Consider the following 144,179-nt stretch of genomic DNA (forward strand, 5'->3'; position numbering starts at 1 on the left):
GATTGCTGGTTGCCAAGGGGTAGGGGTGGAGGGAGGGTGTGACTACAAAGCATGATACATTTTTGGGGTTTTCTGGTTGTAATTAGCTAGTTATTGATAATAGGAAAGGAGCCAAGGGAAGGCCACACATTATAGGCATGTCACTTGGGCAGCTTCACCAGGAAGCTGCAACTTTGCACTCCCCAGTGAACCACAAAGGGAAGATAGATGCATGCCTGGTAAAGTCAGAGCGATATAGAGAAGGTACTTGCCTGTCACGCATACCTGGGAACAGAGATCATGGGCCAGAATGGGCATGGCCAATGTAAGTGTGAAAATTTAGGAATACATAAACCTATCTAATAAAGAGGGAATATGTCAAAATAAAAAGCTTTTTCACAGCAAAAGAAACCATCAACAAAACAACAAGAAAGCCCACTGTATGGGAGAACATATTTGCAAATGTTATCATTGATAAAGGTTTAATCTCCAACATCTACAGGGAACTTATACAACTTAATAAAAGGAAGATAAATGATCCAATAAAAAAATGGGCAACGGACCTAAATAGAATCTTTTCGAAAGAAGACAGAAGGAAGGCCAAGAGACATATGAAAACATGCTCAACGTCACTAATTATCCGAGAGATGCAAATCAAAACGACAATGCGGTACCATCTCATACCTGTCAGAATGGCAATCATCAACAAATCAACAAACGACAAGTGCTGGCAAGAATGCGGAGGAAAAGGAACCCTCGTGCACTGCTGGTGGGAATGCAGACTGGTGCAGCCACTGTGGAGAACAGTATGGAGTTTCCTCAAAAAAATAAAAGTGGAACTCCCATTTGACCCAGTAATCCCACTTCTAGGAATATATTCCAGGAAACTAGAAACATCAGTCAGAAAGTATATATGCACCCCTATGTTCATAGCAGCACAATTCACCATAGCTAAGATTTGGAAACAGCCTAAATGCCCATCAGCAGATGAGTGGATTAGAAAACTATGGTACATCTACACAATGGAATACTACGCTGCTATAAAAAAGAAGGAACTTTTACCATTTGCAGCAGCATGGATGGACCTGGAGAGCATTATGTTAAGTGAAATAAGCCAGGCAATGAAAGAAAAATACCACATGATCTCACTCATTTATGGAAAATAAAGAACATTATAACCTGATGAACAAAAAGATAGATACATAGTCAGTAAAGCACCGAACAGACTGTCAAATTACAGCAGGAAGGCTGGGGAGTGTTGGGGATGGGGAGAAAGAGATCAACCAAAGGACTTGTATGCATGCATATAAGCACACCAATGACACAAGACACTGGGGGGCGGTGGGATGAGGGCATGCAACAGGGGGTAGGGAAGGCTGGGGAAAGGTTAATGGGGGAAAAAAAGGAGATATATGTACTAATATATGTAATACTTTAAATAATTTTAAAAAATAAAGAGGGAATATGCTAATTGACCCTCACACTGTCACAAAGATGGCAGTGCCCACAGCCAATAAAGAGGGAATATGCTAATTGACTGCCCCACCCTCAAAGATGGTGGCACCCACAGCCAATAAGGAGGAAATATTCTAATTGACTGCCCCGCCCTCAAAAATGGCAGCACCTACAGCCACAAGATGGTGGTGCCCAGTCCCCTCAGCCCCCCAGCCACCCAGGGCCAGCCCAAGGTGCAGGCAAGCCTCAGATGGCAGCTTCCCAGCTGCCCAGAGCTGCCCGAGGCTCAGGTAACCAGGGCCGGCCGAGGCTTGCGCTTCCAGCAGTGGCAGCAGCAGAGGTGTTATGGGGCATCGCCTTCCCCTGATGGCTGGGTCGCTTCCCACCTCTGAGAGCTCCTGGACTGTGAGAGGGGGCAGGCCGGGCTGAGGGATCCCCCGCTCCAGTGCTTGAATTTTCATGCACTGGGCCTCTAGTCTTCTATATAAAAAGGAGTTTGTTCTCTTAGCTCGTGGCTCACACTTAGCTTCCTTGCATTCGCCTATGGTTCCTCCATAGCTGTGTGGCCCTGTGGACCCCACAAACAATGGACTAATGGATAGCAGTGGGAAACATAAACTAAGCTAGCCAGATGCTGACTAGGACATGAAATAGAAACTTTGGACACTGTCTCTGATTTTAGTTCTACTGAATCCCCAGCTACACTTCTTCTATGACTGGACTAAGGGGAATGGGAACTCAGGAATTTAATTCCATGCAAATAAAAGCCATTCATTCTCCTGTACAAGTCTCAGAAAATTCCTTTTCTTAGGATATGGCAAGAATTCCACTCCCACTAGCAACCAGGGGAAACAAGGCTCTCTCCTGTCCATAAACAGTTACATGGATCAAGATGTGTGTTAAAAGTCATATAACTGTATATTAAAGTAGGTTGAAAAATAATTTTTAAAGGAGAGTTGATACAAATGAGCTTAATTAAAACCCAATTGAGGTTGGTGGATAATACAGCAGATATAGAAAAACTGAACAAACAAGGTCAAGCCCAGATGTGTGAACCAAGGTCATGGCCTGTGCTAAGTCCTTGCAGACTGAGGGAAAAGGTGGTACCAGGTCCTCAGGGCAGAACAGAAAAGTAGAACACCAGCTTTTTAAATGAACAACAGCAGCCATAGCCATAGGGTGGAACCTGCTGCTCAGGGCCATTATAGTTCAACTAGAGGCTCAGTGCATGAATTCATACACAGGTGGGGTCTGGTCGGCCCAGCCCCCAGATCAGGGCTGGGCCTGTTGGGAGGAGGAGATGGCAGGAGGTTGGCTAGCCCACCTGCCCCGATCGCCTGATCAGGGCCGGACCAGCTGGGGGGAGGGGCTGAGGGCGATTGGCTGGATGCCCTCACCCCCGATTGAGGTGGGGGAGCTGATCGGGAGTCAGCGGCCTCGGGAAGGGGCCATGGGTGGTTGGCCAGCCAGCCCCCCCTGACCAGGGGTGGAGCTGACTGGAGGGAGGGGCCACGGGCTGATCAGGGTGGTGGGAGATCATTGGGGGTGGATCCGGCTGGGGGGAGGGCATGCAGGAGATTGGCCAGCCAGCTCTGCCCTCTATTCGGGTGGGGGGGAGATCAGGATGGGGCCAGATGGGGAGAGGGGCTGTGGGCCAATCAGGGGCAGGGCCAGCCACGGGGAGGAGCCATGGGAGGTTGGCTGGCCAGCTCCACCCCCTGATCAGGCCAGTTCGCTGGCTGCAGTGGGTGTCATAGCGACAGGTCGTTCCGGTTGTTACGGCATTCTGCTCGCTGGCTTTTTATTATAATTCAACTAGTAGCCCTGCGCATGAATCTGTGCACCAGTAGCTCACCAGTAGCTCGCTGCTGCCCTCCAGTAGCTCTCTGCCCACTGTTCCGCCCTCTTGTAGCTCCCTCTGCCCCCCCATCCCCCCTCATAGCTTGCTTCCCTGCCCCCTCCTGTAGCTCTCCGCCACCCACTTGTAGCTTGCTGCCCCACCCTCCTGCTGATCTGGTGGTTACTTGGTTGGTTGTTATGCTTCACGGCGTAACAACCATTTGCATATTACATCTTTATTATATAGGATGCTATAAGTGTTTATTGAGCACCTAATAGGCGACAGGCACTGTTCTGGACATTGGGCATATAACAATAAACAAGGCAAGCAGCTCTTAGAGCTGATATTCTAGTAGGTTGGGTGGAGAGAGAGAAAATAAAGAAATAAGATTTTAGTTCATTGTAAGTGTGCTGTCTGTAAAGACAATAAAACAGAGTGAGGTGTGTGTGTGTGTGTGTGTGTGTGTGTGTGTGTGTGTGTGTGTGTGTGTGTATTGTGGGGGGACTCTAGAATGAGTAGTCAGGGAAGACTTTCTGAAGGAGGTGACATGAAGGGGCAGGATTAGGGACAAGCATCCTCTTCCTTCCTCCCTATGTGAAATAAATAGGAGCACTGAGTTATCAGACAATAAATTAATTACCTGAAGAAAAACAAAGATGGCTGTAACTCATTAAATTTAATTTATGGTCACTAATGAGTCACAGACCACAGTCTAAAGTAAAATAATCTCAGCACACCCAATGACAGATGTTCTAGGCAGGCCCTTAATCAACCCTGGCTTTTGGTGTTGCCAAATGGCATCGGTATGGTCCAGACTGTTTCCTGCCTGAGACTCCCAAGTTCATTCCGGATCATGTTCCCCTGGGAGCACTGAAACCATTCCTGAAGAATTATGAGAAGGCAGGCTCTCTATGTCCCAAAGTATGTTGGATACAAATTCAAATGGCCTGCTGATTCCTTAATTTTACATGCACCAAAGGATTTCCAATTGATTCTTTGAAACTCATAACGGATCCTCTTCTGGAATACTTTATCAGTCTGCCTCTGGGCCTTGAATGAAACATTCTTATGTCTGATTAAAAGGGTTTCCACACTCGTCTCAGTGGGCTGCTGAGCAGCCGTGGGTTACTGTTTCTGGGCTCCCACATCCCAGGTGCTCTATTGCGGGTCCAGAAATGCTGTCCTTGCTGCGCCTTGTTTTACTCTCTTACCACATTTACGACAGCTCTTGCTGTCATCTAGGCCTTGGGACACCAGGGCTTGGGTCACACCCAGCTTCGAGAGAGCCACCCAGTTCCATCCCACACTTAGAGGAAGCTGCTAGTGCTGCTTGTGTCTGGCAGGCTCTGTCCCCACCCTCCTGACGCTTCCTCTGGTGTTGACTCCCCCCGCTCACATTTCATTGCTGCTCAGCTTCAGGCCAGAGGGCACTTGGGTCCTCTCACTGCCCTTCCCAGCAATCACCATTTTAATCTAAGACTCTGCTTCTGCAGTTTCCACAGCCCCCAAGCAAATCCAGTTGGCACTGCTTTCCCACGTTTGGCATTGACCTTGAGGAAAGAAGTGGGGAATACAGGCTGGACAAAGAGGTGGAAGAATAAAGTTGATTTTTTACTGTTGTGTTTTCCAACGTGGTTTCCAGAAACCTACTGCAGTAAAAAGTAGAACGAGCCTGCCTGCCACTTAGTTTTAATTTCTAATTCCCAGAGATGGTTCTGGAAACACCTACCGTGGCTTTGTTAACAAAATCAACAAAACTGTCCTCCTTCCTCAGTGCCCCACAGGCTCACTTTGTGACAACGTGTCAGTGAGTTCGGTTCATGATACAGACCTGCCACCGGCTCTGCAGAGTCCAGCATCTTTCTCATTGTCTTTGCCCCTCCCCCCACCTCCTTCTAGTCTGACTGAGTTCAGATCCCACCTTATTAATGAAGACTCTCTTGACCACTCAGTTTAATATTCAGTCTGCCCAGCACCCCCTCCTCATCCCTGTCCCACCCGGCACTCTCAACTTGCTTTGCCTTGCTCTACTTTTTCTGTTTTTCTCCCCCTCTGCCCCCCTTCCCATAGCATTACCTCCTTTTAATCTCACATACATTTAAACTTTTAATCTTGGGTATGGTTTCTTGTCTGTCCCTATCAGAATATAAACACCACAGGGGTGAGTATCTTTCTGATGCTTGATAACTGGAATATCCAATCATCCTGCTAGATTTTCTACACAATATCCAACAACTGGTTTGCATTATATTTTCAATTCACATGGTTTGAATTCACTGCCCAAATAAACAATCCACTCACAAAAGAAATTAATTATTTGCCTTAGAGCCATGTGCTATCCAACAAGGTAGTCATTAGTCACACATGGCTATTGAAATGTACAGTAATTAAGATTAAATAAAGTTAAAAGTACAGTTCCCTAGTCACACTAGCCATATTCCAGTGGCTACTGTTGTGGACAGCACAGATCTAACCCACTTCCCTCATAGCAGAAAATTCTTCTGGACTGGACAATCTGCTATAGGTGAATCAGTCTGTCAGCTTACTGGATTTTTTGGTGAATTTATTGAATTTTTTTTTATTTGACTGGAAACTATGTATTTAACATCTACTTTAAGTAATTAGAAATGTGAGCTGCGCAGGGAGGACTCAGAGACCTTGCTTCTTTCAGCAAGAAGGTCTGTAGATACAGATAATATGAAGATATGAATCAGGAGCCTTGAGGTAAATACAGATAAAGTGCTGGAGAAATTCAAAGGAAGGAGAGACTCATGTTTTCCAGTTCAAGATAGGCAATCAAGGCAGGCTTCTTGGAGGAGGTGGGTCTGAAACAGAACACTGCCCATTACCTCAGTTCTGAAGCAGAGAACACTCAACACCTGATAACTAAAGGAGAGAAACTGTATAAAGTAATAATCTGGTGGGAAGGTTAACTCCAAACTAGGAGACTCAAAGTTGTAGTTCCCAGGGCTTTGAAGTTATGATTTACTTCTCTGCCTTGGGCTCATTCACTCCTTCCCCTGAGCCCATAGGGGCTCACCTGTATTGACCTGGCTTTCACCCAGAGTTGAAGAACCCAATGCTCCCAGTGGAAAATAAACGCAGGCTGAAGAAACAAGGCATGTGAGGAGAACAATTATTTTCAAAGAAAAAAAAATTAAATATCCATGAGCTGGTGTGGCTTTCTAATACCACTAATACAAGTTGACTATTTCCTGAGTATTTATTCTAATACTGTTCAGATGGACTCAATGAGCTCCATTGCTATCAACCATCTCGGTAGGTGAATCTTCTGTGGTTTACACCAGAGGTCCATAGGCTATGGGCCAAATATATATTTTTATTGGTTTCAGAGAGCAAGGGAGAGGGACAGAGATAGAAACATCAATGATGAGAGAGAATCATTGATCTGCTGCCCCCTGCACACCCCACACTGGGGATGAACCTGCAACCTGGGCATGTGCCCTGACCGGGAATTGAACCATGACCTCCTGGTTCATAGGTCAATGCTCAACCACTGAGACGTGCCGGCCAGGCCAGATTTCAATATCTTTAAGTAAAGTTATGTGGAACACAACCACACTCAGTTATTGTCCATGTCTGTTTTCCTGCTACAGTGGCAGAGTTGAGTAATTGTGACGGAGACCACACAGTCTGCAAAGCCTGGAATATTTACTAACCGGACCTCTATAGAATAAGTTTACCAACCTGGTCTATACCATCAACTTCTCGAGGCACCAACTAATAATGATGATAACGTCATCATGCATCTCAAGCACTTTGTGGTTAACAAAAGCACTTCCCCAGGCATCATTTCTACCTCTGCCTTGAATCATCCGGGACTGTGCCAGAGCCCTGGCAGCTGCTGCTGCTTCTCAGAGAGACAGGAACCCCCAAAGCCAACACCCCAAACTGAGGTCACTAGGAATCTAGAAGGCGGTCAAAGGCATTTTTCACGAAGGAAATGTTCCAGATTGTTTGAAAATGTAGGCATTTTACTATAGACTAGAGAACACAGCAGTTAAATTCCTGCAAAATTCAGACCCATGCAGTGCATTAGCATCACTAAAATGAAATCTAAAAACAAATTGTGGCTTCAGGATGTGAAGTCCTTGTTCAATTATCTTCTTCTTCCCAAACTATTTGGTCTCTGTAATTTATATCATTTGAGAGTGTGCCACAGTTTCACAATTAGTACACATAATCCAAGATAATGTGGCAACCAAATAAACTAAGTTCTTCCTCATATAATCACAGGGGACACTCTGACATGTGTTTTTAAAGAATTCTCATATGTTCTTACATGCAGAGCACAGTAAAATCAAGTATTATTTCACATACATTCAGATCAGTCAAGCCAGAATTTATTCAGCATATATTTTAGATTTCTAAACATTAAGTACTATTAGATCTTGTTGTAAAATAAAGACATTTCCTGATTCAGAGGTCTTCATTGTCTATTCCAGGAGACACACTCAACAAACACCCCTCACACCGTGTAATGGATGGTGTAACAGAGATGCATACAAAGTGCTATGGGAATAAAGTTTAGGAAATACCTCCTTCTCCTAGGGAATGTGGGGAGATGGGGTTAGAGAGGAGGTGCTATATGAGGTAGGCCATGAAAGATGCGTAGGGGTTGACCAGAGAGACACAATACTGAGGAAGGCGGATGAAAAGATCCTGGACAAGTTCCTGAGGCAGGGAAGGGCCTAGTCATGTGTCGTGTCCCTGCTGAGTCCCCAGGGCATGGTACAGCGCTGGCATCTCAGATGTGTTCAATAGACACCTGTGAATGAGTGGATATGATGTGCTTGTGGGGTGGCGATAACCCAGGTGGAGTAGGGGAGTGTGTTATATATGCTTAACACACTATTTGGGGACCATTTTAGGGACTAGATGAGACTGACTTTTAATTTAATATTTCAAGGATCTGTAGACCAATAAATGGCACTTCTTGGAGCTGTTGGGTAGAGCTTGAACTCTTTCTTCAGCAGCATTTCTGAAGCTCTCTCCTGCTCTGGCACATATGGTCGACAGCATGTACATGTCTGACATGCCCATGAAACCCCCAAAACTTCCTAGGACATTTAAGGTAATAGTACTGAGATACTCAACTTTTGATTACTGAATGGCCACTTGTCATCAAATATTTGGTCTTAGGTAAGACGAGCTGTGGATCTTTGGCAACTACATTTGGGAGGCACTATTTTTTTTCTCACTCAGAAAAGCTTATTATGATTCAAGTGAAAAATGTTGTTATTATAGGGAGCAATCTTAATTCAACCAGCCATTTGTTTGTAAAGGACATTATTTGCACTAGCTGGTACTTTATTTTTAGTAACACAATATTGTCAATCTCACAATGAATTACAATATAATAACTGGGATTAAGAATCACTGCTTTGAATGACAACTGAGCCTTGAAATTTGTAGATTGGGAAGCCATGGAGTGGCTGAAGATCCATCCTGCATGGTGATTTTGCTGAGATTTGAATCCCACAAACAGTAAGGCCAGAGTATGGGATTGAACTGCCCACCCTCTCATGTCAAAGTAGCATGAATGTTTTCTATTTGACTTCAGAATCCCTATAATTCTTGGGAACTGATTTTTTTTTAAGTTTGTAGAAAACAGCCCCAGAAATAATAATAATAAAAAAAAACAGCAACTGCTAATGGCAGTTAAAAGAAAGAGAAGTAGAGGAAGGAGGCTCAATAGGCAGGTTCATAAACATCTATGAAGAATCATCAAGAGGATGAAGGTCACTCTGCATTCTCACTTCCACTTCACTGCACTGTACAGAAGGAATTTAAAGTCTCATCACCACTCACAGATGCCTCCAGACATAATATTCTGATTGAATGTGAAGGGTCGACTGTATCTTCAACACTTTCCCCCCAAATTTTGTTTTCGCTGTGAATTTGCATGACCCTGAAGAAAGGATTGGCAAATCAAAGATAAACACCAAACCACACTTCGTCTAATTGCATAAATTCCAGATTAATGAAGACTGAGCTAATGAGGTGTCATGCCCTAGAGTAAATCTTAATCTTTGTCACTGAGGTTTATAGGTATTTCCTAAACATGTTCTTTCCCCCGCGGGCACAGCCAGCCTCACCAGGCCACGTTACAGCTTGTTCTACCCTCACCACAACTCTGATTCAGGTGTTATAAATAATGTGCCCTTTGTCATACTTTTCAGGTAATTTTTCCAGGTGGAAGGTTCACAGGAGCAAAGGATTACCCGTGAGCGTCCTCTGTATGCCACATCTCTCATCTCTTTCTGAATCTTAGCCATTGAGACCATTCAGGAGAGTTCCAAAGGTCAGTGTATCACTTTTATAGGCAGGAAGCTAGATTCAGAGTAAGAATTACTATTCAATTTCAAATTGTGATGCTTCTGTTAGAGCACATCCTGTGTGTGTGTGTGTGTGTGTGTGCATGTGTGTGTGTCGGGGGCGGGGGGGAGAACCATAAATACAAATACAAATCACCCCAAATTAAATAAGAGCCCATTACAATTTTTGAAACTCATGTCTTTCAAGTAGTGTCTTGTATTTCAGAGTGCTTACCTTTTTACGATCTTTTTATAGTTATTGTCTAATTTTCTGTTTACATAGATCTTGTAGATAATAACATCAATCATAATTTAATAGAATAACACATGTTATTATACCAATTCAATAGATGAGGAATGAGAGTAATCACTCAGAGCCATATAGTGAAATTGTCCTTTGTTCCTACTTTAAGAAATATATGTGAAGTTCACAGAGAATCATGTTTTCTCTTGATTCCAAGTTCTTAATGAGGTGACCGGGGATTTCATTAGAAATTGAGGCATCATGGGATATTCAGGCCAGCTTTCCTGCCCAAGTGGAAACTAGATGGCATCCAGTCAGGCAGGGCACAGGCCCAAAGAACTTCTTAAGGCTCCACAAACACATCTGAGTTGTGAAAACAGTGTGATAGGCTGGTCACATGATTTGCTTTTTCAGCAACAGGAGGGGAAAATCAGAAAAATTAGTGCTGTATGTGGGGATATATAGAAGGAGATATTATGGTCAAGAAAGGTATTTTTTCAAAGAAGTGATGCTTAGGCATGTGCATATGCTGGCCACAGTGGTCCAACAGGGAGAGAAAAGGAAGAGGCAGGACAGGGAGGAGCCTATTGTAAGAGTCAAGTCCCTGAGAAGGCACTAGGGCAGTGGTTCTCAAGCTTTCTAATGCCGCGACCCTTTAATACAGTTCCTCATTCTGTGGTGACCCCAACCATAAAATTATTTTCGTTGCTACTTCATAACTGTAATTTTGCTACTGTTAATGAATCGTAATGTAAATATCTGTGTTTTCCGATGGTCTTAGGCTCTACAGCAGCGGTTCTTAACCTGTGGGTTGCGACCCACAGGTTGAGAACCACGAGTAGGGTCGCCTAAGACCATCGGAAAACACAGATATTTACATTACGATTCATTAACAGTAGCAAAATTACAGTTATGAAGTAGCAACGAAAATAATTTTATGGTTGGGGTCACCACAGCATGAGGAACTGTATTAAAGGGTCGCGGCATTAGAAAGGTTGAGAACCACTGCACTAGGGGATAGGATGCATGCCACATGGGACGTGGGGCTAGATTCACGGAGTTCATGTAACGTGGGGTTAAGAGTTTTCTTCAAGTCTTGGGTTCAAATCTTATCTCTGCCAGTTTGTAGAAATGTTTGAGTTGGTGCACATTAACCTCTTAAAATGGTCATCCCCTCATATGCAAAATGGAGAAATTAAGGTCTCAAGTTCAACTATTGTTGTGAATATTCAAGTAAGTCATACCTGCTGCCTACCTAGTACAGTACTTGGAATAAAGTAAGCATGCCACAGAATGTTAGCTACAATCATCATCATCATAATTATTATTGTTCATATTAGGCACAGAGGCTGGGGAAGCAAGGTAACAAGATGTATAAATCATGGTCTCTGCCAATGAGGAGTTGAATAGTGTGAGAGAGCAATGTGTAAACAATGGTAATTCAAAGCAGAACTGAGTCATGGCTCCCACAGTCTTCACATCCCTCTCCCTCAAGAATTTAGAGGATCATGAGAACCCTGGAGTGTCATTCATGAGGAGATAGGACTGGGCCCCTAGGTGTTTACTTGATCTTCTTCTTTACCCCTTCAGAATGGTCCTGTCCAGTGCAAGGGCTTTGTAGCTCTTGCAGCATAGCTTTAATGGCCCGGGTTTCCACTCCCATTGCCCTTCCATCCCCCCTGTTCTATCTATAGCTGCTTCTAAAGAGGCAGACTTTCCAGGTCTGCTTTGCTGGAGCTCTAGGGGACAGAGTAATAAGCAACAATCTCTCACACTTTGAAGAAACTAGCCGCCTTTGATAAACAGCTTTCTGAGAAAGAGGATGGGACCATGTTCTCTATTTTTACAGACTTGGGGGGAAAAAACCCACAAGATATTTTATGTCAGTGAGTAAGTTACTTAAGATCATCAGCTAAATTTTTATTCATTTCATATCCCTATTACCTAACACCAAGCCCGAGGGAACCCTTGTGCACTGTTGGTGGGAATGCAGATTGGTACAGCCCCTGTGGAAAGCAATATGGAATTTCCTCAAAAAATAAAAAATGGATAGCCTATGACCCAGCAATTCTACTTCCGGGAATATATTCTAAGAAACCTGAAACACTGATTCAAAAGAATATATGCACACTTATGTTCATTGCAATGCTATTCATTACAATAGCCAAGATTTGGAAGCAGCCACGTGCCCATCAGTAGAAGAGTGAATGAAAAAGTGGTGGTACATATACATAGTGGAATACTACTCTGCCATAAAAAAGGAAATTTTACCTTTTGCAACACAATTGATGGATCTGGAGAGTATTATGCTAAGTGAAATAAGCCAGCCAGAGAAAGATAAGTACCATGTGGTTTCACTTATATGTGGAATCTAATGAATAAAATAAACAAACAAAACAGAACCAGGTTCATAGATTCAGAGACTAGACTGACAGCTGTCTGAGGGAAGAGGTTTTGAGGGCCTAGGGGAAATATGTAAGGGATTAAACAACAAACAAAAAACAACTCATAGACACAGACAAAGTATGGTGATTGCCAGAGGAAAAGGGGCATGAGGGCAAGTAGAAGAGGGTAAAGAGGGTGTAAATGGTGATGAAAGGAGATTTGACTTTGGGTGGTGAACACACAATATAATATACAGATGATGTATTATAGAATTGTACACTTGAAACCTATATAATTTTAACCATAATAAATTCAATTAAAATATAAAAAAATAAAATTATTGGTGAGATTCAAATGAATCTCAGGCCTGCCAACTCAGAGCTTCGTACTTCTCTATGAACTTAAGTTGCAATGGGTTTGGTGCTCATAAAAACTCCCTTTCTCATCACTTAATGTGCCTTGGCCAGTATAGTCTAAACATGTCTACAACTTGCTGCTTCTGCAGATTAGCCCCAGAAGAAGTACCTTTCACTCAGGACTTATAGCTACCTGGTATCCGGTGGTTCTGTCATTTGTTAGAGATTCTTTTCCAGATGTCTTTACCCAAAATTTGAGTCATCAGCTTTCTTTTAACAGGGGAAGCTCAGTTCTAGGCTTTTACAAATCAGCTCTGTGTTTTCTCAGTAGTTCATTCCTTTTTATTGCTAAATAGTACTCCATTGTATAGATATACCAATTTTGTTTATCCCCTCACCAGTTGATGGACATCTGGATTGTTTCCACTGTTGGGCTATTATAGATATTGCTGCTTTGAACATTTATATATATAAGTCTTTATGATGACATATTTATATAAACCTATTTTTACTTAGGTATTTGCCTTTTCCAGTGCACTTTGTTTCTTCATGTGGATTTAAATTTCCATCTGATGCCATTTCCTTTCTGTCAGGAAGATTTATTTTAGTATTTCTTGCAAAAAAAAGCTCAGTTGGCAATGAATTTTTTCAGTCATTGTTTATCTGGGAATGTCTTCATTTCATTTTCATGTTTGAAGGATATAGACTTCATGTTGAAGAATACAATACAGACTTTTGCTGGATATAGACTTCTTGATTGACAATTTTTTCCATCTAAGACTTTGATTATGTCATCCTACTTCCTTCTAGCCTGTATTTTTTTCATATGCAAACTTAGCTATTAATTGTTTCTCTGTATATAATGAGACTTTTTTTCTCTTGCTGCTTTCAATATCTTTCTTTTTGTTTTTGGTTCTTAACACTTTGACCATGATGTTCTTAGGTGTGGATTTCTTTGAGTTTATCTTGAGCTTCTTATAGGTGTAGATAGATGTTTTTCATTAAATTTTGGAAGTTTCTGTCCATTATTTCTTCAAATATTTTTCCTTTCTTTATTACACATATTTCTGCTTAGTTTTTTTTAAAAAAATTGTTATTCTTATTCTTAAACCTGGTTCCCTTAGGGTTTTCCCTGTGATAGCATAGCTTAGTGGTCAGACAATGATAGGTTAGAGGTTGTGCTCAAATACTTTGAATCAAATGGTCTTATATCATTTGCCAATGAATCTTTGTATGGGTTGAAAAATGCACTCAAAATTCAGACAGTTTACAAGTCTACCCCAGACTTACTTTTTTTCAAGCTCATCTTTGTTTTACATGTGCAAGGACTCATGTTCAGCCAAGGATGTGTGAATAATGAGGGCCCTCTCTGGTCTCTCCTAAGTGAGTATATGGCCATGGGCATGTGTGTAGCTTTTCAGACCAGGATATGTGGGAACTCACTACTTCTACCTCATTCCCTGGATTATACTGTTTATAAATTTATAACTAGTCTGTCTCTCTGTTGCTTGCCTCAAGCAGAATCACAACTTCAGGCTGTCTGTGATGTTGGCCTTTCCTGTTTGTTTCTCACCGAGATTGCTACTGTTCATTGCAACACCCACTGGCATTGGGTTTTTCCATGCTTTGTTCCAATCAAGTCAGCAGCCCTGGCAGAGAAGCTACAAGATTTCACTACTTACCCACCCCGCCCCCCCCCCCCCCCCCCCCGCCCTGGTATAATTACCACACAAATTGAGTTAGGGGTAGGGAGGAATGAGAGCAATTTCAGGCAAAAATGCTAATAGCTAAGGTTCAGTGATTTTTTTTCTTCAATTAATGCTCTGAATTTGTTACATTGACCAATTTCCAGAGACCAAAAATAGTTGTTTTTAACAATTTTGTTTAGTTTTATCACAATTTTGGAGGGAGAGAGTTTCCAAGCTTCTTGCCCCACCATTGCAGAAGTCCTGCTTCTGAGGGATCAGGGTAGATGAGAAGCTCAAACATACATATAGAATTCATGAGTCTAGTAAGGATCGAAGGTAATACAGATAACAGCAACCAATATTTCTATTTGTCAGTCCTGCTGCTAAGTGTGTTACAGGTATTATTTCTTCTCATCCTCATAGAAATATAGAACCTGGTTTAAATCATAAAAATCCCTTACTAATTTCCTCCCCAAGTGATACAAATAAAAAGGAAAACAATGACCACAAATTTGATAACTTAGATGAAATGGCCGAATTTCTTGAAAAATGCAAACTACCAAAATTCACACAAGGAATAATCTATATAAGCTAATATCTACTAAAAAATTGGAATAAGTAGTTAGTAGCTTTCCAAAGAAAAAAGAAAGCATCAGACTCAGATGGTTTCTCTGGTGAATTCTTTCAAACATTTATGGAAGAAATTATACTAATTTTCTATAATCTCTCTTAGAAACCAAAAAGGACACTTCTTAACTCATTCCAGCATTATTTACTCTAATACCAAAATTAGAAAAAGAGGGTAGAAGAAAGGAAAACTATAGGCCAATACCTCTAATGAACATAGATGTGAAAATTCTTAAAATATTAACAAGTCAAATCATAAATGTATAAAAATAATTACATACTACAACCAAGTAGGATTTATTCCAGGTTTTCAAGGCTAGTCTCACATCTAAAAATCAATTAATGTAATCCACCACATCAACAGGCTAAAGAATAAAAAACATATCAACTGATACAGAAAAAGCATTTGACAAAGCCAACATCCATTCATGATTTTAAAAAAACACTTACAAAAGTAGGAATAGAGCCCTAACCAGTTTGGTTCAGTGGATGGAGCGTCAGCCTGTGGACTGAAAGGTCCCAGGTTCAGTTCCAGTCAAGGGCATGTACCTTGGTTGCGGGCACATCCCCAGTAGGAGGTGTGCAGGAGGCAGGTGATCAATGTTTCTTTCTCATTGATGTTTCTGACTCTTTATCCCTCTCCCTCTCTGTAAAAAAAACAATAAAATATATATATTTTTTAAAAGTAGGAATAGAGAAAGAAATTTTTAACTTGATAGAGAAGGTTTACAAAAATCCACAGTTAACATTATTGTTAATGGTAAGAAACTGAACACTGTCTTTCAAAGAACAAGGCATGTATGTCTCCTTTTAAAACTCCTATTTAACACTATACTGGTCACCCTAGTTAATACAACAAGATTTTTTACAAGGAAATAAACTTATATGGATTATGAAGATGTAATTAAAACTGTCATTGTTTGCAGATGACATGATAGTCTATGTACAAAATCCCAAAGAATTGACAAAAACTCCTTAAATCATTAAACAATTAGAGAAAGACTGCAAGATACAGGATTTTGCTTTCTTATGTGTCTGCTATAAACAATTGGAATTTAAAATAAAAACCATCCTATATAATAAAAGGTTAATATGCAAATCGACCAAACAGTGGAACAACCAGTCGCTATGACGCACAATGATCACCAGGGGGCAGACACTCAATGCAGGAGCTGCCCCCTGGTGGTCAGTGTGCTCCCACAGGGGGAGTGCCACTCAGCCAGAAGCCCTGAGCTGGGCTCGCGGCTGGCAAGCACAGCAGCAGTGGCAGGAGTCTCTCCTGCCTCCGTAGCAGAGCTAAGGATGTCTGACTGCTAGCTTAGGCCAGCTCCCCCAAGGACATTCCCTGAGGGCTCCTAGACTATGAGAGGGCACAGGCCGGGCTGAGGGACCCCAGCTGTATGCACGTTGGGGGCGACCAGGCAGGCAGGGGAGCAGTTAGGGGCATTAGGCAGGCAGGCAGGTGAGTGGTTAGGAGCCAGTGGTTCTGGATTGTGAGAGGGATGTCTGACTGCCGGTTTAGGCTTGATCCCACAGTCGGACATCCCCTGAGGGGTCCAGGATTGGAGAGGGTGCAGACTGGGCTGAGGGACACCCCCTGCATGAATTTTGTGCACCAGGCCTCTAGTAACATTTATAATAGTGCACAAAAAGGAAGTACCTAGGGCCCTGGTTGGTTTCTCAGTGGTTAGAGCACAGGCTCACACATGGAAGAGGCTTGGGTTCGATTCCTGGTCAAGGGCACCTGTGTACCTGGGTTGCAGGTTCAATCCCAGGCCCTGTTTGGGGCACGTGAGGGAGTCAAGCAATCCATTTATCTCTCTCACATTGACATCTCTCTCTCTCTCTCTCTCTCTCTCGCTTCCCTTACCTCCCTCATTTCCACTCTTTCTAAAAAAATATCCTGTCAGTATCTGTCTTTTTAAGCGTTGCTCAAAAAATATCATTATTTTCATCGTTACTTACAAAACTCAAGTCAAAGCTGGACACAAAGGCACTCAGCCTTGCTCGGCTTCCAGGGGCCTGCCTCAACGGGAACCACATGGACTCCAGAGCCAGGCCTCTGCCTCCAGCTGTCCACAGTAAACCTGTTAGTACCAGCCCTGTGGGCTGTGAGGAGCACCCAGTGTAATCCACCGTCCTCTGTTCTGATTCCAAAGGATTTCTACTGTCGCCTGCTATGTGGCAGTTTTATTCCTGATGCTGGGGACCCAATGACTGAAGATGTGTAGTTTGTCTGGCTGTACAGGCCATGTCCCCAAATGCTGAGGCTCTTTCACAGAAGGCACAGATGGCTGAGGGGGGGTGTGGAGGGCGGCGGGGCGCGCACACAGACAGTGGTAACCAGCTCTGACCACGCAGGAGGCAAACTTCCCAGGAAACAGCTTACACAACACGGGTATCAGCTTTCTCCTTGGCGCTTACCCCCATGTACCGGGATAACTGAGCCAGGCACACAGAACACAGCTTATTTGATTGCCGGGAAAAGCCGCAGACACCCCAAGGGAAGGAAGGGCAACATGCTTTGTGTAAGGAAAGACTCACAGTTAGTGGGCAGTCCCGCCTGGCCCAGATGCTCCTCGCTCCTGGGGATGGGGCGCTGGCCTCATGAAGGGCTCCAAAACCAAGGCAGACACCCTCCCGTGGAAAGTCCCCAAAGTCCTTCTCCTGGGCTTGGGAGATTTGTGCTGGCTAAAATGGAGCCAGAAAAAAAACCACAAAAATAAAATGGAGCCAGTACGGGCCTTTCTAGGGAGGAAATGGGCAAAGAAAAGAAGGGGATGAGAGAGAACAGGGCTGAGGAGAGGGAAGGAGGGTAGCAAGAGTCCTGGACGTCAGCCTTGGAGGTAAAGTCAGCAACTACCAGGCTGTCGAAGCTCCCACGGACTTACAAAACACCCGAAAGTGTGGCTTTTTGTTTTTTCTTAACATTTTTATCCTCTTGGCATCTCACTGTGGAAGGGCCGTGTCCCAGCTCAGGCATCAGCAGCCTGTCACACAGTGTGACTTCCTGATCCTCGGGGAGCTGTGCTTCAGATCCTGTGAAATGGGCACAGGGAGCCTGTGGGGAGGATGAGAGGAGCCCACGTGTGCCACGCATGTGAAACAGTCTCTCTACGAGCGGTTTGTGGGTTTCCTTCCTTCTGCTCCTTGCAAGCTCTCAGTAGCCAATGGGAAACTGAAAACACCCACAAAACATGTGAATTCAGGAACGTCTGTCTCACCAGGCTTCCGAACTATGAGGTGGGACCCAGTCAAGTCAAGGGAACCAGCACTGACTCACCACCTAGTGTGCGTGCCGCACAGCGTTTGGGGCAGCCAGCGTGGGATGGAGCGAAACACACAGCTTCTCTCCCACCATTTGCACCAAGTTCCTCTGATGCAGCCACGGACTTCAGGGACTCAGTTCAGTGGGCTCATTGCCCAGCCCGTTCCTGCAGAAATTTATTTATTTATTTCTTACTTATTTACTTAAAATATATTTTTATTGATTTCAGAGAGTAAGGGGGAGAGAGAGAGAGAGAGAGAGAGAGAGAGAGAGAGAGAGAGAGAGAGAGAGAGAGAGAGAGAGAGAGAGAGAAATATCAATGATGAGAGAGAATCATTGAGTGGCTGCCTCCTGCAAGCCCCTGAGGATGGAGCCCACAACCTGGGCATGTGCCCTGACCAGGAATCAAACCATGACCTCCTGGTTCCTAGGTCAATGCTTAACCACTGAGCCATGCCAGCCGGGCTGTTTCTGCAGAAAAATATTAAACAACCAGAAGCTAGGGGAGTAGTCAACAAGCACCTACCAAATTCTATGTGAACCACTTTAGTGGCACTGTGGGGGGCTGGGGAACTGTCTCGGGCAGACATAAATAGCCAGGAGAGTCCCTCCCCCTCCAGGAGGGACGCTGAGGGGCATTCTCCATCTCTGTTGCCAATTATGTTATGTACATCATTTAAACTTCCTACAAAATTCTGCATAGTAGGCATTTTTATTACCATTTTACAGACGAGGAAGCTAAGGCTGGGAGAGCGTAAGTCACTTGCCTAAGTTCATACCCATAGCAAGTGCCAGGTCTAGATTTGAACCCAATTCTGAATCCAATAGTTTTGTGGGTTTTTTTTCACACCATGCCATGTCTCCCTAGAAGCCAGTTTCTGGGAACTAAATGAGCTCCAGTGATAAAGCAGAGCATTTCCCATGATCTTTGCTCTTGATCCCTCCTCCTCTTTGTCTGGAAATAGGTAATAAGGCACCAGGATGCCTGAGGCAGCCCTGGTCACTCTTGCACTGTAGCATGCACAGTGGGTGTCTGGTCTTGTTGCTTTCCCACCAGGCTTTTGCAGAAAGAACACCGAATTTGCCAGCTCAGTTCAGCACTTCTCTGGAACCTGGGAGTGTATCTCTGTATGTGTGATCAGACCCGCTGAAGAGCTACAGATGTCAGCAGGGAAGAAGAGAGCTGTGATGTGAGCTCTGCATCTAAGGAAGCCCTCACTGCTGCCATGCTCTGGCTTGAGCTCTGGGTCTTTCACCAAGTTCCACAAGATGCCTCACAGCCTGCAGGATGCAGGAAAATGAAGCAGGAGGCTCACAGGGTCATCGCTCCCTCCCGGGGCCTGCATTTGGACAGGGCAGCATAGAGATGCTGATTATTCCACGGCTCTCACCCTCCACTTCCTTTGGGGGAGGGTGTCTGGATTCCTGCTGGGTCTAGTCCATGTAATCCATGGCTCCTTTGGAAATAAAAGGTGATCACAGTGAGTCAGAGCATGTTACCAGCAAGGCTTAACTTAAAGTGAACAATGATCATAAATCACAGTTTTTGCAACGTATACTCACATTTGTCATGTCACATCCTTCTTATGTGAACCCTGTGAGCTGGACACAGCAGGAAGAAGTGTCCCCAACGATGGATGCTTGGTTTGCTCAGGATCACCCAGAGCCATGCCTCTGGGCTCCTGGCAGGTGGTGGCTGTTCCCAGATGACACATCAGGTCTCTGTGATGACATCTCCATGGTTCTCTGTCATAGGCACCACTTTATCTCTAAGTTGGGCCCATCAACAAGGATCCACTGACTGTGTGCCCAGCGAGGCTATTCTCTCTCTCCCATTTCCTCTTTTTCTACTTGTACTTTTTAATTCTGAGCCTTGACTTCCTTCCTAGTTGGCATCCCTTTCCCTGTTGTGGTAGCCCAGGCTAAAGATGCTGTGGACCTTTAATGAGCTGTGTGTAGCTCCTGACACAGTTGTGCATGCTCAGAGTACAAGGATCCATGTAACACCGCTGGGGCCTTAGGAGGATCTGTGACCATCACGGTGCAATGGAGAGGATGGATCTCAGGATGCTGCTGCCTCCTGCTGGTTAAACTAGATCTAAACCTGTTGCTTCATTTTAGTCTATCCCGTCTTTCCCACTCTCCCTTTCCCCCATTTATTGAAGAAGGCTCATTTATAGAATGGTCTATTTTACATGTCACCTTTATCCATTACATTAAACTTGCATGTGTATTAAGGTGTGTTTATTGTCTTTCTATTCGATTTTACTGCTCTGTTCATTTATTCACAAGACTGCTTTAAATACTACAGATTTACAGTACTTTTTTTTCCATATCTGGTAACTTTGGCTTCCCTTCTTTACTCAACTTTTTCAGAATTTCCACAAGCACACTTGCTCTTTGTTTTTCTATTTGACTCTTAGAACACAAAAAGAATTGTATTGGCATTTTAGTTGAAATTACACTAAATTTCAAGATTAACTGAGGAATTTTTGATAACTTTAGGATGCTGTCTTCTTAGTCAAAATGTCTTTCTATTTGTTCAAACCATTGGGTCCTTAGATGTCTGCTTACCTATCAGGCTTGATTCTGAGGTTTATTCCTAGCTATTTGATTTTGTTATGTGGTTATGGTAAATGGGGTATTACATCTTCTAACTGGCTGTTATTTGTATTTGTGATGCTTCTATTGTTATGTGTACACATTAATTTTTTTTACTGCATTACTTCAGTAGACTCTCTTATTGTTGACATTAGTTTTGAAGTTAATTCTCTCAGTTTTTTCATGCACATAAATTTATTTACTGACATAAGTAATGATATCAATTATACTCCATTCATATATTACTTTCAAATATAATTTACTTGTCTTTTCCTGTTAGAGCTAGTACTTACAGAACAATATTAAACAATAATAGTGATATTGTCATCCTTGTCTCTTCCCTGACTTCAGTACAAATGCTTCTAAATTCTGTGTTAATAAGTATATGGGCTCAGAAAGTGTCCTTTTTTTCTAGTTTGCTAAGAATTTTTTTAATCAAGAAAGGAGGTAATCTTATCCCTTAAAATGTTCTCTGTGTGTATGTTTTATCATGAACATTTTAACAGAGTATTAATATGTATAATTTATAAATATTTGGGGGATGTCAAAAAACTAATTCAAGAAATGCTATAAAAAAAAATGGAGACAGCCCTGGCTGGATTGCTCAGTGGATGGAGCATCAGGCCAGAAGACTGAAGGGTCCCGGGTTCGATTCTGATCGAGGGCACATGCCCAGGTTGTGGGCTCGATCCCCAGTGGGGGGCGTGCAGAAGGCAGCCAAACAATGGTCCTCTCTCATCATTGATGTTTCTATCTCTCTCTCCTTCTCCCTCTCTGAAAGCAATAAAAATATATATTTTTAAAAATGGAGACAATGGGTTTAGAAGATTCTAGGAAAATTACTTACATTAAAATATTAACACTTACCATATACACTTTAATTTTTCTTTTTTAAATGTAGAAGGCCTCTCGGGATTCTGAATTCTTTATGATCATTGTTATGGATATCTGGTATCCTATCAGCTGGTGGAAGGTTGGCTAACTGAGCATCAGTCATTGAAAGGCCTTAGTTCTCCTCTGAAAAGGCCTGATTTTTGTGGCCCTCTGAATGTCTTCCTCTACATCAGACCGTTCTGGTGAAGTTGCCATCTTCTGGGCTCCCCTAGCCCCCACCCCCATCACAGAAGCAGCACAACAAGAAGAGGCAGGGAGAGAGGGTGTGGCCTGGGCCCAGCCTCTCTGGGTCCAGTCTGGCACAGTAGCGTGTACCGGCTGAGAGAGACCCTTTCTGGCTGAGGTAGTGTGGGAGTGCGAGAGCGGACACAGCTATGGGCAGACCGGCCGAAGGGGAGGAGGAGCCAGACTCGTAAAGACCCTTTGCTTCCGCGCAGTGAGACCTCCAGTGGGTCGCTGCCAGAAGTCTTCCCGAGTAGAGGATTCTGAAAAGTAAAGAAACACCGGTATTCTTTGTAGTCATAAAAGGGGAAAGATAGCTGGAGGGATAAACATCGCAACCAACGAATTCTTTTCATGGGATGTCTGGCTTTCTGCAAATTTTACTGAACCAAGGCATGTATTCTTTTAAAATTAATACATGCAGTGCAAGAACTCAAAACAACATGCTGACTTATTCCATAAAAATAATTTCCAGTTTGTTTTACATTTTAAACAAGAATATGGAGTGTTTGTGTGTGTGCGTGTGATTGTGTGTGTATGTGTAAAATTGCAAATTTAATTCAACTTTGAAAATGTTTTTTGAGCATCACTGGAACACAGAAGCAAGATAAGATGCAGTGTCTTTTAATCTATTTAGAGCAAGCATGTCAAACTCAAGTCCCGCAGGCCGCATGCCTCATTTAATTGGCACATGTTAGCCTTTGAGTTTGACATACTTGATTTAGAGAATGAATACATGCACTTATGGAGTAGATAACAATTCAAAGAAACAGAATAGAATAACAAAATTAGAAGCATAAACTGTGTTGTAAGAGGTCAGAAGATTCAAGACTAGTTGTTGGGAAATAAGTACAAGAGAGCAAGGGAGGAAGAGGCACATACAATTGATGATTGATAACTCCTTTCTCCCAGCAATGTTCCGGTGCTGCAGGCTCCAGATACCAGGTCAACTTTTGATGCAGGGGATTTCGGAAGGTCCGTTTTGATTATTTCCCCCCAGGGACAGGAGGGACATCACAGCTTCTGTCAGCTCTCTCACTACTGCTGCTGTTAAGGCAAGAAAGAAAAAGTAACAACTGACCAGCAACTGACAAGGATGCTTTGGGCTATAGGATTATTGAATTTAGTTCGTTGAGCTAATCAGAGCAGGTAAATCACAGAAGGTTTACCCATGAGCATTTGAAAAAATATTCAAATGACTAGTCAGGGAAGTGCAAATTAACACCTAAAATTAGAGACTGAGATTGGCCATGCCAAGTGATGGTGAGGCTGTGGGACTGGAACTCATCCATTTCCGATGGGAATGCAGAATGGTACAACCATCTGCAAGGCAGTAGGCTAGTTTCTTGTAAAGATAACATACACTTATCAAGTGACACAACAATTCCATGTCTAGGTGTTTATTGCCCCGTCTCCATGTCCTCAGAAAGACTTGTACATGAATGTTTATATCAGCTTAATTCATAGCATCCTCAAACTGTAAACAACCCCAAACAGGTGAATTAATAAACAACTTATGGTCTATTCAATTTGTGCAATGTTACAGAGCAACAAAATGGGATGAACTATTGAGATATCCAATAATACAGATGAATCTCAAAACTGTGCTCTGCGAAAGAATACCATTTACATGGTATTCTAAAAAAAAAAAAAAAATTAAACTACAGTGACAGAAAGCATATCTGTAGTTGCCTGACACTGGGGTGCAGGTGGGAGACTGAGTGGGAAGGGAACAGGGAACTTTCTGGAATGATGCACATATTTTGTATCTTGATTGTGGCAGGGTTTACACTGCGGCATAAATTTGTGTTAACTCGCCAAACTGTACACTTTAAATGGGTGCATTTTGTTAGATGTAATTTCTATCTCAATAAAGCTGATGCAAAAAGGAGGAGACACCCCTTTTAGTGAGCAGTCCACAGGGTCAAGCTGTTGGGAAATAGAGCACTCACTGTGGGTGATGGAGTCGTGAGCAGCTCCTCCCCAGACCTGAGCAAATGCTGTGCAGGACTGAGGCCAGTCACAGTCTGCTTGTTTGCGTGATTCTTCTGATCACTGGCTTGTCTCTTAAAGAAGAAACTGAAGTTGGGGATCTAGCTCACTATGTTCGGAAGAGCATTCCTGTGGAGACAGAATCATGGACACAGAGAACAGACAATAGTTGTCAGAGGGGTTTGGGGACTGGGTGAGAAAGGTGAAGGGATTTAGCAAAAAAAAAAAAAAGAGAAGACTCATGGGCATAGACAACAGTATGGTGATTACCGAGGGAAAGGGAGGGTAGGGGAAGGTAGAAGAGGGTAAAAGAGGCATAAATAGCGATGGAAGGAGACTTAACTTGGGGAGGAGAAAACAACACAATATACAGATGATGTATTATAGAATTGTATACCTCAAACCTATATAATTTTATTAACTAACTAGAGGCCCGATGCACAAAATTCGTGCAAGAGTAGGCCTTCCTTCCCCTAGCTGCCAGCACCAGCTTCCCTCTGGCACCTGGGGCCTGGGTTTCCCTCACAGCCCCGGCTTCATCTGGAAGGTTGTCCAGAAGGACGTCCAGTCTAGTTAGCATATGATGCTTTTATTATTATAGATGTCACCCCAATAGATTCAATTTAAAAATTAAAAAAACAAAAACGAAGAAGAAGAGAATTCCTCATGGGCCCTGTGCATCCCGGAAGCTGAGAACATGACCAGCCTGATACCAAAGTGAGAGGTCGGGGGAACATGCAGCTATTACTTCCAAGTTGGCCTCTTTGTAAAGAAACCAGGTGTTGGTAATACACAGCTGAGTTTGGGAAAATCACACAAACTTTCCCCTCACCCCTAAATTTCTGTGGCCAACTCAGAGACCCAAATGCAACAGTCCTGATTGGGGGCATCTGAAACTGTGAGATAGATCACAATCTCAACTAAGTATGCTATGAAATGTGAATTATAGTTATGGAAGAGTGAAAATTCACATAATTGCATCAAAATGAAAAGGGAAACAAAGTATGACTGAGCAACATCTTGAGGGGAAATTCCCACTGCCAGATGAAGTAAATGGTCCCCTACGTGGAACAGGGCTCCTTTCCAGGCGAACCCCATGAATTTATCTTATATGGACACCAAGCTCCCATCCAAAGCCCATCTTAAATTACTGTTTTCCCTCCAATGAACCATTTCCCCCCACTGTGGGAGATATTAGTATGTTCTTGGCTAGGTTAATAATGACACAAATTTCAACAAGTCTTCCTTTGTTTTTAGAAAGCTATCCTTTTTAGCTGCCTTAAGCACTTTTTTTATAGGAAAATGGCAACAAAGGAAACAGTTCCTACAGCCATTAAATATTAAATGGCTTAAGATTGATTGTATGGCTCTGACCCTTCTCTGCTCGCTGTACAGGCCCAGGCAGGGAGCCAGGACCGCTGGGTCGAGTTCCTATTCTCTCATTAGCTAGGTATGTGACCTCCAGCAAATCTAACCTTTGGTCTAGTTCGTCCATGGGAAAATGAGGATGGCATCACTTTCTTAACCTATCTCGCATGTAAAAAGCTTTCATTGAAATGGGAGATGTGATAACACTTTGAAAAATTAGTTTAATATGAAGATAAAGCAGGGTTCATTTTTCATCTGAAACTTTGGTTAAAAAATATGTTTTTATAGACTTCAGAGAGAGGAAAGGAGAGGGAGAGAGAGGTAGAAACATCAATGATGAGACAGAATCATTGATTGGCTGCCTCCTGCATGCTTCCTATTGGGGACTGAGCTTGCAACCCAGGCATGTGCCTTGAGTAGGAATCTACTGTGACCTTCTGGTTCATAGGTCGATGCTCAACCACTGAGCCACGCCAGCCGGGCTATATTTCCTCTTTTACCAATGACTAGTTCACATCCTTTGCCCACTTTTTCATTTTTTATCCACATTAATGAAATTATTTTGTTTTGTAAAGTTTCCATTGAAGCAACAATAAAACACTCACCGGAGTCCATTTTATTGGATTGATTTAAGTATTTTATTTAAAGAAAGATTTAAAGAAAGATTCTGAAGACTATAGTTTATTGATAGGAAAAATATAAAGCATACATTTTTAAAGATCATTTTGTACTGACATTATAAGAAACAGACTTCTCCAAATAACATGATTGGTGTTGTAGTGCTACTAGTGAATGCATTCTACAGAAACATGGCTTTACCTTCAAATCTGAGTATATTACCCTTACATAAAAAGAGGATAATAAAAAACACAACTTCGATAAGTTTAATATTTAGTAGACCACATCTAATTTGTTGAAGAGTAAGTTCTTTTATTTACTTCTTCAAGGCCATGCTTATTTTTTTCACCTCTTCCTCTGCATTTTTATCCTATCAAGAAAACACAAATACACAATGAAAATTCACACATTCCTCCTGATACTCAAGGTACTTGGAAGTAGAGCTCCATTGGGTGAGGGGAGACTTTTCTGAATGACCATTACAATGAAAATGTGGATTTCTGAGGACCAGGCATGACTCAGATATCTGAGAACATGAGTACCGTGGAGAACTATGTCCAGGCTCTTCCTCCACTAGGTGTGGAGGGGTATCAAACAGGAAGGAGAGTGTATTAATGATAACACTGTTTTCTTCTTCAACTATAAGATATGGAAGCAGTCCTAGCCCTAGCAGCAGGATCTGAAGAAATCTGAGATTCCACTATAAGACCCACACAGGCAAATACACATTTCATTACTGACATTCTCAGGGACTTTATAGCTAAGATTAAAAATCATATATGTTTGCCCAGCCGATGTGGCTCAGTGGTAAATGTTGACTTGTGAACCAAGGGGTCACGATTCGATTCCCAGTTAGGGCACATGCCTGGGTTGCGGGCTCGATCCCCAGTAGGGGGTGTGCAGGAGGCAGCCGATCAATGATTCTCTCTCATCATTGATATTTCTATCTCTCTCTCCCTCTCCCTTCCTCTCTGAAATCAATAAAGATATATATTTTTAAAATAATATATATTTATGATTTTTAATCTTATACTTTTAGCCATATGTTTCTTAGGACTCCATATATATTGTCATTTCTTTAAAACAAGTGTGTAAGTTAGAAACAGTGGCAATAAATTCAAGTGGTAGGGTATCCTATTCATTTTTATATTTAACAAACATTTACCTATAAGAAAGAATTTAAGGAATGTAATACATTTAAAATAAACGCATGAGGAAAATTGGACAACACAGATATCTGAAGTAGCTGCTAGCTAGATTTTTTTAACGGAAAGTTCTTCAATAGCTTTAATCATAAACATTAATACACTGACTCAATTGTAGTGTCTGACCAACTGGAAGTTTACCTTCTATCAAAACAATATTTTGTGAAGGTTGTGAGAAAATATGATGACTAACCTAGGGTGTTAATGTATTATTTAAAAGAACTTATAGACTGGGCAGTGCTGACGATGGGAGCTACCCGATCTTTCCGAGATGGCAGAGGTGGAGGAGACACTGAAGCGACTTCAGAGCCAGAAGGGAGTGCAGGGAATCATCGTGGTGAACACAGAAGGCATTCCTATTAAGAGTACCATGGACAATCCCACCACCACACAGTACGCCAACCTCATGCACAACTTCATTTTGAAGGCCCAGAGCACCGTGCGTGAGATTGACCCCCAGAATGACCTCACTTTCCTTCGGATTCGCCCTAAGAAAAATGACATTATGGTTGCACCAGATGAAGACTACTTCCTGATTGTGATTCAGAATCCAACGGAAGAAGCACTTTCTCTTGGCTCCACGCATCATTCCTTAATTTAATGCCCCCCCCCCCCCAAGAATAATAGTGTTAATCACGTCAACCAACTGGCAGGTGGAAATCACCTTAGAGCCCATGCAGACCAATCCAGTGACCCGTGTGGGCTGCAGCTCCACCCCGCCCACCAAAGGCATCCTTCTGCGGGCCAGTTCCCCCGAGTTCCCAGGAGGGCCTCTTTCTTCAAGTCCGGGTTTCAGAGCAAGAGCTTGTGAGAGGCCCACCCCCTGCTTCCTCCTGACGTTCAGTTCACTTTGTTGCCCTTGGAAAAGGCTGCTTTTCTTTAACTAAAAATAACTGAAACGTGAAAAAAAATAAAAGAACTTATAAAAACACCATAATTAGTGTTTATCTTTGTCGTCCTAGGGCTAGTTCAGTGCCTGGCACCTAGAAGCCCTAAATAAATGTCTGCTAAATTAGTGGTTAGGTGCTGGAACACAAGAACACTAGGAAACAAAGGCTAACCCTAACTAACCCTGGGGACTGATGATGGCAACCCCACAGACACTCCTCTTGTTCTAAGGGGGGCAGCCTGTCTAGCTGCCTACCGAGGTCTAATCACCAGCTCCCCAGAATTATGCTGTCCCTGCTCTTTCTGGTGGGACTTGTCCCATTACCTGCTGTCTCGCACCTAACAAGTATCAGGATGTTTTAACTGCCAGCCCATGATTTGTGAGTCCCTTAAAGACACAAGGGGTCTCCTGGTGAAAGGTTACCTACAGCAAGCTTTAACGCTTCATAGTTCACACTAAATCCAAGTCAAGAGGTTTCAGTATAGAAGAGAACTCCAGATGTATGTCAGCCACTGTTCACATCTGAAGCTGCAGTAGTACTGGTAAAATAATAGCGCTCTGTTCACATCTGAAGCTGCAGTAGTACTGGTAAAACAATAGCGCTCTTTGGCCATCTGGGCTTACCTCTCTGGTAATACAAGGAAGCTGCGCTGCCAAATCACGGAACTTCATGGCATTGTCTGTTTGCTTAAGATCCCTGTAACACTGAAACAGAGGAGAACCAATGTTAAAGGTAATCACATTTATGTAAGGGATTCAAAGTGATCTTAAAACAGCCGTTTTCATTACCTTGGAAAGGTACATGTAATTGGACTTCGAAAAACCAGGGTGTAGATCTTCAACCTAATTTTAAGAGGAAACAGAAAAGAGAAAAACAGGGTGATATTCAAGCAACAAAAACCACCAGTGGAGAGGACCTATTTCAATAAATCAAATCAAATTGGAGCAAACTGCCCTAAGAATTTAGGTTGGTTGTATCTCATCTGAGTCCTTTTATTGGTTTCAAAGTATCCTTTGGGTACAAAATAGCTTTTTAGCTTATCATTTACAATGAAATTATCATGGTCATAAAGCTTACAAAGCAATGGGATCCTTTAAGGTTTGGGGATTTCTTTGTATAACCATCTCCCCACTTCTTCTTCTCTATCTTTTCTCTCTTTTTCTTTAGAGAACAAAAATAACCGGTCGTGTACTCCCAACCAACTGAGCCACCGGCCAGGGCTCAGACCACTAACTTTTCCAGAAACATTCTAGGCAGCCACTAGCCACTGTTCAGAAAGTGCAATGAAATCTAGTTCTCATTGTAGACTATATGATCTCTAATTCCCTCTCAGTTCTACAGGATTGATCCTTGAAGCACACCCACCCCCCCAAAAAAATCAGCAGGTACAATTCATTGGACAATACAATTCAAAGCCTGATTTTGTCTGTATTGTTACAAATTTGAAATCATAGGTGGGGGGAAAATACCTTAGTAACTATAAGAATCTATAATTAGTTCCAGACAAAGATGAGGGGATTAGCACAACGGGAAGTTGGTTATATATGTGGGTATATTACACATTTACATGTGTGCACACACATAGTACTGCTTAGAGTTCTTTCTATTCATATAGCAATTATACATTTTAAGACACCAATGGAAATACTGATTTGGCCTGATGCCCCAAGAATGTTTCATAGACCTGTCTGCAACTTATGGAATGGCTTTTAAAATAACTCTTCCTTTTGGCATCTTTTGATTCTTTAAGATTAAACTGTGTCTACATTAGGCTAATCAGGAGTATTTGAGACCAAGTCTAATACGCAGGGCATACATTCTTTTAAACATATTCCCATGAACTGGAGAGTTGCTCTTGGATTTGGTAATAAGGGCTGTTGTACCTGGGACCTAGGGCATAACCAGCTGCTGCTTGGATTTAAAACATAACTCACATTATGAGAGGCTTAAAACAGAACTAGGATTCAAACTGTGAGAGATCTACATGTGGAGACAAGAACAATTTCCTTGACAAGGAAAGGTAGGAAAGACTGACCCAGATAGAACCTAGTTTGACACTAAAATAATGGATAGACAAAATATACCTTAAGGAAATTTTGCAAAGCTTCTTGTATAGTTGAGGATGGTATTTTTCCAAACAGAGTAGCAGCCATCTTTTTCTCAATCCAGCTCAGTTTTGAGACCTGTATATACAGAGCAACATCACTCTTAGAAAGTGTTCGCTTTTTGAATGGATACTCTCTCCCCAATTCAATGTTTGTGTATGTATCTATGTACGTATATGCATATAACATATGTGAATGCTTATCCATAAATAACATCTGAGAGATATCAGCTGTATGGTATTAATCTTTCACTTCCTTTTTCATAGTTCAAAAAACTCTGAACTCTGAAAGCACTGGCTACAAAACCAATTTGAAATACTTGTAAGAAATTTTCAAATTGGGGTGGGGGTGAAGAATAATGTTAAATTAACTTTGTTCATCTGATTCATGACTCTCAGATGATGGCACAATGTTTCTTGGCATAGCGGTACTAGCTACGAGATCCTGCCTTTGCTTTCTTCCCGCCTCCTCCACGCTGTCAACCTGACCCAGAGGGAATGTAGATGAGGGCCCAATTTACATATCCACAAGCCAGGGGACATTTTTTAAACCAATAACCATCAAAATTTAATTCCGTATTACCATTTATTTTTTGTTTTCTTTTAAAACTTTTTTCGTTTTCCCCCAATATGAATATTAGATCTTTATTATGAAAGGTTAAAAGAACTCGGAAATGAATACTTAAAAGAGTATTGATGCTCTTAATATTTTTTTGTCTTCTCGTTCTATTCATTACCAAAAGTGGTGGGCAAACATTAACTACTATGTGGTGTCCTTAGTTACTTTCCATGTGTTTTTATCTCTCCTTCATATGTTCCATCCTTTTCTTCCTCTGTTCTGCCTTCTAGGCAACTTTTTCAGCTCTCCCTTAGAGTTGTCTAATGCTCTCTGTAGTGGTGCCCATCTACTTCTACAACTTTCCACTGAGTTCTCTTCTAATGCCAAATGACATTCTTTTGCATGAAAATTGTTTTATCTTTTTCAAATCTACCTGGTAATTTTTATAGTCTCATGCTCCTCATCCATTTTTCACCCTAATTCTTCTTATTTAAAAAAAAGAAAAAGAACACATTAGTTAGGTAGCTGTTTAATGTCCTACATTCCATGTTTCCACAACCTAAAGTCCTTTTAGAACTATTTCTGTTCTTCTGTTGTTTCTGTTGCTTGTCATTCCTGGTGGCTTATTCCTTGTATACTGCATTATTTTTTATGGTGAGCTCATCATTGCTGAGCCTCTCTGCAAGAGATTTATAAGGCCTGTGTGAAGGCACACCCCTCCGCAGATGATTAGCATGAGCTTCTGCCATTTGTCCATGGCATGAACATTAAGTTTCATTTTTGCATTAAAATTTCCTTCCTGGGCTATTAAAGCCTAATCAAATAATATACATTTAAGTTCCAGACTCATGTGAGGTTGGGTCAATGGTTTTTAAACTGTAGAAGAGTCTCCTACCTTCAAGAAGACTCAGATTCTTAACACTTAAAACTGGAATAATAAAAACTGCTTGTCAGAGATTATTTGAGAAAATTATTATTATTAGAGCTGTTACAGGATTATTTGAGGTAAGAAATGTAAAGCATAAAATGCATATCTGATGTGTAGCAGGTGTTCAATAAAAGCAAGCTTCCTTTTTCATCCCTAATCTTCTTCAAGGCTCATTTAGAAAGTTTCCTATATTGCTTACCTGAATTTTCTCATTCAGAAATAGCATTTCTCTTCATGGTAATTTTTTAATGCATTTCTTAAGTATTATTTTCACATTCTGTTAATTTTCCATAAACTAATGTCATTTAAGACACTCACTCGGTCTTAGACTGACCAGGTGCCTTTATTTCTATATGTCTCATGACCCTTTCTAAATTAAGGTTTTTCAACAAAAGGACAGTGCTTTATTTATCTTCTGGCCAGTGAGCACATAATTTATGCTCAATCAACTCTGAATAAAAATCATCCTCCCAAACAACACAGAGTAGTGCACCAACACAGGCTACATGCGTGCAGGTGGCTGATGACCCCAAGCACAGAGGGAGACAATGTGTCTGCTACAGGGAAACAGAAAGGCAGTAAAGGAAGAAAAATTACATATTATTTAAAATAAATATATAAAATGTAAATATAAAACAAAAATATAAGTTATAAAATATAAATATATAAACTCAAAGTTTGTAATGTTTTTATCTATTTCCCTATAGTAGGCACTAGGTAAAACAATAAAAGAATGAATAAGTCACTGAAAATATATCATACTATCAGAACATATTCAAATAAGATTTATAGATAAAAACATTCAACTTACAGCATAACAGTATCTTCCATTGAGGTAATACAAAAAGGGTTCTGCAGGTAATAATTGGATTGCTTTATCTAGATGTTCCTGCAAGAAAATCCCAAAGAAATATCATCTCCCAAGGTTTCAAGGCAGCGTTGGATAGAACTGTGACTAGTAAATTCAAAGGAGCTTTACAATGTTGTTTCGTCTTCCTCCTCAATCCCTATCATTAACACAACTCATTATTGTCAATAATTCATTACCAAACATGATTGCTCAGAACTAGAACCAGAACTGTGACTATGATTTAATAAGATTACAGATAACTTAAAGCCAAAATCCATATATATAAAAGGCTAAACTGCAAAGTGTCCCCTCGGGTGTTTGACCAGAAGAATGGGAGTTCAATGGCTCGCTATGACGTGTGCTGACCACCAGGGGGTGGCACGGAACATGGCAGGCAACCAGCAGCAGCAGCAGCAGCGGTGGGGTGCTGAGGGAGCAAGGGAAGGAGGAGGCAGGTAGGCAGGGAGGCAGGGAGGCAGGGGAACCTGATTGGCCCTGATCACCGGCCAGGCCTAGGGACCCTACCTGTGCACAAATTTCATGCACCGGGCCTCTAGTGTCACTATAAAAACAGAAAACACCCAGTCACAGTATTGTCTGCCCGTGACTTGCCCAGCTAGTGCTTGATTCAGAGGCAAGCTTACAAATATCAAACGGTGAGGGTACAATGGAGGAAAAAATAGCAGAACTGGATGGGAGAGAAATCTACTCCACTGACATCATCAAATGGTTACAGGGGGTTGAAGAACAAAGAACTCTCTGCCCATCACTATAATTACTGAAACTGAGGGGTTACTTATTGAGCTATGACAACTACAGGCACATTATACATAACGTGTATTACATTACTTATTTTATTCATCTACCATGGTCATTTTAAGGCTGAGATTGGATTCTACTCTACCTGCAAATCAATATGCAGAAAATGTTAACTAATTAGTCCAGTCATGCTTACAGTATTAGTGAGCTCATGGCCAACAGGCTAATTCTCTATCTTTGAAAAAATTATACTCGTCTACTATGTGACTTCTTTCAGGATCTAGAATAATAATCTCTAATCACCCAAACAGTTTGATTCCTTTTGGCACAGTACTATTTGAAGGATGTCCTTTCATTTTATTTAAATAAAAAGGATGAATTCCTAGAGGTTAATTTGTTGAATAATTTCATTTAGACATGTTAATATGGCTACATTAAAACATTTTTGCCCCGCCCTGACCCAAAACATTTTTCATATCAAGAAATACCTTAAAGCAATATCCATAGTTGACTTTGTTTTGTAAGCCCTCAAACTCGGAGACATAGCCACACAAAACCGCATACCTAAAGAAAGTAAAAACAGTGGATATTGTGTGAACTTTTATTCAAATACCACCAAATATAACAGTTAAAAAATGTCTTTGGCCCAGTTGGTGTGGCTCAGTGGTTGAGCGTCGATTTATGCTTCAGAAGGTCGTGGTTTGATTCCCAATCAGGGCATATGCCCAGGTTTCAGGCTCGATCCCCCGTGTGGGGTGCGCAGGAGGCAGCCAATCAATAATTCTCTCTCATTATTGATGTTTCTATCTTTCTCTCCCTCTCCCTTCCTTCTGAAATCAATAAAAAGTATATCTCTAAAAATGTCTTTGAAGTAGTCATTAATATTTAAGAAAAGTATTCATGTGGATGCAAGGGCCCTGAAAACAATGATTATTTGACATGAATGTGAGACCAGTTTCCTGATCTATAACTGAGGATACCACCACCATCTACCTCACATGCATGCTGTGAGGGTAGATACCCAAAACATGTAATTGCTTAGAATACCGCCTGGCATATAGTAAGTTTCAAGAAATGTTAGCTGCCACTATCATCATCATCAACATTAAAGTCACAAAGAGGCTCTCAGAAAAAAATCTAATCATGCAAGTATTAAACTGAGAAATACATTGGATCAACAAATCCCTGCTTCTTCTTTAAAAATTAAAATGTCATGGCCTCCTTTAATGTCATTTGAAGATAAAAATAAATATGATGACTCAAACTAAATAAAATCAAAGGTAATTATAGAATATGCTTTTTCAAAAAATTCCCCATGTCCTTCTATCCTTCCTTGGAAACACTGCATTACTAGAACAGAGCAGCCCATAGATTGTTTACTTTTTTCCCCATTGGGAACATAAAATTTACATAAATATTTGACTATAAATTGAATATGTTGTCTGTTCAGCAGTTTGCTTACTCTAAAAATTGGGGATATATTACTTTTCACATTCGGAGTGCTTCTGTCTGTGCAAAAGTCTTTGTAGTATTTATTTCAGAGTGTTTCTGTCTTACGCAAAAAATTCATTTACCTAAGCATTTCAAGAGGAGGTGTTAATTTTCATTTGCATCATCCTAACTGAAATGAAAAAGGGAATTCTGGGTGTTACTGATCTCTGTTGTTTCTGTGGATAAGCGTAACTTTCATGTATAAATATGAAGTGAACTATTTTCTTATTTTGGAACAGTAACACCGTTTCTGGACACAAAAGATCACATAGTTCACATAACTTAGGCACAACCAATAAAAATGACTACTTTTCAATGATGACTTTTTGACTCCCTACCTTTCCAGGTTCTACATCATCAATGGAATCTGCGACCGTAGAAGCAAGAGTGATGACTAAGCCAACCGACTAAAAATGATGTGAACGCTTACTGGATGAGGAGATACTACTACTCGCAAATTGTCAAATCAGAGTGCATTTCACACACATCTCTGCAGCCACCAGAGAATTTCTGATGAGACGACGGGAGAAAGACTCCCGAGCTCACTGGTGGAAGCCACTACTGTCCCTTCCATGTTCTTTTGAAATGCTCTTCTGTCCTGTCATTCCTCCTGAAGAGATCCAGAATGTGGAGCAAAGTCCCACACGACTGTGTCTCCAAACTCCCCGTTTTTGTTATGGGTGTTGTAACTTATTTGGACTTAAAACCTTAGGCCACTTTTTAAAAAATAAACTTTTATTTTAAAGTAGCTTGTGATGTTCACGCAAAGTGCAAAGACAGTACAGAGTTCTCATACACCCATATCCAGTTTTCTCTATTGTTTTCATCTTACATTTCTAGACTATCTTTATCACAACTGTACCAATATTGACCTACAATACTGGTACATCTTCACAATGAACCAGTATTAACAAATTATTAAATAAACTCCACTTTATTCAAATTTCCATTTGTTTGTCCCTAATGTCCTTAACTTTTGACACTTTCTCCCCATCCTTCCTTCCATATTATTCCTATTAATTAACACCTTGTTCTGTATTTTTAACATGTGAAAATCTTTTGAATTACTACTGTTATCCATCATATGCCCTGTTCCTCCTAATTTGTGTTATTTTCTAACTTCTATATCTTTCCCCATTGACAAAACTACTAACCACGCTAGTGTTGAAGACATAGACCTGGAACTCTAGAATCATCTCTAGATTGAAAGGATATTGACAAAAGCTATTCTGTGGAATAATGAGGCCCAAACCCTCCTGTCAGCATGGACAGCCCAGAAGCTTGCCCACATTTCTACATCCTGTTCACAAAAGTTTTAGGAGTGAACTTGCCTTAATGCCTTGCTTAAATCCAGGTACACTGGCTCCATTTCCCTATTCTGTCTGCTAGCAAAGCAAAGAAAAAAGATCATGCCACATTTTAAGAAAATCTATGCTGGGTCTATTTGAACGTCCTTATCCAGAGACACAACCCAACTAACCATCAGGGCTGGAATCAAAGGAAAAGAATCTATGTTCATCGATCTCCAGGGATGGAATCAATCTTCTATTTTCTGAAAATAAGAACTACTTAATGCACATGTAGTAGTTCTAGGCTTTTATAGTGCTCTTAGCACATTCTCTCCAAATTACTCTTGAGAAAGAAAAAAAAAAACACGCGATTTATGAATATCATTACATGAAATATGTACATTTTCCCTTACAAGTAATCTGTCACTAGAGTCTTATGTTTTTTTACAATCTCTTCTGAAGTCTGCTTCTTTAAAGTCTGAAGTACTATTGATCTTCCTACATATCATACATTCACAGCACACCTGACCACTTTTTCCCAAAGGATCGCCACTTCTTTCCTGGCAATCAATTCCACCTACATCTCTGGGTGGGTGCTGTTGTTTTTTACATTGTTCAGCATGAAAAATGTAATTTAAGTTGTTACTTCCTAAACTCTCAAATCCATGGGCACTCTGAAGAAAGTTAATTCACAACATGGTCTATTGCCTCCATCTAGAGGTCATTCTAACTATACGCATCTTGACAAAAATTCTGTATTTTATTGGCATTGATATGGAATATATCTTTAATAATCGACAGTCTTGTTTCAACAACTACTAAAACAACTCCATTCATTTTCCTGCAGCATTTCTGCCTGAGCATGAATGCTATTTATACTGTACAAAAGCAGACGAAGAATAATGTGAGAGAATACTGAGTATTTAAGAATATAAGCTGTGCCTATGTTTTTCCATTTGTTGTGTGAACCTTGGTTATTAATCTACTCATCAACACACACACAGCCTTGCTTACCTCATCTATAAAATGAAAACAAGTTGTTCTGTGAATCACACGCTCTGAGGCATGTGGATATAATTTGTGAACAGTAGAGCACAACAAATATGTAAGACATTATTTATAATTAAGGTCAGGCCAGTTTGGCTAACAAACTGCAAATCCATTGGTGGTTTTAGTCTCTTGATTCCAGAACAGAAAGCTTGTGTAGCCTTAAAGTTACAAAGCAATTTAATTCTGGAAAAGATGAAGATGAAAAACAAGTCTTTAAAATAATATGGTTTTTCAGTTATTCCCTCAATGTTAGTCTTTTACGATAATTATTTCTAAGGATTTCGTCTTTTATTTCAAAATGCAGGCTAATAAACCATCACATAACCCTGTAAATCATGGATCTGCAAACTTGCTGCAGGGCCAGCCAGCAAACATGTTAGACTCTGAGGTCAGAGTTGTCTCTGTTGCAACTATTCAACTTCATCACTACATTTTGGTTAGAAACACAGCATCATCTTAGCTTTTGGGTTTTTTTTTAAGTTATGTTCAATTAGTTTTAATTAGAATTTATCAAATTCCAAGCCACTGGACTTGGTAGATTCACTTATTAAATCTTCAATGAAAGTTCACCTTAAATGTATTTAAAATATACACAATGAAAAATACCTGAGAATAAACAGAACAAGAACAGCTACTGTTATCTACGAAATAGGTTTTTCAGTGACTGTGACAGACAGGTTAAATAAGTTAATTGTATTTTTACATTTCATTCACAGAGGCATGTTAGAATTTGAAGGCTGCATAAATTCTATGTACTTACCACAGATGACAATGTCCATTCATGGGGGCTCTAGTAACAGCTTTTTCACCTAACGTCCTTCCTGAAAGATAAACGGACTTACAATTATCACCTTCATGTGAGTTGGTGGAGGGTAGATTATTGAATTAAATTAGTGGTTTCCAAAGTATGGTCCCAAGACTAAAACCTTCACTTGGAAACTTGCTAGAAAGCAAAAGTTTTGACCACAGGGGAGTGTTTAAAATGGAGGACTCTCAGAAGATTTAACATTGGTATACTTTAATTTTCTCAGTAGACATAAAAAAATCAGTTTGTTCCCTGTGGTTAAATTTTTATTTACCTTCAAGTTAATAAATCTCTTGTCTGCATTTTGTCTACGGCCTGCACGATGAATTGCTGTGGAAAAACGGTCCCCACAAAGTGGGTGGTGAATATGTAAAGAACCAGAGAGGGCTGTCTCCCACTCTCCTCCCACTGAGACAGAATTATGGTGCAGAGGTCAACTGGCAAGGAAAACTACGGTTCGAGAAAAGGAATTACCGGAAGTTTGAAAATATTTCCTTCTTGGAAATAAAAATGACAGAAAGAGAGACTGGAAGGAGGTCTGGAGTGCCCTGCCTTCCTGCTGCTTCTTCCTCCTGCTATCTTAGACAAGGGAAGCTTGAAAAAGGGAGTACTTTGGAATGCAGGAATTAAAGAAGTTTAATGTCAAGTTATTACCCTGAAGGTCGTCACGGAGATGGCAGTTAAGGAGCTTTTTGCCAGAAAGGGTTTTGCTATGCAGTGCGAGTCAAGGTGCCATGTGTATGTATAGACAGCTTGACATTCTGGCTGGTTTTCTTTTGTTGTTGTTATTACAGAAAAGTTCAAAAATATGCAAAAGAGTATAGAGGACAGTAGAAAGAACCACCATGCACTTATTAATCAGCTAAAACAATTATTAGCTCAAGGCTAATCTCATTTTATTAAGATCAATTTTGAAAAAACATTAAAGTCTGAGTAGTTATTTCTTCGTGGCACCTGGAGTTCTACGTTATAGGAGGTAAGAGCGTTATTTTAATTGCCGTGAAAGACTATTGCCTTCTGCCTGTTATTTGTTCTTGAAAATTACCACTTCACGTCTCTTCTGAGGTTTTATAAACATTAAAAGCTAAAATATGAGTTTTTTGGTCGCCTATTCTTTTATGCTCACACTAGAGGCCCAATGCACGAAGATTCGTGCAAGAATGGGCCTTCCTTCCCCTGGCTGCGAGCACTGCCTTTGCTCCGGCCAGAGCCACCTTTTCACTCTGGCCCAGAGCTGCCTTTCTGCCTTCCCACGCTGCCCAGAGGCCCGAAGCGTCTGGGGCAGTGCGGAACGCCTGTGTCATTGCCATGGTGACGACGCAAGAGCCCCGCCCCGCCCCCGGCAACTTGGTACCTGCGTATGCAAATTAACCTGCCAGCTTTGTTGGGTTAATTTGCATACTCACTCCTGATTGGCTGGTGGGCGTCACGAAGATACAGTCAATTTGCATCTTACTCTTTTATTAGTGTACATGTTTTTAAAAAACATACTTTAGTCCTAAAAAATAAATTTCCTGCCCTTAGACTATGTGTATTTTTTAGTACCAGGATATACTGAAATAGAATAAACGTATTAGTTTTAGCTAAGATAATTTAGCTTTAATTAAAATTCATTAGTGTTTTATTATTGGCAACAATTGTCACTTGTGGATAATCAATCTTTACAAAATACTTACCGATATTAGCATAATGTTTCTTTTCTTCTGTATTTGTAGATAGCTCATACATGTCTCCATAAGCACGAACTAACCGCCAGATAAACTCTATTTCATCTCTAAACTGAAAAGATAGACCTGCACATTAGATTAACTCACTCACTTGACCAGACTATAAATGTTTTCCACTGTAACATCAAAAAGATTAGGCAGGTAAGCTGGTATTTATAGATGACTGAATCTATTCCTGTGCATATAACAGTTTCAATTAAAATATTCCTGGCTACAGAATGTGATTGAATATAGTGTTACATGTGGAACAGAAAACTAATTAATACTATCCAGGCACTAGCTCCCACCTACGTGGAAGAGAGAACTGACAGGTGCCAGAGTCCATACATCCCTCCGGGTTGTAGTATCTTCTCGTTTACTTTCTCAGTTATCGACTATCAATATGATGTTTCAACGGACATTTCAGATAATATCGGTAAGTTACTACAGATCACATATGCTCACAAGAGCAGTCTTTTTTTTTTTTTAAACCCCAAATTACTTAAATATAATCCCGGAGATTTAAAAACGTTTAGACAATGTGTTTAGAGCTGCTAGATTCTCAAAGATCAGGCTTGTTCATGGGAAAGAGATTTCTTGCTCCTTGAGATACTGCAAATCCTTATTTGGAGGTGGTGGTGGTGGTGGTGGTGACAACGGCCGAGATGGGCTTTCCCGATTCAGTCCAACATTGAACACTGACCGCTGGTAGAAGTAGATTAAATACTGATGGTGTTGCCCCGGGTGGCTCGGTTGGTTGGAGCATTGTCCTGTACCCCAAAAAGGTTGCAGATTCGATTCCCAATCAGGGCACATACCTAGGTTAGATTGAGGGTTTGATTCCCCGGTTAGGGTGCTTACCAACTGATGTTTCTCACATTGATGTTTCTTTCTCTCTCCCTTCCTCTCTAAAATCAATAAACCTATCCTCGGGTGAGGATTAAAAAAAAGACTGATGGCTGTTACATTAATAACTCTAAGTTAGAGAACTTAAAATGTAGCTCCCCTCTCAAGAGTAGCAGTGTGTCTTGTTATTTAGGTTATCAAATAGTTATTAAATATAACAAATTAATAAAAATCCAAGTAAATCTGTATACTCATATCTCTGGTTCTCATTTTTATAATCTCAAGAGTCTAAGAAAGTCTCATATAAACTAAACATCTTTTATTTATTATTTTAATCCCCACACAAAGATAATGTTTATTTATTTTATTAATATATTTTTATTGATTTCAGAGAGGAAGGGTGAGGGGGAGAGAGAGAGAGAAACATCAATGATGAGAGAGAATCATTGATAGGCTGCCTTCTCTGCACGCCCCCTACTGGGGATTGATCCCAAAACCCAGGCATGTGCCCTTGACCGAAATTGAACCTGGGACCTTTTAGTCCACAGGCTGATGTTCTATCCACTGAGCCAAACCAGCTAGGGCTATTTATTATTTTAGAGCAAGGAAGCTGGGAGAGAAAGAGAGAAGAAAACATTGATATGAGAGAGAAACATGGATTGATTGCCTGCCATACAGACCCCAACCAGGGACCAAACCCACAATCTACACATTTGCCCTGAGTGAGAATCAAACTCATGACCTTTTGGTGCAAGGGAGCATGTGCCAACCAACTGAGCCACATCACACAGGGCTCTTATATATACATTTAAAAAATTTTAGTCATATTATAGAAAAATTTTGTTATCAGTCATTTAGCTTTTGTAAACTGTGACACAATTATTATGGGCATGTTATGAATAGAATCATAGATTAAATAAAAAATTAAAGCTATACAAACTTGTTAACATATATCTCTTACCTTTTCTTTGTGGTCACAAAGTAGTTCAAAACTCTCCATCTTTTTAGACTCGTCCATACGTAAGTTATCTGCCTTCTGAAGAAGGGCATCTAACTTTAATTCCTCAACATGTATGTTAAGTGCTTTAGGGACTGGAAAACTCTGTTCTTCTGTGTCAGTACTAGCTGTAATATACCTAAAATTGCAGAAATAATATCAACTCTCTTAAAAGTTATACTGTAATAGCCAGAGTGATCCTTTTAAAATGCAAGTCAAATCGTTCCACTCTTATGCTGAAACCCTGCTATGGTGCCCGCTTCACTCAGAGAAAAAAAATTCAAGTCCTCACAAGCGACTACAAGGCCCTATATTTGTCTCCCAACCACATCACCTCTCTGACATTGGTTCCATACTACTCTCATCATTCATTCAACTCCACACTGGCTGCCTAGCTGTTCCTTAAACATGCTAGTCACACCCCGACCTCAGGACCTTTGCTTGCTCTCACCTCCTTCAAGTCTCAGCTCCAATGTCATCTTCTCAATGTGGCCCATCCAGACCATTCTATTTAATACTGCAACCTCCACACTCCAACCCACCCACATTCTCTTCATGGTCAATCTCTCTTAGCTTGGCATTTCTTTTCTGTAGTAAGTATCATCTTCTAATATACTATATAATTTACTAACCTACTACATGTGCTACTTTTTATCAGTATCACCCCCACTAGATTGCATGCTCCCCGACAACAGGATTCTTTGCTTTATTAACTGACGTATCAAGTGCCTAGAACAGCATCTGACACATAGTGGATATGCACTGTATATTGCTGAATGTATGATACAGCGTTGTAGAAACTCAGCAGGCACTCAAATACACACGCACACACACACACACACACACACACACACACACATATTTATAGTTCAAGATAATGTTCTCAACTTAGGTTTTTATAAATTCATGCTACCTTCCACATTTCCCTTTTTTGGTGGCATACAAAAAACAATTTGTTTTCATTTATTCAAGCCCTGTCCTGTTGTAAAAAGATTTTAAGGAGGTATGTAAGGATACATAACATATAAGAGAACTGATTAGAAGTAGTAAAAAAAAGATAAAACCAAGGCCAAATGTGAGTAAGGTCAATAAAAATAATACATATATTTCAAATATCTACATCCTTGCTATGAGAGACACAAATGTCTGTATCTTCCTGCAGCCATGAAGTCACAGCTCCCAGCAGATACTAACAAAGATATAAATGAAACAAGTTTTTGAGAGAAGTGCAACTATTTCCAATATAAAATAAATTTATTTCAAAGTCCTTATAACGAAGACACTGTATGAAATGATATTCAACCTCTTCTACAACATTATTAATGGAAACTTCATTCTTCCAGTTGCCCAAGTGAAAACATGTAGAATCATCCTTGAACCTCTTTTTCTCTCCTAAGCAATATCACCTGTTAGAAATTCCCTATTGGTTCTATCTTCAAAATACATCCAGAACATAGCCACTGAAAACTACTACACATTGAGAAAACTCCAGCACATTGAAAAAACTTCAACACATGTGAAGGCACAAATGGAAATCTCATGTTATCGGTTTGACGACTTAATATTGTCAAGATGTCAATATTACCCAAAGATTCAGTGCAATCCTTCTCAAACTCCCAAGAATGTATTTTGTAAAGATAGAAAAATCCATCCTAGAATGCATATAGAAGATCTTGAGTAGCGAAAACAATCTTGAAAAAGAAGAACAAAGTTGGATGTCTCACGCTTCCTGATTTAAAAACTTATGACAAAGCTACAGTGATCAAAACAGTGTGTACTGGCATAAAGTCAGACATATACATCAATGGAATAGAATAGAGCCCAGAAGTAAACTCTCACATATATGATCAAATGATTTTTAACAAGACTATTTAATGGAGGAAAAAAGAGTCTCTTCAACAAATAGTGCTGGGGGGGGTGGGGGGGGGCGGGGAGGCAAGGGTGGGGAGTAAAAAACAAAAATAACATCTTAACCCAATGACAAATATAGGGAACATTTTATTACGATAATTGAAAATAATGCAAATCCCTTTCCTCTAAAAAGGTTAATTCTATTCTAACTTAAGTATTTTTAATTGCCTATCTACATTGTCCATTCATTATTTAGTCTGATAAATATATTTATAAACTTTGTATAATATAATAGATAAATATAAAAAATATTCACTCTTAAAAATAAAAATTTTAGAGATACTTTTTAAAATAAAAATTTTATTTAAAAATTTAAAAATAAAAATTTTGGAAAACACCTGAAATGTATTAACTTTAAAAAATAAAAATTACTAATATATACATTTTTTATTTCAGAGTTCTCTGAATTCCCAGTCTCATGCATACATAAATGTGTATTAAAAGTATCAAGTTAAAATATCTGGTTTCAGTAGTCTACATATTTCCATGACAATGCTTTTACATATAATTTGGTCCTTGTATTAGTAAAAATATCATCTGTCAGTGAAATGTGTGGCATGAGAAATATAATTAACAAGTCTTATGTAAATGAAAATTTCTGAACTGATAAATATGGAAATATACAGGGTGGGACAAAAGTAAGTTTACAGGTGTGAGTATTATTATTTACTTGTTATATTATTTTCCATACGAACAACTATAAACCTACTTTTGCCCCGCCCTATATATTATATAGAAATACTATCTCCAATCATGAGACTAGGATAAAAGACGTTAAACTCTCAAAAAATGTAATACATTTAGAAGACCTATATATCAAAGCTTGATGTTATTTTCAGACCACAAATGTATTACAACAGTCACTCAGAAATTTGGGACCAGTCAATCTATAAGTAGTAAATCTGTTAAAAGCCTGAAACACATGCATAATGTTTGACTTCCATATTCCAATAATATTAATGAACTATTTTTCAGAAAACACAGAAATTAAAATTAAATATAGACTGCAACATGGCAATCTCTTTCAGAAAATGTAGTGAAGCTTAGTAAGGGAGGAGGCGTGATTTCTACAGACTATAGAGTATGCCTGGTAGGAAAACTTCTGATCTGAGCTGCCCTTCTAAGAGAGGCTAAAATCTGAGGTGACCTTAAGTTAGGAATTTCAATAGGTGAAGATTTGTCTTCATCTTGAGATGACTTAGCAATATTTCCATCATCAAAGGAATCTGAGATAACTTCATTTATAACTGGGCCAAACCTCCTAGTGTGTTTATAAAACGAAGCAAATGCAATATTATGGGGAACAGAAGTCCCGCTTCCAGAGTTCTGCTGCTGAATCACAACTGGGGGACGACTTGCACTGTGACTTTGAACATCAGCACAAAGGCACTCTTTCTTTGGTTGGCTTCTTTCTTGTGTGGCTCTGGCAATGTCATTTTGTTGATAAGAAGGCGAAACGAGAGTTGGGAGAGAAAGGAAGGTTTCTGTGCTTTGCCGATGGGGATCTCCAGCAGCACTTATCAGGTAGGCTGAGGAATGACCTTTGGTTTCAAAATTTATAAAATGTTTAACGTTATAGTCAGGAGAACAAGAACTTAGATATTTTTCAACATCAGCAATACTTGGGCTTTTAGAAGCTACTTCAATTTCACTTGGATTCACCATGTTCTCACTACTTGATTGAAGATCAAAAAACATAGCACTTTCATAACAGGAGATTATACTTAGTTTAGGGGTAGAGAAATGTCTCCGGGATCTAAAAGCAAAATGTTCTGAGGGAGTTTTTATATCACTGATGCTGCTTTTGTCTTCAGAGTCAAAGTTAGCTCTACTTTGCTGACGATGAAGGGAACAACTGCTTTTCTGAAATTTACCAAATAAAGAGTGTCTTCTATCAGAGGAAGACGAGAAAGCAGATATAGTTGACGAAGTAGTAAAATTTTTACTTCCTTTACGTATACTGACTTTTCGTACTTTAGAATGGTTTGTATGGGGATCAAAAAATTTAGGTTGGTGAGAAACAGAAGAGGTCCCATGGTGCAGGGGGTCTGAAGTAACTTGATCTGCAGGGCAATTTTGTTGGAAGTTCTGGTCATTTTTGCAGCAGCTAGAGTGAGAAAAGTGTCAGATGAGGAAAAAAATAGGCAGCAGACGTGGAAAGAATAATATCCTCCTGAAGAATAATATCCACCTTATCAATATGGAAACAACAGGGAATAAGAAAAGTAGGGGAGCTAAAGCGGATGGTCACACAGAGGTATCCAAAAGGATGCTAAGTCTAAAAGATTGTCTCTAATTACCTCTACGTACCCACCCGGTCTATTAAACCTTGGGGAAGGTAAGTTGAAAGACTTAGAGAAGCAGGCAGAGAGAAAGATCAGGGGAAACACAAAACTGAAGGATCCCCTGAAGGAAAAGGTAGAACTTTCCATCTTAAAAATACACTGGAACTGGTTTGGCTCAGTGGATAGAGCGTTGGCCTGCGGACTCAAGGGTCCCAGGTTCGATTCCAGTCAAGGGCATGTACATTGGTTGCGGGCATATCCCCAGTAGGAGGTGTGCAGGAGGCACCTGATTGATGTTTCTCTCTCATTGATGTTTCTAACTCTCTCTTCCTCTCCCTTCCTCTCTGTAAAAAATCAATAAAATATATTTAAAAAATAATAATAAGCCACAATATCTGTTTGAGAATATTAAATTCCTCTAGTGATAGGAGTCAGTAAAATAAATGTATACCCTGTTGACTCATGCATTTTAAAATATTAACCACAGATTAAACAGAATCATTCACAAGACTATTTCAGATAGATATCCAGATATCCCAGTTATTCAGTTACAGTGGGAAACTAAAGGAAGCATTAAAGCTTGGTTTATGAATATATCAATGAGCTTTAGCACATAAATATACAGAGAAAAGTTTTTTTTTAAAGGCTTACCTTATACATTTTCCCATATTAAATTTAATCAAAAATAAATCACTCCCTTCCTTTCTAAGCCATCATCTTTAAGCCATAAAATGCCTGTGTAGGTGGAACAGGTCAGAAGACTGAATGTTTAAGTTGCTTGTGGAATTAACCTGGCAATAGCACAGAATGTGATGACAGTAGACTCTAGAATCTAATGACGTCAGTTTAGAATAAAATTGTCTTGCCAAAACCGGTTTGGCTCAGTGGATAGAGCGTCAGCCTGTGGACTGAAAGGTCCCAGGTTCGATTCCGGTCAAGGGCATGTAACTTGGTTGTGGGCACATCCCCAGTGGGAGGTGTGCAGGAGGCAGCTGGTCGATGTTTCTCTCTCATCGATGTTTCTGACTATCTATCACTCTTCCTTCCTCTCTGTAAAAAATCAATAAAATATATTAAAAAAAAAAATTGTCCTGCAGCTCACCTTTCTGAAAAGCTCCTATCCACATGACTGTGGAACATGTATTCTAACTTTGTCATGTTCAACAAATCAAGTGATGAGAAACCAGCAAAATGAAGGCCATAACATATACACTGAGTGGCCAGATTACTATGATCTCTGAATGCACAATAATCTGGCCACTCAATGTATATCCTATCTAATAAAAGAGTAATATGCAAATTGACCATCACTCCAACACACAAGATGGCCGCCCCCATGTGGACACAAGATGGCCACGACAAGATGGCCAGCAGGGGAGGGCAGTTGGGAGGGACCAGGCCTGCAAGGGAGGGCAGTTGGGGGCGATCAAGCCTGCAGGGGAGGGCAGTTAGGGGTGACCAGGCTGGCAGAGGAGGGAAGTTGGGGGTGACTGGGCCTGCAGGGAAGGACAGTTGGGTGGGACCCAGGCCTTCAGGGGAGAGCAGTTGGGGGGGACCCAGGCCTGCAGGGGAGAGCAGTTGGGGGGGACCAGGCCTGCAGGGGAGGGCAGTTAGGGGTGACCAGGCCTGCAAGGGAGTGCTGTTGTGGGCGATCAGGCCAGCAGGGGAGGGCAGTTGGGAGGGACCAGGCCTGCAAGGGAGGGCAGTTGTGGGTGATCAGGCCAGCAGGGGAGGGCAGTTGGGAGGGACCAGGCCTACAAGGGAGGGCAGTTAGGGGTGACCAGGCCGGCAGAGGAGGGAAGTTGGGGGCGACCGGGCCTGCAGGGAAGGGCAGTTGGGGGGGACCCAGGCCTGCAGGGGAGAGCAGTTGGGGGGGGACCAGGCCTGCAGGAGAGGGCAGTTAGGGGCAATCAGGCTGGCAGGGGAGCAGTTAGGCATCAATCAGGCTGGCAGGGGAATGGTCAGGGGGTGATCAGTCTGGTAGGCAGAAGTGGTTAGGGGCAATCAGGAAGGCAGGCAGGCAAGCAGTTGGGAGCCATCAGTCCTGGATTGTGAGAGGGATGTCCGACTGCCTGTTTAGGCCCGATCCTACTGGGATCGGGCCTAAACGGGCAGTCGAACATCCCTCGAGGGGTTCCAGATTGGAGAGGGTGCAGGCTGGGCTGAAGGACACCACCACCCCACCCCGCCCCCCCGTGCACAAATTTCAAGCACCAGGCCTCTAGTCCTATATAATAAAAGGCTAATATGCAAATTATGCAAATTGTCCCCTCAACCAGGAGTTTGACCAGCAGGCAGGCCGGCCAACCGCCCATGTCCCCTCCCCCTGGCCAGACTGGCCAGACCCCACCCATGCACAAATTCATGCACCGGGCCTCTCTCTCTCTCTCTCTCTCTCTCTCTCTCTCTCTCTATATATATATATATATATATATATTTATACATTTATATATATATATATTTATATATTTATATATTTATATATTTATATATTTATATATTTATATATTTATATATTTATATATTTATACACACACACACACACACACTGAGTGGCCAGATTATTATGCGTTCAGAGATCATAATCATCTGGCCACTCAGTGTATATCTGCACAATCCTTTACTTGGGACTGTCTCTCTTACTGGCTGCTGTCCATACCCCTGGACTACTAACTCAACCTTCTTTCACCAAACATGCTTTACCCCAGGTTTTTACACGATCCAGTAATACGGAAAAGTGACTATTATAAAATTTGGATCTGAAGATATACTGAGAAAGTAAAAAAAAACCTAAACAGCAAATGCTATTGCCCCCTTCTACCTTGCTTCATCTACCTTGGCAATACAGTGTCCCATCTGATTGCATGGATCACATGATAGACTATGGAGACCTACTGAGCCACTGTTATAACCCCTTGAAACAACTTAATACCAATTTAAAGGCAAAGTTAACAGAATCATTTTCCTTTTCCAAACCAACTTGAAGCACTGTCCACATAATAGCTGTATGTGTACAGCCACTTATGACATAAAACACCCTCTAAATTATATTTCTTTTTACTTCTCAGTATCTTGAATACCCTGCTCTCATCTGTTTTTGTTTCATTCCTAACAAACTTCTTTTGGGAAACACTTGGGGAACAAATTCCTTTCCAGAGGCCTAAAACTCTCCAATTCTCTCCATACAGTTGTCGGTTGGTTTATAGTTTTATTTTACCCTACACACAAGCTAGTAAATCTGTCACTGTTTCATGGATGCTGAAGACACATGATTCTTGGGTCAGAGAGAAAGGACTTTATCACTCCCAGCACATCAAGCTGTGTGAGCACCAGCATATTTGTGTCGGTTCTCCTCGACTCCAGGTCCCACAGGGCCCAGAAACTCTTACATTCGCAATGAATTGTGTTACAAAGAAAGGAACACTGAGATTAGGGAATCCACCACTTTTATAGCAAGCAGTGAGTAAATCTGCTAAGCCTGATGTTGGTCCTGGAGAAAAATATTCCCTTATTCCTTAAGGTTTCTCATCACAACCCTAAGAAATGGCCAGGACAAAGGATGGTCATATAGACCTTACATCCCTCAACAAAAATTATCTCAAAATGGATCACAGACCTAAATATAAAATGCAAAACTATAAGTCTCCTAGAAGATAACATTGGAGAAAATCTAGATAAATTTGGGTATGAAAATGACTTTTTAGATGCAATGCCAAAGGCACAATTCATGAAAGAAATAATTGATAAGCTCTGCTCGGTGAAAGACAATGCCAAGAGAATGAAAAGCCACAGACTAGGAGAAAATATTTGCAAACTATATATCTGAAAAAGGACTGTTATCCAAAATATACAAAGAATTCTTAAAACTCAACAACAAGAAAATGAACAACCCGATTTAAAAATGGGCCAAAGACCTTCAGAGACACCTCACCTAGGAAGATATACAGATGGCAAACAAGCATATGAAAAGATGCTCCACATCATATGTCATCGGAGCAATGTGAATTAAACAACAATGAGATACCACTGCACTCCTATAAGAAGGGTCAAATCCAGAACACTGACAACACCAAAATGCTCATGAGGGTGTGGAGCAGCAGGAGCCCTTATTCACTGTTAGTGGGAATGCAAAGTGGTTCACCTTGGAAGTGAACACAGCCACTTCGGAAGACAGTTGGACAGTTTCTTACAAAACTGAACATACTCTTACTATACAACCCAGCAATCATGATTCTTAGTATTTACCCAAATGAGACAAAAACTTAGGTCCATTCAAAAATCTGTGCATGCATGTTTACGGTGGTTGTCTTGATAATTGCCCAAACTTGGAATCCACCATGACATGATGTCCTTCAGGAGGTGAATGGATAAATAAACTGTGGTACATCTAGACAATGGGATATTATTCAGCACTAAAAAAAAAAAAAAAAAAAATGAACTGTCAAGCCATAAAGATGTGGAGAAAACTTAAATGCATATTATGAAGTAAAGGAAGTCGATCTGAAAAGGCTACGTACTGTATGATTCCAACAATATGACATTCTGAAAGAGGTGTGACTATGGAGACAGCAAAAAGATCAGTGGTTGCCAGGGATTGAGGGGAGAAAGCGATGAACAGGCAGAGCACAGAGGATTTTTAGGACAGTGAAAATAGTCTGATACCATAACATAACGGTTCATGTCATTAAACATTTGTCCAAATCCATAGAATGTACACCACCAAGATTGAACACTAAGGCAAACTATGAACTCTGAATGATTATGATGTATTAATATAGGTTTTTTGGTACTGGGTAATGGGGAAGGGGGGGGGCATGTGTGAGGACAGGGGCATAGGTGAAATCTCTGTACCTTCCCCTCAATTTTTTCTCTGAACCTAAAACTGCTCTAAAACAGTAGTCTCAATTTTTTAAGAATCAAGGGGAAAAAAAAAAAGAGTGCTCGGGGCCTTACATTCCTAAGACACCTAGCAAGATGTGTAAGGGAGTAAGACGCCCGGGAGCCCTGCTGGTGTGGCTCGGTTAGTTGGGTGTTGTCCCTTGCATCGAAAGGTTGCCAGTTGGATTCCGGTCAGTCCACATGCCCAGGTTGCAGCTAGATCTCTGGTAGGGGATGTGCAGGAGGCAGCCAATCGATGTTTCTCTCTCTCTGTCCCTTCCTCTCTCTCTAAAAATCAATTTAAATAATCTTTTTTTAAAAAGAAGCCCAAGAGCATGGCTCTCTCCCCAGCAATCTACTATTTTCCCCCTGGGTTGTGAGATGGTTGTCTATTGTTCCTAAGTCACCATAAGATCCATGAGTACCTTTTCCAAAAGGAAATCTTTTGCGACTGAATCTTTAACACACACACACAGAAAAACTAGTTCTAAACTAGAATTGACTGAGTTAATTTGCATAGACAAATTCAAGTTTTCCCACATTATCAAAAACAGAGCTGGTGAACTGAATTCAGTTACAGAGTAATGTACATTTACATCTTTAGCTGATCTGAGTGTAGTGAATGTAAATTATTCAACCTATTGCATTAATTATAGTTATTTGTACAAATGGCTTACCAGATATATCCAATTATGCAAAGAAACAACAATGTTCGTCACTAAATTAGCACCAGTTTAAGTTTTGTTTTTTTCCATTACAATATTAAACTCTTGTGACTTGAAAGGTAGAAAAAATACTTCTTGGGGATTACCAAACAATTTATTAGGCTATCTCTAGAATTTCCCTTTCCACCATTAGTTCCTTTAGAAAGAAAGAGAGTTATTAATTCACTAGATAGTAGTTACTAAATGCAGTTTAGTAAATATAAAGAAATAGTACATGGTTAAGGATTTGAACTGATCCAATAACAAACTGCAAGTAGTGTTAAAAACAACAGAAACAAAAGAATACATATTTTAGGTCAACCAGTACAGATGTGTTCCAGCAGCATCAGATGTGAGGAATACAACAATGAAAACATGGGGGTCCCCACCCTCAAGAATTTGGGCTATGTCATATTCACTGGTGCTTCTTTACTTACTTGCCTATTTTACTCCTCAAAAACACTAGTCAAGCACAATTTCTTTATTCATGAATCACTTGTGCTTTCCTCTAAGACAATCTTACGGATATTCTTGGTTTTAGAATTCAGTGGATTACCCCATGGGAGGAAGAAAGTGACTCACTTGAACATTCTCAAATCTTTGTAGGTCTACACTGCCCAATCCAATAGCCACTCGTCCCATATGGCAATTTAAATTTAATTACAATTAAATGAAATTTAAAAATTAGTTCCTCAGTTATACTAGCTGTACTTCAAGTGGCTGCTACATCGCACAGCACAGATTTTGACCACTTCCATCACTGCACAAGGTTCTACTGAACTTATTGGATCAATCTTATATAAGGGGCTACATATGAAAATAGGTTACAAATTTTAGCAAACAAATATGGTCTTCTTCAATACTCACATGCTACCACCTAGCACTAGTAAGTTACTTACATTCTTTTTGTCAATGCGGTCTACACTAGCTTAAATACTGACCTCTATTGAATATGGTTTTAATTGTAATATAAGCCAAAATAATCACTTTTTTTTATATCTTGTTTGTAACAGAATACAGTGAGTATGCAAAAAAAATGTATCCTTATATTATTTGTTAATTATTGTATTATTTATTATTATTTTTCGACCTTTGCCCATCCCTATATGTGACTGGGAAGGCATAATGGAAGTACCTAAATAATAGTAATAATGCAATCAATAAGCAATTCAACATGGAAAACACCTTAAAGAAACTTACCCTCCTTCGCTTTCCGCTTCCTCTGAACTATTGCTTGTTCCTGAACTTTGAACTGTGGCAAGCCTTCTTTTCCGAGCTCTGTGCTGGGGACTAATCCTATGAGCAGCTGTCTTTCCTCCGAGTTCACCACGTACACATTCCTCCAGCTTTGGAATGGTTTCTTTAAGAATTCTGATTTCCTCTCTGAGTTCTTCCATATTTGTCAGTAATTCGTTTAACTTCTCCAGGATCTGAAGCTGCCTTCCTTGAAAGATCGCTGTTGTTTCTTGGTTCTTCGGCATCTCATCTTGCAAAGTCACCGAATCAAATGCATTACCCAGAGAAAGAAATTTAGGTAAATTCATTGCTGTCCTTGGTTTACAAACCTTGTGGTACCACAAAAGAAGCAAACTGATTCCAGTAGTTCCCACCATGATGCCAAGTATCAGTTCTTTGTTTGTGGAATGAGGCATTTCTTGTTGTTTTTTTTTTTGTTTCTAAAATTAAAAAGCATAAATGTAAATGAATGTTGTCTCTGTCTTTGTACAAAACAAAAATGTTAGAGCTTTTTAAAGAGCAAAAGCCAAGTCTATATAATCACAAAGACACAAAAAATACTTGATAAATCATAAATCGTAAACTAGAATGTATTACCTTTATAATATATGTGGCCCAGTGGAAATATTTACTTTAAGCATATTATTGAAGTCCATTGTAAAGTATCAACGTATTCTACATGACTGATCTGACATTTACTCTACCGTATCTTTGTAAAGGGTGTGATAGAGGTAAAAGCATCATTATAAATTTCTGAAAAAACTATATACGAATTATGCTTAACTGCGTTTGAACCTTTTATTTGTATAAAATTAACTAGTACCGTATGCTGATTTCTGGGTCTTATCTTTAAAGGCCAAAAAGAAGCTCTTCCTTAGCACCTAGTTCACATTTGTATTTATATTGAGAGTGCTAAACATTTAAAAACCCCAGAGCTTTGAGGTTCAAAATATATTAGAGAACTTTGGCAAGTTTGTAACCCAACCCCCATATCGCTTTTTTTAACATGGAAAGCAGAAATGCTAACATAGGTGCAGCCTTCATCTCCTTCCTTCCTAGGACCCAGAAATCTTCTGCTCCTGACATTTTTCTATTTCTGTCTGGGGTCTTAATGTTTTCCTTTCTTTCAAATTTTAGCTTAAAATTTTTTCAATTGATTTTAGAAAGAGAGAAAGCGGAGGGGAGAGAGAGACATAGCTTTGTTGTTCCACTTATTCATGCTTTTACTGGTTGCTTCTTGTACTGGCCTGACCAGGGATCATGCAACCTTGGCATTGGGGACGACGCTCTAACGAACTGAACTACCCTTCCAGGGCTCAAATTTTAACTTTTAAAAAAAGTAACAAAAAGTCATTTAACTGACTGTTCTCCTGAAATGTCACCTTTCTGCATTGAAGGCCCAAGCTTTGGCCCACCTGACTCCGTATAACCACAGCTACTTTGACTAAATGAACCTAATCATTCTTTAGTATATCCCATCTTCACTAGTTTTATTGCTTGTCTCTGTTCTTAAAGTCAAAAAACCATTAAAGGAAAATAATAACATAAAGCCCCCTTTCCTTCTGAGACTTTAAAATGGCACTCAGTATATTAGAACTATGATGAACTTATGTAATTAGAGTAAATTATAGTAAGGCTTTTTTTACAGACTGAGAAGTTCCCCAAATTGTTTTCCCATCAATTTCCCCTATTTTGTATTAAATTTTGTGAGCAACTTGGAAGAACATTACAAATAATGGTAAACTGTCTATGATAGAACATAAAATTTGTAAATTTTTTTATTTTTCTCGACACTTTCTAAAGCAGATCATTACAGCCCTGCCACCTATGATCCCTGAGGAAAAGGAAACAAAGGAGGTAAATTCTTTAATCTCCCCAAGTCTGCAATTGCAGGGGAAAACCAGAGCCTGGTGGTCTCACTGAGTTGGCCAGATATCAGAGTTAAGAAAAACTGAAGCACTAGAGTCTGTGTGGCATGGTCCTGAGGATGACGGAGGGATGCAGACAAAGAGCTCCAGAAATCGAGAGTCTCCTTAAACCTGGGATTGAATACCAGTCAGCACCTGCACGGAGTCAAACCCCATCGGGCCAGGGAAAGAACCATTCCTAAAGGTTACACAGAATTGGGACGTGTTTGAGTTCAGTGCTTATGAAATACATGAGTCTTTCAGCAGGGAACTCAGAAGGGCAATGCCTTGGCAACCCTTAGTAGTGGGGCTTAATTAACCCTAGAGTTAAGGCTATTTAGACTTGCCCTAAGACAGTTTTAAAATGCCTTTAAACTAAAGAATCAAACTTATTTTTAAGTAACTTAACTGCCTTCAAGAGAAAAAGGTCAATACTCTTTAAAGTAGTAAAAAAATTCCAGATCTCAACAACATAAAAATCAGTGTTGAGCATCCAATCAAAAATTACTAGAGATGTAAAGAAGCAGGAAAATGTTAAAACTACTATTACAAATATGTTCACTATTTAATATAAATATTAAACATATGTTAACAGAGGCCCTGGCCAAGGTTTCAGGTTCAATCCCCAGTCAGGGTACATAGAAGAACCAACCAGTGAATGCATAAATAAGTGGAACAACAAATCGATGTTTCTTTCTTTCTCCTGCTCTCCCTGCCTCTGTCTAAAATCAATCAATAAAAAAATTATTTTACAATTTATTAACTATATAATTAGATATAAGTATTATTCCGGTTACAAGATTCAATTTGTAATGACAATGGAAAATGACAGACATTATTTTAAATTTTTGCCATCTGAAATTAATGTGTAATACATAATTAAAAGTTATTCAGAGATGAGAATCAAGAATTCTACTGAAATATATCAAAATGTTGACTCAAAAATTTTTTTTCTTAACTTTATTTTTATGTTGACACTATTACAGATGTCCCCCTCCCCCTCCCCCCTTTGCCCACCTCCTCCCAGACTCCCCCTTCAGCCTGGCCATCACCACACTATAGTCTGTGCATATATGTTCTTTGGCTAATCCCTTCACTTTCTTTCATCCAGTCTCCCCTACCCACCTCCTCTCTGAGGGCTGTCTGTCTATTTTGTTCATTAAATTCCACACATAAGTTAGATCATGTGGTATTTGTCACGAAAGAAATGTCCATATTAAAATTTCTTTGCAGACAGTCACGAAAAATTAACTTCAGAAAACATTAATTTTTATGTTCTAGTTTAAATTAACTTTTAAGTAAAAGTTATACTTTACTAAGTTCATTATAATGCTTTCAGCAATATCTAACACATATTCACTTAGAAAAATCTTGCAGGAGGCGGGGTGGGGGGTGGGGGGGGGTGTAAAGGGACTTTTTGGATTACAGACAAGCCTGAGGTATAAGATTCCCAAGGAATCGCTCTAAGATCTTGAATTAGCGATCAGATTTCCTACAGCGACCTGGATAATCGGATCCTGTTAAGTGTATTCTAACACATTTCACCAGGGTTATTTATTTATTTATTTATTTATATATTTTATTGATTTTTTTACAGAGAGAAAGGGAGAGGGATAGACAGTTAGAAACATCAATGAGAGAGAAACATCGATCAGCTGCCTCCTGCACACTCCCCACTGGGTACATGCCCTTGACCGGAATCGAACCCGGGACCCTTGAGTCCACAGGCAGACGCTCTATCCACTGAGCCAAACCGGTTAGGGCCATTTCACCAGGTTTTCACAACTTTTCCTATTTTATAATTTCCTTTTAATTGAAGGCTCTCTGGTGTTTGGCTTATTTGCATATGTTTGTGCCACTGGACATCTAGTCTTCGTTTGGGGTAAACTAGGCAGGAAACGCGAGTTTGTTTTGAGCAAAACAAGAACGTGTGACAGGTGAGACCGAGGGAGCCCAGGTGAGAGGCGAGCAAGTGTCTCCGGCAGAAACTCCTCGGGGGTTTGCCGGGACCCGCGGGGAGGCAGCACACCGCCCCTCCCACGCACCCCGGCCGTGGGACTGCACCCCCCAGACGCCCCTCCGCCGCCGGAAGAAGGACCCAGCGGGCCCGGGGGCACGGCCGCGACCCGGAAGTGTTTTCCCAACCTCGGCACACCCCCCGGCCGCGTCCCGTCCCGGCCGCTGAGCGCCGGCCGCCGCCTCGGCACGCACCTGTGCTCCCGCGCGGGCTCCTCTGCCGTCGGGGACCGGGGACCGGGCACCTCGGCGGGGCGAGCGGGAAGCAGCGGCCGGCGGACGGAGTCCCACAGCCCTCGGGCCCTGAGTCCGGCGCCCGGCCGCGGCCCGACCCAGACCGCGGAGGCGCCGGAGGAGGAGTCCGACGCCCCGCGCCCTCGGGTCCCGCCTCTTCGCGCGGGTTTTAACTCACCTGGGCGGGCGCCCAGCGCATTGGATCCCAAAGAAGAAAACTGCGCCCCGCCTGGCCCTCGGCCCTCGCCGGACACTGAAGCCCGGATGCTGCCTTCCCCCGAAGCGCGTCCCCCCCGCGCCGGGCTCGGGGCCCCGCGGCCGCCCCGGCAGAGGCCTGGCGCGGGCTTCCCGCCTCCCCGCGCTCCTTCCGCCACCGCCGCGCCCCAAACCCGCCACCTCCCCGGCGTTACCCCTGCTGGGGCAACTTCGTAGGCACAAACTCAGCGCGACAGGGTCAAGCGCAGGTGTCTTCGATCAGCAAGGCCACAGCGCCTTCCCCTCACTTCATTTTAACTCCCGTTCCCTTTTAATGAGCACAATCCCCGACCTACTCGTCCCCCCGCCATTCGCAGTCGTCTTTAGATGAAAACCAGCGTCTTCCCAGAAGTTTAACCTTTGAGAATTGAGCTTCACTTTCTGGGGTTCGTATAATGAAAATAAAGTTCTGCCAAATAAACTCAACAACTGCTCACTCCCTTCCGTGTTTTCCCCACAACTCCTGCATAAAAAACCGTAAGGCTGATTTTACAGGCCATACAAAACTCTACTGATGGGAATTCTATGGGATGTTAAGACTATAATATGGCTTTTGAGCTTTAAGGAAGTCACATTCAAGAATAAGCCCAGCCATTGTCATGTTATTAAAACGAGCAAAACTAATATTTGAAACTAGTAAAGCACTCCCCCCTTTTTTCCTCCTTTAAAAAAAAAAAAAAAATGGACCGCTTCAGGAATTTTCGCATCATCCTTGCACAGGGTCCATGCCAATCTCTAATGTTAATGCTAGTATATGTGCTGCCCAAGCCAGCAAGCACGCCCTTCTCTAAGAACCACTTTCAGCGCTTTTTTATTACGGTTTGCAAAGATATTACTATGTAATGCTAAAATTTACGCTATTCAAAGAGAATACCATATAATGTAAACCTGGCATGCTTAGTGATAATAGCTTTTTATTTGAAAAGAAAAATAGGCCCTGGCCGATTTGGCTCAGTGGTTAGATCCTGGGCCTGCGGACTGAAGGGTCCTGATTGGGGCACAAGTTCAGGTCGAGGGCTGATCCCCAGTAGGGGGCGTGCAGAAGGCAGCCGATCAACGATTCTCTCTCATCATTGATGTTTTTCTCTCCCTCTCCCTTCCTCTCTGAAATCAACAAAAACATCTTTAAAAAATAGAAAGGAAAACAGGATTTGATTATAAAAGAAACTTGACTGTTTCTTCAATACTTAAAAGGAGCTTAAAGCACCTTGAGATTGGGGTGTGGGCTGAGAACAGGACCCTACCAACTCTGCTCCAAGAGGGAGATGGGTGCTGGCAAGCTGGTACTCACTTGTTCTTCAAGTTCAGGAAACGGTAAACTAGCTGGACGCTTCCTGTATGCCTGTGTGACGCCGGGTCCTCTGCCTGCCCTCTAATTCCTTTGATTCTGTTCCTTGATCAGTACAATTTATCTAGAGGTAGAACTCAGATAATGGTAAAGTTAAAACTAAGTAGCAAAGAGTGGAGCTATCTTTACCAGTCACTGTGGTAGGGATTACATAAAAAAAAAGAAGAAATGACTCACCCCACCCTTAATAGGAGTGTATAGTCTTCAAAGAACTTCCCCGAAGAATTTAATCCATGCCCCAAAATTCATATTTAAGCCTTACTCCCCGGTGTAATGGTATTTGGAGGTGGAGCCTTTGGGAAAAAATTAGGCCATGAAGCTGGAGCCTGCGTGAATGGGATTGCGGAATACCCTTCTAAGAAGAGAAAGAGACCAGAGCTCGCTCTTCCCACCATGTGAGGGTATAGTAAGCGAGCTTTCTGCAACCCAGAATAGGATCCTCACCAGAACCGAACCATGTCACTGGGATCGGAGATGTCCAGCCTCTGGAATTGTGAGAAATAAACGTTTCTTATTGAAGCCGCCCAGTTGGTAACGTGCTATTAGCAACCCAAACTAAGATGCTTTAATTCATCACACCCAGCACAGCGTTTACAATCATCAGGCACCAGTGGCATTCGATTTGTCCCCACCTTTGCTGGCAGCTTTTCCCTACCATTCCACCGGGCATCATCCTGTACTTCAGCTGTAGCCAAACCACCTCACAATCTTCCCATAGCCACCCATTTCCTAGTCTCTGGGTCCTTTTCAGGCTGCTCCCTGTGCCTGGAATACTCTGCTCTGTGCCGCCTGTCAGAAACCAACTCATCACCCTAACCGGTTTGGCTCAGTGGATAGAGCATCGGCGTGTGGACTGAAGGGTCCCAGGTTCGATTCCGGTCAAGGGCATGTACCTTGGTTGTGGGCATACCCCAGTAGGGAGTGTGCAGGAGGCAGCTGATCCATGTTTCTCTCTCATCGATGTTTCTAACTCTCTATTCCTCTCCCTTCCTCTCTGTAAAAAAAATAAATAAAATATATTAAAAAACAAACAAAAACAAACTCATCCAGTCTAGTCTGCTTCCCTTGAGCAGTGACTCTACACATTCTCTTCCTCCCCCAAAAGGAGTAGTCATCCATGCCCAATCAAAACTTTTGCAGAAGGATGAAGAGTTTAAACGAATATAAAACTCCTCTCTGTTGTCTTGCAGCACACCTCTGTCTTGGACACTGCACATTACTGCTTAGTCAGTGACGGCTGTGTCCAGGAGATGGTGAACAACTAAAGGCAAGGATGTACTTATCCGTGTATCCTTGATGTCTGCACATACTCTATATTAGACAAATATTTGAATACCTTTCTGTGAAAGTAATATGTACACTCAAAAGAAAGGCATTAAGAAATTGTATTCCTGCCCGGAGGCCACAGTTGGATTCCCAGTCAGGGCACATGTCCCAGGTGCAAGCTCGATTCCCAGTAGGGGGCATGCAGGAGGCAGCTGGTCAATGATGCTCTCTCATCGTTGATGTTTCTCTCTCTCCCTCTCCCTTTCTCTCTGAAATCAACAAAAATATATTTCTTAAAAAATTAAGAACACTTTAAGAGAGCGAGGCAGAGATCCAAGTCTGCCTGTACAAAGAACAAGGGTGGAGAGAGGAGCCAGCCAGGCAGGACCGACGCCCCAGTTCTGTGACCTGGAATGAGAGCAAACAGCAGCAGCTACCGCAAAAACCATGATCGAGTCTTATATTTAGCTGCTGCTTCATTCTTTTAAAAAAAAAGTTTATTACAATATATTGCCTAAGATGTTTTTTATGTATTTTTATTGATTTCAGAGAGGAAGGGAGAGGGAGAGAGAGAGAGAAACATCAATGATGAGAGAGACTCATTGATGGGCTGCCCCTGCCCGCCCCCTACTGGGGATCCAGCCAGCAATCCGGCTTGTACCCTGATGGGGAATCCAACCATTACCTCCTGTTTCATAGGTTGATGCTCAACCACTGAGCCATGCTGGCCGGGCTGCTGCTCCATTCTTTACATGAATAATTATATTTCATCTTCCCAACAAAAAGTTATAGATGCGGAAAGAGAGGCGTAGAGAGATGAAGACGCTTGTCCCAGCCACGCAGTCAGTTTCAGAGACCCTCTTCACCACTCCCTGTGAGCCAGGCATTGGGAGGGGACTCTTCATAGCACCTTTCATAAGCACATCATAACACTTCTCATGTGGTATTGCTGTCTCCGTCTCCCTCTTCAGTTACTTCCGGTTCATCTTGCACTGTTCCCTTTACAGGAAGGACTGAATCCCAGGCAAGCACACTTACCCACCCCATGGAGGGCTTTTCTGTGGGGTTTACCATTATCTCTAAGCCACAGGGTATAAAGTTATTGTGGGTCTATCAGGTTAGGCTGGGAATACAGTTTGAGGAAAAGAGGGAAAATAATACTGTGTCTACTATAAACATTTAAAAAAAATTTTCCCCTAGGACATAAGAAAATGATCCAGAAATTTTTTGAAAAATAATTATGACTAAATTGGACCTCCCAAGGCAAAAATGCTTTCTTTGGAAAAGGCATGAGGATACGTTTATTAGCTATTCCCATAGGATTAAGTAATGAGAGGAATAAATTATTAATCACTTAAATACAAGAAAATAGTTGCCCCAATATGTCTGTACCCAATAAATCAAAAACAGCATTTTAGAAAGATATGCATGAAAGAAAAATTAGCAACAACATTTATATATAATAATGGCTCTGAGCAATTCAATGTTGAATCAATTTATTTTAAAAAATCTATCTAATTAAAATACAGAATTCTTATTAGAAACTTCCTGTTTTGTTGGGAAAATTAAGTTTTGGTTCAGAAAAGCATGTATCTTGCTAGTTGATACTGACCTTGCTCAGTGATTATCAGCAGTTTTTTGGTGACACTTCAAGACAGGAATAGTTTCTTCAGAACTTGCAGGAGATGTTGTAAGTCGTATTCTTACTGATTTTCCGTACTCAGCTTGTTCAAAGTGCAGCCTTGGGTGCACTCTGAAATGGAAATCAAGAGAGTCAGAGCAAAGAGGAATTTTGCCCCTCCCTCTGCATTCTTCATCAGGAGAAAGGATGTTCAAGGACATCCTTGACCACGTATATGTCAGCTTCACAAGTCAAGGCCAGTTTCATTGTTTGTGACAGATTAAAAATAAAGTTAAATGTTCCACCAGTTAGACAAAATGTATTGTAAGAGAACAACCCATTCAGCCACAGGGCTCTATGACTGCTCCTTGAAAAGAAAAGACAATTTTGACAATAATGACATTTACTCTCTCGCTGAGTAATGGAAAGCTCCCATTTCTCAAATAGCAGGGCCGAAAAGGAACTTTTCTTCTGGACGTAATGACTGGCCAGTCACTCATGGTACACAAGGACAACTGAAGGGGTGTCTATTTCACGAATGAAAGACGCTTAGCAAACTACTTAAATAATTTAGATATTTACATACAGAAATGCAATAAGATTTTACAGAGTGACAATAGCTTACATGATTTTCAGATTTTCACTCAGTGTTTAATGGTGAAAATACAGCTTTAGACATACTAGGAAAGGCACTGCCATCATTTTTCTTTGCTAAATGTTTGCGATCATGCAGCTATGACCATAATTAGGTATCGTTATTTTCCCACATTTTTCAGATGTGGACTATGTAAAGATCTTTCATTAAAATAATATACTGCTGCTTTGAAGGCATCAATCATCTTAATGAAAATGCAAATATTAGTTGATCCAGATACTTTAAAATACTTTGGTCCCTGCCTCCCCTCATGTGTTACTGCATTTTCTCACCCACACTCTTCACTCCCAAACACATTAAAGGTTTTCCCTTGCAGGCTTCACTTGCTGACTGCCTTCCCTTTGTTGGTCCACTGCGGAAACCACCAGAATGGCACTGAAACGGCTTTATCTAAGAAGGACAAATGCCTCCTGAGTTCTCAAGAGTGGCTTTTGACCTCTGTAGAAGAGGGTTCCTCAGTACTGTTGACTTTTTGGACTAGAAAATTGTTTGTTGGAGGAAGAATTCTCTGTCATAGGATGCTCAGCAGCATCCCTGGCCGCCACCCACTAGTTACGGGTAGATCTACAAGTTAACATGTAACTTTGTAGAATCACAGCCCTTGGTTAATAGGAAATAGCAGTCAACACACAAGTACATTTTCCTAGAGAATTAAATAATGCTTGGGTGGGCTTGAGCAATGCCGGACATTGAAAGAATAGGCTATAAATTCTTAATTCCTACATTTTGAATATTTTTTCTTAAAAATATGGGCCATGTCTCATTCATTTTTCTACCTCAGTACTTGACATCCAGTAATCTATATTTTGAAGAAGGAGTACATTCATGGATAAATGAAAATATCTAGATATCCGAAATCTTTAATCTTCAACCAGAAGGCGTGACAAGTTCGCACATATGCCTATGTGATTACCTTTTCCTTTTTTTTTTTTTTTTTTTTTTTAATTTGGCTAATGCGGGCAAGAAGAGAAAGTACCATGGACCATGGAACATGGAACTGTAGGGAGACAGAATGGAGAAGTGAAGTTTCCAAAATTTAGTGAAAACCTTTGACTTCACCTTAGAGACCTCTATTATGCCTAAATCCAGTCCTATTTTTTGTTTGTTTGTTTGTTTTATTTTTGTTAATCCTCACCCAAGGATAATTTCCCATTGATTCTTAGGGAGAGACACACAGAGAGAAACATTGATGTGAGAGACACATGGATTGGTTGCCTCTTGCACACGCTTCTGACCAGGGCCGGGGATTGAGCCTGCAACTGAGGAATGTGCCCTTGATTGGAATCGAACCCAGGACCCTTCAGATCTCGGACTCACTCTCTATCCACTGAGCCAACCTGGCTAGAGCAAGCCAGTCCTATTTATTAAACTACTTTTCTCATCGTTGTCTGGAAATCTTTCTAAATACATATGTACCTGAAAATGTTTTAGTGTCACCAGTTTCTGCTTTGGGAATCCCCCTAAATCTTTCACGGATCACTTGTAACTAGGAAGGCAAACTGAAAGTCTGGAATATTTGCACGCATATAAATCCACTGGGGTGCTTGCTGATTATGTAGGTTGTCTGACCAGCATACCCTGAGGTACTTAGTTCTGAGATGGGGCCCAGGGGTTTCCATTTCAAAGTATTGCCCTGAGTTGCTGTTGCATGGACCACCCCTTGAGAAACATTGCATGTAAGCAGTGCAGGTGATGATCTGCTGGATTTCTAAAGGAAAAATGAGAGCTGGCAGCTTTATTCCAGAAGAACTACTATGGAACTTACTCTTTATTCATGTTTGGTCTTTTATGCAAAAAGTGGTTCAGCCCTAGCCAGTTTGGCTCAGTGGATAGAGCGTCGGCCTGTGGACTGAGGGGTCCCAGGTTCGATTCTGGTCAGGGGCATGTACCTTGGTTGTGGGCACATCCCCAGTGGGAGGTGTGCAGGAGGCAGCTGATCGATGTTTCTCTCTCATCGATGTTTCTGACTCTCTGTCCCTCTCCCTTCTTCTCTGTAAAAATCAATAAAATATATTTTTTAAAAAATTTAAAATAAAAAAGTGGTTCAAAGACCATGTTGAAAAAACACAAATGGAATTCTGTTTCTGGAAACTGGATACTTCATTAGGGATTCTCTTTGCAATTGAGAGAGAGAGAGAAGAAAATAGTTCTCTTCCTCTCAGCATTGGAGGAAACTGTCCCTGCTTCTTCAACCTCTTCCAACAGAGGCACTTTCTGCCCCGGGTCCTGTCTGGCGGCTCTCGGAGCCACGTGTTCTAGAAAACCGGTGTGGCCTGGAATGAGGTGATCGTCATGAGAGCCGCACCTGCTCTTTAGTAGTCGGCCAACAGGTTTATTGTCATCACCCAGATTAATCCATTGTGTCACAATGGTCTCTGTTTGCCAAATTCCTTTCCTTCCACGAGTGAATTCTCAGGTTGGGGAAATCCAGGGGACACAATCAAAGATTTGATGAAAGGGGCATGAGAATACTTTCCGCCTCCTTTATTAGACACATAGCACTCTGCATTCAGGGGGCGCTTTGCAGCTTTCAAAGCATACGCTTTTTTCCCCCCTTAATTATAAAATTTGTTTTCAAAGCTGAGTTGCACTCAGTACACATTTTTATTTACTTCCCATTGAGAAGTCTGTGGTAGGTCTTATCATGGGGTGAGACTCAGCATGAATTTCCTTATAAGGAAATAAGGTAAACCTTGAGTGATGGTGGGGTTCCTCCCCCAGTTTTATAATAAGCTAGAGGTTCTGGGCTTCAGACTCCTGGAGTCTGGGGGTTTCTTAATACCTGTGGGTTACAATGACCGGCAGACCTGGAATGCACCTTGTTGTGCATCCACAAAGCACGTAAGTAGAGCAAAAGGGTTGAGTGGTCCCAGGGTACGTGGTGGGATAAACATGCTGAACACCCAACATGCGGTCACTCTTTTCATTTTAGGTTTACATTGTGAGTACATAAAACAGAACTTATTCTTGTATGTTTATTAATTACTAGAGGCCCAGTGCATAAAAATTCATGCACTGGAGGGGGAGGTCCCTCAGCCAGGCCTGCCCCCTCTCACAGTCCGGGAGCCCTCAGGGGCGGGAGGCAACCTGGTGATCAGGGGAAGGTGATGCCCCATCACAATTCTACTGCTGCCACTGCCGGCGGCGCAAGCCTCAGCCAGCCCTGGTTACCTGAGCCGTGGGCGGCCCTGGGTGGCTGAGCAGCTGCCATCTGAGGCTTGCCTGTGCCTCAGGCCGGCCCTGGGAGGCTGGGGGCCTGAAGGGATTGGGGGACTCTGGAGGCAGGTGCGCGGAGCAGCCAGACCTACCTGGGGGTGAGCCCAGCCGTGACACACGCCTGCAGCCCCAACGGGGCTGAGGGGATTGGGCGCTACCATCTTGTGGCTGTGGGTGCCGCCATCTTTGAGGGTGTGGCAGTCAATTAGCATATTCCCTCCTTACTGGCGGCAACGAAGCAAGTGTCCCACCCCAGCTGCTCTGCGCGCATGGGCACTGCCCAGAAGCCCTCTGCAGCTGGAGCGGGACGCTTGCCTCGTCTCTACGGTAACAAAGCAAGCATTCCGCCAGGCTGCTCGCACTGCCCGCTCTCAGTGGCTGCCCCCCCCCAGGACTGGGGGACTCTGGTGGGGCTGAGGGGACTGGGTACCCCCATCTTGTGGCTATGGGCACCGTCATCTTTGTGACGGAGTGACAGTTAACTTGCATATTACCCTTTTATTAGATAGGATAATTTTTTTTCCATATGAACAACTGTAAATCTACTTTTGCCCCACCCTGTATGTTTACTTCTTTAGATTCAGTTCTAAAGCCTGGTAAGACTAACTGGAAGCTTGAAAGGAACATAATCATGTCCTAGCTGGTTTGACTCAGTGGATAGAGCATTGGCCTACAACTGAAGGGTCCCAAGTTTGATTCTGATCAAGGGCACATCCCTGGGTTGTGGGCTCCATCCCCAGTAGGGGTTGTGCAGGAGGCAGCCAATCAATGATTCTCTCTCATCATTGATGTTTGTAACTCCCTCTCCCTTCTTCTCTGAAATCAATAAAAATATATTTTAAAAAAGAAAGAAACATAATCAAACAAGAGGGTTTATGGAAAGAGCTAAGGGTTATAGAAGTTATTGCTTTCTATGTAATCACAAGAACCCTACCAGAAGAACTCTGTTTATAATAAAGCTCTGTGGTTCTAACTTCCTCTCCCTTTAACTTTCTTTTTCCTTCTACAAATAGCTCTTCATCTTGGCAGGTAGGCCAGAGTGTGCATGTGGCTTGCTGTGTCTGCATGTATGGGGCTGCAATCCATTTTCCTGAATAAATCCTTTTATTAATAAATCCTTTTTTTGCTGATGAAACACTTAGTCAATATTTTTTTCAGTCAATAAGCCTAAACATCTGGGTTCACTCTTATACTAGCAATTTAGTTTCAGCAAAAACAGCATCAATTATCATTAAGTTAATATTGTTATCTTGCCGAAACCAGTTTGGCTCAGTGGATAGAGCATCAGCCTGCGGACTGAAAGGTCCCAGGTTCGATTCCGGTCAAGGGCATGTACCTTGATTGCGGGCACACCCCCAGTAAGGGGTGTGCAGGAGGCAGCTGATCGATGTTTCTCTCTCATCGATGTTTCTAACTTTCTATCCCTCTCCCTTTCTCTCTGTAAAAAATCAATAAAATATATTAAAAAAAATATTGTTATCTTGAATTATATGGGTATTGCTTATATTTAATTGATGTTTCTTTCCTTATAGTTGTAAAGGCATAACTGAATACAGGTTAGGCTGCCTGCCATGAAGAAAGCCAAATTTGTGAGATGGGTGCTGATGAGAAGTAAAGTGGTTTATTCAAGTACCGGCCACCTGAGATGATGGGCGACTCTCATCTCAAAGCCCATCTTAACATCTCAGTGGAGGTAGGAGTTTTAATCAGGAGGGAGAGGGAAAGCAGAACAAAGAAATCAAGGGGAGGAGAGTTGTAAATTCTCTATGTGTAAGTCAGCACAGTCCATTCTGATGATTATCTTGAAACTGGTCAAGCAGAGGTCCACTTTTTATGGTTGAGAGTTGGCAAGTCTCCCAGAGCCAGAATGTCTAGTTGCTAGAGTTAGCCTCCTTCCTCCTAGCTAGTTCCTATAACATGCTCAAAGGGCTGTTAGCGATTTATGGCAGTCATGACAAACCAGGCCTTTGTTTTTAGGTATACATCCTGTTCCCTGATTTGGGGAGAAGCATTGTTCATTATAGGTTATTTAATTAAGAAGGTTATTTTGCTGGTTAGCTTAAGATTGCATATATCCTCTGTAATAAAGGGAATCAGACATAAGGATTTTATATATCTATTTTATGTTTGTACCTATTTAAGAAACATTATAATAGAAAAAGTCAGCATAGGGATTCTGCTTATTTTTCTTTAAAGCGGGTTCATATATTACCAAAGTATGAGAAACTCTGATAAGAACATTATATATTAGGAATATGAATTTGTTCTATTGTGGGATACTAAGAAAAAAACACCTTGGTACTATCAAAGCTAAACTAACTTATCACACATTTGAATTAGATTTGCTGTAAGGCGTGTTGACAATGGCCTTAACATTTTTGGGGGGAGAGGGTTGTAAAAACATTTTACAAAGATTCACTACAACAACATCCTTCAATAAACCAAAATATTGCTAGTATAGCAGGTAAGCCTTTCAGAGATAACATTCAACTGTGCAGAAATGTCATGTTTTTTATTAATCTGTGACTGAATTTAATGTTTGAACCCTTAGTCTTGGCTAGCAATGCAATGGAAATGAAAATTGCTTCTTCAAGGTAATTGGATTACTCCTAGATGTTAAACCTAGGACACTCCCCACCCCATTCACCTTCCCTCCTTTGCCCTGAGGATGAGCTAAGCTCTTGAAGAGGCTCCTGTATCAATCATCCTGGCACCCCACCCATGTGGCGAGCTCTGTTGCCATCCTCTTCCCTTGAGAGGGAGTTTGTTTGACTCCCAATCCCTCACCTCCACGCCTGCCTTTGGGTTCATGCTCTGGCTTCAGCTGCTGGTGTCTGGGGTCATTTCCATGGCCTTTAGTTTTAAGGTCAAGTCCTTTGTTTCTTTTGTGGGCCAATCACCAGCTTTCTCGGGTCTCTGGCTCTCTGGGTATTTCTGCTTCCCCTCCCTCCCCACTCCACCTCTTGCCAGCTTTCCTACCTGGGTGGGGTAGTCGAACTTTCTGAGCCAAACTGGCCTTTTCATAAAAACAACGCTGACACCATTAAGCACACTCTCTAAAAAGAGACTTCCTGACCATGAGCTGTTGCAAAATCCCTCATTTTCTTTTACATAGTTGTATGAAAGCTGAGATTATGATAGGGGAAAATAAGAAATCAGCCTTGCTTCCAACAGTGCACGTACAGCTTGGGGAACCCAGGAAGAATCTGACCTTCTTTTCTTCGATAAGGGAACAAAGTCGGAGATAAGATAATGTTGCCTTGGGGAAAACAAATGTTTGCTTTCAGTGATTTTCCCAGCAGGGAGCCTAGCTGCTCTTCTGTACTCAGGACTGAGCCCTTGCGGTTTCCGTGCCAGCGAGCTTTCATATAAAGCATTAAGCCTCTCAAATGAAGAACTGAAGAGTACTAAGTACCCCGGGTCCAATCAGTGCCACCAGGCCGCAAGTGGCATGGGGCCGTGTAAAGAAGCTAAAATGTCTTGTTTTTTAAAAAATAAACATGGTAAGAAAAAGCGCATCATTATCATTTCACTGCAATTTCTAAATGTTCTTTCATGAAGGTTTCATGCAGGTTAAAAAGGAAGAGTTTTGAATAACAACTGTCTAAATATATATCCTTTTGAAATTTCAAATTTAAGTTAAAAGGGAGTTTTACGTGGTTGTAATCCTATCACGAATTTTTCCGGGGAAGGCAGTGGTGGGGATTGCTTTAAGCTGTCTTGATGGAATAAAGCTGGGAGGGAGACCTCGGTTGGTGTTTTGGACTCTGAACTTCATTTACTTTATGACCTCCAGCAAGTCACTTTGCAGGATCTTTGTCACAGATGAGTCGAGTGTTAGGGTCCCCGAAAGGAGGAACGCGCGAGGCCAAAAGGGGTAAAGAATTATAAATTTATTGTTGCATCTGCTAGCAGAAGGGCTGAGACCAAAATGGCATCATCGAGGCAGATTTAGGGGGAGCGGGATATTTATGTCTCTTGTAAGGGTCAGTCAGAGGAACCGGTCAGAACAGGTGCAGGTGGGGGCCAGGTGGAGGCGGTCCACTGGAAACGGGGTGACACGGTTTACTGGAAGCCGAAGGCCGTCAATCATGAGACCTGTAATGAGAATAACAGGACAACCGCCGGGAGGGGCGGGGCGGGAGTCCCAAGCAGAGCGCAATGGAGCGCAAGAATGTGCCTAATACCGAGGACCCAGCCTCGAAGCTGTATTGAGGAATAAGGCATAGGCACATGGACTGTCCGGAGCCTCTCCTACCACAAGAGGGCAGTAGGGAGCCACTGATGCCCTCCCCAGGATGACTGCAGAGGACTGGCTGCCTTGGAGTGGCCCCACGTGCCTGGGTAGAAAATTCTCAGGGCAGAATGACACCCATTCCTCGACCCCACCCGTGACTTTCTGGTTCTGTAGCGTGGGCGGGGCCGGCAGTCTGTAGTTTTAACACACGGCCCACAGGATTCTGATGCAGCAGCTCCACAGCTGGCTTTTGGGAACTGTTCCCCTAAACTTTAGGGCCTCAAGTATAAAGACTCTCCCACTCAGCTCCGTTGATCCAGAAGGACAAACACGATCGTTAGGAGAGTGATATCTGTTAAAATGTTTTCCTGAGAAACTAGAGCACATAGCAATGAGTATTTAAGACCTGTTGATTTCAAAGATCATAAAGGTGCACAAACCCCTCCAAGCTTGAGCAGCTGAATGTGGCCAGCACTTGGAAGCCCCTTCCCTGCCCCTCTCGTCTCACATGAGGCGATCTCTTACTCTCTGAGTGATCTGCACTCTTGCCATGGTTTTGAAACAAAGGATAGAAGAGAATTTAAAAAAAAAAATGTTTTTATTGATTTTAGAGAGAGAGGGAAGGAGAGGCAGAGAGAGAAACATCGATGTGAGAGAGAATACTAAAGTTAGAAAATAGTTACCATGGCCTGGACGGCCTTTCTCAGTGGCTGGGCAACGACCTATGAACCAGGAGGTCATAGTTCAATTCCCAGTTAGGCACATGCCCAGGTTGCATGCTTGATCCCCAGTAGGGGGCGTGCAGGAGCAGCCAATCAATGATTCTCTCGCATCATTGATGTTTCCATCTCTCTCTCTCTTTCTCTCTCTCTTTCTCTATGCCTCTCCCTTCTTCTCTGAAATCAATACAAATATACTTAAAAAAAAAAAAAAAAGAAAATAGTTACGATGGTAATGATTAAGGAAGGTTTTCAAAAGACCTTTTCTGGGCATGGGTTTCCTAGCCAATCTCTTCCCAAACCATCCCCTGTAAATAGGATTCAGCACTGCCCTAACCGGTTTGGCTCAGTGGATAGAGCGTCGGCCTGTGGACTGAAGGGTCCCAGGTTCGATTCCGGTCAAGGGCATGTACCTTGGTTGCGGGCACATCCCTAGTGCGGGGTGTGCAGGAGGCAGCTGATCGATGTTTCTCTCTCATCGATGTTTCTAGCTTTCTATCCCTCTCCCTTCCTCTCTGTGAAAAATCAATAAAATATATTTAAAAAAAAAAAAAAGAAAAAAGGATTCAGCACTAAACTTCAAAGCTGAGTAGTACTCAAAACAAAACTGGATCTGAGGGCAACACGGCCCAGAAACGCCTTCATTATGGTCAGAAATGAAATTGCAAAGGTTTTGGGTCAAGGTAGTTTGTTTCTCAGTTGAAGTATCAGTTACAAATACCTGCTTTAAAGATTTTCAAACTTGGTGGTTTGATTTCTTAGTGTCTTATAGGTGGTTTAACTTCATTCCAAATGAGATTTTAGACCGCTGTTAACATAAAAACATTCAAACCTGTAAAGAATTGTTGTGAGTTTATTTGAGCCAAACTGTTGACAATTGCCAGGAAGCAGAATCTCAATGTATTGGGATAATGATCTGGAGAATGGCGGTTTTCCACCCGGTTTTATACATTACAATCAAAGGAGGAGATGTGAGTGGCTTACATGAAATCCACTGGTGATAGATTAGGGAGGTGGGAGAAAGCAAAGCGGGGCAGTGGGGGAAGGGAGAACCTCTGGGATTGGATAAAAAGTAAAATGGTAGTCATGTACTTCTTTTACTTGGTGAGTACAGGATAGTTAGTTAACAGTCAGCAATTAACAATGATAACAGGATAACAATGAGGGAATTTTTGGTTTTTGGCGCCCTGATGCATTTGGTTGTGCCCTGAGGGGTCCAGAAAAAGGGAAGTTACAAGTTACCCTAACATTTCACAGGTATGTTATCTTAGATCAGTGGTCGGCAAACTCATTAGTCAACAGAGCCAAATATCAACAGTACAACGATTGAAATTTCTTTTGAGAGCCAAATTTTTTAAACTTAAACTTCTTCTAACGCCACTTCTTCAAAATAGACTCGTCCAGGCCATGGTATTTTGTGGAAGAGCCACACTCAAGGGGCCAAAGAGCCGCATGTGGCTCACGAGCCACAGTTTGCCAACCACTGTCTTAGATGCAAAAGGACAATAGGCTCAGTAAGACCCAAGTTGATTTTTGTCAAGGAAGATACTGGCCTAGGACATGACTACCCACTACAACTGCTTTTTAATTAAAGGTTTTTAATTTCAGACCATCTTTTGTGGTTACTTCAGGTCTCCTGAGTTTGCAAGGCCGCCACGCAGGCCTTCTGGCCTTCCCTGCGTTAGTCAGGTTAGCATGGGGCCCTTTTTTGTCCACACTGTGAACCACATTGAAAGAGAATCCCTTGGACCACTTAACCTCAAAGCTTCGTTTGCAACCACACAACACACACACACACACACACACACACACACACCCCATTTGAAGTGTTTGGTCTAGCACACGACTATCTTTCTGACTGAAATTTTCAAATATCTTTACCCTTTATGGAGAACTCAAGTCTCTAACAGAAAATACCCTTCGAACAAACCTATTCCTTGCCTTTGGGAAACCACAGGTCACCTGGAGGGCCTTCAAAAACCAGGTTTTCAGAAACTGTAACTTAGAGCGTAAAAAGAACCATGGTGTCTTGAGTTTAGGAGGACCAAAAAGATATCTCCCCCCAAATTTAAAAACCAGGAAACCAAACAATTTGCACTGATTTGGATATTTACAATGTCTTTACGTGCCCTAGCCGGTTTGGCTCAGTGGATAGAGAGTCGGCCTGCGGACCAAAGGGTCCTGGGTTTGATTACGATCAAGGGCACATACCTGGCAGGCTCCTCCCTGGTCGGGTGTGTGCAGGAGGCAATCAATCGACATGTTTCTCTCATATCGATATTTCTCTCTCTCTTCCACTCTCTAAAAATCAATGGGAAAATACTTTCAGGTGAGGATTTTTTTTTTAAAGCCTTAATGTGATTAACTATGGAACCCAGAGTTCAGTTGAGACCCCCCTGCCCTTTGAGGACTTAGGGGACCCTCGAATGGGATTATTCCAAGCTCCTGCATTCACAAGTGTTTGTGTTTTGCTTCCCCTCAACCTGGAAATTCAGGCGCTTGGAGGTCTCTGTAGTTGGTCATTCTTGTCAAGCATTCCTAGAAGTTAATAATGTCATAGAGTTGCTGTAGGGGGTCACGAGATGCCACATACTGCCATCTCTTGTACCCTTCCTTCTCCTCTCTTCCCGCCCCCACTTCCTAGCTCCACCCCCTGGTCCTTCCATAAGGATCATAGGGAGCTGACATCTCATCTCCTTGCTCTGTATGCCCTTCGCTCCCATGGCCTTGGCACCAACCCCCCTCTCAACCCCAACTTCCACACACCCAGAGGCAAACCTGTTCTGTGTGGCCCTACTGAGTATTTTCCCAACAAGCATGGAACTCACCTACCAGGGCGCTGAAATAATAAAAACGTCTTTATCTCCCTACATATATTGCAGACAAAAAGATCATAAAGCCATGAGACATGCAAAGTTATTTAGTCTCTTTCTCCACAGTAGAAAAATCCATGCAGAAAAGGTGAGGACAACAGGAGGATATCAAAGACTTCTCCTCAATCCTCCTTCCATTAGAGGCTGCAGCAAACGTGCCCGACCTGAATTGTGTGCCTCTCCGGATGCTACATCAGAGTAGGTTACTCTCCTTTCTTCTGCATCCTCCCCAATCCTGGGAAATTCCTCTTCCCCATTAATTAAACCTGTCATCCTCTTCCTTCTCCTTGCGTATGGGTATACATCCAATAAGTTAACTTTCCACTGCTGGTTTTTGTACTTATTTCTCTTGCTGTTGCAATGAGCCGTACTCATCTGATATGTCCTGTGTAGAGAAATGAGTTTCTCTGACAAAAATAATATGGATTCTTATATTTTTCTTTAAGAGTTGCATGTGTACATGTGTTGTCTTACTGACAAGGCCATCAGCTCCCAGGATATATTTCTTTTCAACCTTCACCCAATCTAACATGCTGCCACCTACTTGCTTCAGAAATGGACATATATCACTAAGCTTCACTGTGCCGCTTCCTACTAAGTCACACAAAAGAGGGCACTGTCTTTATTCAAAGGAGGCAACTAACTAAGTAGCAACATGATGTAATAGGAGACGTTGGACTTAAGGTCTGAGGGCCTCACTCCCAAAAGGGTACAGGCAGGTTATTGAAACTCTCTGAGTTTCTTTGGTTTTCTTGTTTGTAAAATGAGTAAAAATAATTACTTCCCACCGTGGCGTTGTAATTGTTCATGGTAAACTTCTGGGCAGACTGCAAAACATCTTACAACACTGAGATATCAAGCCAAAATTCAGCCATCAATACAAGCATCAAAGAGGGTGTGAAAGGAAGGAAAAGTGAATCTAGTCAATGCTCTCAGTCTTCAGGTGCATTTCTGTGGGTGTGAGCCTCCAATCCCTTCCTCCAGCTCAATTTTTTATACAAAACTTTATTTTATCTTCAACAATGGCTTTGGGTTTGTGATGCATTAGCCATGGCCTGGGTCAACTTAATAAATCCAAGCAAGCAACTTAAACTCCACCCTCCCGCAGGTAGGTCCCACTGAGCCACAAATTGTCCAGAACTGATCTGTTTGCCTCTTCAGGCTTCAGGCTCTAAGCCTATCCTTGTGGACTGTGCCTTCTCCTTCTCTCTGGGCCTTTCCTGGGCAACAGTCTAATGCATATAGATTGAGATATATTCGGGGCAGACAGGCTGAGTAATTCAGACCTAAGCAAGTCATTATCTCCCTGATCCAACCCAATTCTCCAAGAAGAGTATCTCCAATTTGTGTGTGTGTGTGTGTGTGTGTGTGTGTGTGTGTGTGTGTGTACTCAAGGATACTGGATTGCTAGATTTGGTAAGGAGCCAGAATAGGATGGGAACACATAAGGCCACAGGCTTAGGTTAGATCTGGAAGATATTCTTGCTGAGTCATGCATTAGCCCCATAGTTGCCAGATTATGGGGAGATGGGCGGGGGGCAGAAAGTCTGGACAGTGAGGTAGGGAGGGGGAGGTTGGAGGGGATCTCTTCGGGGAAGTGGGCCAGCAGCTGTTTGCCAACCAGCAGGAAAGTATTCCAATATATTAATACCTGCAATCTTCTTATGGGGACACACAAGCTGAATACCAGTCTTGGGATGGAGACACCTGGCATCATAGATACAGAACTTGAAAAAATTGGGCCAAGGTTAGTCTTTACCAGAAATGGCCTCTTTGCTGCAGTCTCTCTGGCAATTGTCTTCTATTATCTGAGCTTCATACTAAGAGGCAAGAAGAGCCACCTGGTTTCTATGGCAACTATAAACCAGATACTATGCTGGGGCAAGCCTATATTTCATCAACTAAAGTCTTGTTACTGGTTCCTTGCATTTGATTTTCTTACACTCTCTTTTGTTCCTTCATCAGCAATTCCCGTCAACAAAGCGTCAGTAAGCAGCTCCTGTGTAGAAGGGGCTAGATTCCACAGGAGCTAGAGTCCTGCAGGGGACCAGAGGACCTCTGACTTTGAGACCCCAGGCAGAGGTGGACAAAGGTGTGGCCCGAGGGAGTCCAGGAATCTTAAAGAGCTGAGCTAAGCTGAGAGAGGGAGCAGTGTTCCTCCAAGATCACACCCAGCAGGGAGCCCCGAGACTGCTATGTAGGCAACAGATGGAACCTGGTAAGGAAATGCTCATCCCAGAAGAGATGTGTCTGCAGATTTACACGTAAAATTCAATGAACCCAGCTTTCTTTACAAGTTTGAATGTTTTTATGTTAACATTTGGGATGAAGTTAAACCACTTATAAATGGATTAAAGCAGGCTGCAGGGCGGGAGTGGGTGGGGTGGAGACCGCCGTGGAGGGGTGAGGTGCAGTTTGGAAACCACTGGTTAAAAAGAAGGCCCTCAGTGGCTGGCAGACACCTCCCTGCACAAATCACCTCATTCCAGCATCCCCGAAGGGAAGGCCTCAGACTCCTCAGACCTTGAGAGAGTAACTCAGGTTACAGACTAACCAAAATGTCAACTACTTGGTTCTCTCTGAGAAAAAATGGGCTGCACTATTTTTGTACTTTCCCGGTAGTTAAGCTACAAGGCAAACTAAATCACAATCAGAAACCATTTCGTTACTTCAGCATAAGCAATTGTGGTCACGGCTCTGGAAATATTCAAAGTCTGTGTCATCAACATCTTTTTTTCCATTCAGCCATATAGATATGGCAGGACATAATCAAAACGAAGCAGTATGGGGGGAATTAAAGAAACCAGATCTTTAATTACACCAGGCTAAAACATCCTGAGAGTTCTATCTTCTAATCCAGTGGACTGCAAATTTTATTGATTGTGTACCCCAATCAGCAAAAACTGTTGGAGTCCACATCCCCAATATATGTATATTATTTAAGAATATGAAAGCTTCTATTGATACCTTGAATATTAAACATTAATAAAATTTAATTTAAAATGAAAGTAGGAGTTCCAGTATTTTCTTCCCTCATTACTTTAGAATATTTAAATAACCTTTTAATGAAAGAAACAGATTCTCCACCCATGGAATAACCTATGTGTGAACCTTCTCTCCATAGAAAACTTCAAAACATTCTACCAAATGCAGTTTCACGCACGTTTCTCCAGTGTGCTACATTAAGATCATCCTCCTCCTCACTGATGACTATCATCCTCCCAATATGTGAAAACGGCTTCCAAACCCCAGCCTTTTGTGTCTGTTTGCTCTTTGACCTTATCATTTAAGAGCATGCTGCCTTCCTTCATTGTGTGATATATCAGGATAATTTAAAATATTGAAGACATCAAACATATAAGCAAGTCTTGTCAGACGAGTTCACATCGACAAAAGCTGGGACTAAACTCTCATTTCTTTCTTTTTTTTTTTTTTAAATATATTTTATTGATATTTTACAGAGAGGAAGGGAGAGGGATAGAGAGCCAGAAACATCGATGAGAGAGAAACATTGATCAGCTGCCTCCTGCACACCTCCCACCAGGGATGTGCCCGCAACCAATGTACATGCCCTTGACCGGAATCAAACCCGGGACCCCTGAGTCCGCAGGCTGACGCTCTATTCACTGAGCCAAACCGGTTTCGGCAACTCTCATTTCTTTTTAATATATATCTTTTTTTTTATTTTAGAGAGGAAGGGAGAGGGAGATAAAGATAGAAACATCAATGATGAGAGAGAATCACTGATCCCATGCTTCCTGAGCCTGCAGCCCATGCAGGTGCCCTGATCTGGAATTGAACCATCACCTCCTGGTTACTAGGTCTTGCTAAACCATTGAGCCATGCCGGTTGGGCTAAACTGGTTTCATCAGTTCCCTCAAACTTTAATTTTATTTTTCTTATATAAAAATTACATAATCAGCTGGGCCTGCCATCCAGACAAGGTTAGTGCCCAGTGGGGGTTCCCAGCGCCCCAGGCCCTGCGTGCACAAGGATGGACTAGACCATCAAACGGACAGGACTCTGGGGACCTGAGCAGGTAAAACTCATCAATGATTTGAAATGAACAGCTCTCAAAGGGATTTGATATGTAAATAAAGGCAATAAAAATATAAAAATTATATAAATTTATTTGATGAAAGATTACATGCGTCCATTATAAAATGCAAATAAAAAACATAAAATACAATATATTAAGAAAATAATAATACCTCATAGTATATTTAATATCCTCTAATAAAATAGAATACATTGAAATCTATAACCTAGGAGGAAATTTACAATGAGACCTATCATCTCAGGCAGCTGAAGGATAAAGGCATGTGACCAATAGCATTTAATATGCAGTAACTCCTGGGGAAACAAGAGGGACATGGTGATCTCACCAGGATTCCATCAAACGGAAAAGTAGAAACTTTTCTCCAATGGAATTAAAGGCTCCTCAAGGCTGTGATATCAGTCTTCCAGGGATGGAGGTGACAGAGGGAGGAGTTACAGCCTTTTCATAATTCAATCATGAGCATTAAACCCATAGATTTGTTCTCATTTCCAAATAATACTTGGCTTTCCTAAAAGAGTCAACATTTATGAAGTGTCTAACATGAAATTTACATTTGGAAATATAGTCCTCCAGGAAACCCAGAGTTCACCACCTGAGTGTTGGTTTTCAAAGTCTTTGTGAAGACAATTCCAACCACTTAGTCACACACTGTCTCTCAAAGAGGCCATGCTGGTCATCTGGGAGAATCCGGAGGGGCAGAGCTATGCTGTGGCTCCCAGGTCTGCATCTGCTGAATGGGGCCCAGTGCCCTCAGCTGAGCCTAACCATCCACTGGCAGCCTCAGCCGTCTCCTGCCCAGGGAAGAGGCACAGGCTCCCAGGGCGCCCTCCTAGGAAGGGCTCTGGGCTTCTCCTCCATCTCCCTCTGGACCCGAAGGCCCTGGCAGTGGGGCTGGGATGAGCCATTCCTCAGCTGGGAAGACATAGGCGGCCTGGGCGGCCAGGCCATAGATGGTCTGCACCTGGGCGTGCAAATGCCCCCGCAGCTGAGCAAGCAGGGCATAGTGGTCCCAGCCCAGCGGGGCAGGAGCCTGCGGGTCCTGCATCTGGACGATGGTGTGATAAGTGGCCTCAGACATGGTGCGCAGGGAAGTCACCAGGCTTTTCCGCAGCAGAGGTGGCTGGACTCCCCAGGGCCTGGGTCTGGGCTGCTTCCTGTGCCCAGGGCGCTTCCTCTGGGCTCTGCTGGGGCAGGCGTCCCCAGGCTCTTGGCTGCAGCTGCGGTGGCCAGCATCAGGGCTCTTTCCTCTCTCTTCCAAAATCACACTGCACTCCTCTCCCAGAGAGGGCTCTGCCCTACAGCAGGGGCTGTCCCTGGAGCCTCTTTTCCTCTTCCTGGAGCTCTCCGGACTGGAGCCGCTTTCTGCTTCTCCTCTTTGGGTGCTGGTCTCTGTTAACTGGGAAGAAGTCTTGCCTTTTTCTTCTAGTGGTTTCTCCTCCACATCTGAGCTTCTTTCTTCTAAGGAATTCTTTTGGAGGGGAGGCTGGTCAGTGGGGCTTTGGATGGGGGAGCTGTGGGGATCTTGGTTTTCCGTTCCTGAATCCATCCTGCAGCCCAAATGAGAGACCCTTCCTCCTGGCATCTGTCCAGAATCAGAAGTGCCAGTTGGCCTGAAGTGCCTGCCTTTTATGAGCCCCTGGAGGGGTGTGGCTCACTCCTATTGGCTGAAAAATATTCACCTTCATCCAATCATCAGAGACTCAGGTGGGCTCAAATTCCTTAGGAATGTGGTGGATTGTTTTTGTCAACAAAAGGTCACAGCCACCAATCTTATGCCAACAGAAGTTTCCAATATAGGGCGTGGTACAAGGAGAAACTATTCAGATAAACAGTTTGGAAACCCAGAGAGGCAGGCTCTGGTGCAGCCGTGGGCAAACTATGGCCTGTGGGCCAGATCCGGCCCGTTCGGCTGTTCTATCCGGCCCGCGGAGCCTAAAGAGCAGAGGGTTCTCTTGCTCTCCCCTCTGCTCCTTTACTTTGAATTTATATTAGTTCACAAAAACACTCCATCCATGCTTTTGTTCCGGCCCTCCGGTCCAGTTTAAGAACCCATTGTGGCCCTCGAGTCTAAAAGTTTGCCCACCCCTGCTGGTGGGAAGGCATGTGTATTGTCCTGAGACAAAGGGGAGGCTTATTTTTATAAATTCCCCACACTGCTCCCTGAGAGGTCTATTTTAAGCAAATGGTTAATCCAATTTGGCACAGTCTGATTGGATGCCATAGTACTGTCCTGATTGGTTGGAATCACATGTTCTGATGGATCTGCTCTCATTGGTCAGTAAAGATCCAAGGGAGACCCTGGCCAGTGTTCCTCAGTGGGTAGAGTGGCCTCACACACCTCCCCCACCCCCACCCCCACCGCCCGGCTCCACCCTCACACACAGAGAAGAGACTTAGGTTCAATTCCTGGTCAAGGCAGGTACCTGGGTTGTGGGTTCATTTGGCCCAATTTGGGTGGGTACAGGAGGCAACTAGTTGATGTGTCTCTCTCACAGTGAAGTTTCTGTCTCCCTCTCTCCCTCCCTTCTTCCCACTCTCTCTAAGAACCAATGGGAAAAATATCCTGGGGTGAAGATTAACAAGAGCAACAAAAGTTTCAAGGAGAAACAACTGAGCAGTGTTTCTGGACAGCTCCGTTCCTGGCCAGTTGGTTGAATTATGATACCAGCACCTCCGTTATAAGGTGTTGTCTGAAAAATAATATAGACTAGGTGTTTTGTCACCAAAAAGAATTGATCTGGGGAAAAGAAAGGCCTGCCAGGAAGTGCAGGCAGACATGGGAAACCACGTGCACACTCGGGCCTGCATGCCAAGGTGGAGGGGTGTTCATAGAAGGGAAAAGCAAGTGAAGAGGTGGGGAAGGGAGAACCATGGAGCTTTATGATAAGGGCAATGCTATTCCTGTCGAGTTTAAACTGGTTTCTTAACTTGCAGAAACACTATGAGCTCATTTCATAGTTCAGACATCCTTGACTTGGTAGAACTTCTCCCTCAGTAACCATTCTACCTCATCAAGAAACAACTGCTACTGTTATGGGTCAGCTGCCACATTAATACATAACAAAGAGAATGATTTTAATTGAACATATTGGCCTTGATGGCATTTTGTATTTAGGATATCACTAAGCGCACTGTGGTAGTTCAGCCAATTATCAAAAAATTTTTAATAAGATTTCCTCGATGAAAAAAGCAGTGAGTTGTTTCACATTCACGTTGCAAGCTTCTTAATACCAAAGGGAATGTGAAGAAGCTTGCTGTCTAACCTATTCATTCAGCTTCTTTCTCCTTTCTCTTTGCTAAGCTTCCCTGGGTCTAAGGAGAAAGGCTTTCCCTCACCTGTTTTTTTTTATTTCCTGTACAAACATTTTCATCCTATATGGATTTTCAAGTCAATGAAGGAAATAAAATAAATTGCAACAACTTTCTGACTCTATGAATGAAGTCTGGTTTCGAAGCTTAGTGTCCTGCTACAGAATCCTATTTCAAATACTAAAACAATCATTCAAAGTATTTTTTCTCCACTCGAATTCTTGCTGCAACAATCTTGACCCTTGAGATAGATGATGCCTCAGGCTGCCTCCAGAGAAGGGCACGGGCCCCCAAATGTGAAGAGAAAAGCATGTTAACATTTTTAGAATTTCTCTTTACAGAGCTCCATCAGTCAGTTGACTTATACAGACTGGGGGGTTGCCTGCCTTCTGTTATATTTATTTATTCACTCATTATTTTTAAATGTATTTTTATGGATTTCAGAGAGGAAGGGAGAGGGAGAGAGAGATAGAAACATCAATCATGAGGGAGAATCATTGACTGGCTACCTCCTGCTGGGGATTGAGCCCGAAATCCATGCATGTGCCCTGACTGGAATCGAACTGGTGCCCGCTTGGTGCATGGGTTAACACTCAACTACTGAGCCATGCCTGCTGGGCTTCTGCCTTCTGTTTTAGCAGCTACCATGCAATGCTGCGGCCATGGCTTTCCAAGGACTGTCTGGACTCTCTGTCATGATTAGTGTTTCCCCCATACTGAGCCAGCTATAGTAGTTTCTTGCTTTGCTCTATAATGTCTTCCTGTGCAAGGCCACCAGGGACGCTCTGACCCACCACAGGAAGTCTCCAATTCATGAATAGTCTGTGTTCAAAATGTCTATAAGTGTAGCATGTGAAACCCAGAACTCATTTTTCTGTAGAGAGAATGTTAGAAATGTTCGTCGAGTCCCCAGGTCAACCCACAAAGGCCCATTCAACCATTAGTGCAGGTAATGAATTTTCCCTTTGCTCTTTCTATATATCATAGAATTACAGAATGTTAGAGCTGAAACAGAATTTAGGACATTGTGCTGGACACTGGTAACAGAGTTGTTTTCCACTGTACTCCATTACCAATGCCCCATATTCCATCTACATTCGATATTATGTAGGGTCCTATGGTAGGTCAGGAAACCCAGGCACCCTAACAACATGGTAAATCAGTTAGTCAGGAATGATCTTGCCACAGAGAACTTCATCTTGGCTACTCTATATACTTTCTTTAAAAAAAAAATATTTTTTATTGATTTCAGAGAGGAAGGGAGAGGGAGAGCAATGAGAGAGAATCATTGATCAGCTGTCTCTTGCACTCCTCCTACTGGGGATCAAGCCCACAACCTGGACACATGCCCTTGATCAGAATTGAACCCAGGACCCTTCAGTCCACAGGAAGATGCTCTATCCACTGAGTCAAACTGGCTAGGACTACTCTATACCCTTTGAGGCATACTGCAAGAACTAGGTCTTTGTCAAGCATGTCCCTACATCTATGTACACACATGTGGCCAATACTTATGTACCTTACGTTGATATGATCATGGGAATCACCATCAGGAAAACCAAAAGGCTGAGGTGTGGGAGCAGAGGTGGGAAGAAGCGTCTCTTGGCATTTATTGGGCCGGGCATACTTCATTCTTATGGGCCCTTATCTTTCTTGTCTTTTTTGTCTGAGACTCTTTTTCCCACATATCCTCATAGGACACTCTTACGTCATTAGCTCTTTGCTCAAGTATCACCACTCAGCGAGGCCCTCATACTGTTCTATCTAAACCGGCACCTCCTGGCACTCTGGTCTTCCATCCCTGCTTTTGTTCATAGCACTTTTCATTATAATATTTGTCAGTGTCCCTGCCTGCCATTCCATCCCCAAAGTTTCACAAGGGCAGGATTTCTCCTCCTCCTCCTCCTCCTCCTCCTCCTCCTTCTTCTTTTCACTCTCTTACACCAGTACTTAAAACACTGTCTATCCAACACATAATAGTGTTACAGAAGACCGGGGGGAAAAAACAAGCCATGCTTAGAGAAAGGGAGTTACATTTTATTAAGGGCAGGGCCAGAGAAAAATGTGCCTTTCAAATTCTGCCCCCCCCCCCCCCCACACACACACACACGGAGGAAACCTTTTCTATTTATACTTTTCCTAGCTCTTTTGTCTCCCAAATTTGGAATGAGACTTCCGGGCCTTCTGGGAAAGAAGGCCTACATGCTGGGAAGGGGCCATGAGACCATATCTCAAAGCCTGGCCCGGTGTCAGCACTGACAACTCTGTCTGGGGCATAGTCCACGGCCTCTCTGGAATGGGAGTAGTCTTATTTTCTTTATTATTTAAGCAAGCAAGCGTTTACAGAAGCCAAAATAGCAGGGTTAAAATTTCAAACAGCAGTTTTTATATAAGATGGATGCTTCAATAGAAGCTCAGGAAATATACTACTAAGTGAAAGAATGAAATTGAGTCCTAATAAGCACTGGACTAGATGCTTTACATACTTAAAATGCTTCTATGTAGTTGTTATTGTTTTTTTGTGGTTTTTTTTTTTTTTGCAATCTTTAAAAATATTTTTGCAATCTTTAAAAAATGTTATTGAATTTATTGGGTTGACATTGGTTCACAAAATTATATAGGTCTCAAGTATATAATTCTATAATACATCATCTGTACATATAGATATATATACCATCCAAAGTCACATCTCCTTCCATCACCATATGCCCTCTTTACCTTCTTCTCCCTCCCTCTTCTCCCCAAGACACCCTTAGTTTTAAAAGCAACTTTAGCAATGCAATTTTGTGATTTAGATATGTATTTTATCCATTTGTAATTATTGATATTTTTGAATCTCAATAAAATTCTTTCACATTCTCTACAGAAGAAATTTGAATTAAAAGAATGTCTCTTGATTTGATTAAAAGAGGGAAAGAATCACACTCTCAAGTGGTTTGTATGCAAGGAAATACCTCGAGGACAATCTTCAGCCAATCTGATTCAAGTCCAGTCAGTAAATCTCAGGTAAACACTCCATGCTGTAGAGCAGAGAATTTAAGGTCCCTGTCCTCCAAGACCCTCCGGAGACATCACTTCATCATCCTGGGAGAATTAATGTTATCGTTTTTTTCATTATTCATTTAGCAAACATGAATTCTGCCCTTGAGAAATTCTACTCCAGAAAGAAAGACAGCTTTGTGAAAACCTTTGATGGCATAGTGAGATAGCAGTAACAGAGAGGTCTATACAAAATGCTATGAGAACACAGGTTTATTCTTCTTCTCATCCTTGGTTATGGTCAAGGTTGCACATCAAACTAAGAGTCTTCCTGAAATTACTTCTTAAATAGATGTGTATAGCTCCGTTAGATAAACTTGGCACATCCGTACAATGAGATACGTGCATCAGACCACACAGCATGAGGCTCATCAATAATGAAAAGCAGATTCTCAATGATGGCCCCAAAGTGAACATCCACAGAAGGCTATCAGAAGGGGAGTTGACAGAAACTTTGGAACCAGATGAAAATTGAATGTAAACCTGGCTTTCACTTAGCTGTGAATCTTGCTCTTTCTGGGTCCTTCTATCTCTCACGACTGCTGTAAAGAAGTTCCTAGCACAGTCTAATAAGTAGCTTGCCTCTACATATGCCGTGGAACAATGGCCACCTTGTTCTGCTAGCTTTGGGGTAGATTTTACACATATCATTTAATCAACAAAATAGCCTAACAAGTATAATAATTCATATTTTACAGATAGAAAGATTTGAGGGTAAGAGGAGTCATATATCTACTAAGTGGTTTAGCTGACACTCCTCCCATTTTTATCCTCTTCGGAGGTTAGTCCTCTTAATCATTAAATAAATAATTACAATTTAATTTCATTGGGCTCTTTCTGTAAGTTGATTTAAGGAAGTCATAATCTAAAATAAAAATGTGTACACGAATCTATATCAATTAAGTCCCAGAATTACAAAATTATATTTTCTTCCTTCAGCCCTAATTCACTAACAAATTGTTCAATCCTTCATGAGTTTATTTCTTGACAGTAGATGGCGCTGGTGATTGTCAAATGAGACAAAGATGCCACTATATAACCCACCCCTTTCACTGCTTTCCTTCGCCATTAAAAAAGAAAAACCTGGTGAAAAAAAGTGAAGACTTCTATTACAATGAAAGATTGAAATTAATAATTTGGGCCTGCCATACAATTGAGCTGTACATGTATATGATCCATGTGTGTTTAATTTGGAACTCTAGGGGAAATCTCCTGGGCTATTTGCAAATTTTTATTAAAACAAAATATAGTAAAAAGTAATTATCCAGACATACAATAAATTTAGAATTCTTTAGACAGATTTTATTTTCTGCGCCATAATTTTAAGAAGAGATAAGTATTAAGACAATGATGATTTAGTTATATGTATATAATCTTTCAGAGTTCTGAAGATAGTATAGAGGAATGGGCTGAAACACAAAACGAATTAATTCTATGACCTTTGACATTGTGTGTTCACCATCCAAAGTCACATCTCCTCGATCAAGTTACTTAAACATAAGGACATAAGTTTCATCATCTGTGAAACTGACATATTTCTTGCCTAGTCCCCAGGACCATTGCATGGATCAATTACAGTAATGTAGTGTAAACACCTCGGGAATTATAATGTCCTATATCCAAATAAGCTTTTATTTATCTTTTCCACACATTCCACCCATGGGTACAATCGTGATACAATGAAAACAGCAATTCAGGATAAAAGACTCGAGTATCCAATTTCGTCATTTGTCCACAACACAATTCAATAATAACTCCTGGTAAACTAGATTCATGTAAGAGAAGGAACTACAGTATTTTCAACCATAAAAGGCATGCTTGGCTTATTATTCAGCTACCCACAGAGTTCATAGAAGAACACTTGAATCCAAAACATATAAGTTGGTTGAGGTAGCCTGTACGTACCTCCCCTAACTGCCCTCTGCTCTGCAGTAGCGTGAGTGCTCACATGTGGAGGCAGTGGGCGTGCGTGTCTGTGGACACAGAGTAAGCAGGGCACCTGAGTAGACAGAGATGGCCACACCCTAAAGACGCCACTTGGAATCCCTCCCTTGGCTTTCACAAGAGGCATAGACATTCCCTCTACTCTTCCCTTTTTTTCTTTTTCTTTTTTACAGCTTTATTGAAATACTAGTGGCCCAGTGTACACACGGGGGGAGGGGGGAGATGTTCCTCAGCCAGGCCTGCACCCTCTCCAATCTGGGACCCCTTGAAGGATGTCCTACTGATGGTTTACAGGGATTGGGCCTAAACAGGCAGTCGGACATCCCTCTCACAATCCGGAACTGCTGGCTCCAGCCGCTCACCTGCCTGCCTGCCTGCTTGATTGCCCCTAACCACTCTGCCTGCCGGCCTGCTCGCCCCCAACTGCCCCCCTGCTGGCCTGCTCACTCCAAACTGCCCCCCCCCCCCCGCTATCCTGATCACCTCTAATTGACCCACACTGATGGCCTGCTCACCCCCAACTGGCCCCCCTGCTGGTCTGCTTACCCCCAACGGCCCCTGCCGTCCCATCCTGGCCTGATCACCCCCCGGTGACCCAAGCTCCCAGCCCCTCCTTTTTTTCTTTTTTCTTGAGTGGAGGCCAGGGCTGGCTGGAAGCAAGTATCTAGGATTTATTTATCTTCTATAATTGAAACTTTGTAGCCTTGAGCGGAGGCCAGGGCCGGCCAGGGCAGGCAGGAAGTTTGGCTTCCTCCATTGCCAGGGCAACCCAAGACTCCTGCTTGCTTCAGCTCTGTGGCCGGCCGCCATCTTGGTTGGGTTAATTTGCATACTCACTCCTGATTGGCTGGTGGGTGTAGCGGAGTGATGGTTAATTTTCATGTTTCTCTTTTATTAGTGTAGATGTCTGACATATAAAAAACCAGACACTTATTGAAAGAAGCAATTCAAATGGGTATCAGATACTCAGCATCTCTAATGATCAGGGAAGTGCAAATAAAAACCAGGAGATATTTCCTTACACCTATCGGGTGGCTGTTATAAAAAAGACCAGCGATGACTAGTGTGAGCAAGGATGTGGAGAAAAGGGAGCCCTTTTTTGCATTGCTGGTGGGGATGGAAATTCATGCAGCCACTATGGAACACAGTATGGAGGCTCCTCAAAAAATAAAAAAAATAGGACTACCAGATGACCCTCTGTTCTTCTTTTAGCAAAAGATTCACAAATATTTGCTGATGGTGTAGGTATTGTCATTCCTGCTTCAGGAACCCTGGGCATCTCATGGCAACAGTTGCTGGGCTACAAGCTGCCCCTCCAAGAGAAGGACACACCTTCCACTCCAGCCTGAGGGCCAGATTCAGCTTTTCAATTGACCCTTGCCGGGAATAAATGACCCTTTTCCATGATCCAGTATTTAAACTTGGCTTTGGGCACCTAAAAGCAGCCTTACTATGGCATAACTGGGACTTGCAGGCTTCTATAAGTACAGGAGTACAGGGCTTAGATTCCTGCTCCTGCCCTCTCCGTCCTGCTTTAAAAAAAAAATAAAAATAAAATAAAATATATATATATATAAAATTGTTTTTTTACAGAGAGGAAGGGAGAGGGATAGAGAGTTAGAAACATCGATGAGAGAGAACCATCAATCAGATGCCTCCTGCACACCCCCCACTGGGGATATGCCTGCAACCAAGGTACATGCCCTTGACTGGAATCGAACCTGGGACCATTCAGTCCGCAGGCTGACGCTCTATCCACTGAGCCAAACCGGTTAGGGCTCTGTCCTGCTTTTACACATTCTTTCACTTCCATAGGCAGGAATCCCTGCCCGGCTTCTGTCAGGGCCACCATCATCTGCCCCCTGGAACATTCCCGTAAGCCACGTGTGATTATAGAGCTGTCTGTGTGGTTAATTTCTCCCACCAGCTCCAAGGTCAGGGGGATGTGAAACAGCCTGTCTGTCTTCCTGCTGTGTGCATGCCCGGCACAGGGCCTAGCACAAAAGTAGGTGCTCAGCAAAGAGCTGCCACATGAGTGAAAGAATGATGGGCTTTAATTGCCCCTGGAAAGGACGGGCAGGCAGCTAAGGGTTAAGCCAACCCAACCACTAAGCGCCCAGAATGATTGTTGCTCTGCCACTTCTCAGGTCCTTCCCGAGGGCAGACTGTGGAGGAGAGAGGGGGGTGTCCAGCTGAGGGAGGCTGGGTTTGTGGGCCTGCAGCCCCCTTATGCTCTAAGCTCTCCACAGCCTTCTTCTAAACTGGCCCCCACAGTGCATCTGTGGTATCCCTTCCTCCTCCTCCCTTCACTGCTTCCTGGGCTGGGGCCCCCAGGAAGCTTGATCCTAAATAAAGCCTGTTCCACCCAGAAGCAAATAATGTTCCTCCCTGGCTGAGGTATTTCCTTTTTAAAGAAGCTACAAAGAGCGCTTTTCAGAGGGGAGGAGGGTGGGCATGTGTGTGGCCACACTGCTGTGTGCTCTGTGTGGAGCGGAGCATGTGCTGGAATCCGGGGCCTCTTCTCGAAGAGGAGGCATGGGTGGAGCCCGAGAGGCGGTGGCCCAGCCTCTCTGAGCCTCAGTCCCTTTACCTGAGGGGGACAAGCATCCGCTGGAAGGATGGGAACAGCTGTCTTGGTCATCCTGCTGCAGCGCTGGGTGAGTTATGGGGTGAGCAGGTCACTTGCCTCGGCCACAGCCTTATTGTCCTGGAGCAGGGGTCAGGGCCCTGGGCGTCATGTTGCAGCCAGGCACAGGGGTCCTGCCCACCTCCTTCCTTCCTGCCTCTCCCTTCCCCCACCGGAGTACAGGCGTCAGAGTGCAGAAACACCTGGTGCGGTTTGCTCCCACCTCCCACCCCCCACCCCAGCTAGGCCTGGGCCTCTGGTCTCCTCAGCTCCGCTGGTCCCTGCAGGGCTGAGGGGCAGGGACCGTTGGAGAGCCCTGTAGGAGGCCTACCCCAATATTGATCTTCGTGAGATCTCTGGTCTTAAAGGACCAGCGGGCATTACTTGTCTTCACCACGTGGCAAATGTTACACTGTTAGACAGACACCAACTGACTTTCTTGAGAAAATAAAAGTTCTGTCATTTTGATCTTTTTTTTTTAATCCTCCAAATAAGGTAAATCATGTTAAAACACACTGTTGTCTGGTATTAAAGGTTATGTTCTTGAATTTGGTTTCTTTATGCAGGAAATGGGCATCGTTTAATGGAACAGCCAGTGTGAAAACATATTTTCCCCTTTCATTTTTAAAATAATGTGTTTAATGTTTGAAATAGCAAATATGCTGAAGCCTTTAGGAGCTAAATTTCTCAAACGCTTTTCAAATAAACTGCTCAGGAGCTTCGATCACATCAGCCGACAGCAAAATGAGGACGAGGACTCTCGGCCCCTGATTGCGTGGAGGCGTGTGCACGGGCACCCCAGGCGTGCACCCCTTGAGCCAGAGGGGAGCAGCACACAACTAAGAAGCCTGAAAGGGATACTCAGCCTACTCCCTTTTTTTTCTTTTTTTAAAAAACATTTTTGTTGATTTCAGAGAGAGCAGGGGAGAGGGAGGGAGAGAGAGAAACATCAATGATGAGAAACGTTGATCGGCTGCCTCTGGCATGCCCCCTACTGGGGATCAAGCCCACAACCCAGGCATGTGCCCTGACTGGGAATTGACCAGGTGACTTCCTGGTTCATAAGTCGATGCTCAACCACTGAGAGATACAGGCTGGGCTCAGCCTACTTCTTAAGCCCCCCATTTGAGGGATAGAAAAGGTAGCCCTTTTACCATTTTGTATGACAACTTTAGTTTGCTGAGTTAGCCAAATTCTGTTCATTTTTCCCAAATCCATTCATTCAAAAACAGTCTGAGAAACGCACTCTGAGCAACCTCAAAAGCTCCATCAAACACATGGTGCTGAGGAAGCAGAGTGTACCTCACCCATCGGTGTTCCCCCCTTATAAGTCCCTCTGCCTCTGTGCCCCACAGGGTCCCCCTGCTGGCCCTGGCTGCCCAGGGCCCCTCCATACGCTCTTTGCCCTGCGACCCCAGCCCGGCCATTGCCCGATCCTTCAAGCCCTCTGCATCTTCCTGCTCCTCATCCCTTTCAAGGAGTAGGAGGCGGGTTTTCGAGTCTCTGAAAGCCCTGGAATATCGGGGACGACCTCACCAAACCCAGTCCAATCCCGAGATAATGACCAGCAGCAGATTCGTGTGTAGAAGACACTCACCCGGACAATCACAGCCCTGCGGCAGGAGGGTGGGAAGACACCACGTTTGAGGCGCTCCACAAAGTAACAGGTAGGGAACCCCGCCCCACCTTGCACATACCACAGACAGACTCCAAGTTTATGATTAAAGGTGACAGCACGCCCACATGAGACAGCAGGCAGACGGAGCCGTCTGTGGGCTGAGTCAATGCTGCTGTTTACCATTAGTCTGCCATGTCATGTTGTGAAATGCCCGCTGATATCCTGAGAGTCAGGACCACACCCTCATCCAGTGGTGCACGTCCAATGGGCACCACAGAACACTGAGGTCGTTTGGTTGCCATCTCTCCTCACGCAAATGTGAACCAGCGTCGGGGAGAGCGACAGCCGCTCTGAATTCAGCCCTTTGCTGCTTTACCTCAGCTCTCAGTAGCTCTCTAATGAGCATTCCTCTATGCGTGTTTCCGACTGATAATCAAACTCAGAACAAGGCCTAACTGAGTTTCCCAGTCAGAAGTACCCGCACTAGCTTGGCGGCTGTCTCACTAATGTTAAATTAAAACTACAAACATAGCAAGCTTAAAACAAACACACACAAAAGCCTCCTGGGGGTGGATCTTAAACATATATGGAGAACAGGATGTTGCCTTGTTCAGACCGCATTCCCCCAAGGGGAAGAGCAAGCAAATGCCCGGGATGGGGTGACATGTATGACCACTGGGAGGCCACTAGCTGCGTATTTTAACTGACCCATAAAGAACTGGGAAACTGAAAAGTAATCAGAAATTTGGGGGCAAATATTATTGGTTACATTTAACTGAATATTTCAAGGTGTATTCATTTCTGGTCTTTAATCATTACTAACCATTGACCTCACTCCAGTAGCAGCCTCCATCCTCCATTGAAAGAGTTTTTTTCCTAGAGAAAAGCTGTTTAGAGAGCCGAGAATAATAAGGAAGAAAACATCAAATTACCATCTCTGCTTGCCCTTACTTTGTGCCTTTTATATAAATACTAGAGGCCCGGCGCATGAAATTCCTGCACAGGTATGGTCCCTAGGCCTGGCCTGTGATCAGGGCCATCTTCCCCAGCTGCCCGCAGCCGGCTCCACCCCCCGTTGCCACCCACCCCCAGTTCCCCATTTGCCATGGGGTGATTGGAGCCTGCTGGCCGGGGCGGGGGGGGGGGGGGTGGGGAGGAACCAAGAGGTCGGCCATTCCACCTGATCGCTGGCCCTGCCCTGCTGCAGGTTGCCCTCTGTGTGTGGGGCGACTGGTGGGGCAGGGGCCTTGGCCTGGCACCACCTGCATCCCCCGCCACTTATCCCCGGTTCCCTATTTGCCATTGGGTGATCGGAGCCTGCTGGCCGCAGAAAGAAACCAAGAGGTGGTCATTGCACCTCATAGTGGCTGGTCCAGTGGTCGTTCTGGTCATCCCGCCGTTAGGGTCAATTTGCATATCACCTTTTTATTATATAGGATAGAGGCCAGGTTCATGGATGGGGGCCCCAGACTGGGATGGAGGGGGTCCCCACTGGGGGGCGGGGCCAGCCAGGGTGAGGGGCTGTGGGCAGTTTGCAGGCTTGCCACACCCCTGATCAGCGTGGGGGTCCCCACTGGGAGGTGGGGCCAGCCAGGGTGAGGGGCAACAGTCATTCTGGTCTCTGGTCATTCTGGTCATTCCACTGTTTCAGTCACTGCTTTTATTATATAGGATCATCATAACACCTGGGATGCTTTAATACATCCACGTGTACCCTAGTCTCTAGCAGCAGAAAGGAGGAACCTAAAACTGTTATAAAAAATACTCTTTAAAAATTGAGAGCCCTGGAAAAATTAAATTAACAAATTAAAACACAGGTAAATTCATTTCCATATTTATTTTATTAAATTTTTTTAAAAGTCTTTGATAAAATTATTGCATTCAATTTTTAACTAGTGTCATAAATTCCCAAACCTGCATGTAACAAACATTTGTTGATCAGTCCTTGGAGATTCTAGGTTCATGCCACAAATACCCCCCGAACCAGGGGCAAACCTGTCTCGTTCACAGACTCTGTCCTCAGAGTCACATATGAACTCGGTACTTCTCAATGTTGGTGGAAGAAATGAAGGAGGTAGATTCGAATTCTCCTCTGGCTGGTTTGTCTCTCTGCCAGTGTTACTTGCTGCCTCTCCCAGTCAGCTCTGGTTCAGCCCTCAGCCCTTACACTTCATAACCACTCAGGAAGCTTGTTTTCGGGGCCAACAGGGACACACCCCGGCCCTCTGCTTGTGGGTCAGGCACATGCATTTTGCCCCTCCAGAGAGTATGAGCTAAGGCAGGCTGCTCACCCACAGACCTACAGGAAGAGGGAGCCTTCTGCTGGGAGATGTCAGAAAAGATGTTCAGTATAACAGGATACAGTTGAGGTTTTATTATCCTTGTATTTTCAATCATGAGAGCAAGGCTTTTCAGTGTCACTTTGATTCCGATACTCTCTTAGCCTTTTGAATAAATTGTATTTTTCCTTAAGTTTGTAAAGTTTATTATTTGTCTTATTGGAAAGCAATGGCTCTGCTGCTGTCTGTTTTTTAAATTTATTTTTAAATTATGGTGGAGATATAATATATTCGTTTCAAGTGTACAGCATAGTGGTTCGACATCTATATAACTTATGAAGTGGTCCCTCCAATAAGTCTAGTACTGTGTGACACCATACATAGTTATTACAATATTATTGACTATATTCCCTATACTGTACTTCACATCCCCGTGACTATTTTGAAACTATCAATTTGTATTGATTTTTTCACCTTTTTCACTCAGTACCCCCAACCCCCCCCCAACCTGGCCCTCATCAGTCTGTTCTTTGTATCTATGAGTTTGTTTCTGTTTTATTTTAATCTAGCAAAGTGAATAAGTTTTGTTGATCACTATTTTCTCTCCTTTATAACCTCGGGGGGGAGGGGGAGGGGAAGCAGGACAAAGATGTGTTTGTTCCCGATTAGTTGAGGGCAGTAGGATTTCTCCATATCCAGAACTGGACTGCATGTTCCCTGGGGAGATTGAAGTCATCTGAGTGGCAGAGACCACAAGCTAAAGGAGTTTGTTACCATGGAACCCGTGGTGCAAGAATTGTTAAAGGGACTACTTTAAGAAGAAGAAGAAAGAAATGTGGTTTAAAAACAAAAACAAAATAGCAATAAATATGTACTTGTCAATAATCACTTTTAATGCAAATAGCTTAAATGCTCCAATCAATAGAAATAGGGTAGCTGAATGAATTAGAAAACAAGACCAATACATATGTTGTCTATAAGAGACCCACCTCAGAATGAAAGATAAACAGAGACTAAAAGTAAAGGAATGGAAAAAGATATTTCATGCAATTTGAAATTAAAAAAAAAAAAAGCTGTGGTAGCAATACATATATCTGGGAAAAAAAACTTTAAAGATGATTGTGAGAGACAAAGAAGGATATTACATGATGATAAAGGGAATTAATTATCCAACAAAAGGATATAACCCTTGTAAAAGTTTATGCACCCAACGTAAGAGCACCTAAATATGTAAGGCAAATCTTGTCAGAAATAAATAGATTGACAGTAATACAGTCATAGTAGGGGATTTAACAAGCTACAGAAAATCAACAAGAAAGCCTTAAATGACACACAAGATCAGATGAATTTGATATCTTCCGAGTATTTTACCCCGAAGCCACAGAATATACATTCTTTTCACATGGAATATCTTCTAGAATAGACCACACAACAGGACCCAAAACAAGTCTCAATAAATTGAAGAAGACTGAAATCATATCAAGCATATTCTCTGATCACAATGATATGAAATCAGAGATCAATCACATACACACAAATAAAAACTAAAATACACACAAAGACATAGAGGCTAAGTGCTACTAAACAATGAATGGGATGACAATAAGATCAAGGAAGAAATCAAAACGTACCTTGAAACAAAAGAAAATGAGAACACAGCCCCAAATCTGTGGGACACAGTGAAAGCAGTCCAAAGAGGGAGATTCATGGCATTACACGCCTATCTCAGGAAACAAGAAAAATCTCAAGCAATCTAACTTTACACGTAAAGGAACTAGAAAAAGAACAAACAAAGCCCATTGTGAGTAGAAGAAAGGAAATTATAAAGATCAGAGCAGAAATAAATGAGCATCTAAAAATTAAATACAATCAAGGAAACAAGGAGCTGATCGAGACGATCCAAATAAATAAAATCCGAAATGAAAGAAGGGAAGTAACCAACTGACTCCACAGAAATACAAAGGGTTCTAAGAAAACATTATGAAAACTACATGCCAACAAATTAGACAATCTGGACAAAAAGGGTAAATTCCTAGAAATATACAGGCTTCCAAACTCAATCAGGAAGAAGCAGAAAATCCGAATAGACTGATTACAACTAATGAAACTGAAGCGGTAATATAAAAACTCCAACAAACCAAAGTCCTGGACTGGATGGCTTCATGGGTGAATATTACTAAACATTCAGAGAACTAACACCTATCCTCCTCAAGCTATTTCAAAAAATTCAAGAGGAGTGAGGACTCCCAAGCTCATTTTATAAGGCCAGCATTTATCTTAATTCCATAACCAGATAAAGACAGGACAAAGAAAGAAAACTTTAGGCCAGTATCCCCTGATGAACATAGATGCTAAAAATCCTCAACAAAATATTAGCAAACCGGATCCAGCAATACATTAAAAAGATCATACACCATGACCAAGTGGGATTTATTCTGGGGCTGCAAGATTGGTACAATATTCACAAATGAATAAATGTGATACACTCCATAGTCGTAATGATAAGGATAAAAATCACATGATCATATCAATAGACGCAGAAAAACATTGGATAAAATCCAGCACCCATTTACGATAAAAACTCTCAGCAAAGCGGTGGGCAGACTGACTGTGGAACCTGACCAGTAAGAGCAGCGTGTTGCTAGCTTTATCTGAAACTTGGAGGAAGAAAAGAACTGAATTTGAATCGGCACAGAGGTCAAGTGGAAGAAGGCCAGAGCTCCGAAGCCCCAGCCTGCAGACTTGTGCAAGCCTGCCCTCCTGGATTTTAGTTCTATGAACAAATTCATTTTTGCAAATAAATCTATTTTCCTTTTGCGTTTTCAGTCTCTCCCCGCCCCCTCCTTCCCACCCCACCCCCGTTTCCTATGTTAAAGACTAAATTTCTTGTCTGAAAGGTAAACATAAGTAAAGAGCTCTCAGCCCTGGGCGTGGCTGGCAAGAGGGAGATGCTAACTCACATGGAGTTCCAGGTGGTGCACAGGCCCAGGGGACCTCAGTGCCCCCAAGAGACCGAGACCAGGCTCAGTTTTGTGCCATTTAACTGAGTGTGTGGTGGGGGTGGTGGTGGGGAGGGCTGTCAGCCTGTGCCTGCCCGTGGCCCACCAGTCCTCCCCATTCAGATGGTAAATGTGGAGATACCGTGACCAAATTCATGCCCCTGCGATACAATCAAGCTGTGGCCTTAAGTGCTTGATGCTTAAGTGACCTGGGCTTCACTTAATTCATCCAACATTCGGAGGGTTAAAGGGAGAGATTCTGTTCCCATCATTGGGGGGAGGACACGGGTAACAGCCTCCACAGGGAATTGCCCCATGAGGGCCCCGCCCCCTGCAACACCTCACCTTCTATGACATGTGGGATGATTTTGGTGCCAAATCACACTAGGTCATGGAAACTATACCTGTGCGTGAGTATGGTCCCTTCTCTGCCCTTATTCCCAGTGACCCTACTGTGTATTGTGACTTGTTCTACAGGTTGCCTGTCATGGCTGGAGGTGGGCAGAAATAAGAGAGAGAGAAGTCAGGAAGTCCCTGCCTTTTCCAGGAGCTCAGAATAACAGAATTTGCTGGGGGAGAGAGCAGAACTTTCTGCTGGATCCCACTGCATTTGAGGCATTTATAGAGAATGGCATCCTACATAATAAAGAGGTAATATGCAAATTGACCATCACTCCAACACAAAAAATGGCCGCCACAAGATGGCCGGCAGGGGAGGGCAGTTGTGGGTGATCAGGCCAGCAGGAGAGGGCAGTTGTGGGTGACCAGGCCAGCAGGGGAGGGCAGTTGGGGGTGACCAGGCCTGCAGGAGAGGGCAGTTGGGGGCAACCAGGTCAGCAGGGGAGGGCAGTTGGGGGTGACCAGGCCTGCAGGAGAGGGCAGTTGGGGGCAACCAGGCCAGCAGGGGAGGGCAGTTAGGGGTGACCAGGCTGGCAAGGGAGGACAGTTAGGGGTGACCAGGCTGGCAGGGGAGGGCAGTTAGAGGCAATCAGGCTGGCAGGGGAGCAGTTAGGTGTCTATCAGGCTGGCAGGGGAGTGGTTAGGGGGGGATCAGGCTGGCAGGCAGAAGCAGTTAGCAGCAATCAGGCAGGTGAGCGGTCGGGAGCCAGCAGTCCTGGATTGTGAGAGGGATGTCTGACTGCCCTTGAGGGGTCCCAAATTGGAGAGGGTGCAGGCTGGGCTGAGGGACACCCCCCCCCCCCCCCCCGTGCATGAATTTCATGCACCAGGCCTCTAATATTTAATGAAAGCCTTCAACTCTTCTGAGGTTTGCTCGCCTCTGCTTCCCCTCCACGAGACTCCTATGCATTGGGTCACTTTGCAAGTAAAACCATTTCTGGGCCATGGGGATGGGAAATGCCAGACAAAATGACCCCAAATTAAAAGAAAAATAATATCCACCCTCACAAATCAGCCCACCTCTGGCTACGCACAATCTCACTTGAGAACATTTGAACGTTATTTCTTTTTTATTAAAAAATATATTTTATTGATTTTTTACAGAGAGGAAGGGAGAGGGATAGAGAGTTAGAAACATCGATGAGAGAGAAACATCGATCAGCTGCCTCCTGCACACCCCCTACTGGGGATGTACCCGCAACCAAGGTACATGCCCTTGACCAGAATCGAACCTGTGACCCTTCAGTCTACAGGCCAATGCTCTATCCACTGAGCCAAACTGGTCAGGGCTGAATGTTATTTCTTAATGGCAATTCCTTTGACTTTATCACCCATACCTCCACCCACTGTCAAAGGAGCAGAGAAATATGAACTGTCACCACCTGGGGGCACCTCTCCGATGATACTAGAGTGGGAGCCGGAACAGGACGGACTGCAGGGACACGCAGGAGGCAGCCCCCTCACACAGGATGGCACTGGGAGCGAGGGACTGAGTGCTTTTCGTTAATAGACCCCCATCCTGCCCAATGCCAGAATGGAGTGTCCGTTAAGCACAATCGCTTAATTCACCGTTGCTGGCAGTTGAAGTGGACTGCAGCTTAATTTGTGGCATGAGGTCAGCCGGACTTCACTCCATAAGCTCCACTCCATAAGCTCCACTCTGTGATTCAGGTCTATTTTTTGGCTGGTTCCAAGGCACCAAATTAGAATGATTTCTTTTATAACAAAAAAACAATTAGTTTATCCAAGGAATGAGAAAGAAATTAGAATCCTGTCTTCCTTCTAGGAGAGAGGTCAAGGGGGAAGGAATTGATTTATATATGAGAACAATTTGTTATGCAGGGTGCTGGTTTTGTGGTTATAATTTAAAAAGCTAGAAAATGGCCTGGCCGGCGTGGCTCATTGGTTGAGCTTTGATCTATGAACCAGAGGGTCATGAATCGATTCCCAATCAGGGCACATGCCCCGGTTGGGGGCTTGAATCCCAGTGTGGGGCGTGCAGGAGGCAGCCCAACAATGATTCTCTCTCATCATTGATGTGTCTATCTCTCTCCCTCTCCCTTCCTTTCTGAAATAAATATACATACATACATACATATATGTGTATATACATATATATATATATGTATGTGTATATATATATGTAAAATAAAAAGCTAGAAAATGAATAGCAGTGTAAACACAAAGTTAGTAGAATGGAGGGAATAATCAAGAGCGGAATGAAACAGAAAGCATAGAAAAGTATTATATTTCACACAAGCCAGTTCTCAATGCAACTACCCAAGTACCAACTTCAGGAGGCCACACCACTGTCCGTCCATGAAAGAAGGTGACTGTGTCTCCAACCATCCTTGTGAGCTCTTGGGCTTGGGAGGTTTGTCAGTTACCAGATCATCATTGTCTAAATTGTGCATAGTGGTCCTAAATAACGGAGCCCCTAGAAAAACTAAAAAGTCTGCTTATTTAGTAATGAGGATTCACCTCCATCTTGCTCTCTGGTTTAATGAATAAGCAATACTTGTGACCACGGACAGACGTGGGGCGGTTTCTGAACATGAACCAACCATCCACACTGTCCCTAACCAGGGCCTCCACCATGGCTCCTGAGAACTCTTCAGAACCAAGCTCCTTTCAGCAGGGAGGGTCTCTCTGCACCCACCCACCTCCCCCGAATTCCAGGCTCCCCGTCCCCTACAACTGAGTCCTTTGGAGGCATCAGCCCGGCTTCCAGGAGTCATTGCAGCAATTTCCTGGCCGAGGGCCCGAGTTGCAACTTTCTGGCTACTGAAGCCCACACCGGCAGGGCTGCTTGGAGAAAGGAAGGGCTTTCAGACGAAATGGCCTTGTCCCCAGCGCCCCCCGCCCCCCAGGAGCGCATCTAAGGGCGAGGCTATCTTAGGGCTTGCGCTGTAACCTCCAGTACCCAGGGCTGCGACCCTTCCTCCCAGTCCGTCAGCAGGTGCGTGGGGCTTCCGCCCGCCTGGCACCGGGCACATAACCCGCCTCCCGGGCCTGGCTGGACCTCCAGCGCCCATGCCCCGCGCGGGGTCCCGCCCGCGGCCCGTGGCCTCCGAAGGGAAGAGCGTTTGCCGTCCCGGTCGGGTCGCCAGGACAACGACAGTCTGCGCGCGCGCGGAGGCGGATGCGGGACTAGGACTCCGCGGGTCCCGCGGCCCCGTCGGGCAGGGAAGAAACCTGGAGCCCGACGTGCGGAGACGGGTGGGCTGGTCCTGGTTTGCGAACCGAGTCGGAGCGCGTCAGGGCGACGGGCCTCTGTCGCCGCCAAGAGCTGGCACGTGGCCGCCGCCCCCCTGCCCCGCATCCGTGGATCGGCGATTGCCCCGCACACCAGCCCGGGCCGCGCGCTGGGCTCCTGCCCCAAGAGCCCGAGAGCCAGGCGGCTTCCGCTCCCGCCTGGCCCACGCGCTTCCCGCGCCTCCCAACGTCCCCTGTGTCCCCTGCGCCCCACCCCCCACTCCCACCCCCAACTGGTATTAACCCCCCATCGCCCTCAGTCCCAGGAACCCTACCGCCCACCTCCACCCGGGATCCTCAGTATCCCGTGGAAGGACGCGTGTTGGTGGAGGTCGGCCTGATGAGGACCGTTGGGGAGACTTGGTGACTTGTGCGGACATGTCCATTTAAGTACCTTACAGGTGTCCTGATGCTGCTCAGCGGGAAGGGGCTTCGAGGACTGGGGACCAGCAGATCCTTTAGCCTTGTTTACCTGGCTCTGGGGTTGCCCGTCTCTCCGCAGGTGTTTGCTTTTTGTTTCTTTTTTTTTTTTTTAATATATTTTATTGATTTTTTACAGAGAGGAAGGAAGAGGGATAGATAGTCAGAAACATCGATGAGAGAGAAACATCGATCAGTTGCCTCTTGCACACCTCCTACTGGGGATGTGCCCGCAACCAAGTTACATGCCCTTGACCGGAATCGAACCTGGGACCCTTCAGTCCGCAGGCTGACGCTCTATCCACTGAGCCAAACCGGTTTTGGCTGCTTTTTGTTTCTTGATCCCACATGATTCTGCTGGAAACCACTGACAGCTAGAGAATTACGAGCTCCGCTTTTCTAAGCTCGCTGCATCACCTGCTCTGTGTGAACTGAGATTTCCTACGATTCTGATTCTATTTTACTCTGAGTTTGGGTGGACACTAGATGATGGACTGCCACTTTCACTCTTCATCTTTTCATTTTTTAAATAAAGAATTTTATTCATTGATTTGAGAGAGAGGGGTGGAGAAAGAGGGAGAAAAAGAGAGAGAGAGATGGACTTGTTGTTCCACTCTTTTATGCATTCATTGGTTGCTTTCTTGTATGTACCCTGACCAGAGATCCAATCCCACAACCTTGGCTATAGGGATGATCTAACCCAGTGGTCGGCAAACTCATTAGTCAACAGAGCCAAATATCAACAGTACAACGATTGAAATTTCTTTTGAGAGCCAAATTTTTTAAACTTAAACTATATAGGTAGGTACATTATTATTAATTTAATTAGGGTACTCCTAAGCTGGCCTTTGCTAAAAACTCAAGGGGCCAAAGAGCCGCATGTGGCTCGCGAGCCGCAGTTTGCCGACCACTGATCTAACCCACTGAGCTACTCGACTGGGGCTCACTCTTCATCTTTTCAGAGAACACATACTGGTGCTAAAACCGTCCAAAATATCTTAGGGAGGTTTGTGTCCACAGGCTATTTAACGCTCGCCAGAGCTGAGTGAGCATGAGCCATTTGCAGAACTTACTGTTAGATTCCCTCCTGGGCACGAAACATGTGGACAGCGCGGCCCTCATCCAACTGCAGGAGCGGAGCCTGTGTGTCGCATCACCAGGGTTTAGTGTAAGAAAAATAAGTTGGGGATAGAGTTAAAACACACACACACACACACACACACACAAGTTTGGGCGTAAGAGTTTTAAACAAACTTTCTGTGAAGAGCCATAGTAAACATTTTAGGTTTCCAGGCCTTATGATCTGTGTCACAACTATACACTCCGCTGCAGTTGTCATGGGAAGCAGCCATAGACAATGTGTGAAAGAATGTGTGTGACTATGTTCCAATAAAACTTTATTTATGGACACACTGAAATTTTATTTTCATGTACTTTTTACCCATCACAAAATAGTATTCTTTTGAATCCTCTCCCCCACCCCCACCCCACCTCCTACTCACACAACTTAAAAACATAAGAAGCCATCTTAGCTTGCAGGCATACAAAAACAGGGAGTGGGCCACTGTGGCCAGCCTGCCACAGTGTGCTGACGCCCAGTCTATTTAACCTCTGTAGGTGATGCCCAGTGATGTCCGAACACTTGTGAATGGGTTTGCCAAGAACCCCCTGCAAGCCAGAAGGGAAGGACTGTATTTCATGGAAAAGGACTACAGATGTGTCCGGGCAGATGAGTATTCTCTTTATGCTAAGAATGTGAGTGTTGAATGTTTGAAAACAGCTGAGTAAAAACCTTAAGGAAAGAATTTGACTTCAAATTTCTGTGTCTCCTCTGATCCTGTCTGTACAACAGACTTAGCCCATTATTGCAATGGCAGTGTTTGCAGTGTTTAAGATTAGCAGTCTAGTGCCCCGAGAGCTTATGCAAAAGAAAGTACTAACAGAGAGCCCAGTTTTGAGAAACGTTTGTTCCCGAATCTATCAACTAAGCCTTGCCTGACTTGTTTCTCTCCACTACAGTCTATTCCAGGGGTGGGCAAACTTTTTGACTCAAGGGCCACAATGGGTTCTTAAACTGGACCGGAGGGCTGGAACAAAAGCATGGAGTGTTTGTGTGAACTAATATAAATTCAAAGTAAAGGAGCGGAGGGGAGAGCAAGAGAACCCTCCGCTCTTTCTGCTCTCCTTTCTGCTCCCCGGGCCGGATAGAACAGCCGAATGGGCCGGATCCGGCCCGTGGGCCGTAGTTTGCCCACGGCTGGCTCTATTCTTTGTGTTGTACAACCTCCTTTTTTTAAAAAAAGTGACATAACCCTGTGCTTAAAACCTCTCTTGACATTCTGGTGCCTATAAAGTTGAGTTTAATAAATGGTATAAATTGTGTTTGTGATTAGATAATGTAAATTGAAATTTCTAAACATTTTTGGAGTTGCTTGAACTAAGAAGATGAAATCACATTAACTGGAAGCCCTATATTATGGATTAGACACGCTTTATCCACATTATAAGCTAAGTAGCCTCATTTTACAGATGAGGAAGCTGAGGCTAAGCAAGGTTAGATAACTCTTTCATAGTCATGCAGCAGAAAATGGACGTGCTGGGATTCAAGCCAGAGCTGTCCAGTTCCAAAATGTCACCTTTCTCACTGGGACAGGGATATATTACAATCAATTGGGGAACTTTTTCAAAATACCCGTGCTGTTATTATAACCGTCTTAAACTCTTTGAGTAAATTAGTGGAGCAGAACAGAGAATCCAAAAACAAATGTATGAATAATATATGGAAGTCAGGAACTGATGAAAAATATGGCTGGAGTATAACTGCTAGTCCTGTGATTAGAACCAAAAGAAGGGCATTCAGTTTTATTCTTACCCAGGAAAACACGGGTGTGATTGTCGTGAAGACCAGTCTGTATCTTCTGGTGGCGACTTACACTGATGGCATGTATCCCAGCGTCTGTGTGGAAGCCACAGAGAAGCTGGGTAAGTGTGTCTCCCAGTGCCTGTCTTGTTCCCTGTGGGAGTCGCGTCTTCTGACTGCAAGTGACAGAGGCCAAGTCAGCTGGTACAGAAAGTAGGAATTGACTGGAAGGAGACTGAGGATACTTACAGAACCACTGGAAGGATGAGTGCAGCTGAGGCACAGGGAAACGGATTCTAGGGATGGGAATGCTACTAGAGCTTTCCTCTGGTCTCTCCTGAGAGGGTCAGGTTTGTTCTGTCCCTCCTTCCCTGGCTTGATCTGCCTCCTTTCCTGGATTGTATCATGGTCAAGCCTCACTTTCTTAATTTCTTTTAAGACCCTGATTTGACCAGTCTTGGATCAGATGGTTTACCCTTATGTCATTCAGCTGGGTGGGGGCGGAGGAGAGAGGCACTGGTTAAAAAAAATAAGAGATATAGCTGCTGGGGGCCCCACCCTATAAAGGGACCTTTTACCGAAAAAGAAATTACTATGAGCCTGGCAGGCAGCTTGTTGGGACCTACGGCAGTCTCCTTCCATGTCTATACATTTTGAATACAGATCTAATGTAGAACTGGGAAATTATATCTATCAGAGTTGAGCTTCATAAATTACATAAATTGTGTTTAGATTTAAATGTAAATTGAAATTTCTAGCAATCTTTGGAGTTGCTTGAACATTCTTTTTTTTTAATATATTTTATTGATTTTTTTTACAGAGAAGAAGGGAGAGGGATAGAGAGTTAGAAACATGGATGAGAGAGAAACATCAATCAGCTGCCTCCTGCACACCCCCCACTGGGGATGTGCCCTCAACCAAGGTACATGCCCTTGACTGGAATCGAACCTGGGACCCTTGAGTCCACAGGCCGATGCTCTATCCACTGAGCCAAACCAGTTAGGGCTGAACATTCTTTTGAAATAGTAGAAGCCTCTACTTCTACTAGTAAGGAAAGCAGCACTCCCTTCATTCTTTCAATAAATACTGAGTGGTCTGCTATGTGCGCTGCACTATCCTGATAAACTAGGAAAGCACAGTTGGTCACGATATAGTCTCTGCCTTCCATGCCTCTGCCCTATCTTCCTGAAATGTCCTTCTTTTCTGTTCCTGCCCCTTCACATCCAGTTGGCAAATTCCTAAAAATCGTTGAAGACCCATGTGAGATCGTAGGCATCTCTCCACTGTGCTATGTAGTTTATGCAGACCTTTATTATTACTGCCATTGTTTCTTTGTTTTACCTAGACTGTGAGCCCCTAAAAGGCAAGAATCTATAATAATCGACAATAATAAAAGCATAATATGCTCACTAGACTGGACGACCTTCCAGATGAAGCCGGGGCTGTAAGGGAAGCCCAGGTTCCGGGTGCCAGAGGGAAGCTGGTGCTGGCAGCCGGGTGCCAGAGGGAAGCTGGTGCTGGCAGGAAGACCTACTCTTGCATGAATTACATGCATCAGGCCTCTAGTTGTGTCATAATCATTCTCCTTTCTCCAGTACCTGAGATGGTGTCAAATATTGAGTAGTCGATTAATACATGTTTGACGAACAAATAAATGAATGACTCCCATCTAACAGAATCAGGGAAGGCTCCAGAGAGATGAATCTTAAAGGATTAATTGAGGAGTTAGGTGACATCACAGAAAATGTATATTCCCCCTTTTTTTTAGATTCTCACATTTTTAATACTCCTATTGTGTATGCATATCACACAAAAAATGGCACTGAGAAGTCATCACAAATAATATATGGAACAAATCTGAAAGACCTCTGAGGCTTTAGTAGGCCTATGACAATAATGTTGCATCACTAACAAAGCATATCACTGAAGTGAACATGCTTCAAGGATAGGACATTAAAACTACTGGAAGAATCAAATTGTAATGGACTGACACAATTAAAACAATTGACCTCAATTCTCAAGAAGGTATATTTTGCAGGATGAAGTTCTTTTTAAAAATTTTTATTAGAAACTAGAGGCCCAGTGCACAAAATTCGTGCAAGGGGCTAGGCCCTCGCAGCTGCGGTGGCTTGCCTTGGCCCTCGGAGCCCAGCTTCATCTGGAAGGTCATCTGGAAGGATGTCCGGAAGGTCGTTCAGCTGTCTGGTCTAATTAGCATATTACACTTTCATTATTATAGACTAGAGGCCCATTGCATGAAAATTTATGCACTGGAGTTAGGGGGGGGCCCTCAGCCTTGCCTGCCCCCTCTCACAGTCCAGGAGCCCTCAGGGGCAGGAGGCGACCCAGCAATCAGGGGAAGGCGACACCCCCATCACACCTCTGCTGCTGCCACTGCTGGCAGCACAAGCCTCGGCTGGCCTTGGTTACCTGAGCCTCAGGCGGCCCTGGGTGGCTGGGAAGCTGCCATCCGAGGCTTTCCTGTGCCTCGGGCCAGCCCTGGTCAGCTGGGGGGCTAAGGGGACTGGGTGCCGCCATCATGTGGCTATAGATGCCGCCATCTTTGTGATGGTCAGTTTGCATATTCCCTCTTTATTAGATAGGATTATATATTCTTGCTTAGAGACACACACACCCCTCCAAAGAATGTGTACTAGTTAGAAGGAGGCAGCTGACATCATGCCACTAAGACCCACTGCTCTAGGAAGGGATGTGCTGTCTTGGGAAGTGGTTGGATGCTTGTGAAGGATGGATAAAGCTGATACCCACTCAAGAGCCAGTTACATGTCTCATTACTTCTATTTACTTCACTTGTTTTTTAAATTATATTTTCTCTATAAAAATTATACATGATCTTTTTTTTAAAAAAAAATATATTTTATTGATACTTTACAGAGAGGAAGGGAGAGGGATAGAGAGCCAGAAACATCGATGAGAGAGAAACATCAATCAGCTGCCTCCTGCACACCTCCCACTGGGGATGTGCCCACAACCAAGGTACATGCCCTTGACCGGAATCGAACCCGGGACCCTTGAGTCCGCAGGCCGACGCTCTATCCACTGAGCCAAACCGGTTTTGGCTATACATGATCTTTATAGAAAATTTGGGGAGTAAAGAATTATGACTATTGAAAAATTTTTTATTGTTGAAGATTCTAGGAATATAATAGATGTTTTTATATCTCTATCTCCCCAGCTAGACAATGGAACTCCTTGAGGGACTGGGTCCTATCAGTCATTCTTGTATCTCTGGTACCTAGCACAGTGCCTAGCATCTGATAGTTACTCACCAAGGTTTATGGAATAAATGAATGAATGAATGAATGAATGAATGATATTGTGGTGATAATTTGCTGCTCACAAATAATAACTATGTTCTGCTTTTTTCAGGAGAATATCTAAGAAGAAAAGGAAATTAAGTTATCAGAAGACTGAAAGAGAGCTTTTATTATTTTAGAAGAAAACTATAAACCCTAAAGAAAAATGCCTTCTTTTTTGTTGAAAAATATTAGGCAGAAGATACTAAAAAGGAAGAATGATTAATGGAACAATGTATCTTATTTCAAAACTTTTCAAATTGGAATTATTTGATCAACTTGTGTTTTTTAAATGCTTTGTCATTGGCATGAGTGTAAGAACACTGATAGTTTCACAGAGCATATCTGTTGGGAGCAATTATACTATTGTCTCTTTATTATTAATTGTGGTAAAATAGACATAATATAAAATTTATCACCTTAACCACTTTAAGTGTCCAGTTTGGTGGCATTAATTTAAGTACATTTACATGGTTGTGCAAACATCACCAACCATCTCCAGAATTCTTTTCATCTTGCAAAACTGAAATTCTATGCCCAGAAAAAACTAGCTCCCTATTCCCCTCTCCCTTCAGTCCCTGGCAATCATTTTTCTACATTCTGCCTCTGGATTTGACTACTCTAGGTACCTCATATAAATGGAACCGTACAATATTTGTCCTTTTGTTTCTGGTTATTCACATAGTATGCATTCATGGTTTTCCATGAATGTATTTATGGTTTATCCATGGTGTACTATGTGTTCATGGTTTATCCATGTTGTATTGTATTCATGGTATGCCCATGCTGTACTACATGCCAAAATTTTCTTTTTAAGGCTGCATAATATTCCATTGTACATATATGCCACATTTTGGTTATCCATTCATCTGTCAATGGACACTTGGATTGTTTCCACCAAAAGACTAGAGTGAATAGGCTGCTATGAATATGGGTATACAAATATCTGTTTGAGATCCTTCTCTTTATTGTTTTGGGTGTATGTCCAGAAGTGGAATAGCTAGATCATATGGTCCTTCCTCCCTCCCTCCCTCCCTCCCTCCCTCCCTCCCTCCCTCCATCCCTCCCTCCCTCCCTCCATCCCTCCCTCCCTCCTTCCCTCTTTCTTTCTTTAACTGCCATACTGCTTTCCATAGCAGCTGTACCATTTTGCATTCCCACCAGCAGTGCAGAGAGATTCCAGTTTCTCCACATTCTTGCTAACACTTTATGGTTTTTGATAACTGCCATCCGAATGGATATGATAAAGTGGTATCTCATTGTGGTTTTGATTTGCATTTCTCTAATGATTAGTGATGTTGAACATCTTTTCATGTACTTATTGGCCATTTGAGTTTCTTCTTTAGAGAAATGTCTATTCAAATCCTTTGCCCATTTTTAAATTGGAGTGTTTAGGGGTTTTGTTGTTGAGTTGTAGGAGTTCTTTCAATATTCTGGATATTAACCCCTTAGAAGATATATTATTTGCAAATATTTTCTCCCATTCTATAGGTTTCCTTCTTACTGTTTGGACAGTGTCCTTTAATGTGCAAAGTTTTATTTTGATATAGTCCAATTTACCAATTTTTTCTTTTCTTGCCTGTGCTTTTGGTGTCATATGCAAGAAATCATTGCCAGATTTATTCTTATGAAGCTTTTCCTGCTTTCTTTGAAGAGTTTTATAATTTTAGTTCTTACATTTAGGTCTTTGACCCATTTTGAGTTAATTTTTGAGCATTGTGTAAGGGAAGGTTTCACCTTCATTTTTTTTCATGTCAAAGTTTTACAGAAAGTCCCCTTAAAGTTAATAGAAAGTGCTCCCTCTGTGCATTTCTGCCCAACCTCCCACACCTCATCATTTTATCCCATCACCTACCACAGTGTTTATCACACAGTGGCCATTCAGTTATTATCTGTGAATAAAGTAGATGAACAGTTAAAGAAGGGAGGAAGGAAGAAGGGAGGAAAGAAGGTAGGATGGAAAAGGAAGGAACAGACTGGAAATAGTGTAAGTGTTCTAGTCCATGCTACTAGTAATTGTCTAGATCCCTGAACAGGTCTGGCCTGAGAGCCCCATACCCAGGTAGCAACAGACCTTCATAGGCCCAGCTCCGTTCTCAGTAGCCTGAACATTACAGAACCTCTTCAGATTTGAGCATCATTCCTGGGATCCTAAAGTAAATCATTCTTGAGTCACCAAAAAAGAGCTGAGTGGGACAGGGGCTGTTTTTCTGCCTTCCTGGCCTACCTACAAAGGAAGGGGGAATTCAAGCAGGGATGCAGCTGCCCCCACATCTCCCATGCCTTTTCCCTTATTAAAATGTTGGCACTTTCCTCCCTGACCTCTTTCAATGGCCCAGACTCTGCAATATCCCATTTAAATGTGTGACCATTCATTTGGTTAACAAGCCTCAGTTGAATTGTGCCTTATGTGATAAACACAGGGGACACTGAGATGACCAGGATGCTCTAGAAATTCAGTCTCGTGCATAAGAAAGACACATATCATCTTTCTTAAGGTGACACTGAGCTCCCTAAAGGAGTCATCTCAGGCTCCTTCACATGGCCTTTGGCTGGCCTCAGTGGGGTTGGGGAGGAATAAGAGTTGACTGGTTGGCCCCTTCTGCTGCACTCGGGCTCCCAGAGAGAAGCTCAGCATGACTTTAAGAAGCCAGGAAGCACTAGCAGGTTTGGCTCAGTGGATAGAATGTCAGCCTGTGGATGGAAGGGTCGCCGATTCAGGTTCAGTTCCTGTCAAGAGCATGTACCTTGGTTGCAGGCTCAATCCCTGGTTGGGGTGCGTACAGGAGGTAACCAATCAATGTGTCTCTCTCACATCGATGTTTCTCTTGCTGTGTCTCTTCTCCTTGCTTCCACTCTCTCTAAAAATCAATGAAAAAATATCCTCAGGTGAGGATTAACAACAACAACAATAACAAAATAGAAGAAGAAGCCAGGGAGACTGGTGGGCACATGGAACTGTGACCATTTGGTGGTGGGGAGAGAGTCAGATGCAACATTTTTCTCTTTTAATGATAAAGAGAAAAGTTAAGAATGGAAAGTAGTGTCTGGGCTGGATTGCCTGCAGGAGAGGGATGGGTGGAGACTGGAGACAGAAGGGGAATGGGGGGTCTGCGGAAAGAGAAACAAGGAGGGGGACTTTTTGTGGGAGAATTAATTTGAACATAATATCGGGGGAATGCTCACCATATTCTATTATAGATTCTAGAGAACTTCTAGGAAAAGACACAAATTGGTTTAGCTGTGTTAAAAGATGACTAATTACAGTCATTTCTGGGAATGGCTGCTTAGCATTTCTAGCTAATCACTGTTCAGGCTGCAAGTATCTGCCATGTCGTGAATCTGTCAGAGCATCTTTTGTTGTAATTGTTATTTGATTGCAACACCTGCTCGTGAAAATTCCCTCTATCCTCGTGCAGCCAAGCTGTCTCCTCCGGACTAAAACAAAACGGCCCAGAGGAATGTTTTTTAAGAATAAAGGGGGAGGGAGAATAAATGCCTATTGATACACTACATGATTCTTCTTTGTTATTTTTGGTGAAGGTTGGTAGAGGAGGGTCAACAAAGCATGAAGATTTGTGTTTTGTTTTGTTTTTGCAGTTTCCTACCCTCATTTCCTACACACACACACACACACACACACACACACACACACACACACACACACCACTCTTTGAACATGGGGGCCATGACAGTTTCAGAAACTGTGGCATCCAATCTTCAAACCTCTCCATTCTGGTGCTTTGCAGATGAGCAGTTGTTTTTCCCATTTTATAAAAACAGGATACAAAGGACTAAGTGCCCATTACTAATGGTGCCAGGTCACTTAGGAAATCTGTGTCCTACCAAGCCTTGTGGGGTTTGGATTTGAACAAAAGAAGATTAGGTTAAATTCGAGCAAAAACATCTTGACTTTTAGCTTAGAAATGGGTGTTGTTCCCTGCATTCGATCTAGTTTTGCAAAGTAACTTTCCAAAACACACTTTGTGGGTGTGGGTCCATGTGTGACCCCTTGAGGAATGTGGAAAGAAGCAGTCAACATGGCCCCCATTCTCAGCCCCAACACCTGCCACCACACCTCTGCATGGAGGTGATCACCTGGGCAGCTGACCAGGGCTTCTTTGACAAGGTTGGAATGCAGACAGGTAACTGCATACACAGAGGAGGAAAACAGATCAGAATCTCTTAGTTCCTATATGAATTTATCAACTTCTACAGTCCACATTCGGCATTGACACTGGGCGCTCAACCTCTATCCAGGCCTGTTGTTCAAATGAAAACACTACAGAACACAAAAGGCACGTCAAGTCCTCCCCTCCAGCAGCAGGCTGAGATAAAATCTAGACCTTGGAGTCAGAGTGGAAACAAGCTATGCTTGTTTTAAAATATTACTTAACTACTGTTAAAAAAAGTTTAGGGATTCGGGAACCAGAAAATAAAATATAGAAGCAAGATTTCTAAAAAATCAAGCATGTTCTCCTTAAAAATACTATTCCTATGTAAATGTATAAATTGGCCATTTGTATTCTCCCCTCCCTATTCGCTCGCACCAATAACTGGGTTATTGGGTAAGAATAAAATGATGAAAGCTTAAAAGCCATCTAGGGCAATTTGCATCTGATATTTGAATCCCTTCTTTGTGCCCCAACATCTTGTCATCCTGCTTCTGTCTCAAACTTTAAGTGGCAGCAAACCCATGGCCTATTGGGGCAACCCATCTGTCTTTGGAGTGTGTTAACAGACTGAACGCTGCCACTATATCACACTGTAGCCCTGGCGTTGTCTTTTGGAGACACACAAGTCCCATCTCTCTTCCATGTGCAAGCCTTTCCCTCACCACTATGAAACCTCAGTCATATGCCTTTAAGACTGGTCTACGTCCCCAAATCTATGAACAGTCGTGAGTCATGGTGTCAGGCTCCCTCACCATGCTGTTGTCCTGGTCCCAATACGCAAGTGCTCCTCTTCAGCAGGGTCCTGGCAACTGAACCCATACCATAACTTGAGGTTTAACTAGGCTTAGCAGATAGCTGTTGTATTTTTGACCGTCTGTCAACTTTTGAATATTCCCTCTTAGGATCCTGCTTGTCCCTGAGGAAGAAGTCAGAACCTGCTTTCCAAGCCTCCCTGGCAGCTAAGTTTTGGCCACATGATCCAGGGTCCTCTGTTACATACAATCAGGTGAGACTGTGGCTTGGAAGCAATGAACATGAAGAAGGCCTATGCTGAAGCCATTCTGGTAAGGGTGGATACGGTGACATCCAGTATTTCACAGACGGGGCCGGTAAGGCCCTTTGGGTAGAGGCCTAAGCCCAGAATTCGAGGGGAAGCTACTGTGGTAGGCAGAAGAGTGGCCTTCCAAAGATGTCCATGTCCAAATCTTCAGAAACAGAACAGGGATATATGACCTCACGTGGCAGACATGGGGAGATCATCCTGGATTATCTGGGTGCCTGATGTAATCGGTTGAGTCCTTGTGAGAGGGAGGAAGGAGGATCAGAGTCAAAGAAGGCAACGAAAGCTGGAGGAGGAAAGGAGATATGAAAACGAAAGCAGAAGTCAGTGAGATTTGAAGGTGTCACTGTTGGCTTTCAAGATAGAGAAAGGGGCCATGAGAAGCATGGAACAGAGTGCGGAATCTCAGAGGGAAGGCGGGGGAGGGTGGGTGGGAGGTACTCAACCAAAGACCTTGAATGCATAACCCATGGACACAGAAAATAGGGTGCTGGAGGCCTGGGGCGGGGAAGGGGGAGGGAGGTGGGCTGGAGGGGGTAAAAAACGAGAGAAAGGGGCCATGAGCCAAGGAATGCAGGCAGCCCAGAGAAGCTGGAAAAGGCAAAGAACACAACACTCCCTAGAGCTCCTGGAAAGGAGCACAGCCCTGCTGACACCTAGATTTTAGCCCAGTGAGACCCATTTTGGACTTCTGACTTTCAGAACCATACAAGAGTAGATTTGTGTGTCCCTAGACTGCTGAGTTCGTGGTACTTTGTAATAGCAGCAATTGGAAACTGATACCTAGGTGCCTGAGTGTGTAAGCCCAGTGATGGTGGTAGCAGAGTCTCTGAGCAGCACAGCCTCCCTCCTTCAGAAGTTCAGAGACAACATGAAACTTGGGGTGGGGAAGGGTTGCTCAGGCCATGAAACTTCTAAGAACAAAAAACCCAAAAGGTTATGACCTTGGTTGCATCTAAAAGCAAAGACCTTCTTGTTTTAGATTATGAACTGGTTTGGATGAAAACCAGCTGATGTGTGGACAGTCTGATGGGTTCAATAGGCCTTTCAACCCTTGTAATTACCTCTCTGCTAAAGTAAATGTTAGCCTAACCATTGACATTTGATAAGTCACTCTGCTACCCAAGAGAGAGAAACTTGAATCATTCTTTGTGTACTTAATAGTCATTTCTTGGTATAGGAGATTATTTTATTTTGTTATGATATATATGTGCATATATATTCACATACAAATGTAGTTATGTTCAAATAATTGTGTGTGTGTGTGCACATTTTTCTGTTTTTCAGTATGTGCATATGTATTCAAAACATGGCTCTCCTTTGAGAACAAACAATGACTTTCCTTTGCAAATCTGAAGACCAGGCAGTGGTAATGGAGAGGCCAGGAGGAGGAGCTACCGGTGAAACAAACCAAATTAAAGATGGAGTGGTTCTGTAGGGACCACAGGCCTCTTCGGCTGTGCTTCTGCTGAGACTGATTACATGTTGCCCTACTCCAGCAAAGTGCATAGGACCACTTCTCAGGTTAATGAAAACAATCTTTCTCAAAAGATAAGGAACTCGCCATTTCTCAATAAGAAGACAACCTGTCAAATCATGAATAAATAAAACCATAATAAGAGGCCCTCAGTCATTGACAGCCATTAATCTCTTCCATCCTCTTTGAAAAAGCCCAGAGAACGAGGCAAGAGACGAGCAGTTCATACACAAAGACATGGGCGGACTAGGGACTCCTGCCAACTCTACAGGATCCAAAATAGTCCTTTGGCAACTAAGCAGGGAATGGATTCCAGGCCCAGAGGCAACTGTGCACATCAGAGGAATGGGCTCCCTCCCTCCAGCTGGGGCCCCAGCTAATCTGTGGTCTTCCCAAGCAGCCAGCTCTGCTTTTAGGGCAGCCAAGGAATGCCTGACAAAAGCCAGCTGCAGAAGCCGCCCAGCCCAAGCCCATATCCGCATGTTGCTACTGAAAATGTTTTAAAGCTCCTATAACACATTTATGCTCCTTAGCAAGAGAGACCATCAGTGTCCTCCCTTTATTGGTTCTTCAAAGACCAATAAATAGGAGTCCCCATTCTGGGCATGAACAGTTAGTGTGTGAGTTGACCGAGACTGGTTTATCTCACATTCAGCAAACGTTTTCGGAGTGCTCGCTATATGCAGGGCCCTGTTCTAGGGCTTGGGGAACAGTTCAGAGAGGACTGATAATTATTATTTTTTAAAATGACTCAGAGAGGAGCAATAAAAATAAGATCAGCTCCAATGTATTGCACCCCTACTGTTTGTCAGGCCCCATGGTATACATTTTACATAATTGTTTCATTTGCTCCTCTAAACTATCTTGCAAGCTGAGTCTTTTCATTCCCTCTTTACAGATTAAGAAACGGAGGCTCAGATAAATGAAGGGACTTGGTGAAACACAATATGAAGGTTGTGAAGGAAATTGATTCAGTGGTGACTGAGGAGTCCCTGAGAGTTGTTGAGCAGTGGCATGACTTGATCAGAGACTAAGGAAGTATATGGGATGGCGATAGAATAAGTCAAGAGGTAGTTGTATCAGCCAGGAGATTAGTTAGCATTTGGTGGGAGATGTGAAGGTTGACATGCAAATCTAAACAATATGCATATATGTTTTACGAACATAATCATCTACAATAAAATTGTAAATGCAACTCAATTAGACCAGGATGGGCTGGAGAGGTTGGAGGAAACTTTAGGGAGTGGAGCCCTAATAGAAAGTTTGATTTGAAGAATCACAAAGGAGGGGGAAGGCCTTCTAAGGATGAGCCAGGTGGCGGTGGCCATTGGGACCAATGAACAGAGGCCCAGGTTTGCTGGGGAGATACACTGAGCACCTCCATGTGGCTGGTGCTTTGAGCAATGTGGGGGAAGAGAGGGTTGGACAGGTGGGCTGGAACCTGAAGGACATCAGCTGCCAGACTGGGGATCTAAACTCTACTCACATGGCAATGAAAAGGGTCAGAGATTTCTGAACAGAGACAGAGCATGTAGAAAGAGGGTGTGTTAGGAAAATTCAAGCCCTGAGCCTGGTGGCAGTGTGGAGAATCAATGAGAGGCAGGGAGAAACTGGAGACAGATGACTGATGAGGAGGCTGTTGCAATAATCCAGGCTTGATCTGATGAAGACTTGAACTGGAATAGGGGTGGGGGGCCAACAAAACAAAGGACATGAAAGAAATTAGGAAGGATTATTCTATTGGATTAGGCTGATTGGAGAGGAGGGTTCTGGGAGATGGATGAGATTCAAACAAGGTGATTTGTTGGAAGTACTTCTAAAATGTCACTCTTTGTCTTTTCCACAGATATTTATGACTTCTCCAGTGTCATTACCTAACTCATTTACAACCTGAAGACTCACATCCACTTTATCCATCATGTGAGAATTCTGTCCCTATGTGTCTTCACAGATAGATTGGCCTGACCTTGTAAAGAAGTCTTTATATCATGATAACATGTAATTAATTTTTTTTAAACCAAGGCTTACAGAATCCCAGAACTCCCCAATTCAGACTTGCCCAAGAATTCCTAGAGAAGCTCAGAACTGGGAGCTAAGCATTAACTCAGTTTGTCTGACCAGAAGACAGATTGCCCTGCCCTGCGGGTGAACTCGGGCCATGTGACGGCTCAAAGCCTTATTCAGGAATCACTCCAGGGCTGTCCAAGTTGTCCTTGTATCATGGAGGAGGGTCATGTCTTCCAGAAATGAAGGCCATCCTGTCAGTAAAGAAATGGTTACTCTGTGCATAATTTGGTGGTAAATAAAGCCCTTACTAGAATTCTCTTTTGAAGTTCAATCAAGGTGTTGAGATGTGGGCATTAAATAGACCATACCATGTGTATACATGTGAGGCTGTTTTGGAAAATAGACAAAATAAGTGATAATGAAAAAGAACCATGGTTTGATTCAATCTGAGCAAAGAAAGGGAAACTCTGTTGCCTTTGATGAAACACTTTCTTCTGTGCGATGTGTAAGTAATAACGCGATGGTCACATGGTCACTGCTACTTTTGCCCAGAGAATAATTTCCCCACTAGCAACTATGACTATACTTTAAAGAACTTATACTTTAAGGATATTAAGCAGCTTAAGAGCTATGAGCAGCAGTTACTATTCAGCCTGGTGAGTCTCCCATAAACCTCCACACATATCTCCCACCATGGATCCTGGGCGCCAACTCTGTAAAAAAAACCCTGGCAGACCCTGCTCACACACCCAGTTCTCAACTACCTGCCTCGGCCCATTAGCTTCTCCTCTCTCCGTCCTGCTTTTGAGTGTTCAGGTGGTCCATTTTATTCTCACATTTCTGTCTTCCTCCCACAGGACTCAGTGCATAATGTTCCCTTCCAACTTTGACCTTGGTGCCTCTGGGTGACATTCTGATGCTCTATGCTGGCCATGCTTTCTCTTTTCATGAGGACTTTTAGTTATTCAAGGTTAAAATAACAGTAAGTTGCCCTCCTCCTGACTTAAATGTATGCTTCTGGCAAGGGCCTGGTGTTGAAGTCATTTGTTTGTTCATTCAACAAGTGTTTAGTGAGCACCTAATTATCAGGCCCTGGGCTAAACACTGACATATCGAAGTGAAAGTCATGTCCCTCAAGGAGCTCTCGGGCTGCAAGAGGCAGAAAATTACAGTACACAAGTGCACACCAGCCACAAGAATCCCTGGTGATTTGGGTAGGAATTTGCTGCCCTCAGTCCAATCCCAAAATAAAACACTTAAACTAAAGCCAATCCGAAGTACGAGAAGAGTAAAATCAGTCATTTTAGGGCACCAGGAGTGGTTTATATTCTGATTTAAAATTTCCTTTAGGAATAAAACAGTATTTCTAAATAAACACAAAAATAAACCTTGAACAATGTCCACTGTGACCAGTGACATTGAATGTCCACTGTGTCCACCTGCCATGTCCAGTGAAAACGCCTGACTGAGGAGGTCAGACCCCCGAGCTAGAGCCATAAATGTCACCTGTCAGCCCTCTGTGGACACTCACCTGTCTGGACTCAGTTGGGAGAGACCCCAGAAAGGGCTCCAAAAGAATGAGCTACGAACGTTTTTTCTTCCACTCTCCCCCACCTCCCTCTGTCTTTGCACAATCGCTGCTTGTCTGCCTTTGAGGAACCCAGTAGTGGGTGGGTGTCAGGGCAGATGCAAAGGAAATAGTCCTGCCTTCCAGGGCTGCCCTGAAGTGAGATTCCAGGCACAGAGAAGGTGTGGAGGGGGAAAGAGGAGGCAGAGGCCACATAAAGCCTGTGTGTGCCTGTCACAGCCAAAGTGAACATGGGGGGCGGGGGGGCGGGCGTCTGGGCCCACAGCCTCATCTTTCACTCAGCTTAGGAGCCTGGCGAGGCATTTGGAGGGGTTAACTGAGGTGCCTGTTATGTAACCAAGGCCACCGCCTCTCAGGGAGTTCACAGCAAGATACCCGGGTGCTGTCAGGATCTGCTCTGTGGCGACTTCCAAATTAGGAAGCCTGGAAACCAGGAATGCAGGAGGAGAAAAAGGCAAGCCCCAAAGAGGGGGCTGGGCTCATCCAGCCCCTCAGCCAGGACAGGCAGGGCCACAGTTTCTCTCTCTGCCCCGCACTCTGATCACCCCCTTCTCCAGGATCAGGGAGACTCTTATTTCCTAAAACTCATTTGATTTAACTTCTGACCATGAGTACACGTACCTTTATTAAAAGTATCAGGAAAGGACATTAACAGCCTCATGAATTCTAACTCCATTCAGAGTCTATGATAGAAGGTGATTCTCTTTTAAGTCATCAGTGCCAATAAGCAAATTATAATTGGTTTGAATTTCATTCGGTGTCAGAGATCCAGGCTCAGGTAAAACAGTAGTCACCCCTTTATTCATGGGGGTTATGTTTTAAGAGCCCCAGTGGATGCCTGAAACCTTGGATAGTCCCAAACAAACCCTATATATACTCCTTTTCCCTATGCATACATACCTATGGTGAAGTTTAATTGATAAATTATGCATTGTGAGAGGTTAACAATAACGAATAATAAAGTAGAACAATCATAACAATACACTGTAATTAAAGTGATGTGACTGTGGTCTCTCTCTCTCTCTCTCTTTCTGCCAACTAGCAAGAATTTCTTTTTCCTTTTTCACGGTTTCACAGAAAGAAGATTCATTCTTGTAGATTTTAGTAACTTCAGCATGATACTTTTCTTTGTGAGAACTTTCACCTTTTCACTTAAAGAAAGCACTTTACAGCTTCTCTTTGTCATATCCGAATTGCCAGCATCACTACTCATGTGCTTTGGGCCATTAATAAGTAAAATAAGGTTACCTGAACACAAGCACTGTGATACCACCCAGTTGATCTGATAACCCAGATGTCTACTAAGTGACTAAGGGACAGGTGGCTTATAGAGAGTGGTGACAACTGGGCAAAGGAATGACCTAAGTTCTGGGCAGGATGCAGTGAGACGGTGTGAGATTTCATCATGCTACTAAGGACGGCATACAATTGAAAACTTATGAATTGTTTATTTCTGAAAATTCCCATGTAATGTTTTCAGACCCCAGTTGACCGTAAGTAACTGAAACCACAGAAAGCGAAACTGTGAATAAGAGAGGACTACTGTACTGGCCAGGGATGATCATTTGCAGTAGAATTTAAAATGGAATTTTGGTTCATGAATCACTTATTGGGTGGATCCACCAGGGTGGATCTCTTTATAACCTGTTGTCAGCAAGCTTTTTTGGCATCTCTTCCACATGGGAGGCTAAGAAGCCATGTTCGTCCAGTTACCACCTGCCACCCACTACTGTGTCACTCAACACAGGACAATCAGGAGGCCTACACTTGAGTCCTGGCTCTGCCTCTTCCACTCTAGAACAAGTTCTAGTCCTTGGTTTCACCTAATGGAGATAAAACATAATAACCAAAAACCCCTAAGAGCAGAAATAAAAAGTACATACACCCACAGCAAGGAGTTAGTTACTCTAGCATCGCAATATGGGAGAATCTGTATAAACTTACCACAGTGCTACAGGATAACCAAGTTATAGTACACAATTCCCAGCCATGTCACAGGAACCTAAGAATATTAGTTTCTGATGTTTCCCAACCCAGCAGCTGCTCAGTAAATTCACACAAAACCACCTGACATGCTTGGATGATGACTAGACTTCCTCTAATAGTTGTCGTGGCTTGGGAAGCAGACCCTGAGATGGAGGTTAGCGGGCCAAATGTTTATCTGGGAGTTTATTTTGGGAATGAACACCTGCTGAAGGGAGAGGAAGGAAGCAGGAGTGGCCAGAAAAGAAGTTTCTCAGCAGTGCTGGCCCGCGATGGCCTCAGTAGACCACTCGGTTCTCGAGTGGGAATGGCCCTTCAGATTATCACATGTTGTGCCAACATGGCCCAGTCTTCACAGCCCTGCACAGATTAATTGTACTTTATTCTCATTATATTTTACTTCCAATTGGAAAAACTGAGACACAAAGCAGTGGCAACCTGCCCAATATTGGAAGAGATAGGGCCAGAACTCAAGCCTAAACCTACTATCCTGTGTTGTGTGATGTGTTGAGCAGGAAGTTGGGGCAAGTGAATGAAGGGAAATCTGTGTGGCACAGAGTAGTGTCCACCACAAAGTGCCTTAGTCTTTCATTTTATCCTCTCATTCACTCAGGAAATATGTCATATGCTTACTTTCCTACAGGCACTGGTGGTTAAAAAATGAGTAAGGCACCATCCCTGTCCTCCATGAGCTCACATTTTCCTTCCTCCATTACGGTTACAGACTTATTTTTTTACGAAGTTTACTCAGAGGATCTATGAGTGATTCTTATTTTTTAGACGTTGTGTGTATTCCTCTCCCAGGATCTACATGTCCACATGCAGACTCTGAGTCAGTAGGTCTATAGTGGACCTGAGGTTCCATATCAGGAATGTAATGCTATTGCTCCTGGACCACTTTAAGGAGCAAAGATCTGCTCTTCAGAAGAAGTTTCTACTTTGGTCTCTTTAAGTCAATCCCAACACCTACTCTCCTCCTCGCTGAAACTTTAGTCTAGTTGTAGCAGGTCAGAGAGAGTCCATCCACTGGGAGTGTGGCATCATGGCTAAGAGTTTTTTGGGTGACAAGCTGACTTAGCCTTGAGTCCTTGTACATGAAATTTGGTCAATTTACTAAGCTTGCTAAACTTCAGGTTTTTCATCTGAGATGGGAATGATAATACCAGTGCCTACTTTATAGATTGTTGTGGACATTAAATGTGCAAATGTATGTAAATGTTTAGCACAGTTCCCTGCACACAGTAAGCACCCTGTAGATTATTAAAAACTAGAGGCCCGATGCACAAAAATCGTGCAAGAGTAGACCCTCGTGGCCCAGGCTTCCTCGGCCCTCGTGGCCCCGCCCCCCCACCCACTGGTCGTTCTGGAAGGTCGTTCCACCATACAGTCTAATTAGCATATTAGCTCTTTATTATATAGAATAATAAATACCAGTCTTTTTGGGGTGCTTACAAGATGTGGATCCTAGACCAATGGGTCTATCCACAGCTGAAGAGTGATTTGGATTCATTGGAGGAGTTGTACAGACATCTTCGAGGCCACAGGGTATTGTCAAAGAGAAAGGGTGTTTGATAATCTTGGTCCTGGCTCTTGCAAAGGGCCAGAATAGCTGCTGGTACCTGGATGTGTCTAGTGGATGCTCCTGAAGGGACCAATGCCATTGAAAATGATTGTTTAATGAGTGACCTTCTGTTGTCAGTACTTCTGAGAAACTATCTAGGACCGGATGGTGCCTCCTAGAAGCCCAGCCTGGCATGAACAGGCCTTCCTAAGTCCTATCTGTAGTTTCTAGGAGGATGCTAGATGTCCTTGCCTCCACTCAGACTGTCAGAAGTGGCTATGGCTTTCTGTCTGAGAAAAGTATTTAGTTCTAGAAAACCACCCTTGTTCTTGTGGATTCTGACTAATAACAGGAACTAGGCCATGAGCTGACCACTGAATTTGTCTCAAAATGGTAAGATTGAGAGAAGAGAGCACCACAGTGGAATCCATTCATTTTACTGGGCCTAGGTCAATGGGAAAATGAGGAAATTTCCCCAAATTAGTGTGCAGCTGATTCCCAATGCTATTGATGTGACTATCCTTCAATATGTTTAAATGCACTTTCTTTATTTTTTTTTAATAATTCTTTATTGTTGAAAGTATTACATATGCCCCCTCTTTCCCCCATTGACCCCCTCTAGTCTGCCTCCAACCCCTGTTTTTTTCTTCAGTACAACAGTTGCTGCTGATGCTGCTAAATTATGGTTTGTGTATGTGCACTCCCCCCCCCCCCCCCCACACACACACACACATGTGTAGGTGTCAAACCTAACATTTGGTGTATCTTCAAGCACATTGAGGCTAATCTTGGGGAGAATCCATGATGCAAGGAGCTGGTTGATGTTAATTCATAGGTTGCTTCTATTTTTGTCTCAGGAAGGAAATAAGCTGCCATGCAACACATTTTTGGGGTTTTATTTCTTGGGGAAAGTAGAAAATTGTCTGTGAGGCTGGCTCCACCCAGTAATTATTCTCAGAGTTTCAGGTATTAAAATTCACTATTTCTGTGAGTTTATATTAATGGCTTCTGTAAGCTAAAAAAATATTTTAAAAACATATTTTGCTTTCCCTCTGTAAGCAAGCAAACAGCAGCAGGAAGGGCCAAACTAAGGTAATTTATTTCAGAGTCTTTAAATGAGGAGAAAGGGTTTTGAAATTCATGGCCCATAACCTTAAGAAACAAGATTTAACACATTTAAGGACGCTGGACCCACAGGAGAGAAAAAACAGAGGGGCTCTGACCTCAGGGAGTGTGTGTTGTGTGTGTGTTGAGGGAGGGGCAGGACACAGATAAGGGAGGTTTTGACAAATAAGTTCATTGAAGAATTTTGTGTTCTGGTTAGGACATTAGGCAACAGGAGGAAATGTGCTGAAGAATAACACGGTCTGCCACCTACTTTGGTGGAGGGGCTGAGACAGACCTTCCTGAGAAAGCGTCACTGTCGCCTAGACCTGAGGATGAGAAGGAACCAGGGTGTGTTCTCTGTCTCTGGAAATGTAGTTAACGCTAATGAAAAGGGTGGAATAGATAATTTACCGCTTCCCTAGCCAAGGCAATTTTCCATCTCTTTCTCAGTGCCAGGGAACTAACATTTAAAGGTTTGTGCAGGAGTTTTCTTAATCCTAAGCCCTGGGAGATGGGGTGACCCCATCTTCAGAAGAATAAAACCATTCCAGAGGGTAAGAAACTTGGCCAGGGTTACGCAGAGAGTATAACAGCCTTGGTTGAGGAGTTTTGTGTCAGAAAAATACAAGCACTGATTGCTTTTATTTTTTTCAAATAATCAACACTATTTTGTATTTGTTTGTGAAGGGCACTGTGATAAGTGTTTTATATGAGGGGTAGGGTTTAAACATGTCAGGTAGGGCAATGGCATTCTAGGAAGAATGCATGAGCAAAGACATGGAGAAGGGAAGACTGAGGGCATATGCACAAACAGCCATGTTACTAGAAGGTAGCAGACATGAAGGGGAGGAAGGGGTAATTAGGAAGAAAAGGTAGCTAGGGGCATGTTGTGGGAAATCAGGCTGTAAGTGATGAGGAGCCGTAGATGGATTTTGAGTTGATTTCCATGGTTGCTCCCCTATTTGCTGATAGAATGTGCCCTTTCTCTCCTGTGCCCCTGGTACTTTGTGTAGTTTTGTAGGAGCATCTATAGCAGGGGTCCTCAAACTTTTTAAACAGGGGGCCAGTTCACTGTCCCTCAGACCGTTGGAGGGCCGGACTACAGTTTAAAAAAACAACTATGAACAAATTTCTATGTGCACTGCGGGCCCGGGACGAGTCGGCTGCTAAGCAGGACAGGCAGCGGCACCCGGCGGGCCGGATAAATGTCCTCGGCGGGCCGCATGTGGCCCGCGGGCCGTACTTTGAGGACGCCTGATCTATAGCCTTTATATGTTTTCTGGTATGCTTCTTTGCATGATCATAAGCCTTCTTGAGAGTAGTGCCTGGTGCAGAATAGGTTCTTATATGTTGGTTGAAGGAAGCAACATGCTGTTAACACAAATCTGGCTGCAGTGGATAGAATGAACAGAGGGGAGGCTGCCCAAAGGCACAGAGACCAGCAATGAGACAAAACATAAGAAAAGAAGTATGGACTGGATGGTGGTGGCATGAATTGAGAGAGGGAAGCCTATAGCCTGTGAGAGATTATCTGGAAGTTAATGTTGGTAAAACACAGCAACTGTGATTTGATGAGCGAGGTGGAAAGGAATGGGGTCAAGTGATTATCAAAGCCTCCTCAAAGAAGTGTTGCCAAAATAGGCAGAAAGGATTCTACTCAAGAGGAAGGGGACACTAACCAGGAAAATATGTGTCTTGCTCTGCTGCTTCTCCCAGCTAGAAATCTCAGTCACTCCCACCTTAAATCCTCAAATCATCACTACCCTTTAGGAGCATCTCAAAAGCCTCCACCTTCTACATGCCCATAAGATTCTCTAAGTATGATCACTCCCTTTCAACGCGTACAGCATTCTGCATCTCTCATTTGGCACATTATATTATACCTATTACTTTTCTGACCTCTCCCTAACAGAACATACACTCCCTTTTCTCTGTACTCAAGCAACTTTATTCATTTGAGTGGAACGAGACCTTCTGATCCAAATAGAAGAGGAAGAAGTCAAGAGTGATGCCAAGGTTTTTGCCTGAACAGTCACAGGGTGGAACTGCCATAAACTGAAATAGGAAAGATTGAGGGTAGAGCATGGCTGGTAGGAAAGATCATGAGGTCAGTTTTGGACAAGATATGTTGGACATATCTATCAGGCAATTCATTGGAGATGCTGAGTAGGCAGTTTGACATATGAATGAAATTCAGGAGAGAGATACAAGCTGCAGAAATACATTTGGAAATTGCCATCCTATAAAGAGCATTTAAAGTCTTGAGACTGGAGGAGATCATCAGTGATCTGTGTGAGACTAGGGGGGGGGGAAAACATCCAAGAATTTGGGACTAGACTCCTAGAGAATTGCTCTGGTCAAAGTTTGTGATTCCCAAAACTTTAGAAAGATATGATTCCAATGGCATCCTCTGGCTGAAAACCAAAGACCATTACTGAAAAACAATCGAAATTCTTCGCAAGAAGGTGAGTCAATTTAGAAGGCAGCCGAAGACTCAGGAGACCTTGCTAATGTAGATGAATGAGTTGAAAAGAATGCTAAGCTTTTGGTTCACATACTTTATTTCTCTGACTAGATACTTCTCTGAGGGTACAGGAAAGTGCCTTTATGGGGTAATAAAAGTTTGTAAACATTTGAAATTAATGAGACATTCCTAAGGGAAATGTAACAAAAAAGTTTTTCTGTGGAAAATGGAAAGAGGGGCTATAAAAATGATGAATGCTGGGAAACATGTTTAGAAACCTATAAGGGATATAAAGGTACCAATAAAGAGAACAGTACTATACTGAGAGATGAAATGTGGCAATAAAAATTTCTATTTGGGAAAGGAGAGAGTCTGTAATTCTATCATTTGGCAAAGGTTGGAGCCCTCTTTTGAGTTGTCAGAAAAAATGCTTAAATTACAATTTTTATAGTTTCCTTCAATGGAACTTTAGGAAAATGGCCAAATATGCATGATTGAATATGGATCAAATCTGATGGGCTTAGTTGTGTTCTATATAGGGACTTCAATCCTCAATTTGGCTCCGTCCTTAGGTTCTTGGGCCATCTTTCTTCCAGGGAAGATTTATTGAGTCTGACTCTGTGCCAGGTCGTGTGCAAGGTATCCAGCAGTCCTACTTCATTTCTCTAGGTCATTATTCTCCATGGCAATGCTTTATCCATCCTCCTCTCTCACAGCTAGTGACCTTTCTCCTCATCTCATTGAGAAAACAGGAGTTAGCAGAAGAGAACTTTCAGTTTGTACCAACGATAGCTACACCACTATACTCACTCTGCCCTCTAGTTACACTGAATTAATTGCCTGGACTCCTACCTGGGGCCAAACCCTCCACAGGAACACTAGATCCCTTCTCTTGTCAACTCAAGGACACGGCTCTAGCTATTCTTCTCTATCTCCTCTACTCTCTTTACTGGGATTTCCAACATCATCCAAATACTTCCCTTGATTTTGTGTGCACCTCCAGTTTCAATTTCTCTGAACTTCTTTGAATAATAATAAGAAGAAGAAATCTTCTGTAAAGAATTGTCTATATTTATAATTGCCACTTCCTCTTCTCTCATTCTTCCTTGAAACCTTCCAATCAGGCTTTCCTCTCCACAACTACTAAAACAGCTCTTGCCAAATTCAGTGACAATCTCCATGCAGCCTAGTCCATTGGTCATATCTCTGTTCTCATTATTTGAGACAGTTGATCACTTCTGTCTATTTGAAAAGGTTTCTTCACTTAGCCCCCAGTTCACCACTTCTCTTGGTTCCCCTTCCTATCTCAATGAATGTATCTTCTCAGTGTCCTTTGCTTAATAAGGTTCTTCTTCATAGTCCTGATCTCTGGGTACTGGAATTCACCAGGACTCAGTCCTGGGAATTCTTCTCTAAGTACAATCCTTCCTAAGGTTATCTTATACAGTCCCATGACTATAAATACTTCCTATCATAGTTCATAGGGAAGAGAAGACCTTGCATATTCAAATTAAAATCAATATATACTTAAAAAATAATGTAGCATAGTTTTATACCCTACCCTCATCTTTACTTTTACTTTATAAAAAATAATTTTTATTGATTTCAGAGAGGAAGGAAGAGGGAGAGACAGAAACATCAATGATGGGAGAGAACTGATTAGCTGCCTCCTGCATGCCCCACACTGGGGATTGAACCTGCAACCCAGGCATAAGTCCTGACTGGGAATTAAGCTGTGACCTCCTGGTTCATAGGTCTACCCTCTACCACTGAGCCACACTGTTAGGCCCTTACCCTCATCTTTATATGAGCAGACTGCACTGATGTTCAGAGAAGTAAAGTGACTTATTCAAGAACACACAGTTAATAAGTAGTAGAGTTAGAGCTTTCCAAAAAAGTCAACAAGTTTGATAACTATAAAGCCAGAATTCATTTGACTTCCTCAATATTAGCCACTTAAAAAAATCAGAGCATAGATTCCAGAGCTGAATGCTCCTCTTCTATTTCGATAACCTTTTCGAAGCAGTGTCAGAGGTCCTTACAGGGAGATGCTCCTTATATTTTTGCAGCTTGTTGGTCTATCTATATCAATATGCAAAAGCAGGCAGGATTTAAAGGCCAGAAGATGAACAGCCTGTCCACCTGTGTACACAGTCCAGTCTTTGGACAGGATAAGCTGTGATTAATTTAAATCAATAACTGAAAGCCAAAGCCCACCGCCACTCCACCCACCCCATCAAGGAAGATGATGAAATTCACAAAGGACACCTAAAACGGTCCATAAGAAATAGTCATAGTTGATGCCTGGGTCAACACTATCCACCTTTGGTTTAATTTACAAAAACTATGAGGGAGAAAGCCACGGGAGTCTCGACACACCCATCCTAACTATGAACTAATTTCTCCCAGACAATCAGGGAATCCTTTTCTAAGGAATTCAGTTCTTTGAACTTGACCTTGCTAAGTGACTCTAGAGTGAAGAAGAAAATGATTGCCAGATTGAAAGAGAATGCTTTTATTTTTGGCCAGACTCTGATCAGCAGAGAAACAAGATAACGACGCCTGTTGAGCGGAGCACCTCTGAGGAGTCTTCCCTCAACTGATAGCTGCAGAAACACGGAGTAGCCAGGTGGAGCAGCAAGACTGCTGGAGGCTTTGCAAGGCTCGTTTCCTGTAAATAATGTCACCACATTGTAAAAGTCCACTATGTCTTGGCTAACAGGGACCTGTGTTCTCACATGTCAACCCCTTCACTTCATAAATATGCCCTCAAGCTTAAAAAGTACTGGCCCTCGCATTATCACATTGATCCGTAAGGTAGGGTAGGCATCAGCATTTCCATTTTAAATGAGAAAATGAGCTCAGAAGATGTCCAATGACTCACCCAATGACACACACAGATAGTCTGTCTGTGAGAAGAATACTGAACCACAGTTGTATTCTCTGAGTTTGGTTGCTAACTGGCCATTACTAATCTTACAAAGCAGGACCTGAAGCTCACCAAGGTCAGATAACTTCCCATAGTCACCTAGGGAATAAGCACACAGGCTTCTGGTTATTTAGCAATGGCAAGGGGAGCAGTCATTGCTCATCGCATGGACATGTCTCCAGGGCAGCACCTGGTTCCTTCCTTCCTGTCCCAAATATCTCAGGGTCTTGCCCACCTGCTCTTTTCTACCACTATCACCTCGATCTTCCCACGTGGGTTCCACTGAAGGAAATGCCACAGAATCCTGGCATGCACACACACCCTTCTTCCCTTGACTCTGAGCACCAAAAAACCCTGTCAGTTTTCTGGGATTTTTTTAAAAAAATGTATATTTTTATTGATTTCAGAGAGGAAAGGAGAGGGAGAGAGAGAAATATCAATGATGAGAGAGTATCATTGATCGGCTGCCTCCTGCACGCCCCTCACTGGGGATGGAGCCTGCAACCTGGGCATGTGCCCTGACCGGAAATCAAACCGTGACCTCTTGGTTCATAGGTCGACGCTTAACCACTGAGCAGCACCGGCTGGGCTGTGGACTTCTGTTTTCAAATTTAATAACCATGGGGGAAAATAAGTTAATGATGTACCAAAGCTTCTAGGTACTAAACATGTTAAAATAGTGATAATCATTTTCCTAAAATAATAAGTCTGAGTGTTTAACCTAGGGCCTGGCCAACCAGGTGCTCAATCAATGGTAGATGGATGGTCTCAGCGTTGTTATAATTACTCATGGCCATTCAGCTAATTAGAAGCAGAACAGTCTTCAGCTCCTTGCATAGTGCTCTGACTATTGAAGTGGCTTCATGTGGTTGTGAGGCTTAAATTAAATCGCCCAGGTAACAGAGGTTGTGAACTTGGGGGAGAGGGGTGTGAAGCTAAAAAGACAGGGCAAATTACAGTTCTTCAGGAAGGGTCATCTAGGGAGGGTCATCTATGGAGGGTCATCTATGGAGGGTCATCTAGGGAGGGTCATCTAGGGAGGGTCATCTAGGGAGGGCTCCTGCATGGGTGCTGGGGAATGCAGGGCTCAGACGGAATGTGTGTTTTGTTTGGCTCTTTGACGGGAATAAAGAAGCTAAAGGATTTATTTGGCTGAAGAAGCAAAGATTGATGAGAGAGAGGGGCAGGAACTCTCCCCAGCACTGCCTGCTCTGCCAGTAGAGTACCAACTTTTTATCCTTTGGGTCCAGAGTGAAAGGAAGCTGATGGGGAGAGAGGAAGATTCGGGGAATCCGGAAGGGGATGGAGGCCTGGAGGGAAAGTTGTCTTCCTTAGCTTTGGACTGCTTCTAGACTAATTGCAGACTGGCCAAGAAATCGCCTGACTCCCCCCACCACGCTCTCCTCCCCGCTCGCCCTGCGCACTGCCCCCACGCCCACACATTTATTTCTATCTCTGTCCCAGGCGCCCAGAGCACCGTGAGTCCATGTGGCCCTCAGCTCCTCCCAACAAGCCTTTTCCAAGACTCCCCCTCTAGAGGGAGGACACCCCGCCCTCCCCGGCTGGCCATGTGGAGTCTGTCTTTTTCCTCCCATCTCTTTACACTTGTGTATTTGGTGTTTGACGCAGGGGCTGACCTCACATGTAAGACCAGTGACTTACAGCACATGCTTCATCTCCTGGTCTTTCTATTAGAGGGCTTGATTTAGAAGATGAATGTTTATAATGTGACTCAAGGAATTCCACCCTCCTCTGGAAACCTGTGGGGGAGAGAATCCTCGTGGACAAAAAAGGGCTGTCTTCTGGGCTCCGGCCAAATGTTTGGACTTGTTTTAAAACGCCTTTGCGCTCACCTTTTACTGTTTATTATAAACTCACTACTTTGCCTTAGTCCCTAGTCGGTTCCGAAGGGAGTGGTGACAAAGAAGTAAACACCTCATTTGTTTTCATGGACAAACCAATTGCAGTGATGATGTGCTAATTTCATATTACATGACTTCTGGACCAAGCACCTTAAAAGGCTGAGCAGCTCTCCTCTTAAACATCACATTGAGGCTGGGGGTGGGGAGCGAATCTGAAAGACAACTCAGATGGAAGGGCTGGGGGTACCCAGTAGAAGAGCAACTTTTGTCGTGGACAACAGCTCAGCCTTGTCTGCCTCCTGCGGTCCTTGGGAGGTGGTTTGGCGGGATAGGATGGCACAGGATTTGTTGTCCGTCCTGGTCCAATCACTTGGGGAAGTGACTGACGTAACCACTCTGAACCTCTTTGTCCTTATCTGCAAGTGGGAATAATGACGATGATGATGGCCTAGAGCTATTGCAAGGAAACCTAGAATTGTGAAAAACCTCCTGCTGCGTTTTCCTTTGACATATTTCTTGCCATCCTGGGGAGAAGGGCATTATGTAAGAGAATTTCTGTCAGATAGGAAGGGGAATGGAAACTCCAGGAAGGAGTCTAAGAAAATAACTTAAAGGGAATCCTAGAGAGGAGAGGGTTCCCTGGGAAGATTGAGAAAATGTTAAGCTTCGTTAAAAGAATTCCTGCATTAAACATGACATCTTTTAAGTGATGGATTGGAAAAGGCAAAATGCTAGCATAATGACCAGGAGTAGGGCATAGATTTTCTCCAAAATTGAGTTGACACAGGTGAATTCATAGGTTTTCTAGGGCCTAAAGATGATTGTACCAATCCCAAGTGAAGTGTCCCACTCAATGGCTGTGGACTAGACCTGATCTAGTTGTGGGGGAGAGGAAGTCATGTTAGGAAGGCCAAGTAGTGATGTCTAACTAGTTGTTCAAAGACCAGTGAGCTGCTGCACAATGGAGCCAGCAGGTAGAGGCCACCAATACCCAAAACCAGACCATTCAAGGAGATCAGAACTGGAACCAGCAGCAAACAATGAGTTTCATCAACCATGAAATGTAGCCACAGATATTAGATAGGTGCCAGAGAGATAGACCTAGTCAAACACGTTGGGTCAGATAGCCAGCTGGGGACCTTCTTCCCATCACTATGAGGCCACTAGGCTTTCCTCTTCAGGCAGATGCCAACCTGGTTGGCGGAGGGGGGGGAGCCTAACTAATTAACCATTTTCCTAAAGATGTCTAAGTTATTCTAAAGAATGAACTTTAAAAGACTATTTAAATCCAAACACCCCCATAAATGGAAAGTTTTCTCTCACCTGTCCACCTCTACCTGCTGGCCCAGTAGGATGGGGACTTATGAGGATTAGAAATAAAAAGGCCCAACAGACTTGTACACTCTTATATTTAACCCTAAATTTAATAGCACCACAGATAGGAGACACACAATACATGTGAGTTCTCTTCAGTACTCACCCCCAAGCCCCTGCCTTCTCTCTGAGGTTGGACGGTCTGTTCAGTGTTACCTTGTCTCTGGATCTATTTTTGTTCATCCGTTTATGTTGTTCATTATATCCCACAAATGAGTGAGATCATGTGATATTTATCTTTCTCTGACTGGCTTATTTCGCTTAGCATAATGCTCTCCAGGTCCATCCATGCCGTTGCAAATGGTAAAACTTTCTTCTTTTTTATAGCAGCGTAGTATTCCATTGAGTAGATGTACCACAGTTTTTTAATCCACTCGTCTGCTGATGGGCACTTAGGCTGTTATAAATCTTAGCTATGGTAAATTGTGCTGCTACGAACATAGGGGTGCGTATGTCCTTTCTGATTGGTGTTTCTGGTTTCTTGGGATATAAGATACATTTCTTAACTAAAGTTACTTTCAATGGAGCTCCTCATTCCTGGTATAGCAAATGCAACCAGTACAGATTAGGAAGAAGTTTGTATGTTTTTATTGGTCACAAGCTGATTTTATTTGTTACAACACTGAAGGAAAAATGGAAATATTTGCTTACACTTCAGTTCATCTATTTCTTATACTGACCATAATTCAGACTTTTCTTTCCTGCTACCCTAGACATACAAGGGGAGTGATGACATAGCAGTGTCCCCTTTTGCAGGGTGATGACATTTTCACCATGTGGTGCTCCTCACCTCTCTCCTTCCTAGTGCTCCAGACTTAGGGTCACCCACCTTGGCCAAATGCCAATTAATTTTGGCTACTGTCCCTTTCTGACTTTATCCCAGATTTCTCCTAGCTTATTTGGCAGCCATCTTCATTGAATCGGCACAAATACCCTCCGTGAAACATATTTTCTCTATCTTGCAGATAAAGAAACAATGCAACAACAGAATTAGGATATTTCTAAATATATCTAGCTCATAAAAATGATGAGAAGCTTAGTATGAGCCCCAAATCCTTGCTAAAATACAATTCTTAGAGGAGGCCTGAGAGCCACAAACCCCAATCTGGGAGTTGAAGGCAGATGTCAGAGTGGCCTGCCCTGGCCTCTCTGGTCACGGACTTCCAGGAATCTGGCTGAGGGTGGAGAAAAGAAATATATCTGCCCACTCTCTCATTTCTCCTCCAGAAATTTCCCCAGATCACCAGCCAGGGCCAGCAAAGGACCCATGTTTAGATGTCTGACCCTCATCTGAGTAAGAAAGACACACATGGGTTCCTTTTCAGAAAACAGAATCGCTACTCTTTTTCCTGCCATCAACACAGAAGGTGAGGATTGGGGTTTTCAAGGAACTCCCCAAACCCAAAGTAAATCACAGACCTGCAACACCGCTTAGAGTCTGTCAACCCTCAGTTCCCCCCAGGTCTGAGTTCTGTCTCCAGCTGCGTCTGAAGGGGGAGGGGTGGAGACCTGACAGCGATACCGATGGGTATAGTGTGGCTGCTTTTTCTTTAGACCAGGGTTGTTGAGAGCTTTAACCATTTTAGTGTCATATTTAGTAATTCAAAGCCAAATTTTGACTTCTTCAAATCTGCTTCACTAGAAATTCATTAAGTAAGAGGGAACATGGAAGTGATAATATACCATATCACTCTGAAGTGACCAGGGAGCAGCGTAATTGATGGTTTTTAAACTTGTCCTGCCCGTACCCCCAAAAGGAATATTATAGGGAAGTCCAATACATACAATGGCTCTGGGTGGACTAGAAGGCTGACAGGAGCCCTGCCCTCTGTTCTCACTCTTTCTGCCCCTCACACACATCCCTGGGGCATCCCTTCGGAGCCCCATGGGCCCACAGAGTATGGATTGAAATCACTGCATATATACAGAATGTGAATGAGCAAACCACACATGAAGAATTAGTACTAAGGGCTCCCATAGGTGTCATGCTTGTATTTTGGGGAATTATGATTCATCAACCAAATAAGAACTTACTGCCATTTCTTTAAGGGCATTTTAGCCCAGGAATGCTGTGCACACAGAATCGATTTAGTGCATGCCATTTAAATTTTTTAAAATTTATTTATTGATTTTAGAGAGGGAGAGAAAGAGAGAGCAAGAAGAACATCGATTTGTTGTTCCATTCATTTGTGCATTCATTGCTTGCTTCTTGTATGTGCCCTGACCAGGGATCGAACCCAAAACCTTGGTGTATCAGGGCACTGCTCCAAACAACTGAGATACCCAGGCAAGGCCCACAATGGCCATTTTAAATGTTAGTAATTACTGTCCCTTTGCTTTGGTTCCACTTAAATTCAAATTAGATACATTTTTATAGACCCAGACATAGAATTAGATTTAACAGGAGTTATTAAAATGTCCAAAACACAGAGGTATCTCAGGGAACTCCCAATACAGATAATATGAAAAGACACAAATATTTATAAAGTGAAATAACAATTAAAAAGTAAGTAACAATTCAAGCCCTAGCTGGTTTTGCTCAGTGGATAGAGCGCCGGCCTGCAGACTGAAGGGCCATAGGTTTGATTCTAGTCAAGGGCACATGCCCAGGTTGCAAGCTCCATCCCCGGTAGGGGAGCATGTAGGAGGCAGCCAATCAATGATTCTCATCATTGATGTTTCTATCTCTCTCTCTCCCTCTCCCTTCCTCTCTGAAATTAAAAAAAAAAAAAGTAAGTAACAATTGAATACAAGTGAAGAGACATTGCAGGAGAATATGTGATTAAAGACCAGAGCCACCATCCAGGAACTAATTGCTATAAAGACTCAATACTAAGATTGCCTTGTATGACAGTGGCATCCTAACTTCAGTATCTAGAAAAACAAAGCTCCAGGTTTGCTGTTTGGTCACTTCTCACCCAGGATGCTGACTTAGTTCTGGGTATCTATTTTAAGGAGTGTGGTCCAAGAGTAATGAGTGGGCTTTGATGTGAAATCATGTTCCGTGCAGAAGCATTGATGGAGGTGCCACTGTTTTGCCTGGAGAAGGTTGGACATTAGTATTATCCTTACTTCCCCGGGGATGTTCATGTAAAAGAATATGGCCCATCTCTCTACAACCCTTCTTCCCCTTCATCCTTCCTAGTCAGCTTTCCTGTAGGGTTGGCACCAGGGGGTGCCATTTCACAGACTACAAAGTAAAAGGTGTCCCTTAGATCTGTGCAATTCAGTGGCCTCGTCACTGTCATTATGAAAAGAAATTCAATGTTTAACATGTGGCTCTAAAAGGTAGATAAAAATAAAAAGAACAGAAGACAAGGGGAATGAAATTCTGGTCTAGGGCAGTAGTCGGCAAACTCATTAGTCAACAGAGCCAAATATCAACAGTACAACGGTTGAAATTTCTTTTAAGAGCCAAATTTTTTAAACTTAAACTTCTTCTAACGCCACTTCTTCAAAATAGACTCACCCAGGCCGTGGTATTTTGTGGAAGAGCCACACTCAAGGGGCCAAAGAATCGCATGTGGCTCGCGAGCCGCAGTTTGCTGACCACGGGTCTAGGATAAAGACATTGTAACATTGGGAGAAAATAGATGGAAATATTTAGAAAAGGATCAGATAGAGGAAGTCCATGCTTATAAGATCAGTAGTAATAAGTTAATTGTGCCTTTGTGATGTGACTGGCCTTGTGGCATTTTTTTCCCCAAGTATTCTCTTTTTTAATCATCACTACAATCCTTCCAGATAGGAACTACAGTTATCTTTATTTCATAGAGGAAGAAACTGCAGCTTGGGGAAATTGCTTTGTTTTCCTAAGATCACACAGAGAACCATAAAAGAGCTGGCATTCGAGCTCAGGTCTCTGATTCCAGAACGCAAACTCTTAACCTTTATGCCACATTGACTCTCAACAATGAGTTGTAAAATTTCGTCTTTCTTAGTGTGTTCATCTGCTCAATTGTAGCTAAACTTGATCAACAAATAAAATTAGATCTTGACCTTGTACATCAAAGACTAACATCATTTCTGAGGAACAAGGGTAGGTGAGCTGGATTTGCCTGGCTCTCAACGCTCACCGATACGGATATCTAGGACTCAGGGGTGAACCCACACACCTGGGCTCCAGATGGGGCAAGCTGTCTCACAAACAGCATCTGCCTCCAGATCGCTTCAGGCACCCAGTGCACAAAAGATGTGCAAAGGCTTATGCTGGATATTTTGCTATTGTCGTTTCTCAAACGCCCTCTCCAAAAATAACAACTTAGGGAGGCAAGATGTGGCCTTGTAGGATATTTCAGAGCCGCCGGTGGGAGCTGATGGGAGGTGAAGGGAGCAGAGCCCATCAGAGCACACACGATGCCCACTGTCACTTTGGAAACACACACTCTTAGCTGTGTGTGCACCCCACAGCTGCAGTTCCCCCGCACCTAGTGCTGTGTCTGCCCCAAAGACCACGGGGAGGGCCCCACCGAGGCTCCGTTAGTGCTAAAACAGATGTTCCTCCAGCACACACATCTTAGGTGGCCACTTTCATGGGGTGGAAAAGGATAATCTAAACCTTCCTGTTCTTGCCAAAATAACCATGTGTAGGTCTTTGTTCTGCAAGTCTCTGGAACACACAGATAGATTTCCAAGCAGTGGGAACCTCCTGTCCCATTCGGTCTTTGGACAAACTCTTGTTCTGCCTATTTCACCCCAGTTTCCTGAAACTCTGGCTGTAGGGCTCTCGTGGCTGGAGCCTGGGAGAGTCTCTTTTGTAAGGAGACTTCTCACAGCCAAAGCCATCAAGGCCGGCAGTGAGGGGCACGGGGCTTCGTGCCAATGACAGCAGTGACAGGTATTGCCTTGGCTTCCCCAGCTGAGAGGTCACCCCCAGGCAGTGACCTTCTTGTCTCGTCCAGCTCCTTCCCAGGGAGGAGGGTGGTAGAATCACTGCGTGTGGGCTGCAGTTGGCACGGGCTGGCTGGGGGAGGATGGCAGAGGACTGACCTATTGCTGACTTAAATGCTTGGGGATTCTTTTGCTCCTTGATAGAGAAACAAGCTGTAGAGCAAGGAAACTAATCCTCCAAAGCAATCCAAACATGGAAGCCAACATTTTATATTCAGACCTTTTCTCTCTCTCTCTCTCTCTTTTTCATTTTCCATGAATTTGGGGCATTTTCAGCAGAGAGAGAAAATGGATTAAGATGGATTTAGGAAAGTGAGAAGTAAGGTAGAGAGTCGTGTACAGAGGCAATGAGAATGTAAAGGGAAGAATGGACTTGCAGCAAGAATTTGCAAATTTGGGCTTTCTCTCTGTGCCTGTGTGGCACTAAGCAAGTTGCTTTTCAGCTCTAAGACCTGAGTCTTTAAGGTCCCTTTTAGCTATAAGATTAAGACCTAGGAGTTCTTGCCAAAACCGGTTTGGCTCAGTGGATAGAGCGTCAGCCTGCGGACTGAAAGGTCCCAGGTTCGATTCCGGTCAAGGGCATGTAACTTGGTTGCGGGCACATCCCCAGTAGGAGGTGTTGCAAGAGGCAGCTGATCGATGTTTCTCTCTCATCGATGTTTCTGACTATCTATCCCTCTTCCTTCCTCTCTGCAAAAAATCAATAAAATATATTTAAAAAAAAAAAAGACCTAGGAGTTCTTGGTTATAGAAACAGAATTCTTCCAAGACCATAACTATTCCCATAATTAAGAACTATTTATTAAGTAATCAGTGTGTGGTTTCCTGAAGATAAGTCATAGTCCTTATAGGCTAGATAGCTGTGACATGGACCAACAACTATGCAGGTGAGAGTCTAAAAGTTCAACGAATTCATAAAACGAATTAATAATACAAATATTATGAATTTAATAAGCCAAAATAAGAAAGTAGGGCTGTAGGGCTCCCGTGGCTGGAGCCTATGAGAGTCCCTTTGGTAAGGGGACCATGAGTGAACTGGGGCCCGTGGAGCTACATTTTCCGGCAGGGGAAAGCCAGCTCCTGACTTTAACATGGCACCTTCTAGTTCGATTGCTCAAGAGGCTAAGGCATAGGGACTCTCTAGCCTGGGGCACATCCCAAGGGTCTGCATGGCAGAGCTGTTTCATTGCCATTTGCAACAGACATGAAGGGGTGATGGACTGAACAGAAAGAGCCCTTCCAAGGTTAACTATCACAAATGCTCAAATACAACGCTATACAGCCATCCTCACTGGAGTGGGATGCCTTTTATAGATGCCTTGGTCACCCTGGGGAGACTAAGAATGTTTAAGTAACTCAACCATCACTCAGGAGGGGAATCAGGATTTAAACGCAGGCTGCCTGCCTCCAGAGCAAACAGCTTTAACCGCCAGTCTACAGTGCGTGCTTCAGCATTCTGCCACGCTGAGCAACAGTGGCTGTCAATCCTGACAAAGGGACATCATCAACACGTCCCTTGAGTGGTTCTCAAGACAGGCTGCGTATTCAGGTCACCCAGAGAGCTTTGTAAAAATGATTCATGCCAGGCTCACCTTCAGTTTCCAGTATTCTTTGTTTGAAACAAGGTCTGGGCATCTGTAGTCCTTAAATGCTCTCTCCAGCTGATTCTCAATGCAGTCAGATGTCCATGATGAAAAATGTCAGACTCCAAATAAATCAAACTCAGGTCTAGGATTGCCTTCGTTAGATGTATCCATGGCAGATTTGAGCTAATTTTTTGGGCAGTGGCTTGTAGAAGTGGATACAAATCCTAGCATCCTATAAGGCAGCAATCTTCAACCTTTTTCATCTCATGGCACACATATACTAATTACTAAATTTCTGCGGCACACCAAAAAATATATATTTTTTGCTAATCTGACAAAAAATATAGGTATGATTTTGATTCATTCACACCAGATGACTATTGTTGTGTTGGCTGTTGTTATTTTTTAATTTGACAATCTAAGGGAAAGTAGGTCAGTGCCCCTGACTAAATAGTCAGATATTGCTTGTTTTACAAATGCTTGTGGCACACCAGTTGAAAATCACTGCTCTAAGGGTAGACGAAGGTCTGGAGCCATGAGAACTCTGGTCTTGGCGAAAATTCCCCGCATGCCACAGGCCTCCATTGGAGAACTCACCCAAAGAATAGAATTGGGAATTCATTCTGGCTGCAAATACTTACACAGATGTTTGTTTCGAGAAGATAAATGTAATCATTTAACTTCTTATTAGTGGGTGAACTCTTTGTCCCTCTTCTCTGGTTTCCAGGATCAGAGATTTCCCCCTAAATCCCATGGACGTGGAGTGAGTTACCTAATGGTGACTAAGGGGAGGGAATATGCATGTGAAGCCCAGGACCTTCCTCCCTCCCTTAGCATTAGGAGCCACACCCCCCACCCCCCTCCCCAGAAACGTCAAATTATGCTGTGCTCCATCACATCCTGCAGGGCCCCTAGTTGGGGAAGCTTACGTTCGATAAGACTACCCATAAGTATGGGTAACTATGCCATAGATCTTAGCTGTTCTCATGAACTAAGATGAAATCTTGGCCACCCTTTGCCTTATTCCTTCATCTTAAATATTCCATCTTTAAAATAGTTCAGAACTTGGATAAGGGAAGGATAGGTGATATGTATTGACTTCCTAAATAAATTCTATCAGTTCCCTTTAAAATGTTATTTTCCCCCAGCTGATTCTGCACATAATGAAGAAAAAACAAACAAGCATATACTACAAATTCCCTACTCATACCGTCCCACAATCTTATATAATAAAAGCGTAATATGCTAAGTGTCTGACGGCTCAACCAGTTTCTATGACACTCACTGACCACCGGGGGACAGACGCTCTGACCAGTATGTTAGATTGCTGCTGGGGTCTGGCCAATTGGGACTGGGCGAGAGGGCCGGACACGTTCTGGAGCCCTCCCGTGACCCTTCCCCAGCCGGCTGGCCCCCATCAGTATGGATCACTGGACAGACCGAGGGACCCCACCCATGCACGAATTCATGCCCCAGGCCTCTAGTCATAATATAACCTCACTATAATGCATTAGCTTTTTCTTAAAATAGTAATAACCATTTGTTATCCAAATGTCCCTACCCACAATTGGCAACCAGAAATTTAGGATTAATTGCAAAAGCTATACAGAGATTTTGGGTCTCTCCCCCAAGAGCTCCCATGAATATCACCAAGATGAGTATAACTTCAGGTTTTGGTGCTCCTGCCACCTCAGGGATGATGCCTTCTTTTCCAACAAGAGGCCAAGAGAAAAGGCTTTCGGACCTTCCAGAGCATGTATGACATGAAAAGCTCATTCTAGCAAAGGGGACCAGACCCCTGTCATCTGACACTACCAAGATGCTCTTCCCTTGGTGCAAAGGGATCAGGAGGAGGACCAGCAGATAACCTTCAGCCTAAATAAGTAATAACGCTGCTCTGGAAGCTCTTGGAAGCATGCCTGGTTTCCAAGAGGAATTCCACGGGGCACGTGTCCCCCTTGGACTCCATCCAAAGAAGTAAGTTATCAGAAGGACCTCATTATAACACGGGCCCCAGGGACAGTGTTCATCGGTAGCCAGCCAGTGACTCACCACTACCTGCAGTCAAGCCCCCGTTACTTACTGAGCAGCAAGGCACTCTGTCACTTGCCTATTCCCTATAGCTAGCTTCTGGCTTGTTCACAGGGCCACCCTAGGGGGTCTGACAAAATGTTTGAAATGCCAAATCCAGAGGATTTTCTCATGATCTGTTGTTTTCTGTGACCAGCACCTCTGCTTCATGTCGTGCTCCTGGCTCGTTGAAGTTGCTGAAGCCAAGAGGATTCTGTTAATGGACTCAGGCCTCCCATAGGGGTCCCAGCAGCGTAAGGGAGAGCCCATTTGGCCCGGCTCAGGTGGCAAGAGGCCTTCAGAATCTGCCTGGAGGCTCACACTGGCTGTAGGTGGAAAACCTTCTTGGCCCCTTCCACCAGGGTAAGTGATTTCATGACAGTTTGCAAAGCACCAACTTCAACAGAGAGATGCGCACAGGGCAGGGATTTAGGCCCCGGAACAAGGGCCTGAGCACAGCTTATTTTTTCTATGATATCTGACCAAGAACAACCGAAGTAAGAATTTTCCTTTTGTTCCTCTGGACTTTGGCATTGTTTACTTTCTTTTTATTATTCTGAACAGCACTTAGAGCCTTGGCAGTGTTTCTGCCCTAAAATCTTGTCCGACGTTTATTTTTCAGCTGTTTCAAATCATATCTGCTAGAGTGAGTGCTTCGCCTGGGCGCATCACGTTACCTCCGAAGAAATCAAGTTCACCCTTTAAATGACAATATTGATTGTGTACAGCTTTAGGTTTTCTGCACTTAAGCTGCGGGCTTCATTTCCAAATCTGTTTTCCCTCATCCCAAAGGAACTGCGGGAGAACTTTCCCCTCTCCCCGCGTCTGGGTAATGACCTAACACCGTGGTTTGCACTAGCCCTTCGTTATGTCAGATTTTCACTGCATGTGAAGTAATTCTTCGTCAATGGTGGTATCGTAAACTAAGTTTTGAGGCAATGAGGTTTTACACCTGTGCTTAAATTCCAAAAAATTATACAAGCTTTTTAAATTTTCAAAGTTTAGCCGGCTGATGTGGCTCTGCAGTTAAGCATTAACCCAGGAACTAAGAGGTTGCTGGTTCAATTCCCAGTCAGGGCACATGCCCAGTAGTAGGCAGCCAATCAATGATGTTTCTCTCTCACCCATGTTTCTACCTCTCTATCCCTCTCCCTTCCTCTTTCTTTAAAAAATCAATAAAAAACATATTTAAAAAAAAATTTTTTTTGCAAAGTCTAATTGAGTCTTCTTTAAAAAGGAACCCCAAGGTGTCATTATTATGCCCCTGTCCCCATGGTGGGACATGTATGGGAGAGCATAGACTTGACGTTGGGCCCTTCTGGAGTGCGGACAGAATATCATCACAGGAAAAGGAGCTCTTCAACCCTGTGGGATTGGTGCACCGCAGCTGAACTTAGCAGGCAGTTTGTTGACACCTGGGAAAAGTCAGCATGTGAGAGGTGGCGTAAGGCTTAGGAGGCCACAGGCTAGAGCTGGCTGCCTGACTGGATCCCACGCACAGCTCTAGTGGCTTCAATAGTGACCCCCAAAGATACGTGCTCTTCCTAAGCCCAGGAACCTTTGAATGTGACCTTATTTGGGAAAAGGTTTTTGCAGATGTAAATACATTAAGGATCTCTGAGATGAGGTCATCCTGGATTACCAGTGGGCCCTTTATCCCAGGGCAAGTTCCTGATAGGGGACAGGAGAGAAGAGTCAGACACAGAAGGGGAGACGGCCCCATGAAGGCAGAGGCAGAGGTGGGAGTGGTGCTGCCGCAGGCCCAGGAACACCCAGAGCCACCAGAAGCGGGAAGAGGCAGGAGGGACCCTCCCTTAGAGCTTTGGAGAGAGTGCGGCCCCGCTGACACCTTGACTTTAGGCGTTTGGACCAGAAACTGTGAGAAAAAGAATTTCTGTTGTCTTCAGCCACCCAGTTTGTGGTGATTTGTTCCAGCAGCCCCAGGAAACTAATACATCACTTACCAGCCGAGTGACCTTGGACAAGTTATTTAACCTCCATAAATCAGTTCCCTCAAAGGAAAGCCCTTCCCCATGGCTGCTGTGGGGATGAAATGCCTTAGCGCAGGTTAGAACAGCGCCTGTACTCGGTGCGCTCTGTACAGGAGTTTTTCCCGATCATGGCAGCAAGCAGATGCAATGGAGCTGAGGTTTCAATCCACTACGTGCTGGTTGGAAGAGTCACCATCTGAGAAACGAGAAGACTCTGGGAGAACATGCTTCAGCTGAGCTCAGTGCCTCCACTATGTTTCCCAAACAGCGAAAGAAGATGAAGCAGGAGGAGGGTTCCCTGCAAGAGCCATTATTTACATGCCTCCCCACCTGACTGGCGTGGAAGACGTGACTTCTGGAGGCTGATGCACGGAGACGGTCAAGCACACTCAGGGCACACTGTGTGCAGGTTTTCTCGAATCGCCTGCTCTCCATGAGCTTCGAGCAGCCTGCCTGGGAAGTTTTGAGGACCCCACCCCAGCGGTGAGGGGCTGCTCCTATTGGCCTGGAGATGGAGCTACATGGCCTGCAGGGAGGGGATTTGCTGGCAAGCTGTGGGGAGGGTGCTGAGAAGGGTGCACTTCTGGCCTCAACTCCCCTTCCTGCTCTCAGGATCACAGTTCTGTTTTGCTGTGAATCCGGGTATCTTAGTCCATTTGGGCTGCTGTAACAGAATACCACAACCTACGTAGCTTATAAACAACAGGCATTTACTTCTCACAGTTCTGGAGGCTGGAAAGTCCAAGATGAAGGCCCTGGCAGATTTGGTGCCTGGGGAAGCCCACCGTTTTTTTTAGCTGTAACCTCACAGGCAGAAGGGGTGAGGGAGCTCTCTGGGGACTCTTTTATTTTTTGTTCCTATTTATTTATTTATTTATTTATTTATTTATGTATTTATTTATTTTTCATTTTTACTTTTGTTTTGTTTTTTTGGGGGGGGTCTCTTTTATAAGAGCACTAATCTCATTCCTGAGGCCTCTGCCCTCATGACCTACTATGCTCCCAAAGGTCCCACCTCCTGATACCAGCACCTTAGAGGATAGGATTTCAACATATGAATTTGGGGGAAACACAAACATTCAGACCCTAATACCCAGGAAGGCACAATTCTCCCTACAGTGCCCTCTAAGAAAAAAATCAGAGATGTAAAGCCCCCTGTGAATGAAGACTCGGAAGATTTTAGACCACAGAAGGGCTCTACAAATCATTTCAATGAACATTCCCTTTTTATAGAGAAGGAACATGAGGCTTAGCCAGGCACAGCAGCTGACCCTGTGCACACGGGACCTGGTGGCAGAGGCAGCTCTGTCCCAGGGCCCTCACTCTAGGGGTGTGTGTTCTAGTAAGTAGACCTGGATGGGAAAGATCTGGGGGGCCAGGCAAGGGTTAGGACTTGTACATTTATTACTTCTAACCCTGGGACTTGGTCTGAGCATCACCCTAACCCAGCATTAGTTCTGTCATGGAATGAGCCAATTCTCATCTCTTCCAGCTTCTTCCTGACTTTCTAGGGCCTGCAGAACACAAGCTGGGTATGGATAAGTGAGCACGTGAAATTCAGAGCTGGGCTTTGTATCCCTGAGCCTGTTTTTCTAAAAACAACAATAGCAATAATAATTGGGGAAATTGGAGTATTTATGCATATTATAGCATCTGATATATAGTGGATCTGAGATATATACATTGGCTATTGTTATTTTTATTAGTATTAGTCTGACCACTCACTATGACTTTGCTTTGGTCAAACACTCCACTACGAAATGAATAATAATAACCGTTTACTGGAGTAGAAATTATGAGCATGAGCTCAGCAACCAGACTGCCAGCATTCAAATCCCAGTTCTATTCTAACAAACAGTATGACCTTAGATACAGTGTTTGAATTTCCTATGCCTCTGTTTTTACATTTATAAAATCAAAATGACAAATGTATGTGCCTTATAGAGCTGTTGTAAGAATTAAGTCAGTTCATGCACATAAAGCTCTTAGAACAGTAACTTGGCATGTAGTACGGGCTCAATTAAGTGTTCATCACTATATTACGTGTCGTTACCCCACAGGGTGGTGATGAGAACCCAATGGGATAATGTATTTAGCAGCAAACAGTGTATTCAGCTAGCAGTCATCACCACCATCACCCTCAAATGACTGGGTCTTTGGTCCGCCCTTATACTTGTTTGATAGTTAAAGCTCATTGAGCAGTATGTTAAAGAAGTAGTCTGCAAAGGGTGTATACTTAGACTAAGACCGAGCTGGAAGCCAGGTGTTCACGAGTCTTTTTAGGGCAGCTTCTACCTTGCTGCTGGTAAGTCATGTAAGGTGAGACTGATGCTCTGGAGTGACCTGTGAATGGAGGACCCTCAGAGAAAGGTTGTTTGGTCCCCAGAGTTCCCCTTTTCTGGAATTGGTCCCAATGCACAGAGCTTGTTCTCCAATGGCCATGTCTGTGTAAATGGCACCGTCGCCTGGCCACAGCTGACCAGCTCTGTGGTGAGCCCCATCCCAGTCCCCAGGAGTTTTTAAACGGGATCTAAGGAAATAGGATCAGCCCATCTCTGTTGGCGTAGCTGTGCAGTGAGTGTGAGGTGGGGAGGCTTTGGCAGCCAAATCACCTGCCCGTCTGCGGTAGGAGAGAATGAAACTGATGTGCAGAAAAAAACAATGTGGACACATGGGAGGGGCCCGAGAACATTTGAATCCATGGGACTCCGTTGCATCCCTGCCCTTCCCAAGTAATGTGAGAGAGCCTGTATCCTCCCAATATACCCCCTGTTTTGCCTATATTATATTTGTTATTTGGAACCGAAAGAATCTTCCTCTCCTTTTTAGAAACAGCCTAAGAATTTCCTGTTCTGCAAAAATTCTCCTGACCTCCTCCCCCACCAAGCCTAGTCTGTGCCCTTAGTCTGTGCAACACTCACCCCCACCCCATGTTACTTCCTAGTCCCCTGCAATGCTAAGCTTCTTGATGACAGTGTCTGGGTCTTATTTGTCCCAAATTCCCATCACTCGACTTAGTGCCGGGGCCCAATCACAGTCTGGCTTTGTTTTAAAATGAATATGCAAATGATATAGAATTTAAAACAGCAGCTGATTGACAGGTCAGATTACCTCTACCATCTTTTCCAAACTAGAGATTCTGTAATGTGATCCAGGGTTATTTGCAAAGGGAGATTCTACAGGGGTTCAATGAATAATTCCAGAACTTCAAAGGTTTGTAGTCTCAGTTTCATATTCAAATTTTACTTCCATATCTATGTCTTTCCTCTTCCTTGACATGGGTGAGTCTCTAGCACCACTCATTGTTTGGAGTCATGAATGACTAGCATCGCTCGGGTTCAGAAGTGGGATCAGAAGAGATGAAGAAGGGAGAGAGACCTCGCAAATGAGAGGTGACTCTATGAAGAGCTAAGAGGAAGCTCAGACATGACACATGCGTGAGAGAGGAATCTCCAGAAGGAGAAATGACTTAATTATAAGAGTGAAACTCAGAGGGAGAGGAGTTGGTCCTGCGGGAACCTCATCGGAGGGGTCAGCGCAGTGGAACTGCTAAGTTGATGGAAGCTGTACGATGTTAGATTGCTCTGTTCCTGGCAGCCGAAAACATTACTTTCATTTCCCCAAGTGCTTAGCTTGGCCCCGGAGAATGCTCTGGCGGAAGAGAACCTGCTGCAAAGGGGCGCGGGTGACTAAGTCTGCTTCCTTCATGGAGAGACGTGGGGCTTTGGGCGATTTCTTTGAAGTCCCTTGTCTAGAGGCTTCTAAAGATTGTGTAGTGGCATCTGGTCTTTAATCCTAGACATCAAACTCCTTGATTTTTGTCCTGGACCATCTGTTTCTCAAATTTCCCTGGAACCCTTCCTTCATGACAAGTAGGGATAGAAATATTGCGGTTTCATTCTTTTTGGTTTTGCCTTCTCATCCCAGTCATAGCATTAGAAAGGGAGAACTTACTTGTCTGACGAAGCCCTGGAATACCAGACACAGAGCTGTGACCTTGGCATCTGCAGCACAAAGCAGTGACCTTGGCATCTGCACCACAAAGTGGTGACCTTGGCATCTGCAGCACAAAGTGGTGACCTTGACATCTGCAGCACAAAGTGGTGACCTTGACATCTGCAGCACACAGCGGTGACCTTGGCATCTGCACCACACAGTGGTGTCCTTGGCATCTGCAGCACACAGTGGTGACCTTGGCATCTGCACCACACAGTGGTGACCTTGGCATCTGCACCACACAGTGGTGACCTTGGCATCTGCACCACACAGTGGTGACCTTGGCATCTGCACCACACAGTGGTGACCTTGGCATCTGCACCACACAGTGGTGACCTTGGCATCTGCACCACACAGTGGTGTCCTTGGCATCTGCACCACACAGTGGTGACCTTGGCATCTGCACCACACAGTGGTAACCTTGGCATCTGCACCACAAAGTGGTGACCTTGGCATCTGCAGCACACAGCAGTGACCTTGGCATCTGCACACAGTGGTGACCTTGGCATCTGCACCACACAGTGGTGACCTTGGCATCTGCACCACAAAGTGGTGACCTTGGCATCTGCACCACACAGTGGTGACCTTGGCATCTGCACCACACCTTCAGCAGGTCAGATGCCTTTTGCCTTAACTACCCTTCCGGGCAAAATGGTGGCTCTTACTCTCTAGTAGGATGTGAGAGGCACTGAATGACGTCTTGTGGCCATTCAATGTCTGTGCCCAGCACACCGTTAATGTTGTCAGTGGGAATTAGGCTTTTCCACAGGATTGGGACGAAAGAATTCCAAGGACCCACGCACGGGAAATGGTGATGTGGCAAGATGATCTATTTATGGTGGCTGCTCCTGCCCCTGGGCTTCCACTGCCCCATCTCCCTCTGTCCCACCAGGGAAAAAGTCCAACCGTGTCTTCAGCAAGGCCAAGGCAAAGGCCAGTGCCCATGAGATTCTGCTTCATAGCCCTTTGGAGCCCTCACAGTCTGCTGCAGGCCACCTAGTGAGAGAGGGAGAGAGAGCTCTTTGTCTCTTAGAATTATAACCAGGAGCTTTTTCAAAATAACCAGTTAGCTTCCCAAGTTTTCTCGGGCTTCTGATGGGTCCAATGATCCTTTTGCCAGGTTAGGCTGACAGGCCTCTGGGGTCAAGCACCTTCCCCTGAGCTATTTTGACTTTATTGTGCATGTCCTTACCTCCCCCTGTTTCCCCCAGCCCCTCCC

The 144,179-nt window shown here is 43.2% G+C and overlaps 4 protein-coding genes across 5 annotated transcripts; 2 read left to right on the top strand and 2 right to left on the bottom strand.

Moving 5' to 3' along the window:
* Window positions 1-25,875: 25,875 nt before the first annotated feature.
* On the bottom strand, window positions 25,876-56,862 carry RMDN2 (regulator of microtubule dynamics 2). Of its 2 annotated transcripts, none has more exons than XM_080685800.1 (11): window positions 56,704-56,862; window positions 52,333-52,808; window positions 41,319-41,493; window positions 39,482-39,584; window positions 37,761-37,821; window positions 33,659-33,734; window positions 32,373-32,450; window positions 30,055-30,153; window positions 28,759-28,812; window positions 28,594-28,674; window positions 25,876-26,245 (listed from the first exon to the last, which is right to left on the bottom strand). In XM_080685800.1, exons 1-11 carry the CDS (start codon window positions 56,722-56,724, stop codon window positions 26,192-26,194), a joined length of 1,278 nt encoding a protein of 425 aa, XP_080541926.1. In that variant the 5' UTR covers window positions 56,725-56,862; the 3' UTR covers window positions 25,876-26,191. The 2 variants fall into 2 exon arrangements, with proteins under 2 accessions (XP_080541926.1, XP_080541927.1); XM_080685801.1 differs by having other exon boundaries at window positions 25,879-26,245; window positions 56,487-56,711.
* LOC308257037 (dynein light chain roadblock-type 1-like) lies at window positions 27,329-27,683 on the top strand. The gene has a single exon (XM_080685802.1). The coding sequence runs from the start codon at window positions 27,352-27,354 to the stop codon at window positions 27,679-27,681; it is 330 nt and encodes a 109-aa protein (XP_080541928.1). The 5' UTR covers window positions 27,329-27,351; the 3' UTR covers window positions 27,682-27,683.
* Window positions 56,863-77,604: 20,742 nt separating the features above from the next.
* LOC308256708 (protein FRG2-like) lies at window positions 77,605-78,321 on the bottom strand (the record flags this gene model as incomplete). Its single annotated transcript, XM_080684965.1, has 1 exon — window positions 77,605-78,321. One exon carries the CDS (start codon window positions 78,319-78,321, stop codon window positions 77,605-77,607), a length of 717 nt encoding a protein of 238 aa, XP_080541091.1.
* Window positions 78,322-99,714: 21,393 nt separating this feature from the next.
* On the top strand, window positions 99,715-104,942 carry PFN4 (profilin family member 4; the record flags this gene model as incomplete). Its single annotated transcript, XM_080684121.1, has 4 exons — window positions 99,715-99,831; window positions 100,281-100,418; window positions 101,540-101,645; window positions 104,914-104,942. 4 exons carry the CDS (start codon window positions 99,715-99,717, stop codon window positions 104,940-104,942), a joined length of 390 nt encoding a protein of 129 aa, XP_080540247.1.
* Window positions 104,943-144,179: the final 39,237 nt, after the last annotated feature.

Source organism: Plecotus auritus (assembly GCF_963455305.1).
Source record: "Plecotus auritus genome assembly, chromosome: 8".
Lineage (NCBI taxonomy): Eukaryota > Metazoa > Chordata > Mammalia > Chiroptera > Vespertilionidae > Plecotus > Plecotus auritus.

Excerpts from the sequence above, each read along its gene's own strand:
- RMDN2 (XM_080685800.1), bottom strand. The coding sequence starts at position 56,724 with ATGCGCTGGGCGCCCGCCCAG. Across the intron at positions 39,585-41,318 it reads TTTGTGACCACAAAGAAAAG|TTTAGAGATGAAATAGAGTT; the intron begins GTAAGAGATATA and ends CTATCTTTTCAG. Across the intron at positions 32,451-33,658 it reads ACTATGGATATTGCTTTAAG|GAACATCTAGATAAAGCAAT; the intron begins GTATTTCTTGAT and ends ATTTTCTTGCAG.
- LOC308257037 (XM_080685802.1), top strand. The coding sequence starts at position 27,352 with ATGGCAGAGGTGGAGGAGACACTGAAGCGACTTCAGAGCCAGAAGGGA.